Genomic DNA, 124,130 nt, shown 5'->3' with positions numbered 1-124,130 from the left:
ATTGGAGTCGGAGCCGCAGCGCCATAGCATGCTTCGCGCATGTCACGGGAACGCCGCAAGAAGTTAAAGATAAACTAAACACGCACCGTTACCGGTCAGAGTGAATTTTGGAAAAGCTTCAAGTTGATATTTGAATATGCTAAAGAAACTTGCGTTGGCTTTGTTGAATGTAGTCAGGACAGGCACCTCGACACTGAGCAGGCATTTATAAACAGTTGAAATCGTCAAACATCTATATTATCAAATAAAAGATGTAAATGTTTATACAGCATTGTTTAACTTAGATTTCATTACAAAAGACAGGCTTTAATCTGTTATCATAAATCACCACTCCTCCTCCTGACTCGGGTCGGGAGGCCCGAGTTCCCACAAATAAAATATAAAATTTTGGGTTTGCTACGGGCTCGGGCCTGCAAATCATGTTAATTGCACGGGCTGGGCCGGCCCGGGCCGAAAATTAATACCCAGGGGCCCGGTCGGGTCGGGACGGATTTTTTTTTACCTCTAGCGAAGAGGCTACTGGTGAGCACGCGTAAGAACCCATTTGAACTTAACCAGGTGGCCTCTACATTTAAAGGGATTTGACGGAAAGAGTTCATGACCCGTGCTAGTACAGCAGACGACCCGAGATCACCCCCCACTCCCCCCAGCTTTAGCATTAATGCTAATCTACTTAAGTGGCAGGCGGCAAGATATCACCTGGCATGTTGTTGCAGCCAATGTGGCGCACTATGTTGCAACTTGCTATGCAATTAAGGAGCACGCTGATGTGGAAATGCTGAGCGTGCACATACTTGGCAACAATAAGGTCGACTTGTCAGACGGCGTCAAGATCTTGGAGACACACCAAAGTTGGACAAACATCTGTTTCTTTCTAACCAACACGAGTACATTTGTAACGGAAACTAGCTGACACTTCATTCACTGTACTTGAAATTCGCTTGAACAATCCACTAGGGAGCAGGTGCAATTTTTTATACCGTTTCCACATAAGGTAAATTACCTTTAAAACTGAAGACTGATTGGAACTTGATGTTTGAGCTGCTGAGAACCTACATGACAGTTTCAAACAGGAGTCGCCAAACCGGTCGTTGAGTCGCTGTGGGTCGTGTGTTTAACCAACCGATTCAGCAGAGACTGCTTAAAAAAGCAGCATCTGACTGCAATCAACTGATTACATTTGTAAGACACCAGATTGGTAAATAGGTGTCATTTTTTTATTTGGAATAAAATCAAGTACCCACTGTGGCCCCTTTGTGGAATAACTTGGGGGACCCTCGGTTTAAAAATTAGAAAAAGTCAAGAAGAGGTGATTGGGAAGTCTTCAATAATACCAATCAATAACTCTCGACACTTTGCCTATAGACGAAATAAACAGGTTTTTGTACAGTTCTGATGATTTTCAAAAGGCTTAAATGAATTATTATTCCCATTACATAGGGTGAGGGAAAAAAATACAAAAGGGAAGTTTTGAGATTAATATAATTTAGTTGAGGAAAACAATATTTTAATCTAATCTAGACTAAAACAAGTGTATTGCACAATAATCAATTGCCTAACAGTATTTGGCAAATAAATGCTGAAACTGGGCATGAGAAGCTTGAGGGAAGATATTTTTTAAATTTGCATGTTCAATGGATCTTTATTTTTGGAGGGGAAGAGAGTCTTTTCATGAGATATTCTGAATGGGGCTTTGTTGACATTTTAAAAACATTTCTGTTAGTTTTCGTCAGGAGTTTTCTATTGAAATATTCGTTTAAATTTGTCCTGCCTTACAATGCATGTCTGCTGAAATATAATTCTTTTTTGTTTTGGATGATTCTCCTTAGATAATCATACTCACATTTCCTACAAATAAACACATACAAGCACTCATAATTTAAGAGCAATTATGTGTCGGTTGTTGCTGCACAATCGCACAAATATCCGAGGACACTGTTGCAAGACATGAGTTTAATAGAACTGAATAATGTTGTTCAGGCCTGGAACTGCTGGTTGTCACCATTTTGACTACCACAGAGGCAACAAATCCAACTTGCAGTATTCCAGAAAAGTAGTTATTTCTTTATGATGTAAAAACAGGCATCCAGGCAGAGTCAATCATTTATGCAACTGACTGCGTAAATGCAGTGCAGAACGAGAACACTTAGTTTTGTATTTGGCCTGCGAGAACCCTGCGCCTCATAATGTAGTATGATTTTTATTGTGAGGTTAAATACTCAAGTCCCACCATTACCCACGTATCTAGATGACTAAATCTTGAAAAACGACAGTGATTGACTCAACATAAGGACCTGGGATCCATTGTGAAGTGGAAGATGAAATGCTTGATACACATCTGGCATTGAGGTTTCCTGTGCTGCAGGAGATGGCCACAACAAACACGTGTCAGATCGTAAATAACAGAATACTAGTGAGTAGAATACAATAATTGGCAGATTTTCAGTTGCTAACAATGGATACAAGCTTTCTTCCTCACACAGACAGCTATGGAAGATTTTCTAAGAACCTTAATTGCACATTTTTTTGGAATGATGACGGTGGTTTGGGGGGGATGATAAGACACATTCTGACTAAGAGAACATTATTTGAACCCAGAATCTCTAACGTGCCAGGCAAAAATGAAAACCACTGTGCTACCTTCTTCCTAAAAATGACTGAGAAGCAAGGAATAAGCATGTCATGGCATGAGAAGGAACTCCATGAAAAGACCACCAATATTCCATTGTTCTTGAGTTTGTTCAACTTGTGCTTGAACCTCAAGGCTATTTGCGGTGACTGTGACATGTCGAGACATCCACAACATCTTGAAGGGTTTAACAAACCAGAAACACGTGAATACACGAAAATGGCCTCACCTTGTGTCAGAGACCATATTGCAATTGTTTAATGTGTTTACATTTATGTTTAAGTAGTGTTAAGGTTTTGAATGAGCTGTGTGTTCAATTATAACCAAGAAAATGTCACTAATCCAAAAGGATGAAAAGCATTCAAAAGGCTCAATGCACCTTAAGTGACCCACACTGTTTCAATAGGGCTCCCCCTGGTGGCAGACAGGCAAATACGAGGGGCGTGGGGCCTTGCAAAAGGAAATATTCTTTGAATTTGTACTTTCTCATCTCATCTCATTTGCTGAACCGCTTTATCCTCATTAGGGTCGCAGGGTGTGCTGGAGCCTATCTCAGCTGACTCCAGGCCAGAGGTAGGGGTTGGCTCCTCACTGTGTGGAGTTTGCATGTCCGCCCCAGGGCTTTTGTGGGTTTTCTACGAATACTCGTTTCCTCCCACATCCCAAAAACATGCAGGGTAGACAGGTTAACACTCCATATTGCCCGTAGGCATGAGTGTGAGAGTGAATGGTTGTCCATCTTCTTGTACCCTGTGATTGGCTGATAATAAATTCAGGGTGTTATAGTTTGCTGGGATAGGGTCCAGCACCACCCGCGAGCGTAGTGAGGATAAGCGGTTTGGAAAATGAATGAATGAATTAGCTGCATTCATGTATACTTTTCCTGCTTCCCAACTTCAGAGAAATGACAAGCTAAGAAATTTGATAAAATTGTTACATAGACATTTATTGATCAAATATAGTAGATCTATACTGGAGTAGAAAAAAGAAAAACATTCATGTAGAATAGAAAGTTGTAGAAAAAAAAATCTAGTTTCTAAATCTATCGAGCGGAATCGCTGACTTTTGCCTTACATTTGGGACAATTATTAGAATACAACAAAGATAAACAACAGAAAATAGTCTGTTATGTCTTTTTTATTTGTATAAAAATACAAATAATGTATGCTATCTTCAACTATTGGGGAAATAGAACATAAAACCATGCTTGGAGATTTCCATATTTCCTCAAATAGTGGCTCATCTGACAATTTTTCAGTTTTCCCGGAAAAAAAAGATAAATACGTATCGCGAGTGTTAACAAGTTTTGTTCAAAGCAGGCTAGTTCAAGATTCCAGTTTCTTGCACAAACAGCAGCACATAGTGACGCTCATAAAGTTTCTGAGATCAATCCAACTATGGTGACAGAAGTACTTTTTGGCTTAGTTTTAAAGACCATCTTTAGCACCGTCTTTAATAACTATATTTACCACTTTGTCACTTCAGATTTGTGGTCACCCTAGAATGTTGGATTGATGTTTTTTTCATTGCAAGTCCTGCCGGTGAAAATGAAATTGTTGTCTGTTGAAAATAAATGGGCGTTTTTAAGTAGAAATCTTCAGCTTCTTTCACTAATTACCACAACACACACCGTCCAAAAACTATACATGTAACTGAATGAGTAGAATAAAGCTAATGTTTTAACAAGATTTTTAAAAAATACCCAAACGAGCCAGCCGAATACATGCCTAGTTTTCAAGTCATGTTCTCCTTTAATGTTCCTAGACTTAAATCATCTTGCAGTTTTAAAAATCTGGACTCTCTTTTCATTGGCGATGTAAAAAGAAGTCAGTGACATTCCCACTTAAAGTGCACCAACAACCGGTCTGACACGCCTATCTTGCATGTCCATATGGATATGTCACTGAAAAAACAGTCTAAAATAGGGTTTAAATGCTAACTTAAATTAATTAAGACGTGTTTAAAATGTAGCTATAGCCACTCCTCAGTGCTTTGTGCATCTGACTTACTTCTGGTTTCTTTGCCTTTCTTCAAAATAGTCAATTACAACAGGTTTTGAATAACCACTTTTCCTCAACATCCTAGAGTGATCCCACTTCTCCTTTTTTGGGCACTATTTGTTGAAAGACGTCTTATTTTCTGCCTCCTATTACTGAAACATGGCAATGTCCATTTTGTTGAATTGTTTGTAAACTGTTGTTTTTTTGTGTAGAGAGTAAAATGAGTGGCCCATTAGGGCGAGTGTTCCGGTACAACTTGTTGGTCACTCTTGTACGATGGAAGGAAGGGCAGATAACGGAAGAATCGGGAACGCTTCCAAATGCTGTCGCAGAAGGGAATGTTGTAACACGACTGGTCGCAAGTGACCTGTCGTCCCTGGTGGACAGAATGTTGCCACTTGCTGAGGCCTCGCTCTTCAGCGCTGCCTGGAGAAGGAAGGGGCCATTAATTGGTTGATTTGATCACAGTACATGTCAGCCTGTTTGGTTTTGTTTTGGACTGTTGTGGTTAAATTGAAACTGGAGAGGTAAAATGTGTTCTAAGAGGGGACGTAAGAGTTCGGTGGAAATACCTTGTCAACATAAGGGCTGCCTTTAAACGTTGCTTGACGATTTTGAGAACAAACAAAAATGTCAAGCAGAACATTGGCTACGAAGGTAATAATTTTAATTACGGAACGCCTCAAGCTACAAAACTAGAAAATCAGGACTGAAAAAGAGCTGTAAAACCAAGTACATGCATTCTATAGCCATAAATCATTGCATTGCTCGAGTATAGCACTGGGGACTTTTTTTAACATAAATTTCTTGATTCACTCTATGAACTTTATCTTTTCTCACGATTGTGATGCAAACTGTCCATCAGATACATTGAGATAAACTTTTTTTTCCTATTTTACCACACAGTAAATGTAATTACTCTATTTGAGTGTGAGGTGCTTAAACTTGTCATTAAACAATTAGTATGCTTGCTCTCATTTAAAAAAAAAAGAAAAAAAACTGTACTCTGGGCCTACCTGGAATGGTGTTGTCCAGGATGAAGCCGAAAAAGCCACCGATGAACATGTGCGTGGTAAAGAGCACTACAATGACCTGGTCTAGCTCTTTGATTCCTTGAAAAGACAACACACACACACACACGCACACACACACATCTCGTGAAACTTGTCAAAGAAGGAATGTAGCCTGTGTAAATCATGGACATCCACAGAAGACTCGGAGGTCACAGTGAAACGGGAGTGCGTAAAGCAGGTTCCGCAAGCAATACTCTGGCAGGAAACAAAAATTATAATACAGACGCTCCCCTACTTACGAACATTCAACTTACGAACAACGGTACATACGAACATGTCTGCAAATTGCGTTTAAGTCCAAAAATGTTCGCAAGTCCAATTTTGTATTTCGCGCCTTTTTCGGAGTAGTACTTCTTTCCGCCGCTAATACCGATGCCTGGCGCTGTGAGAGCTCAGCTCACCCAGCATCTACCTTCTTCTTCGTTGCAATGCGGAAGTGCGTGAATGTATCTCCAGTGTGCAAAGAACCTTTTTCATTTGTATCATTAAATATCTCATGCATCCAATACTGAATATGGTTGGTAAAAAGCTAAAGGCTTCTATTGAGGGAGTTGCAAGGAAGAGGCAAGCCATTTCATTTGAAACGAGTGGCAATAATAACGAAGCTTGATGCGCGTGAGAGTGGTGAGCGTTTCACGGGCATTGAATCGTTCGACCGTCAGTACCATTTATAAACAGAAAGATCGAGCAGCAGGACCGAAATATTGAACGTTGCACAAAGTTTGCAAATCAATTGAATGATGCCATACAGTGCTACCGCATCATTTATGATGAAAAAAAGAAGAAAACTGTGCAATCGTCATTAGGTCGCTTCTTTTGGCCAGTTTCTAATACATAAATCTCTCTCTCTCTCTACAGTACTGTACATATTCGCTCCATTTTATTAAATGTTTTTTTTTCAGTACAAACCAATGCGTGTTACTTATACAAGCCTTAAACATACAAATGCACTTATATAAACCTTCAATATACTTAAACATAAATTATAATACAAAATATAGCACTGAATCAACTTACAAACAAATTCAACTTATGAACAATCGCTCGGAACCAATTGCGTTCGTAAGTAGGGGAGCGTCTGTATATTGATCTATGACCCCAAAACCAATCAGGATGGAATGTTGTGTACAATGTAGAAGATAACAGAATACAAATCAGCAAACACTTTTCTACCTAAATTTACCTGAATACATTACAAAGACAAAAGTATTTTAGGTCCTAATGCATAAACTACTGCGATTGGCTGGCTATCAATTCAGAGAACTACTGCCCATAGTTAGCTGGGGGTAGGCTCCAGCAACCCCATGCCTTGTTAGGCTAAGTGGGATAGAAAATGAAAGAATGGAGAAACTATTAATATTTATATAATTCTTCTATCATTTTGGTCACATCTAAGATGAATTAGAAAGTTCCTAACTTCAGTGGAAATTAGGGTTGTATATTTAAAAAAAATGCTCTTGTCATGTAAAAATTGGTACTAGCACACTAAATTTTTTTTTAATGATTTTGACTGATTGGTGCAGGAATAGTCTTAAGTAGTAATAATAATAGTAGTAATAGTAATAATAGTAAAATAACATAGGAGTAGTAGTAAAAAAGGAAGTGGTACCAAAACAATGAGTTGCACTTGGTAGTAGATTTAGAACAAGTCAGAGTGGCAGTACCATTAATAGTTGAAGAAATTTGGAGTCTTAGAAGCTAATTACTGTCATATTTATCTAGTGGTGGTAGAGCTAATAAAATAACATTAAGAGGTATTAGTGTAAGAAGTAGTTAAAATGATTAGTAGTAGCTTTACAAAATAGAACATATAATTATTATTTGGTGATTATAGTCAAAGTAATTAGTATTAGTAGAATTAATCAGTGGTACAATGTGAATTATCCCATCAGCAAGTGCCAAAGTGAATATGTGAACGTCTAGTGTTAGTTCAGGTCCACCAAGTCGGTCAAAAGTTCAGGACCTCGATTCAACTTGTCTGCGAGCAACAATCGGGCAAGGGACAGTACCCCCCCCCACCCCACCCCCCCTCCCTTGGGTGTTGTTGATTTGAGCTGGGCAGATTACACCCGGTGACACGGAAGGATTGGCAAAGCTAAGCGGCCTAGACTTGAGACGGGCAGACCTCTCCCACCGTGGATTAGCACTTTCCTCAGAAGATATCAGGATCAACTTCTTATGTCAGCGCCCCTTTCATCTCTAGGAGAGGCGTCGCTCTTTTCCTGCCAATCTCAGTCATCAAGCCAAAGCATCTCTCTTTTTACGATTGTCCTGTCTTTCCAAGGTGAACTGGGTGTCACCTTGGAAAGACGACACCTTCGCCTGCGGCACCGCATCCGATAGCTCTATTGGCAAAGACGTTTTGGAGATATCTGTTTCTAAACGATTAAATTATTCGTGTTTGAACAAGTCACAGAAGTAGTCGCAGCAAAAAAGGAAGTAGCCCGCAGCTGTCAAAGTAGGAACAAAGTAGTAGAAACAGGAGACGGCATGAGGTTGTCTTCAAATTAGTAGTAGATTAAGGACAAAAATAGTACTGTGCAATATTAGTACTGAAATACAAGTGGCTGTAGGAAGTCCTATTTAAGTTTTTTTTCTTTGTTGGTTTGGCCCAATACTAAAACGTCCTTATCTTCTACTCATAACTAATGAACAAAACCGAGTATAAGTAAACATATTTTTTTAATGAAAGATGGGAATATAATCTTTTTGGTAGATTTTATGTTTGTAGCTCTAGAACTGCAGATTTTGAAAGATCAATTGAACCGTAGAAAATGGTAACTTCAGAAAACGGGTGGGATTAATTGAGTAAAATGTGCCATATATTAATACTGAAAAAAGTTAAACAAATCTGTGTACGATCGCAACATTTAGGGTAATTAAGTTTTCCACCACTGTCAATTTGGGGGAAATTCTATTGTATGTATATATTGTTTGTCGGTCCAAGTTATAGAAGTAGTATATTGATGAATGGCACCTTTAAATTGTGATGTGTATTAATGGTTCTAAAGTTCATGTCTGTGAAATAAGTTGAAGTAATAGTAGAAATGCAAGACAATCAATCTAAGCAAAAACACTTTCTAATGACAGGTGTTCTAATCCATTTTTTTTTTGCTGATGGGGTGCCGCAGGTGTAAAAGATGTTCAGGAATGAACTTGTCTTAAGTATCCAAACCTGCCCTGCAGTCACTGTAAATATTAAAACAGGCCCATTCAGAGCCAGCATAAGAATTCACTATGCTTGTTTCCCAATTTATGTAGTTGTTTGCCTTTGTTCTTCAGCTCAATAGTTAATACAAATGGAGCACGGCAGAGGATGGTGTACTATGTTTTCATTGCTGATGCTTTAACGTTCACACTTTCAGCATGTTGATGTATGTTGCAAAACCACATTTGTACAATTCAACTTTATTTAGATGGCATTGAGTTTGTATATTCATGCGCGCCTGTTCACACAACAGGGCAAGAGGGACAGTGCGGTGCTGCTCTTAAAATACTCAAACATGCAGAGATGGTCCTGGTTAATTTTGCCCCCTTGGCAGACAACACACACACAACCAGCGTACAAACTTTAGAATAAAACATGGTTAAATATAAATGTAGGTCTTCTTTCGTGTTGTATGTTTTTTTATGTTACAAGGACAATATCCTGTTTTTCCCCCTTGTTCCCAGTGTACACTAATTAGTGGGAACATCTAAATGTCATACTAATATGCCAACATTGGATAATTGATTTGCAAAAGTAACATCTTGTAAAAGAGTATTACAAAGAAGAAAGCGTAGTTTAACTGGTTCCCCATACAGTGGTACCTCTACATACGAGCACCTCTACATACGAGCAGCTCGAGATACGAGGAAAATTTTGAGCAAATAATTATCTGTAGATACGAGAACATTTTCGAGATGCGAGAAAGCCAGGTGGCCAAGACATGAGAGGCTGTTTATCATTGCAGTCTTTTTTGCCGCATCTCTTTCGTGTATAACAGATATCTACGAGCACTGAACGGTTTCTTCACACGTGATTCACCTACATATGGACCAGAAAACGCACAACGCGCATGCGGGGGCAAAAAGAGGGCTTTCTGGGTAATGAAGTATACTCGTGCACACAACACCGATAGCCACTGGCACCCTTTCTCAGAATAAAACTTCATTAGCCACAATCAATACGTGGGTAGGCTGAGCTGCATTTTTTCAGTGTTTTGTTCCCCCCCTTAGCCTGTTAGCTCCCGTTAGCGGAGCGATCGCTCATTCAAGACTACTTCTCGTTGGCAAGTGGTCGTGCGTTATCCTATTGTGAGGACATTTGTGTGCATCATTTTCGGAATATTTTGAAGGGAATACAACAGCAAACAGACCATCGATAGCGAACGTGAGGGTGGAGGCGTGGCAAACAGTTAACCCGGCCAGAAGGTATAAAAATGTAAAACAAAATTAGAATTCAGTTTTGTGTAAAGTTATATTAAACGTATGTTTGAGTGTGTCTGTATATATTAGTCCAAGTTAATTTAAATTTGTTTGTTCTGTTACGAGTGCGTCGCTGTGGAAAGCACCCCCTCACCTCAGTGTATGTCGCTGTCTCTACCCTCCGCGAAATCCGTCTAATTTTAGTTCTATTAAACACATTTTATTACTATTAAACCACTAGTTATGTGTTACTTTGTTAATAGATGGCGAATTAGAAGAAATAAAACATTTTTTCCAATCCAATATCCTGTTTTTGGTGTTTTTTTCAGAGGGTTGGAACAAACGTTCGTTCGAGTTACGAGAAGATCCACATAAGAGCTCAGTCCCGGAACAAATTAAGCTCGTAGGTAGAGGTACCATGGTAGTTGTTCATCTATAGAGCTGCGTAAATGGCCTTGACTATCCAATTAATACTCAAAGGGCTTTTCATCGTCCCCTAGTGGACAAGCTGCTGGGGTCAAGGCAGTCAGTGATTTACAAACATTTGCCAAAATCCTCACTTCAGCCCAAACAAACAAGAGATGAAAAATAGACGTTAAGGCAATTAGGCTTTTTAAATCTGGGAAATTGGGTTTCTCAAAGGTGAGTAAGCAGCTACTGCCATCTGGGTCCCGTGGGATTTGGGAAGTCTTTCGGGTTTTACAGAGATTATAGGATGGCACCACCGCTGCCATCCTGCCGAGGTAATCTGCCAGCCCAGACGCCCATTCATCAACATGCTACGCAGCCTCGAGAAAAAAGTCAGATATGTACAAAATAGGAATGACAGTGGGATAAATGAAGTTCGGAAATGGGAGGGAGTGGGATCTACAGTAGATCTGGGAGTCATAGGGCCTTCAGCATATACCCTGGTTGACTTGTCTGATGTTTACTAAGTGAGTTACACATGCTTTAGAGTTCTCTTTTATGGCAAGCAGCTCCTGTTTGATGTGTACAAGCGGTCACTTGTTTAGCATGCTCCAGAGTTATTTCTTCATTTTTGTCTGGCCTACATTATTTGTTTGAGAGGCAACAGATTCTAGACGTTTAATATTATCCAGGGTTACCTTCAGCAACCAACATATTTCTTTTGTTTGGTGTCTAAAAACAGCATTAATATGTTGAAGACAGTTTAAGACAAGGGGAAAAAAATCTGACTGGTAATTAATTGCATTGAAATTGGGTCATAAGAAGGATTGTCTTACCGGTGTTGATTATGTCGGGGTTGGAGTGAAACCATGTCGGTAACACAAGGCCGCTGAATGTGGAGAAGCCAAGGATCAGAAGGTTACGAGATGAGTTGAGGTCCACATACTGGAGACATAAAAAGAGAATAACTACAGCAAACCAACTATATTGGTCGATGGAAATTATTATATTGATCTTATAGCTTCACCTTACATTCACATTCTGCAATTTAATAGAAGTTGTGTTATGGGTGCGACATAAACTTGTATTTTTTTTTGAACAAGTTGATGTTGTGAGAATAATTATAGAATAAATTTCAATAAAATGAATTCAGCAGTAATTCTGCGAAAGTCTAAATAATCAAAGACAAATGTAAAATGTACAGAATATACAATCTAAATTAGTATTTGTCACCCAAACTTGAAGAAATTTTAATTGTTGAGGGCTAAGAAAATATTTTCTTATCTAAAGAGATATATAGTTTTCAATTGAAAAAAGCCATAATTTTATTTTTCTTCAAATCAATATCAAAGTAGTATTATACAGTAGTAAATAATTGAAATATAAATAATGAGAGTACCATACAATCCTCTCTACAGAAAAAACGCGGTTGTTTTTATTTTTTTTATTTTTAGCTATTTAAACAATTCTGGGATTTTTCACAATTATAACTACATAAAATGTTACTTTTATTCCAATATTACAATTATCTAAAGTTCAAAACAGTGCTTTTTTAAATGAAAAATATCACACTGCATTTTCATATTAATGTTGACCTAGACCTAAAACATCTCTGTCATTTTTACTCCTACAAGTATTTTTGTCATGTTAGGGTGCCTTCTTTGTATCATCCAATCATCTTGTCTCTGTAATTTTCTCAACTTTTCAACACATGCACACCAAGTGAGCCGTTATGCAACTCAGTTGCGTGAGTTGGTCACAGTGGAATTGCAAGTGGGTCTCAATAAAGGCTGCAAACAGACATAAAAAGTATTTTGTGATTTTTGTGTTTGTTTTTCCGGATGGAACTCCTTAGCAAACTGCTTCCCCGCTGCTAAGAATTCTGGGAACCGGGACACTAATCTCAAATATTGCTGCAAGGATTGAAAACATCCAAATGAATTGCTGCACTCAGTTTTCATTTCTATTTTCCGGGTCCAAATAATTTCCACATGATGTGGGGCGGACGTTTTTTATTTTTTATTTTTTATTGCTTACTGTTAGATGTCTGCAAATAATTTCTTTTCAAATGCCTGCAAATCATTTCTCTTGAAGTGATAAAATACAAAGTGTCTGTTCATACCACGTCTTTGAAAGACAAAAGCGTGCATGGGTGTCGTCTATAGAATGTCATCTTAACAAGGTCTCGCTTTAAGCATGTGGTATCCAACTTCATGCTATAAGATTAACTCCTATGTAGCTATATGGTTTGAAAGTAGAATTGATTTTTTTTAAACATGCACACACACTAGGGAGATGTTTTTAATCTTTTTTTTTCAGGATCATACTTTTACTCATCAGCCACCATTGACGTCCAATCCGTTTTGACTGGGAGGGCTGATTGCCGCCAGGCCCCTAGTCAAAAAAGATTGGGCATTGGACAGATGATCACTTATGCCAGACTTCCCAATTCAAATGGATTTGATATCTAGAACTGTCAATGGCAATGAATGAGCTAATCTACTGATGGATGTTCAATGTACGGATGGTACAGTCTCGCAAGAATCAATGAGGACACTAAGGAAGAGTGCCAACGTTGTAAAAAGGGTCATCTCAGGATTTGGAATGTTTTTGAGTCAACCATTATTCCACGTCCGCAATAATTGCTTCATTGTAGACCTCAGAGAATGATTACCAATAAAAGTCATATATTTCACAGACATGAAGAAATATCTGGGTATGATCCTACAAAAACTCTGCAATGCAGTGCATGTTTAAATAATCTTTGGTCTATATTTATTATGCAATTGGCATCGTGGGAATCCTTAAAGAATATCAGCGGGAGTAAATGAGCAGGGTTAAGTGAGTTTGTTTGATAAAATATGCTGCATTGCCATAGGCTACAATCTCCTGAATTTTAGAAAAACTTTCCTATTTCTTATTTGTTATTTTAAAGGAAATTTCAATTGTGTTTAAAAAATGGTGTTTCAAGGTTTTATTTGATATCTAAGCATCCTTCATCTTCCAATCTTAAAATTAGTAACTTTTTTTGTTCTTTAGAATCCTCAGTATAATTCATTTCAAATTGTAAACATCTGATTTACTATTTTAATGAATGACTTGTAGGGGAATAACTTTCACTATGCTGTGGGGAATCATGACATTGGGACATCGACCAACTTTTCTAAGGATATGATTTCCCAGGGATTCAACAAATAGCAGCAATGGCTTTTCTTCACTAATTTGACAAGTAGTTGAGACGATTAGGAGGCAGAGGCGTTTGAGGTCTGGTCTTGTCAAATCACTCCAATTTTTCTTGCCTCTTTGGTTACAAGACCCGTAGTCCAGGATATTATTCATTAGCAGGTTATTTACTGCCCAGGATGTCAACAGTTAAACATCACTTCTGATTGTCCATTGTTCAAGTGACCTTGAGAAAGACATTTGAATGCTAAATCGTTCCCATATCAACGACTTGCACGGTATGGATGACTGCGACCATGTAATGTTCTCTGGGCATTGTAAAAGTGTAGGTAAAACTGCTATTTTAATTCATTCTTTCAGCTTCTGAACTGCTTATCCTCACAAGGGAGCCAACCACAGCCAGGAAGTACACCCTTGGTTGCTGGCCATACACTGACGACTCTATCAAACCACACTATTTATCATTTCACGAGCATTTCTTATATTATCCCCCCCCCAAAAATCAAGGCAAAAGCTCAAGCTATTTACTGTGTGCAGGTGGTGTGTAAATCAATGGCAAACATATTTCAATGAAAAATGAACAATGTGATTTTATTTTACCTGCAGGTTGGATATCCCCACAGCAGCGATCATTCCAAACATAACCAGAAACATGCCCCCGATAACCGGATCTGGGATGGTGATAAAGACGGCTCCAAACTTCCCGAAGATTCCCAGAACAATCATAAGAATTCCAGTCGTTTGGAGCACCAGTCTGCTGCCAACCTGCGATGCACAGAGAAGATAAGTCTTTATCATAAGCTGCAAGTAATTATTTTAAAAAAACATACCAAAAAAGCCTCTGGCAAGCTTCCAAAATTTGGTTCATGTCAAGTTTATCAAATATTGACTAAACATTTTTATTTTTTTACCTCACGGTGGCTTCGCATACAATATAAAGTGTCTGTGGCCTGACAAAGAATGTTTCTAGTACAAAAGCTAAAGTTTCAAATTAAAAGTCAGGAGGTTTTGACAATAGCAGTCTTGGATTACGGTTGTATTTCCCATGATTACCTTGCATTTGCATTAAATGTATAGCGGTGCTTTCCTTTGTTCTAATCATTCCCATGTGGAGATAAGTAAATAATGAAAGTCAAAGTGTGTGGTTGGCGCAACCCCTTGATGACCTCCCAACTTCCTGATTCTTACCTAACCTGAACTTCCTATTCCATAAACATCCTAAAAACTCCCAACCCGAATCAACCCTTACCTTTACCCTAAACCATGGACAATCCCATGCCTGAACCACATTTTTCGCAACACTCCCCCCAAAAGTGTGACATATATTTCCGCTTTATTGTGCAATATTTGGTTAGCGCGACTTATACTCAGGTGCGACTTATAGTCCGAAAAATACCGTAGCTAGTAGTATAACTGAATACTTTCTTCAGAGAGTAATAAAGTGATATAATGCATTTCAATTTCTGAAAGTATTGTGCAAAGTTTAAAATATATTGCTCAAAACAGTAACTAACAAGATTGCACTGGATATTATCTCTCTATTTTGGTCAAAGCATTACTGTGTGAGCGGCGCAGAAATCCCACCTCAAAAGCCCCATTAGCACATTTCTGATATTACAAATACGTCAATAGGCAGATGTAGTCACTGACAAGCCAACTTTTTCATAAACCAAACAACTATGTCCTTGAAGTGTCCTGTGCAAAGCTTTTAGCACTGTTGAGTGGTTGTGACGAAAAGCCTTTGGAAAGAACTAGTTGACTTCCAAGAAGAAATTAGAGAAGTGCAGCTGTGTTTAAAGTGATAAGAACTTGCATGTACTTGTGTTTGTTTTTTGGTTCAGTGAAAAAGAACATGTTGTGAATAGATAATATTACATTCTAGAATAGCCTCTTTTGATAGCTTAAACTGTAAATAATTGCTACACAACCTGAGCTAAAATCTTAAAACATCCCTGGTAATAAAATGTCAAAAAATGTTTGATGGTAATACCCTTAAAGGCCCCCTATCACGTGGGATTCTAAATTCGATAGATGGAAGTTTGGACTATACTCGTTTTCCATTGAGGTATACGCCGACTGCTCGCTCTGCTATTCTTGTGACATTATGAATTTTTAAGAATGCTGAACGGCAACGATACATGAATAATTTTTTTGTACAATTTCAATAGTTAGGGATCTCTGTGAGTCTTGATTGTTTTATATGCTTTTACAAGATTCTATCATTTAATTTGTGTGTAAAAATCTGTGAGTGTCATTCTAAAAATAAATGAATTTCAGGTGATTGGAGGTGATTTGAAAAAAAAAGCAAGATAAAAAACAAGATTTTATCGTTATCTCTTCTTACAAACAAGGATTTGTAGTCCACACAATCATAATTCACTCTTCACGAATTTATTGGTATCTATTTGAAGTTTTTTCATTTATAAAAAAAATACATCTTTTTGTACTCCTAAATCACTCAGCTTTTTACGAGAATGCATCAAAATCCCATCTAAATTGTACAGTGCACTGCAATACAATTATTTTCACAATTATAGTGGCGTGATGACACCACAAGTGGGAGATGAGCTTTGCAATTTTCACTTGTGTGATTAAAGAGGTTTTCAACTCTGACGACAAGCCCTGAGCTTTTTTTGAAAAATCAGAAAAATTGGAAGCATCCCTTTTTCTTGCTATAGTTTATTAATTTTAATGCAATACTAAAAGAAGAGTTTGACATGATATTATTGTAACTATTTTAATAATACCATAACTATTTGGGGAACAGAGATTTGGTTATATATGTGAGGATGTGTTATAAATGTTTTATGTTTTAAAAATTTATAATCTATACAATATGTCGTCTATACGTTTTAGGAGGGCTGCTTTAGCAGTGTTCTTTGTTACTCGTCGCTGGGGGTTTTGCCACTCTCGGTGAAAAAAAGGGAAGCCATGACAACAAATCCATTCATTTTCAACGCTGCTTATAATTGTCAGGGTCACCGGGGTGCCGGGGTGTCCCTCAGCTGATCTGGCGCAGGAGCCAGACTACACCCCAAACTGGTCTTCCGGTCAGTTGTTGGGCACACACAGTGACAGATAACCATTCGCACGCACAATCACACGACTGGGCAACAGGAAATAGGCAAAGTTTCACTTTACCTTAGTGATTCCGAGTGCAGCGATATTTTGACTGTAGGAGGTGGTCCCATTGCCCGTGCCCCAGAGGCCAGAGAGGATGCAGCCGATGCCCTCCACTGCAATGCCACGGTTAATGGCGTGGGTCGGTGGGGGCGGAGCGCCTGACAGCCTTGCACAGGCGTAGTAGTCGCCAATGGACTCCATGGTAGACGCCAACACTCCCGCCATCATGCCAAGCACCGATGAGACACTGACAGTAGGCATGCCCCACTGACCTATAACCAATGGTTTAAGTTTAGAACGTCTATTTTCAATAGACTTCAGGCCAACTGTGCTTAGTGAGAATAATCACACGATGAATATTTGTTCAGTGTCTTTAATCTGCTCATTTAGATTCAACAAAAGGCCTGCCAATTGAAACTCCTGGGATACCATGTTATCGTAAATGTTCAGATTCCTTTTAGTTTGACCTTTTGGAATATCTCTGGGAAGTAAATCATGCTTTTGTTTTGGCAAATTACCCAACATTGGAAATAAGATTTTAGTATTTGTTATAAAATCTAAGGTTTTTTTTGTCATTTTAATTACTACATTTTTCGGACTAAGTCGCACCTGAGTATGAGTTGCACTAGCCAAAGATTGCACAATAAAAAGGGGAAATAAATCGAAGTCACACTGGAGAATAATTTGCATTTTTGGGTGGCAGTTTTTTTATGAATTAGAAAACGAGAACAAACATTTGACATTAAATAGTAACATTGGGAACAACAGACAAAATAGGCACCAGTTAATGTAACACATTCGCTGTGCTTTGAATAAATACAGCCTAACAAAATAAAAAAATAAGCTGTTGCCGGTCAGAGTGGGAAAAAATGAATAAGTCGCAGGCCCTGGTGAAACTATGAAAAAACTGACTTATAGACTGGAAAATATTGAAATGAATAAATTCTTAGCTTTGTGAATCCCTGAGTTACTGCGAAAAATGTTTTCTTCTGTAATCGTGATCCCTGTGACGTTCCACAGGAAATCCCTGTAAATGTATTTGTCGTAGATCACTAGTACATGCAATCTGTCACTGAAAAGCTTCTTTTTTTAAAAAAAATATGATGAATCAGTCATATCCCGGACAGGCATTTGCCAATGGTGAAAAGCCATCATGAATATCCACAGCGAGGGGCAGTAAACAACATCTGCCACTTAAAAGTGGTCTAGCAATGCAAAAACTACAGCATTTGATGTTTTATACCAACATCTGGAAAGCGGGCAGCATTCCATTGCTCATCTTCATTACAAGCAGCGGAAACTTGCAAACTTCTTTGCTACAGAGTTAACCGATTGATGGAATCATTGCATCGTGTTTCAGATTAAACGAGATCCTCATGTGTTCCCTCCATGATTGTTTCTGCACTTTGTCGAATCCCTGCCTCAACACTTCTGACATTCAAATTCTCCATGTACTGCGCTGACGTTATTGTAATTGTTTATTCACATCAATCTTACAATATCTGTGTGGCACTGGCAAACATACATCTGAAAAATAACATTGGTTTGGAAAGACCTATGACTTAAAAAAAATGTATTTATTGAGTTGTCAAGGTCCCTTAAATTCACAAAGTAATGACAGATTGTTTTAATCAATGGCAAACAATCTTAAGGACCTTTCAGATGCAGCGCCAATGGGAACAAAACCAGCATGATAATTTGTGGTTATATTGGGGACAGTTTCTTTGGCAAAGTGGGAGTTCCATAGCCTTTGAAAACATTGTGGCAACGATCATGATTTTTCAAGTAGCTGATAGAATTTCTTGAGTATAAACAAACGAGCACCCTCTTCCACATCGGATCTAATTTTTTGTTACTTTTTACCTTCTAAAATCAAATTGAGCAGGTTGGCCTCAAAATTCTTGATATCAGCATCCTAAATATTTGGCTGAAAGTCATTCCTTTTCCAACCATATAAAAGGACCTTGCTGTGCGCTACCATTCATTTGCCTGTAGAAAAAGTGACTCATTACACATTTTGGTCTTTGGTTTGTTTTGTTTTTCCCATCATTTTTATTTGATTTTACCCTTTCATATTTTGCCAATACCTATTATCCCAAAAATCTAGTCAGGCAATTACTACTAGCCATAATTTTTTTTATAACTGTCATCTTTTGTAAGATAACTGATCTCCATTTGTTTTTGCCTAAAAGAGTGCCTTCTTCTTTTATGGCATGCTTTTGTATTTAAATGGGTCTCATTTAAAAGTCTACCATTCTATTAAAACCTCCCAGATTCAAGACAGCCTGTGGTAGATTGAGCAAAAAATAAAATAAAACAGAATTGATCCTCATCACTGTCACACAGCTGTAAAAGTTGTTTCATTTGTCCAATTATCACAGAAGCTATCAAAGTGGATTGGGGCAATACTATTCCCTCGTATTTTTGATTTGCTTTCAACAGTTGTGTCCTTTTTAATCCTCTCCAGCAAAATCCACTTTGGCTCAAAAAGTGATACATTACGCTCTATTAACACATTGATGTTCGATTTTGCCTTTATATTTTGGGCAGTTTGTTTCGGGCATTTCAGTTGGTATGTTGACTATGGTAACCATTGTTTAGATTTGTAATCCATCTGTTTAATCCCCTTAACCCAAAGTTGGCTGGAATGTGTTCTAAAACACAACTGATCCTAATGAGGAAAAGCGGTATCAAAAATGGATGGATAGACTCGAAATGGCTCTAATGACATCCTCATTTTCTGAAATTCCCGATATGTTTATGGTGACGTCATCCAAAATTCCCGGCAAGTTAGTATATCATCAACCCCGCTTATGCTACAAAGTAGTCATTTTTGGGGAGTTACCTGGGTAAGGAATGTGGAACCAGGGTGAGTCGGCAACAGCATCTAGGTTAATGTCTGTTCTTGCCGAGAAGCCGTACGTATCTGACTTGGATGGTAGCACGTCAAAAATGGTTAACAGGAAGCAGACCAGCCAGCCACCACACATTCCAAACAAGGCCTGGTGTATGGAGAGCAGACATTTCGTGTCAATGACATGCATGGCGCGACAGCACAGCTATCAGATGCAGAGTATCATAAGCTAAAGGGGAAAAAAATCCACTGAAATATTTTATTTTGACTTGCAGGATTTTGTTTTTGACTTTATCATGATGTGTTGTTTGCAAGTACAGGATTAAGGAGGGTTGGGGGGCGTTTAGAGATTAAGGTATACGCAGGTTCTAGGAAGCCATATTCTTTTTAAAACCATAAGAGCTACTTCGACTCACTGGGAACAATTATAATATCCCATTTTTCAGAGTTTGCCTTAAACCACGATTGGACGGTAACGTGGCTTTCATTTGTACAGCGGATTGAGACCTTGTAGGTACTCAATGCTCTTTTAAAGTACTGATGACCCGGCATCAAAAACAATATGGAGTTCCGTCATTTTCTCAAATAAATTTTGAACATAACCCTTGTTTAAACTGTAACCCAGTATAAAATATCTAAATTGAAACTCTGATTGAGGTTTGCAAGGCTAACCATCATTTTAGCCTTACACAAGGCTTTTAAGTTCAAGTAGCTGTGAGCCGTTCATAAAGAAGAATAGCCTGAGTTTGAAAACCTAATTTGTTTCCTCTTGTATGGGGTCAAACAGTGAGCTGATGACATGAAGAACTCCAGGGGCCTTGGCTGGGCTTTACTATAAACTTTTCCAAGTACTAGTTTAGCTGTGATAGGAGAAAATCATTTTTCTTTTCTATCTATATCAAAAGGCCCTAAAGGGGAAAGGGAGTAAGAAACTGTGGAGTTATTCAGATGGGGTGATTTGTTGCAATGCGGCCATGTCTGGGCGTTGGCTTCTCCTGCAGGGTTGCTTGTAAAAGCATTTTTCGTTCATGCCAACACACCTGAAATTATATTGTGCAAGTGATATTAAAGTTTGCCTAGAAAGATTAGTTGGATTTGTCTATATTCTTTTGCCATCCAAACATTGAACACCGGGAGCGGGAGTGACTCAGAGACTTCTTAGCGGACTTAAAGATAAAACTCTGGCACTCAGCCTAACAGTCATATCATTTCCATGAGTAACAGTGTCGTTACAGCCAGGTGCATTCCAAAAATTCACGCTTGATGTACTTCGGGAGTCGGTCCAGAATCACAGGTGTGTGTGTGTGTGTGTGTTACTCAACAGAAGTTTAAAAGCGTCATAGGTCGTATTGCAGGGCACACCAAGGGTAAAGGAGTGCAACCATGGAAGTTGGTGACTCACAGTGATATTAAAGTTTGCCTAGAAAGATTAGTTGGATTTGTCTATATTCTTTTGCCATCCAAACATTGAACACCGGGAGCGGGAGTGACTCAGAGACTTCTTAGCGGACTTAAAGATAAAACTCTGGCACTCAGCCTAACAGTCATATCATTTCCATGAGTAACAGTGTCGTTACAGCCAGGTGCATTCCAAAAATTCACGCTTGATGTACTTCGGGAGTCGGTCCAGAATCACAGGTGTGTGTGTGTGTGTGTGTTACTCAACAGAAGTTTAAAAGCGTCATAGGTCGTATTGCAGGGCACACCAAGGGTAAAGGAGTGCAACCATGGAAGTTGGTGACTCACCGAGAAGAGCTTAAAGAGAGGGTAGTGAAACACTTTCCACTTTTTGTCCTTGTAAGCAATCAGCGGTACGTCCACTTTGCTCAAGTATTGCGAGAAGAGGAGGATGAGGCACACCGTGCTGCGGACACATAAAACAAGAGCGAGGTGTTACGGGTTACTGCCAGTTTCCACACTCATTTACTCTGCTAACCTAGGATTGAGACCTCCAATTCAAATTCTCATGTAAGACCTTAAATCAAAAAATGAACGTTGGCTTCAAATCATAAAGAAAATCCTAAAAACCAAATCTTCAAATCTAATTGAACTCTTTGGCCATACTTTGAATGTGTGAAACCCAGCAAATTCTTTAAATTTCAGCTAAATGTTCCGTTGAAATGTGGCGTTGCTTTTGTCGGTGGGTTGATAGCCAATTGAGCAGGGTGTAATTTCAGAGCACGGCCTTTAAAAACAACACATTTTGAAGCCTATTTTATGTACTTGACGATGTATTTGCTTTCTGGCATTGAAATTTGGCAGGGTCTTTCACAGCAGTTTTCTCTGTGGGATATCGAATTTACAAGGCATATTTATTTTATAAACTTGAAATATTAGTTTGAGGCCTTTCCCCTGCAGCAGATCCGTAATTCAATGTCCATTGCCTCCTTTGGGGAAAATAGTTTGAAACGGGGTGAGATTTTGGGTGATGTATTATGTCTCAATGATCTGGTAACAAGCATCACATCTGCAGATGTTAAAGAACACCATTCTGCCTGGGACCTGGTGGTAAAATATTCCCTGGGATATGTTCTGTCAAGATCCAAAACAAAAAATGACCTTTGCATACCTGAAGGTCGACTCAAACTCTGTTCAATGGCTTTGGGACGACTGTTTGAGGGCTGGGCTTGAATTATGCGAGTCAGTCATTGATTGAAGAAAGGGAATTGCCATTATTCAAGCAAGACTTTTTGCTGGACAATATCGAAATTGTGAAGAAAGATTTGTGAAAGAAAAGCAGTTAATGTCGACCATGTGTGCCCTGCATCATGCTGTTACAATTCCTCGTTATGAAACAGGAAAGCCAGCTAATGACATCCTCGTTACAGCAACTCATCACATATTGCCCTTATCACTTAATGACGAATTACCATTGCCAGCGTACCTTTTTAAGACAGGAAATAACAATGTTCGACATTACTGTTCCTTGTTTCAAAATTTCCATCCAACCTGGAGAGTGTCGAGGCTCAAGATTCATTTTATCATCTGTGAGAATTCCTATGTACGAATGGATTGTGTGAAGATAAGATTCACGAATCAAGTTACACAGGAGAAGAAAAAAACATATCATTGGTAATGAGAAAAACATGTATTACATGGCAGGGCAACACGATGATCGAGAGTGGTTAGCATGAGATCGAGGGGTAATCCCCGGTGTTTCCGACCTTCCTGTGTGGAGTTTGCATGTTCTCCCCGTGCCTGCCTGGGTTTTCTCTAGGTACTCCGGTTTCCTCCCACATACCGAAAAAATGTATTCTAAGATGGTTGAAGACTTTAAATTGTCGCTAGGTATGAGTGTGTGCATATTCGGTATATCATTGTGCCGAGCAATTGGCTGGAAACCAATTCCCCTAGCCACATTTGGCTGGGATAGGCTCCAGCACCCCTGCAGTCCTTGTGGGATAAATGAATGTATTTTACGGATAAAGTCTTTAACCAACGTTTACCAACATCCGAGTCAGTCAACTATTGAGTAAACCTCTAAACAGGTTTAAAGAGTTAAAAAAACACTTTTTATGCCTGCAAAAACAGACAGCAGTACATTTTTTAAGAATACAAAATACAGTAAGCTGCAGTAACCAAAAGTCTACATTGCCTTAGTCTTAGCTAAACAAATAACTAATGACTTAGGCACAGACTATTCTAGTAATGAAAGACTACATTTTGCTTAGTGCCACCAATTTGCATAAAGTTGCCAACCCTGGCAATTCCTCCACTGGGTTTATCTGGTATTTAAATGGCTAACAGGGAAGGGTTTGTTTAGATGCACACAACTCACTCAATTTTACAACATTAGCTACCTTTACCGTACCTTTACCTGGAATGCACCTCTCACCAGGGGCACTCAAAAGCATCGCAAAATGGCCACTAGTGCAAATACACGTTGTTTGGTTGGAGCTGGAAACAAACTGAATAAAAAGGCTCCTTTTTAAGCATCTACAGCTGTTGCCTCCAGAACCAATTGACAAAATGACTACCGTATTTTCTCGAATTAAACGCGCACTCGAAAATAACACGCAGGTAATTTTGGGCCAAAAACATCTGGAAAAACGCAGTAATCGAATATAGTGCGCACCTAAAATTTCCCGCTAACGAAAATCAGAAATCTTACCTTTTTTTCTTCGTTTCACGATTGTTTTGTTCAAAACTGGATAGAGAAATCTTCAGGTACGAGCGTGTCGAGTGTCGTGCAGTTGGTGGAGTTATGCGTTTGAATTTTAGGACAATAGATGAAAGGTTATATGGAGGGGGTTTGGTGAGGGGTATTGATTTTTAGGACAATAGATGAAGGGTTATATGAAGGGGGTTGGGTGAGGGGTATTGGTTTTTAGGACAATACTGTGAAAGTTTTAGTTGATTATTATGTGAAAAGGGATACACAGAGTGGACAAACATATCATGTAGACATGTTATGTTGCAATACCTTTTAGACTTCCTTGAACATTGACTACATTTCAATTGACAATACCATGTTTTAATTCAAATATCTATTGTCATTCTCAAACAAGAAAAGGAACATACAAATTGAATAAATAAATGATTTGAAGATATGCACAATGGAAAAGACTATCACATGTAACAAGGGAATGTACTGCCCCCCGCTGGACATATTTCTAAATACAAGTACGTACTACACTACAATGTAGTATTCTACTTTCCAGCTTATTAATGCAGGATTGTGATGTTTGTGAGGCTTGACGATCTTTAATATGCATGTATTTTGAATTCAAAGTTGGAAATTGCACAATGTCCGTGCGTCAAAGTGAGTTTGACAATGCTTTTTTCGATCGAAAATTTGTAATTTATTTTAGTTATTGATTATAACACGCACCCCATCTATTGGAATTAATTATATAGCAAAAATCTGTGTTATATTCGAGAAAATACGGTAGTTCTGACAAATCCCTCTGAATGGCATACGGTTTTCAGCACCAAAGTCAATGGAAAGGAAAAAAACAGCATGAAATCACACTGCTGCACAGGGAGGAAGATGTATAGCCCCGGCCCTAGTTGCATAAACCTTTCATCTGCCGCGCAAATTCTCCACAGACGGAAGCGGCGCCTTCACAAGAAGCAGACCCGAGGCCTCACTCAAGGTCTCCACTTGGAAAGGACCCGCTGCAATGCTACAGCAAAGGAAGAGAGTTGACAGCACATCGTGAATGTATTTCCTGTGTCTTAAGAGGAAAGATTGCTGCATTTGTCATTGCACACACAAAGATTACCGCTTGAAATTTCACTCAGTCACCACAGTCAAGGAATTCTTAAAAACTGAATGGGGGCATCAGCTTTTGTCGAAAAGGTTTCTCCAGCTTTAATTTTTCCCTATTTTATATATCTTGTGGTTTTGACTTCTGCATGTTGTCACAGTAGAGTTATTTTTGTTGTTGTCATGCTTTGAAGATGTCCGAATTTATAGTATAGGATCCTGGTTAGGAAATTGTGTTTACACAATTTATATGTCTGACTACTGTAGAAAGAAACTGATCTCATCCTATTAGTAACAAGGGGATGGTCTCAATTTAACCAAGAATCCAGAAAAGTGCTCAAAGAACCTTTGCCAGTTTTGCTGTCCATCTATCACAACGCAAAGATGAAAACACTATTTATTGAATAATTCCCCAGCCCTGTCGTGTCTGTGCTTCTAATTTGGTAGCAATTACACTTGTGCATCTTTCCCAGGGAAAGTTTGGCTCTGAGAAACCCTCGGACAATGAACAGAGCTAGTTTATAGCCAAAAATGTGAGATTTTCTCTTTACTGTCAATTATGGCTTGCTGAAGTGTATTTGGCTCTGCTCATAATAGACAATCACAAAATTTAAAAAATGGTCACCCTACGTATTAGCATTTTTTACTTTAGTTCAAATGAGTTATGAGCTGTACAGACTTACAGAGCAGCGATCCCCCAGTGGCCACCTGACTTCTTGCCGGCCTCAGTGAAGAGTGACAGTCCAATGAGGTTGATAGTTGGCGCGATGGCCAAGGGTCCAATGTATCTCAGCACGAATCCCACCAGGCCAGTAAAGCCCAACGTGATCTGGACCAGTGACGAAACCAGTATGGCTCCCTGGATCTGTGGAAGGAGGGATTGAGCAAATAAGACCCGTCAACCACCTTTGTCTGCTGCGAGTTGTAAAATGATTTGGTCCATTTACATCATGCGTCAAATGACGACTATCTAATTATAAGCCATGACAACATCAGCAATTCCAATGATGTTGCGAAACGATCCATGATGATATCATTAAATACAAATGTAAGATGACTCATTCCAATTATGAAATGGCTCTATCTAGATATGATATGAATCATTCCAATTACAAGGTAATTAACTCAAATTAAGATGTGATTCATTCCAATTACAGGGGAATTAACTCAAATTAGGATGCGATTATTATACGTTCACAAATTTACTCGAAATAAATCATTTTGCGTTGACAGTTATAGACATGCCAGCGCAAATCATCATACTGTATTAAAATCTGATTAAGTCACAATGTAATTCCCGCAACACGATATTTCTTAAAAGGTCCATTGGCTGTCCTCCAAAATTTTCCACCATTCTCTCAAAATATTCCCTTCATTTATCACTGAATTATTATCAAAAACGAGCAATGTAGCAGGTACAATTTGAAGTTGTTTTATTCAAGAACATCACAAGCACTTTAAGTTTATGACTCACGTAATACTACAGGATGTTAGCTATAACAAATTCATGGTTCAGATTATTCGCTGGATGCGTGTGGCCTGCGTCTCTTTTTATTGGAAGAAATTGGAACCTATTTCCCAAACAAGGTCGCCATTGCAGATAAAGTTGTTGTTCCATCATGGCTCACAGATTACCAGTGAATTTCCACTCCAGTAATTTTCCACCATGCTATGCTTCTGTTGCGGCTGTGGGCCTGGCACATAACTTGGTACTAACTTGCTCATTTTCATAAGCCCAATATAAATTTTTAAATTGTCTTCAGTCGGGGCCGCCTTCCCAAGGGAAGCTTTTTAACTCCTAGGACTATGTGCCCAGACCCGTCTGGTCATGTCTCGTCTTTATTGTTTTCATCTGTTGCACTGTATTTGCCATGTTGCATGTATTCATTTTATTGTGTTTTTGTTATGTTTTCTTGCATCACCTTGTTTTAAAATGTACACTGTCCTCTGTCCAACAGAATCAAAACAAACTGCGGTAGAAGCCAACTGTTTTACAGCATTTTTTTCTCTATTTGTAAAAATACATCGGGAAAAAAAAGAGTAAACTGAAACTATTTGGATTCAATATGATTCTATCAAATACAATCTGATACAGGGAAATGTGAGAGATTGAAAACTATAACTTTATATCCAGTCAGTCTTGATGGTGTACAATACTGTGATTCTTTCCGCAGTGTTCACAAATTAGTGAAAAAAATCTGAAAAATGTGGTTGTTATGGCCCTTCACTGAGTATACTTGAAAGCACGGTCGCTCATGTGAAAAAATGTTTTGCAAAACTGTTCAGGATGAGATTGATGGCTGCAAAAATACCTAATGTTCTTGCAACAGTTGACAAGAGTAATTTTCCGGTTGGAATTCAGGTCTTGAACCCGAAACCCTTTGAGCACGCAGGGAAGAGAGGAATCAGGTATGTCATGAAATTTTTTCTCACGGATAGAAAACATGTCAGGTTACTTTCGTGGTGCATTCCAGTAAAAGCAGAAAGTCGGACTTTGCAGTCCACCGCTTGAGAAAAGTAAAAAAATAACTTAACTCCAGCTTTGACGCGATACACAATTTGATCTTATTTTAAAGTAAATGTGCAAAATGATTTAATGCCAGACGGCGTGGTGAGGCTGTGGTTAGCGCATCGGCCTCCCAGTTCTGGGATCGAGGGTTCGATCGAGGTCCGTCCTCTGTGTGGAGTTTGCATGTTCTCCCCGGGCTTCCGTGGTTTTTTTTCCGGGTACGTCGGTTTCCTCCCACATCCCAAACACATGCAGGGTAGGCTGGTTGAACACTCTAAATTGTCCCTATGTTCGACTGTGAGCACGAATGGTTGTCCGTTTCCTTGTGCTCTGCGATTGGCTGGCCATCAATTCAGGGCGCATTGTTGGCTGGGATAGGCTCCAGCACCCCCTTCAACCTTAGTGAGGACAAGTGCTTTGGAAAATGAATGAATTAATTCAATGCTATTGCATGGTATTTTTCAGCCATATTGTAGCCTATAGTCATGTATCTTACATGACTCAAATCATAGCATCATTTACTCTAGTTAAGGTATTATACATAAAAATGATTAAAAAAAAACATTGACTTTCTATTCACAGATGTGAACTCTGTTGGAAGCGGCTCCGTCTCAGTCAGAGTGGTTGCTCTACATTGTTTATGTTGCATGTCAGTCCAGAGCTGTAAACATGCTGGACTTACCTCACGCATTCGAGACATCCAGACTTCATCGCCACTTTCCGCCATCTGCAATGGGCTACTGGCGTTGTGAGCGGACAACATGGCGGGCTCCTGTTGGGCAGGACATTGCCACTTGGGCAGTGCCAGGATGGCCAGGGTAGGAGTAATGAAGCTGAAGGTTCCACCCTGGAGAATTGGCAGCCTAAGGGTGGATGAAGATGATATGTTGGTATGTTATTAGATGTAAGCCAAAGGCAAGGCACGTATAGACAGGAGAACAGTCACTCTAGTGCCTGGGCCTACTGCTATGTTTTTCACTGAGATGAGAGTTGTGGTTTTTGTAGTGTTCGGGGAGTTTGTAGTAGTGGGGGCCAGCAAAGTATTTCTTTCGCCTATTTCACACAGGTCATTAAAAAGAAGACACTGTCCAGCAAAATGTCTCCACCCAACCCCAGAGGTTCAGTTTTCCACCCGGGCTTTACTGTATGTACTCCATGTTGAAAGCAACTGTCACAGTGTGCATATATTTAATAATGTCAAAAGGTACAATTCGCATTAAGTACTGCAATGACAGCTCAGCTCCAGCAACATTATACCACCAAAAAAACCCACTAAGCTACGCTATTAAATTGTAAATGACAGTCCGCTCTAGTCTGTGATTTATGGGAACAAGAGATATTTAATTCACCAAAGAAGGGAAGGTCAATTAGTTTTTGGATAGGAAGGGAAATAAATTACCATGAAAAATTGGGAAAAAGTCAATCATTTAAGTATATACATTAATGGAGACCTGATTAAATAGTGTCCCATTTTTTATGATTTTATTTTAAAACGGAATTAATAATAAGTAATTTACCACCAACACTTCCAGTAACCTGATTTATTTATGGACTTAACTAGAGAAGGTCAATAAAATGCATTATGTTCTCATTAAAGTTTTAATTTTGATTAGATTATAGAATTTAAAAAACAATTGTACGTCTACTGAAGAGTTTCTTATTTTAACCTCATTTGCCTTGGCCCTATGGCCAACGTGAAAAGGATGCAAAGCAAACACGTAAACATTTAACGTGGCCAAAGTTTTTACTGATTCTGAATTTATGTTGAGCATTGGCTTCTCGCGACCTGCGTAGGCAGGCATCTCAGACAAAAGCCTTCCATATTTGCAGTTTTTTTTTTCAGTAGGGAGGTCATACCGACTCTGTTGTGCGCCATTATGGGGGAGGCAGTAGTGCATTTATAAAGATGGATCCTTCATCACCACCACCATCATCATCTCCTCACTCCCCCGCAGATGTGCTTAACTGCTCCCAGGAGTTCTATAGACATATATAGGCGCTACGCTGCGTACACATTGAACATCTTGTTTAGGGCAATGATTAGTGGCACCAGAGAGAGGAAGCTCTCATGATTGATTTGCAACATTTGTCCGAATATGAAGTTTAAGAAAGCATGTGTGTATATATATATATATATGTGTGTGTGTCTACTACTGGCCTGGAACAGTGTGATGTAGACTGGTGGTTATTTGGGTGAACTTTAGAGTTGGAGCCCAGGAATTTGGTATAATTTCTGCACTTGACAAAGATTTATTTAATGATATGACATGTCCACCCAACTTCATTTTTAGGAGTGAAATATAGCTGCCATTCCACCGACTCAAGGCACTTAGTAGATCAAAAATGTTAAACTGGATTAACGACTGTCCCTCTTGTGTTTGAGCATGCTTATTTTTCCAAAGCTGCAAATGTAATTGAAATCAGTTGATAAAGTCTTGTCATATTTCCCCTTTAAGATTTAAGGAAGGTAAAGATCATAAAATAGAAGAAAATGACAGAAGAAGTCAAGAGGTTTTTCCTTGCAAACCCCCCATCATTTATTGGAGTAAATGACCTCAGACTCTCATTTTGATTTTTTGAGTAAGTGGATAATTTAGGGTAGTTAGTTGGAAACCAACAGGTGGTGGGTTTTCTTTTTTAGTTTTTAGTTTTTTTTTGAATGTTTATGGTGCTTATAAGCAGTCTTAGAACAAGTTTGGAATCCAGGAGGCATAACAATTCCATTGTCGTGAGTTGTACAATTTATGTTAAAGTATTTTTACTATACCATATTAAAAGCTGACAAGGGAAAAAAATAATGCGTCCTTTATTCAACCTCAGTCAATTTCTACCTGATGCCGATCCCCGTTTGAAGTAGCGTGCTGAGACCAGAAACGAAGAAGATGGTGCAGATGAGCTGGCTTTTGGCCACGTTGTTGTCACCGATGCAAAGCGGCTCGGCCAAGATGAGCGGGATGGCGATGATGCCGCCAAACGCCAGAATGTAATGCTACGATAAAATGTAACAAAAACACAGCACAAATCATCACAAAGTTTTCTTGGCTCATTGTGATTAAAATAAGAATACCATATCCAAATTTCTTTCCATTTGCAATAGTATTTGGCTACTAGGTCCTTTGCATTTCCAGCCCTGAGAAAAAGTCTGTTAGCCATTGTGACTTTATTTATTCAATTGGCTATTTGTTGAATTACTGAGGATTGTCATTGATGCAAATGACCAGCTCCGACATAGTTCTTCTGTTCTTAATTAGATTCTATTTTGATTTAAGGTCAAATATAATATTTGGTTAGTTCTGAAATTGAGGCCTTAAATCTGGTGCGCAGGGCCATGTGTGTGGAGTTTGCTTTTAATTCTCGTACTCCTCCCACATTCCAAAATCAAGCATATTGGCTTCATAAAGATTTTAAATTGCCCATATGTCGGAGTCTGGCGTGGTATGCTCTACTGTCTGTCTGTATGTTTATGTGCCATGTGATTGGCTGGTGACGACTCCAAGATGTGAACCCGGTGTCTTCCCCAAAATTCAGTTGATTGCATTTCACCCGCCACCCTATTAAGAATAACTACTAAAGACTACTAAATGGAGGGATCGGTATGAAGACCTTGTATTTTCCATGATCGGCTCCTATTTGGAACTGCATTTTAAATCGAAGTTTCAGATTGCAAACTGTTCCAAACACCATGGAAACTGATTTACGACACGTTTGGGTTTATTTGATCCTATCTTCCGAAAACTCCCTCATTGAAAGCTTTTCGAAGAATTGAGTATGACAATGCCGAGTCAAGCCAAGACTGAGATGAGACTAACTCACGGTGATAACATTGTTACAAACACTTTGAAATCTCTTGCCTCTGAAGCTGTGGGCTGGTAATCCACATCATTTTTCTTCCAGAAAAATGGCTCTGGATTGTAATAGGTTAAAAAACATAGATCTTGTGTGTAACAGCATTAGTTGTGCCGTTAATATTTTTAACGGGACACAGCATGAATTGGCAGATGGATTAATTCAATTCAAACATTTTTAGTTTACAGTTTATACAGTGATGGACGCATAAAAACGTTTCTCAGGGGCTTCATTCCAAATAGTGTTTATGTGTTGTTTTTGTAAAACTCCACAATGTTTTTGACTGATTAAGTGCAGGTTTTTGAAAAGTGGGGCCAAGCTGTTATCATAATTCAAAGCCACAGCCTTGTGATCTTGTCAATGCTCCGTGTTCACACTATGCAAATACCACAGGGCAATTGGACATGCCATTTCGAGCCGGTCATTCCGTTTCAAAATCCGATTTCTGTGCCCCCTATTTTTTCACCTTCAAAATATTTTTTCCTTGATAAGAAAAATTGAAATGATCTCTTCTTGAGCTCCACTCTAACTCCGTTCTAAATGCCAAAATAGCTCAACGTAAAAATATTACATTCAAATCTTTACGTTAACATGGTCAAATGTCCCCCAAAAATTTGGGGAAGGCCTCTTGAGACGCAAGAGATCATTCCTACCAAACGTTGTGCTGCAATGTTAAATTGTATTTTGGGTATAGGTAATTAGCGGTGAAACTTTACAATGACTTCATAATCCGCATGGGGCTCACTTTCCACTTGGGCTTGATCTCATCATCCATGTACGTTTCTTTGAGTGTTAATATTTAAAATTCAGGTCAGTTTTCACTTATTTCATTACCGATTGAGCGCTTGAGAAGCAAGAGTTACGAAAAAAGGCTCCATGTGTAAATAATGCAGACAGGATGTTTAGGTCTAAACTAACCAGAGAGGCAGCCACGCTACGATCGTTAATTTGCTCCAAGGGCACCAGCTGCATATGCGCATTTAAAAAGAAGCTTTGGCAGAAGAGTTTCTTGTTGGCCTTGTAACATCAAAAGCTGAGATTGCAAACCACTTTTGCCTGGTGTTATGGTTAAGTGAAAAAGATTTGAAAATATAATCTCAAAGTTGTTATTCATCTATCAAATCATATACTTACAAAATGTTTCAAAGCATCCGATTACTCGGCTCATGTATTCCAAAAAACATTTGGTAAACAGAACCATGAAAAACCGAAGACTCTTTGTACATACCAGATTTTCTGGACTATAAGGCATTTTTTGTAGTTTGGGTGGTCCTGCAACTAATACTTAAGTGCAACTGTTTTTTTTCTTCTCTCTAACCACTGAGAGCATGTTCCGTTGTTTTTTAGGATATTGTGATCTAAAATTTTGTTATGTTAACAAATGCCCTTATTCTCCTGTTGATTGATGTTTTTCTTGGTTTATGTTAAAAAAAATATCTCCATTATGTATCCTTTGGCTGGTTAGACATACTTAGGTGTGTCTTATAGCTTAAAAAATTGAGTAGTTGTTAGTCACTCGGTACAACTTTCATTCATTCATCCTCCATTGCCACAGCCTAACCCCACTGACTTTGGACGAAAGGCATAGTACACCCTAGACTGGTCGCCAGTCAGTCATAGGGCACAGAGAGAGAGAGAGAGAGAGAGAGAGAGAGAGAGAGAGAGAGAGAGAGAGAGAGAGAGAGAGAGAGAGAGAGAGAGAGAGAGAGAGAGAGATACAACTTTTGCACTCACAATCATACCGTCACCGAGCGAGAATCCATCCCAAGCTTGCTCGCACCCAAGTGAGGCAAGTGAGCCACGACATCATCATGTGGGTTGGTACAATATGCTCAATAGGAAATTGTCAGTCAGTATAATAGCGAGTCATTCAAGGTAATTTCTCATTCCTTAATTGTAGTTTTAGGAACACAAATGTTAACATTCGTGACCTGGAAATAGTGTACATCAGGGTTGAAATTGACCAAAAACATGTACAGTTGGGGTCAAAAGTTTACATACACTTGCGAAGAATATAATGTCATGGTTCTTTTCAGTTTCCAGTCATTTCTACAACTCTGATTTTTCTCTGATAGAGTGATTGGAACAGATACTTCTTTGTCACAAAAACATTCATGAAGTTTGGTTCTTTTATGACTTTATTATGGGTGAACAGAAAAAGTGATCAAATCTGCTGGGTCAAAAATATACATACAGCAGCGCTAATATTCGGTAACATGTCCCTTGGCCATTTTCACTTCAATTAGGCGCTTTTGGTAGCCATCCACAAGCTTCTGGCAAGCTTCTGGTTGAATCTTTGACCACTCCTCTTGAAAGAATTGGTGCAGTTCCGTTAAATTTGATGGCTTTCTGACATGGACTTGTTTCTTCAGCATTGTCCACAAGTTATCAATGGGGTTTAGTCAGGACTTTGGGAAGGCCATTCGAAAACCTTAATTCTAGCCTGATTTAGCCATTCTATTACCACTTTTGATGTATGCACCCAAGACCCAATCTTTGGGCTGATGACTTTAGGTTGTCTTGAAGAATTTGAAGGTAATCCTCCTTCTTCATTATCCCATTTACTCTCTGTAAAGCACCAGTTCCATTGTCAGAAAAACAGCCCCACAGCATAATACTACCATCACCGTGCTTGACGGTAGGCATGGTGTACTTGGGGTTAAAGGCCTCACCTTTTCTCCTCCAAACATATTGCTTGGCATTGTGGCCAAACAGCTCGATTTTTGTTTCGTCTGACCACAGAACTTTCCTCCAGAAGGTCTTATCTTTGTCCATGTGATCAGCAGCAAACTTCAGTGGAGCCTTAAGGTGCCACTTTTGGAGCAAGGGCTTCCTTCTTGCACGGCAGCCTCTCAGTCCATGGAGATGCAAAACACGCTTGACTGTGGACACAGACACCTGTGTTCCAGGAGCTTCTAATTCTTGGCAGATCCGCTTTTTGGTGATTCTCGGTTGAATCTTCAGATCCATGCTGAGCTCCTTTGACTTTCCCACTGTAGCGTTTGTGGGCGTTTGCATCCAATGAGCCCTATTAAAATGGCCTCAGAGAAATCACCATCTGTAGTCACTCAATCACTCACAAGAAGTTAAGAGGCCATGCTATGAAGCTCATTTCACTGACACAACTTTCTAAGTCACCAAAATTGCTAATTCGTGTTGCTGTATGTATATTTTTGACCCAGCAGATTTGACCACTTTTTCTGTTAACCCATAATAAAGTCATAAAAGAACCAAACTTCATGAATGATTTTTGTGACAAAGAAGTATCTGTTCCAATCACTCTATCAGAGAAAAATCAGTGGTAGAAATAATTGTAAACTCAAGAGAGCCATGACATTATGTTCTTCACAAGTGTATGTAAACTTTTGACCACAACTGTATGTCCATCTGAGTCGCGCCTTTTCAACCCAGGCTTAATGTATAATTTTTCAGAGGCTTGTGCGGACGTAAAAACTGCAGGGGGTCGATGTACCTGAAATCCGAGAAGAATGCAGAGATACCAGGGTGGCCGGTCGTTGAGTGCATAGACCAAGTCAACAGCTGGGTCGGCGCTCTCCTGCCGAGCGGTCACGTCTACCGCCGGTTGTTCGTCAGCATCTTTGCCCTTAGAAATCAAATCACACACACGCAATATTAAACAGTGGTGAAGCCCACCTGACAATATGGACAGCACAGCAGGTTTTATTTAGACTTGAGCCTTGGCGTGATATATGGATTGGTGTCAGTGCCATGTGGGCCCAGTGCAAAGCAAATACCGAGCGTATGAACAAAAATTCATTTTGATTTGTAGCATACGCAGAAAGGAAGACAAAAGCATACTCCCACACACACACTGTTAAGGTTTTCTCAGCCCCTGCGGTCTGCCTAACTTTCCACCTCGGCTGTATTTTGCCACAGAGGCAATGACATATGTATGAATTCTGCTCACAGGAGCACATCAGCGGCTCCCCATGCTCCTTATTGCCTGCTTCATGTCTCAAATCAATACCAGAGTCTTTTTTCAGAGGCCCGCTGAAAATACAGCATGTTTACCGCAGTCAGGTCAGAACTTATTTAGTCATTTACTTCATCTTTTGATTTGTTTCGATTGGGCAAGGTGTTTGCCATCATGAAAACAAATACTCGCTGGAAGTTGTTGCAGCTAAGCTGTATAAAAGAATGGTAAATATTGAGAAGTAAGCTGCGTCCAACTTGTACCTCACTTATCAGAAAAAGCGACACCCCATTTTACTTTGCTACAGACATTAAGACATTCATAGCTAAGAGTGTTAATTGACTCTGGACTTTTTTGCAATACTACGTGGCTATTTATAAGTACATGCAAAATAAAGCAATATTCAGGAATTACCCTATTTATAGAATAGGCATACTTTAAAGTATAGTATGTGGCAAGTCAAAGCAGACTGAAAATGTTTGTGTGGAAAAAGAAAATTATTTTTTAAGATTAAGTTTCAAATGTAAATCATTACCATCATACTTAAATGGGCCATTCCATCATTTTCTGTACTACTTATCCTCACAAGGGTTGCGGGAATGCTGGGGCCTATCCCAGCTAACTATGAGCACCAGGCGCGGGACACTCAGCCAATCGCAGGGGACAAGGAGACAAAGGAAAACCATTACCAATCACACTCATATGTTAGAGAAATTTAGAGTGTTAAACCAGTCCAGCATGCATGTTTTGGGGATGTGAGAGGAAACACGAATGCCCAGAGAAGACCCACGAAAACCCAGGGAGGACATGCAAACTCCACAAAGGTTCATTTGGAACTGGGAAAACTGTTCTTTGCTTTTCTTGAAATGAAGCGAAAAAAGATTTTTAAAAATGGCAAGATTTGAATTGAAGGCCATGTCACCGTATCTTAGACGCATGGTTTTGATCGCCATCTGTTTTTTGGATTGAGATCATTTTTGTATTATGATTCCAGCAATGTGGGCAAATTTAAGGGTGGAAAAAAAACGCCCTCTTGCTAGATAGGTCTTGTAGTAGCACCATCGTGGCATGTTTGACATGTGGTCTCACCCCATTAACGGGCATGTTGTGTTAAATTATAGGACACAGATGAAAGTGTGGCTACAAGTGGCTGCCATTAGTACTTAGGGGCTGTTGTCACTGTCCAAGGTCAATTTGGTAGTCTGCAAGCAAATCAAAACCTTATGTAGGGCATTGGTTACAGTTGGGGTTATTTGTCTACCAGGTGTTGCATTGTTGTGATGACTGCGCACGTGTCTTATGCAGATCAATGCTTGCGGAAGATTTACGGACCAACTCAGCGCCAAGCTACAACTCCTTTTATTTAATGGAGAACACAGTGACCCAGGTCAGAAATCACTTTTTAAATTGTAGGGAACCTTTAAAACGACATGCCACATTTTTATTTGACAAAACACAAATATTTTTTATTTAACACCGTCTTTGTAATAGCTTTTTGGGAGAGGCAAAAAATAAAGAATTTTATGTAAAGAATTTAATTTAAAAAGTGGTCACTGTTTTTTTTAGAAAGAGATCAATATAAAAATCTATGTTGTTTGAGAAACATTTTTCCATGTTTTTCAGAAAACAATGATTTAACAATTTGATGAATTTTTAATAATTGATATTTAAGAACAATTCCAAACTTTTTGTAATGAAGACTTAGGCTGTTATTTTAAGTGGGTGATGTGATATTTTGTATTTTAATGAACATTTTATCAATAAATATTGACTTTAAAGTTTTTTTTCAGAAAAATAAATCAATACATTCATTTTCCATCTAGAAAAAAATAGGACTTTATTCCAATATTTTGTTGAAGGCCAAAAATTCAAGCAACAATGAGAAGAAGAAAGAAAAAAAAGCACAAAACAGGCACCAAGGATTCATGCGCATCTCAAATATATATCTACCAAACTTTAACACACAACATTAACGAATAGCAATTTTCAGTTGCGTAAAGTGAAAATATTGATGATGCACTCTCACATCCTTCTTGTAATACTGCCTTCTTGTTCCACGGCCATCCACCCCACTTGGACACCGCTGTCGGCTGCCTCCAACTGTGAATCAGTTGCTTGGGTTTCATGTCAAACATCAAGAACATCATGCTCCTTTTTTCCACAGTGTCGGTCGGCACTTTTCTACCTCACACAAAGGCACTTTGATGCCAAACTTTTGCCGTTGAATACAGGGCTGCCAGAAATAGCAACAATGGTTCCACATTGTCACAGTGAGATCAACAGCTTTTGTCGTCTGGCCTTTGTCCCGATTTGTTGCAACAAAGCATCTTCTAGTCCATGCGAGACATTTTGGAAAATGATAAGGGTGCGTCCACACATTAAATTTGTGTCTGTGGTCTGGATTGGAAACCTGAAAACCTTTAATAAAGCAGACCACCACAAAAGAATCCCCCAGGGTAAACAAAACAAGGAAACTGCCTGAGCCAAACATCTGAACTTCCTCTGCTCACAGACACTCTGACATCATAAAATTTGTGATCTCACAAGTCTGTGCCAAACCATTCATCACATATACTATAGGCGTGAACATTACTGACAGCTTTGCGCCAATAAACAGGTTTCTTTTCATTCCATTTCAAACAACAGTAAGTTTATCTATACTGCTCGTCCTTTGCCTGATAGAAGGAGAAACTAATTTTCTTAGTTTACAGTCAACAGGACACCGGCAAGAAAATTGGCAAGGTCATATTCATTTTTGGATGATTATAACTTTAATGCAATGTTTCTGCATTTTATTGTGTTTAGTAAAATTGGATTCATGATCAAGAAAAGTTTGAACAATATACGTCCTTTTAGGTAAAGGAAGGCGAAATAGAAAATAAAAAACAGATCTCTGGTGAAAATAAAGTCATTTTGCTTTAAGTTGTTTAGATCGAATTTTCCATTCTGTTATAGTAGAAGGACTCTATTTTCTTGTGCAGCACAAATCTAGACTGACAAACAATTTGCACGGAAAAAAACAAAAACAAATGGTTTCTCGAAAAACTTTCTAGCCAATCTGCGGTGTATAGTACGTGTGCTTCTTTGAATGGTAAATACTGACATATTTACGAGCATTAGAAGCAAAGACGATTTGATGTAGGGCGCAGTGGCAGGGGGTTGCCTCTTAAGAACACAAAGAGGTCAACTCCCTGTTCAGAGGCCACATGGGACGATTGCTTTCCTCGCGAATGCCTGGTTTAACTCGCTCTGCTTTGGCTGCACTAGTGCTGGGCATTTCCTTTTTTCCTCTCTCGATTTAATGACAATTAAGGCATTCAATTCTATTCAATTCAACTCAACAATACATGTTGGATGAAGCCACAGCCTGACCATACAAAGATATTTCACTCAGAGATTTTTTATATGCCACACAGCTTCGTTCTACAATATAAAGATAGGCAATAAGAGTTTTTCAGCAAATTAGCAGACCTGACAAACTTGTTCATTTGTATTTATTGAATAGATTTTTTTGTCTATTGCTCCATCTCCAACATCCTCGGTGCTTACATTCACAGAACATGTGAAACCACATGCATGTTGAAGCAGTTGCATCACTGCTCTCACTTGGCCCCCCAATTCTAGCAGACTCTAACGGCCAACAGCAAAAATAAATTTCTTCCAGGATCTGGAACAGAGCCAGAGTGGAAATGTCAACATTGTCCTGTCATGCTTTCTGGCATATCGGTCATCCTTCCAAAAAGCATTTTTGGACTTTGACAGTTGCGTATGAAGTTGAATGAAACGTTTGTGTGTATCTGTTTGTTATCGGAGCGCGGATGAATTCGTAAACATTTTTCCACGACACGAGAACTGTGGTAATGTGGAAGCTGGGATGAAAAACAGCATGGTTCCGATTGGCAGAAGCCTCTTTTCTGGCCGGACACCCACAGGCTGTTCGCCATGGCAAGTGATGAAGATGCAATGAGGGACGTCTAGATCAAGAGTCTCCAAACTATTCCACAAGGGGCCGACCGCATTGACTGCAGGATTTCATTCCAACCAAACAAGATTACAACATTTTCACCAACCAAAAAATGTTAATAAAGGCATATAATATGACTGCTTTTGAGGAGAGAAAAAAATCCCAGTGAAATCAAATATTATCATCAAGTAATATTACTGCTTTTAAATCCTGCTTTACATTGGAAATTCCAGGTTTAACGGAAACATTAGAGGGACCGTAGCTCACTAATTGAGGACCACCAAGCCTTTTGGACACGATAGTCACCCAACTGGGCAAGCAATCGTTACCATCATTTTTCTTTTCTTAATAGGAACATCATTATGTAAGAATTTGCCTTTCAAACGCTGTGATGGACCAGCTCTCATCTCAGTGCAGTGGATAGAAATAACCTTTTTTTCCTTCTCCAGGCAAAATTCTGTGTTGCACATAAGCGCCTCTGGTCAGCTCCACACTTGCCTTTATTGTCATCATTAGGCGCGCTGTCATAACGACGGAAGGGGAAATATAGTACCTATGTACTACACAGCTTCCAGTTCAAAGTTGACACCTAACATCAAGGGATGACTTTGAACTTCAACATCCATATCTGCTTCTTGTGCCAATAAATACTCAAGTCAAGAAGGGTCTGGCTGCAGGTAAACTGTAAACTGTACTTGTGCCCCTGGTTTTCCTTCATATAGACGAGCAACAGAACTGAAGAGGAAGAACCTATGAGGCACTCGTATAATGCAGGATTACCTTTTACACACTCGTCAAACTTGGTTGCGTGCAAGTCAAACCTTCTTCCACTTAATTCCCCCCAATGAGCGCTAAAGATCATTGTGCACAAAACACAGTCAGCCACAACAGAGAAATCCATTTTGCCTATTAATGCCATTCAAATGCTTTGATACAGTGGGCCAAACAAGTATTTAGTCAACCACCAATTATGCAAGTTACCCTACTTGAAAAGATTAGAGAGGCCTGTCAACATGGGTAAACCTCAACCATGAGAGACGTGGAAAAAAAAACAGAAAATCACATTGTTTCATTTTTTAAAGAATTAATTTGCAAATCATGGTGGAAAATAAGTATTTGGTCAATACCAAAATTTCATCTCAATACTTTATGTACCCTTTGTTGACAATAACAGAGGCCAAACATTTTCTGTAACTCTTCACAAGCTTTTCACACACTGTTGCTGGTATTTTGGACCATTCCTCCACGCAGATCTCCTCTAGAGCAGTGATGTTTTGGGGCTGTCGTTGGGCAATACGGACTTTCAACTCCCTCCACAGATTTTCTATGGGGTTGAGATCTGGAGACTGGCTAGGCCACTCCAGGACCTTGAAATGCTTCTTACGAAGCCACTCCTTTGTTGTCCTGGGTCTGTTTGGGATCATTGTCATGCTGAAAGACATGTCTCATCTTCAATGTCCTTGCTGATGGAAGGAGATTTTCACTCAAAATCTCTTGATACATGGCCCCATTCATTCTTCCCTTTACACAGATCAGTCACCCTGGTCCCTTTGCAGAAAAACAGCTCCAAAGCATGATATTTCCACCCCCATGGTTCACAGTGTGTATGGTGTTCTTCAGATGTAATTCAGTATTATTTCTCCTCCAAACACGAGAACCTGTGTTTCTACCAAAAAGGTCTATTTTGGTTTCATCTGACCATAACACATTCTCCCAGTCCTCTTCTGGATCATCCAAATGCTCTCTAGCGAACCGCAGATGGGCCTGGCTTCAGCAGGGGGACATGTCTTGGAGTGCAGGATTTGAGTCCCTGGCGGCACATTGCGTTACTGATAGCAGCCTTTGTTACTGTGGTCCCAGCTCTCTGTAGGTCATTCCCTAGGTCCCCCCGTGTGGTTCCGGGATTTTTGCTCACCGTTCTAGCTATCATTTTGACGCCACGGGGTGTGGTCGTGAATGGAGCCCCAGATCGAGGGAGATTATCAGTTGTCTTGTATGTCTTCCATTTTCTAAAAATTGCTCCCACAGTTGATTTCTTTCCACCAAGTGTTTTACCTATTGCACATTCAGTCTTCCCAGCCTGGTGCAGGCCTACAATTTTGTCACTGGTGTCCTTCGACAGCTCTTTGGTCCTGGCCATAGTGGAGTTTGGAGTGTGAGAGACTGAGGTTGTTGACAGGTGTCTTTTATACCCATAAAGAGTTTTTAAAAAGATGCTATAAATACAGGTAATGAGTGGAGACCTCGTTAGACCTCTTTGACAGCCAGAAATCTTGCTTGTTTGTAGGTGACCAGATACTTATTTTCCACTCTAATTTGGAAATAAATTCTTTAAAAATCTGACAATGTGACTTTCAGTTTTTCCCCCCACATTTTGACTCTTATGGTTGAGGTTTACCCATGTTCATAATTACAGGCCTCTCTAATCTTTTCAAGTGGGAGAACTTGCACAATTGGTGGTTGACTAAATACTTATTTGCCCCACTGCACATACCAGTCAAACAATATTACAGTCACCATTCAAACAAAAGAAAGCATAAGAATGTTTAACTGGTATATAGGAACATTTGATTTGTGTTTGAAAGATGGATTCGTGTGTGAGGGCTCTTAAACCTTTATTAGAGCCCTCACACACAAATCAAACACTTTATATATACCAGTCAAACATTCTTATGCCTTCTTATGTTTGAATACAGACTGTGATGAATGCCTCTCTATTCCAGTCAAACATTTTTATGCACATCAATTAAATGCTCTTAAAAATTAATTAAAAACATACTTTGCTTTTATTCACAGAAAATTTGTGGAAAACTAAAACGCACCAATTTAGAACAATGCACAAATTGGCATGTTTTTATACGCATGCATGTATGATATATATGCGCATATGGATGACAGCATTTCAATATTGTAAATTTAACAATGCCTTAGAAATATTTTGTTGCATGACTGTTTCACAGCCGTATAATTAGCAGAACGTATGTGTTTACATATTTAAGGCATTAGCAAATTTGAAGTTTCTGTATGTGTATTTTTCCTAATACTGGAGAGATTTTCAAGACTGATATAATTCTATTTATTTTTAAAATACTGCACAGCTCAGCATAAAAATGTTCCTTTTCCCGAGGAAGTATATTCATACCAGATCTACAGACGAATAATTTCAAGATCAAACATTCAAAGGAAAAAAAAATCTCATAAAATCTTTACTACTAAACCACAAATAGTTTTTAAAACTTAACAGAAACACATGAGGATAGGGGTAAAACAATCACTATTTTCATAACTAAACCAGAGGAACTGCATCTTGAGTTTGGCCAAGCAGATAATCTAAGACCCCCCCCCTCCAAAAAATAAATAAAAATTATATATACTTATACATACACAAAAAAAAAAATATATATATATACATACATACATACATACATACACACATATACATACACATATATACATATACATACATACATATATTCATATATATACACATATATATGTACATATATATATACATACATACATACATACATACATACACATATATACATATACACATATACATATATACATGCATACATATATATATATATATATATGTACATATATATATATATATATATATATATATATATATATATATATGTACATATATATACACATATATATACATATATACATATATATACACATATATACATATATATACACATATATACATATACATACACATATATACATATATACACACATATATACATATATATATACATATATATATATATATATATATATATATATATATATATATATATATGTATATATATATGTATATATGTGTATATATATATATATGTATATATGTGTATGTATATGTATATATGTGTATATATATGTATATATGTGTATATATATGTATATATGTGTATATATATGTACATATGTGTATATATGTACATATATATATATATATATATATATATATATATATATATATATATATATATATATACACATACATATATATCCAATCCAATATGTATATATATATATAATTATTATTTTATTTTTATTTTTTATTTTTTTATCTCTTATAAGCAAAATCAGCAAGGGGTCTCGAAGAGAAAGTTTTGACGGCCGAATCATTTGCATTTATTGGGTGGAAACACTCTCCAAATTCCAAGCGGCCATTTGTAACTATACGTTGCCATCTGCTGGAAGTCTTCCTGTACAGCTCTGCTGCACATTGAGGATTGGGTCATCTCCAAAATTGGGCTTTTTTTTTCAATTCTTCAAAAAGGAACTTTATAATGCAAAGAAAGCGTATTCTCCTTAAGAAGTGATTGATAGTCATTATATTGTTTGTGCTAAATTGAGAAATAAGATACACGATTGTCTTGCTACTTGTCACATTCCAATTGCTTTGTTTCAGACTAATTTATTGCATGGCCAATATCCTGTCGTATCATTTACTTTTTAAGCCAACGAATACTCATACTGCATTATAAAAATGACTTGTTTATTTATTATGGTATTCTATTTTCATGAAAAAAAAACACATCTAAATCAGACAGTGTAAAACTAAATAAAGTAATCTGAAAGTGGCAAATCCAAAAGTGTTATAGCAAGTACTACGTGACCCAAACTTCAGCACCCTTAAATGCTTGTGTGCCACCCTACTAAGTGCATCTAATGTGGTGTTAAGTGTTGTTGTAATATACCATGTAGCGTCCGTGCCAGCCTACTAGGTGTGTCCAATGTGGCGTCAAGTGCGTCACAAGCCAACGCACGTGCTGAATATTGAACACGAGGTATGAGTGTGAGCGTGAATGGTTGTCCGTCTCCTCGTGCCCTGCGATCGCTTGGCCACCAATTCAGGATGTCCCCGGCCTTAGGCCCGATGTCAGCTGGGATAGGCTCCAGCACCCCCCCCCCCCCCCCACGACCCTAGTGAGGATAAAGCGGTTCTGAAAATGAATGAATGAGTGAGTGAACGCACACAAGAGAGCACAACAAAAGAGTTCAAGATGATTTTAGGAAAATGAGTATAACAGCAAAAAGGGCTGGTATTGGTACATTTTTCCAAATACAAAAATGTCAAGGATACAAAAAGTTTACCTTCTGGGTGTATTTTCTACTGTAATATTGTGCTTATTTTGGTACCATAAAAGACTAGGATGACTAACGTACTGCATAAATCACTACTAGTCAATAAAATTGTAATCGAATAACATTTGCACAAAGTGCTGTTTATTTTGTCAAAACTCAACTTCCCGGATTAACTGTGGTGGTCTGCAGAGGTCCTGCTGGTGTTCAGCTGTCTACACCCCCCAACCTACTCAGAAACCACTGCGCTCACAAACCTTTATAGTGAATTTTGTTTTTTTTTCTTAGTGCTGTTGTTTACTTTTATATTTAATATATAGTCACTCGTCTGTTTATAGTAAATGAAGAGTTCTCTTGTATTTTTAATTCAATACATTTGCACTTCACCTTTAATAACCTAAACTTAAGAGTAACAATAATTTATTTTGTTGCTGCCATACCATACATTTTAATATAAACATTACTATAAATTGCAGTTTTTTTCTCCAAGTCTAAAACTGAGTATGTACTGTAGCAAGTAGTTGAAATATTCGGTTTCAGGTGGACGTGCTCATTTGGAACATTAGCCCTGAGGATTGTGTGATCACTGAGGATTTCTGAGCCTTTGTACCACGATTTGGAATCAAGTAACCCCCCGAGAACAGACACTCTCCAGTCTGTTATCATTGCATATATCTTCAAGCTCTTTTTATAGAAGTATAGAATTTCTTAATTACAGGGTAATTACATTGAATTCATTTAACTATGCCACACACAATTTTAGGCACGTCTGCAATGAGTAAAAATCGCTGGAGGCCAAACGATGCAAAACATTTTAATTTAATCCAGATTTCCTTTAACATCCTAAAAATATAGAATTCTTCCTAAATATTAATCTGACAACATTTGTAGTATGTCAGATAACACAAAACTACCAAGTGTATTCACTATGAATACAGAATACGAATTGTCAGAGTGGCGTTTTTCGGGAGTCACAAATCCAGCCATGGCAAACCATTGAACAAAGCAACGTGAATTTTAAAATGTATTTCTATCATGACCAGATATACAGTACTCTACAAAAAAACGTCAAAAAAAATGTATGAAAAAAAAATAGCATTCTGGTTTGCTGTATCAATTAAGAGGGCTCAAAACCTGTCCTGGAGATGATGAATTCTTGTAATTGATCAGGGGTCATACAATGGGCAGAGTGAAAAATCAATCCCTTTGGGTAGGGTGTCAAACTCTATCACGGTAACCAAATACAGCCACCAAATATTTTTGTGTGGCCCATGAAAGCAAATCATGTGCATCAACTTCGTCTTCCTTGTTAAAATACCCAACTGTACCACCTGGAATTGTTGAGGATCTGCAATAATTTGGGCCAATCGTGAATTTATATAGATTTGCTGTCATGATAGCCCTCTGAGGAGAATTTCAGCGTTGACATGGCCTCCAGAAAAATGACTTACACACCCTAATATTAGTCTCGCAGTAGAAGATAATGAAACATAGCGATCTAATATTTTACTACTGGGAAATGAGTAACCATGAAAAAGTTTATAAATTATTCTGATCTTTACAGTATCCACTGAAAAGTAAAGCACAGTGACATTTAGCACACTTTGTTGATAATTCCACATTCCACAGTGGCTTAATGCTGTAATATTGTAGGGACAAACACCCCAATTTGCACAAAAGAATCCTTAAAGTACATTTTAGATTTAACGTGAATGAAGCAAGGTTGAACTTACCCCAAAAGTTGAATTGTCATCCCCTAGGTTCTTGAGATCTAGCTCCAGGTGCTCTTCTTTGCTGGTGAGGTGCATGATGCAAGCGGACAAGTGACCAGCAATGGCCCAGGAGTAGAGGTGAGGACAAATAATGGGACTAAGACGATGGGTCGCCACGGCAACTGACGAAGAGTGGCTAAGGGGTTTTGGGACATCCCACCCAGTCAACGTACGCTGCGGTCATGTGATGCGTGACCAGGGCTGGTCCTGTGAGAGCGCGTCCGTCACATGTGCCGCTTCATTGGTCATCCTTGTCATCAGTAGAACTCAAGAGTCATGAAAATGTGTGACTTTTTTTTTCTTCTTTCCTTCCACCTAACTCTCCATGTTGGCATAAGGTCATCTCCTGAGCCCATAGGTTATCGTAAAAGCAAATCTGACTTAAATTATTGTCCCAAAAAGTCCGCAACTAGCTGTTCCATTTAATCAACTTAAAGAAAACTAATTTACTATTGTAAGCAATTGTTCTTGCCATAATTCCCTCTTTAAAAAAAAAAAAAAAAAACATTTATCAAGTTTACTGATCATGTTTTAAACGACATTTGAAACGTTTAACGATGTCATTAATAGATACAATGAATGGGTAAATGTATGGATGCATAGATGAATGGTGGCCTGGATAATAAATGGTTGATAAGATGAATGAACAAATGAATTGTTGCATGAATCACTCAATTGGTGATAACTTTTGATTTCATGGTTGGATGGGTAGTTGTATAAATAAGTAGTAAGATGAATATTTGTTTGCGCGGAGAGATTAATGGGTGATTGGATGGACAAGTACAGATGGGGTCTAAAATTATCAGACGGTGAAAGAAATGTGATTATGTTAGCTGTGTACGAAAATCTATTTGGGATACAATGATATGTAGTATTAATGAGCAGACTCCAAAATTGGAGCTAGGGTTCAGGATTTACAAGTGCTTAATACGTAGCTGCTTCTTTTCCAATGGACAAATGTTATTCGAAATAGTATGATTGGGATGGTGGGGGGTATTTAGGGTTTCATCAACTCTCCCCTCATTGTTCTGTTTTCAATGAAGCAATTGAAAGCCTGAAGTTGATTTCATGTGTGGTTTTTGCATGCAATCCAATGAGCTCTCTATGGTGGGAAAATAAATTAATTTGATTTTAAATGCGCATGCATTCATTTATAGAACATAGCATCATCAAAATTCATCCAAGAATAACGACGAAAGCTCACATTTAAATCCACAATTATTTATGATGAATAACAAATGGATTGATGATTTCGGGGGGGGGAACCAGATATATATAAGAATGAATGACTAAGTTTTATCTCAGTATGCAGCTTTGTAAACAAAACGGGGCCACATAAGGCACAAGCGACAAGCAGGCCAGTGTAGACTCAATGGGGTCTCCACCATCTGACATAACAAACAACACATCTTGGTCTCTATTTTCGTGTCCTGCACAAGCAAAACAAGTGTTGGTAATTTGATAAACACACACACACACACACACACACACACACACACACACACAAACAAAGGCACAATTTTATGCTGCCGGGGGCATGAAACTCAAACATATGTATTGACAGCAGCCACCCCCCTGTAAGTCAGTGCACAAGATAACATAAATGCGGAGTATGGCCATTCACATTCCTTTACATTGCCAAGAAAGCAGCAAAGTTCCCAAGAATAAGATGATCATGGTGATGATCAAGTCACTCAATGAATGAATTATTTTTATAGAGTTAAGTAATGATGTAAATATGACGGATGTCACAAAACTCACAATATTATCATATTGCGTTATTGAAGCTGTCTAGACATCATTGTTGGCTTTTCTAAATGTACAATATCAGATGGGTCGCTCGGTGGAATGAGTGGTTAGCGCGTCGGCCTCACAGCTCTGGGGTCCTGGGTTTAAATCCAGGTCACGTCCACCTGTGTGGAGTTTGTATGTTCTCTCCGGGCCTGCGTGGGTTTTCTCCGGGTACTCCGGTTTCCTCCCACATTGCAAAAACATGCATGGTAGGCTGATTGGACACTCTAAATTGCCCCCAGGTATGTGTGAGTGTGCATGGTTGTACCCTGCGATTGGCTGGCCACTGATTCAGGGTGTCCCCCGCCTTTGGCCCATGGTCAGGCAGTTGGGATAGGCTCCAGCAGTAACATTAGTAACATTACCTGCAGGTAGGTTTTATGTATGATGCAATTAGACACCTTAGCACAACCCAAAAAGACTCTCACCTCAATCTGGTCACCACCATAAGCCATATTGGATTTAATGTAGTGTATCAAGGCCTTAAGCATGACTAATTTGTATAATAACATTGGTGTGGACCATTGTGAAGAATCAATCAGGGACATATTTCCTGAGCCTTGTGATGTCAAGACCATGGCTGCCGGACACGAGACTGTGTGTGTCAAATCGTTCCCTGCTGTGAGTTACAACATCCTGACTACAGAAAGATGGTCACTCATCCAAACAAAAGGAGAGCAATGTCCCGAGTCATTTCCAGAAAGAGCAAGCAAGGGTATAAGTCCAAGCTGAGATTGTTGCTACTTGGAAACTAAACAAACATATCAAAACAAAAAAGTGAGTTTAGGTCAGGTGTTCTAATTTACACAAAATACACATCCTAAACAAGTGTAAGAAAACATGATTAAAACTAAATGTAAAAGTGAAACAAAACTAAGTGCTTGTTTTGACTAAACTAAAACACTGAGTACTAATCAATAACAAAGATAGAGTGAAATATTTTTTCCAGACACCAATATTGGCAGTGTGCTCATTGCAGGCAGGCAAACATTTCAAAATTATGTAGTAAATGTAATATTACATTATGGTTGTATTTTTGTTTGCAGTCAAAGGGGTGTTACGTGCTTAATTATCATCTGCATTCATTACTAATGAACTGTGACATTACCATAAGAACAAGCACGTGTGCAATCAAAGCAAGTAATCAGGCACCAAATATAGTGAGTACATTTAATCTATAATATGTTTGGACAGAGCCGGGGATTCAACCCTTCATCTCAGAAAGTTCAAACAAAACTTGAACTGCCGTTGCTGTGCTGTAAGAAATTTGCTCCCCCCACCCCTTTAAAAAAGACAATGGAGAAACGCATAAAGATAACGTTGATAGACGACTTCTGCCTCCTCTATTTAACAAATAAGAAGAAAAAAAGTATACTACTCGTAATTCATGTCAATGTTTTGCATTTATTGCCATTATTATTTGTTTATTTAGGACCTGTTGTAGTCAATTAAATTGTCAAGTCACAATGTACGTTTGGAGAAAATGAAAATGAAAGTGCTTGGTGCGCAGTAAAATTTGAGCGTCTCTATTTTATTGGTCTATTTAGAAACACTATCAATGCAATTATCATAGATATTTCACCATCATGTCTATTTTGCTGTACTAAAATATCAATTGAAAATTTCAACCGATTTGCTAATTGCGTCATTTTGACAGGGCGAGGGTGGCCTTGTCCATGGTACTGAAATAAAGATGAGCATTGACAGGCAGTCATCCAAGCTCAATGAATTGGACGGTTATCGTTGTCAGGGATAAACAATGAGTTCCTCAGCCTTTAATGCCTTGCATGTAGTAAAAATAATAATAATAATCATTTGTAATTGCCAAAAATAACCGCCAGACAGCAGTGCAACCTTAAACGGAAAGCAGTCGAGCTATAAATGCATAGGTACATGTTCTTTCAAGTAAGCAGCGATATTACAGTAAAATAGCTAGGTACATAAGTAATACCTAACTACTGTGCAGGGAAATAGGTGGATGGATGGATGAAGAGAGACAGATACTGTAGATAGATGAAAAATATATACAATGTTGCAAATATTCTAATAAATATTTTCAAGGCCTTATCAATAGTTTTCAGTATTTAGGCTTACAAATCATGCCTCACTGTTTTTCTTACGTTTCCACAGAAAAAGAGCTTTGATTTTCCTCTCTCCGTCCTCTTCCATCTCCATTAATGAACCCAGAAAGCATGACATCATCATTTCCCCCTGTGTCACCTCCCCTCCCCTCCACATCCATGCAGCAACGACATCATCCTGCAGGATTACAGTTTAATCTGAGGAAGATGAAGAGGAAGGAGGGGCAACCCATTCATCATTTTAAGGCCTTCTTTCAGTCATACATTCATTCATACCCGTTGTCACAGTTACATAAGGAGGAAGGAGGGGAGCATAGGGGAGGTCAAGTGAAGGACATGGTGGGGCTGGGGGGTAAAAAAAAAAACCTACCCCTCTCCATCCACTGTGATGTTACAGAGGTTCCATCATTTTGAGGATATCTGTGGTGGTGCACTGGGCTAAATTTAGCATTTCTTTCCGCATACTCACTAAACTGGGATAGGTTTTACAACTGCGCACCAGTACTGCGTTGTCAGTGACGTTTCATACAATGCTATTTGATTTTAAAAAATCTGTATCTGTACCACTTACAACCCTGGCGAGGGGGGGGACACACACATCCAAGATATGCAGTTTTGTGTTATCGCAGCTAAAGTGATAAAGGATATCATGCTACTGATCATTCGGAAAGAAGCAGTCCACACAAACGCTAGTAAGTTAAACACAGTCAAGTCCCTCCATTATTCTTAAATAATACATGAAATGATGACATCATCACAACACTTGTCTATTAATCATGCATGGTTCAAAATCACTAGTTTACTTTCTCCATTAAGGTGTGCCAAGTGTGTTGGCACATTCTTCTCTCTAGCAGGGCAATTACAGTAAATCATGCAATTGAAAAAGGAACTCTTGCTCAATTGAACCTTGTACATTTTGTATAGGTAAGCTTATCAGTGGGTTTTCTTGTTGTGCCATTTATAATGTTACACTGTCATTATTCTTGAAAACACTGCTCTTCCTTGTAATGCCAATACCCTCATTATAGATGTGAACAAACAGTGGGCGCAGACGTCAGATTGCAAGTCAATACACAATGCCACACATACACTAGCTGAGAGTTACATAAGAGACTACCGTTTTCTAAAAGAGTATCATGGAGTACATAACAAAATAGAAGAAACAGCAGAATGAAGTCCACTTTACACACCAGACAGGTCAGCTATAAGGTTGGAGAAAAAAGATTCAAGATTTCCCAAAATAGAATTGTCATGTCCAAAAGGCAGAAGTAGAAAGAGTATGGCATGAGTGAAAATTTCATTGACACCGATTTTTTCATTAGTATTCTTTTTGTTTATGGCGTAATTTTCCCGTTTTTTCTTCTTGGAAAACCACACACACTTGCGCATACTCCATCCCCAATAATAAACATTGACACATCTATGTGTCTGTTTTTTATGTTGACAACTCCATTGTTTAAAGGTTTGGAATTATCTGTTTGAAATCATGGGTTTGTGGTTTGGAGCAGTGCTAGTATATATAGTAAATCAGCTGTTAGCAGCAGCGTTGACCCCGCATCGTGTAAAAGGGTCAGAGTTGAGCTGGGGTGTAATCTGCTTGCTTATCAGAAGTGTGTGAAAAGACCCCCCAGCCCTCCTGCCATCCATGACGACCTTCTGAACTTCCTGCATGAATGAGGTCAACTCCAATTTGCCAAGATGCCAGGAATTTTTACGTCTGCCGGGAATTCCTCAAGTGTTCCACTTCAAAGCTGGCTCTTAAAGTAGAAGGCGGGCGGGGGCGCTCAGGTCAGAGGTGGCGCAAATAAAGCTTGACCAGGGTGAACAATGTCTGCTTTCAAAACACTGTTTTTTTTCTTCTTTTGTTCTGTTTTTTTAAGTGACAGGAAGCCAGACATCTTTGTCTTTTCATGTACAACAATTCAAGCTGACACCAAAACGAAGCCCACAAATGGTCGAGTGGCCTTTGATTATTATTCAAATGACACAGTCATCCATTCGGGCGCAAATTAAGTCGATTTAAGACAAACTTTTTAACTCACGGGAACAAGATCTTACTCATTCATTCACAATTGAATGCACTGATTTAACAAACTCTTTAATTTTCATTTGCAGCCACTAAGTGATTGATCTATAATGAAGTAGCAGATTCTAGCATAAGTCATTGTTTTTGGATAAAGTGCAGAAAGTTGAAAGTCCTCTAAGTTCCCCGTCCGGTGCCCATTAAAAAAGCAGCTGTCACTCCATGACGCCAATGACCCAGAGTGGAGAAAATACAGAGCCGGAAGGACTGGGGATTTTTTTTCCCTTTATGGGAAGCCAAGTGGGCGTTGTTCTCATTATCCTGTTAGGGTTGTAAATTACTTAAGCAGAGCAGCGCAAAGGCCCAGCGGTTAGCTGTCCAAATCAGGCTTGGGCACGCTACCTGGAAAATGTCAGATGAGCTACAAGTGATTCAACTTGAAATGAAATGACTGGAAACATACATGATGGATAGATGGAAGGATATGTACGGAGGATATAAGGGAACGGAATGAATTGATGGATAAACAAAAGTTAGATAATGTGTTATCCAGGAAAAAAGGTTTTGTTACAGAATCTAAGAAACGATACTAACTTTGAGAATATGACTAAACTGGGACAATTCTTAGGTAAGTAACTTCAACATAACAAAGGGAAATCACTAATTACAACAGTACACACAATACATCCAGCAAACCTACTAAGTCAGCAATGAAATATAATAAAAGCGTTTACATTACTATGAAAATTTATAATGAGCTTCTAATATGCAAAATGTTAAAGATGTTGAATCATTCATCAATAACCAAGTTTTTGTATCACTATTACAACACCACTTAGGGCAGCAGTTTTTCTCGCCGACTGGCTAATGGGGAGGGCGACAACTTAAATAAATTATATAATTAATGGTGGTTGGTTTAAAAAATGGTTAATTATTCACACAAATAATATCAAAACCTTGGAACATGCCCCTTAAAAGAAAGCTAAATTGTATTACAATAAAAGTCTCGAAGTAAATCCTCAAACCAAAGAGGAGCTCTTAGTGAAAAGTCACTCCAAAAAAATATTTAAGAGCTCCCAAATACGTTGCAGCGGTAAATCTACATAATGCCTTCATTCAACTTCAGTAATGTCAATGAGGAGGAAAACTGTTTACCTTCTTGAGGAACAAGTGACTGTTTTCCAACTCCAGCTCCATGGCCACCAAGATTTTGGCAAAGTGTCAATACATGATTTGCTCTTATACTTGTTTCGGCACATGTACTTTGCTCTTCAGAAAGCTTTTATTGGTCATCTCTCTGATGTACCAGCTCACTGGTAAATGTCTCACAGGATTATTATGCAATCATACAGAAAATATACTGATAGCAAAATGTTCTCTCTTTCTCTCTCTCTCAAGGATGGCCATAAAGTGTTTACGTAATAATTTCTGTAGTTTCTCCTGTTTCTTTTTGACTGGAGGCTGTGTTTTTACAGGTCTGTTAAGGTTCCGCTCATGTTGTTGTTGGGGGTGTGTATGCTATAATTTGGATATTTTTATGATGTATTTTGCCATGATTTGTGGATGAATCACAATTAGATTTGGTAGGAGATTTCCTACGAATGGAATTGATGGTCTAAGTTTGATTTTGATTTTTTTCATCTCAACGTTGATGAAGTGTGGACCTATTGTTGTCTGTAAGTTAAGAGTTAGACAGTTTAGGGTATGCGATCGCCCCCATTTATTTGGGTGTCAGCATTTATCGAACCATTTTTTTTCACCCAACCCATTTACCTTTCAATCCATTCAACCACCTATCCATTAACCATTATGTGTCCATTTATCTATATATATACACAACCTGCCATCCATCTATCAACTGTTGACAAACTGAAAAAAATAAGCAAATTTCTCAGGGTAATTTGTCAATGTTCAAACTGATCAAAAAAGAAAGTGAAAAGCACAGATTTATCAAGTGATTTCATAATCAATCATTTAGTGGATTTAAAAAAAAAAGAAGTGTACTTTGCTCCCTTTTTTTAATAATCTTTTGAACTTTTTATTCGCCAGTACTGCTGCCAGTGCGTCTCTATTTATAAACCGTGAGGGGGCGAAGCACACAGTAATTCAGGAGCATCACACTTTACCTTTTTTAATGGACAACTCACCCTCCCTCCCTTTCCATCCATGTATTCATGCAGCGTTAGAGAGTCTGTGGTGTTACGTTGTGGGTGGCAGAGTTCGGATGACTCAAAGGCTGAAGAGGAGCCACAGATAGTTGTTTTTGGAGGGGGGACGGATGGAAAGCTTTCATAAGTCTGCATCGTGACTAGCAGTAGCGCCAACAAGTTGAAGTGGCAAAGCTCAACGCTAGTCATAATCGAAAGATTATATCTCCATCAGTCATTTTACAGTATATACTATAGTGATATGTGTGAGTGTGGGTGGAACGGGGGTTAAAGTATACTGCACTACAAATTAGAATTACATCACATCAAGCTGCAATTTTCCAGATAATCAATATTTTTACAGAATGTGACAACCTGTTCAATGCCATTTCGAAGTTTACAGCCAAATCAAACAACAAACAAATACACTACATGTCATATATTTAACCAATTTGCTGCCATTTCTGGTGAGAGGCATCTATTGCCGTCAATGCCCTTGAAACATGATCATTCACTGCTAGCCCTTCTAATTAAATTGTGTTCTATCACAGAAAATTGTAGGAAAATAGTCGATGGGGGCATGTGATTTTGTTGTTGTTGTTATTATTACCCAATCTTTTTTTCTTTCATGCAAGCAAAGAAATGGAACACATTGAACTTGAAAAATGTCTTCCTTCACAAAAGCGATATTGTCTGATTCCCAACTTTTTGGGGAACAAAGCGTTTAGCAGTCAAGTGAAGTTGCTATATCCGCACTCATGACTTCAACTTTGATGGAAAATGTTGGACACTGTGTGAAATGTTACCTCCAGAAGATCAAAAGACAGATTTGCTGAAAATGTCGTGAATCAGGGAGCTAGGAGCCAAGTGAAGCCACTATGTACACACTCCTGTCCACCCAGTACTCAAAATCCTTCCTGGAATTTCAGAGGTGGTGTGGGAATTTTGCAGCATCAATCTGAAGGAAAATCAGAAGCCAGAAAGAATTGTCTCTTTCCTATCCTAATGAGAAGTGTTGTGAGAATGTGGAAAAATCAATCTGATAAAAAAATAAATAAACTGTCTGTTCAAGGAGTACAAGTACTTCGATCGAAAAGGTCAGTGATCTTGAGTGACAAGGCAGCCTTGAATAAAGATGGGCTACACACAAACAAGTGTGCACAAATACATGTGTACACACACTTGGGTGTTTGTTGTTGCTTCGTAAGCCATCTGTTGCTTCCGATGAGATTTTGGGTCACAGCCTGTTTCCTGAGTGGGATTAATAATCTGTCTGTGTTGTTGTGCATGTGTTTGTGTGCCTGGGACATCCAGAGAGAGAGAGAGAGAGAGAGAGCGAGAAAGAGAGGGTGTGCAGAAGCAATGGTTTACAAGGTTTGCTAGTGGAGTTGAGGATGCCGATGACGATAGCGTGGCTGGTATGCTAGACGGAGAATGTGCATTTCCATGTGAGTGTGGGTGTGATTTTGGAACATGTAATGGGATCTGTGAGGGCAACAGGAAATTGCTGGTGTGGAAGAGGGGGGTGAATGTGACATGAGACAGGTGTGTGTGTGTGTGTGTGTGTGTGTGTGTGTGTGTGTGTGTGTGTGTGTGTGTGTGTGTGTGTGTGTGTGTGTGTGTGTGGTGTGTGGTGTGTGGCGTGTGGCGTGTGCGTGGTGTGCGTGGTGTGCGTGGTGTGCGTGTGTGCGTGTGTGCGTGTGTGCGTGTGTGCGTGTGTGCGTGTGTGCGTGTGTGCTGTGTGCTGTGTGCTGTGTGCTGTGTGGTGTGTGGTGTGTGGTGTGTGGTGTGTGGTGTGTGCGTGGTGTGCGTGTGTGCGTGTGTGCGTGTGTGTGTGTGTGAGTGTGAGTGTGTGTGCACGTAATGGGGGTGGGTGGAAAGAAACCAGCTGTCAACACAGAGAAAGAATATATAGTATTGCAAAATTGCAAAATAGAAGAGGCACATTATCTTTCATTCGTCCATCTGTACTGCTTTGATACAAATATTCATTTTTGGAACTGCTTATCCTTACAAGGGTCACGGGGGTTGCCGGAGCCTATCCGAGCCAACAATGGACACCAGGCGGGGGACACCCTCTATTGGCGGCCAGCCAATCGCAGGGCACGAGGAGACAGACAGCTATTCACTCTCAATCTACTCTCCAGCCTAGCGTGCATGTCTTTTTTGGGATGTGGGAGAAAACCAGAATACCCTAAAAAAATCCACGCAGGCCCAGTGAAAACATGCAAACTCCACAAAGGCAGGTCGGAACCCACCGGAGATCGAACTGTAAGGTGGCGTGCTAACAACTCGTCTATGGGCCACCTAAGGTATATTTATATTTCAGGCGGTATAGTAGTATATGTAATATTTTGTATACATAGGCGTTAAATGTGTGCTTGTTTGAGAACACAAGCCAAAACATTCCAAGTTAGTTGGTGAGTGGGTGGTGCAAGCACACATGCCTTTTGGCGGTTTAAATAAGGCGGGCTGCTGTCAACACAGGGTGGGGTAAACGAAGGTGTGATGGGGGCTGTAGGGGGGCTTGGATAGGAAGTGTTAGCAGAGGATTAACAGACGCCCCGAGTTTAGCAGCATGAACTCTGTGTCCAAAGAGAGGCCATGTTCTGAGTGTCATGTCTCTCTTTTGGTGCTAGAGCCATTTTTCTCAGAAACTTTTAGTTGTTGGTACTGTTTTGGTAGTTGAAGCCATCATAAATTCCCACAGAACTATAGTATATATGTAGGTACCGTACACATATACACATGCAGAATAATGTTATATGTGACAATTCGCAGCTTGTCCTTCCAGTTCAAAAGTCTGTTGCCGTCAGTGGCCCTGTTAAAGGGTTAGGGTTACTGCCTTTGAATTGCTTACAATAATATGCCAAATACCTTTTCTGGATAGATAAACCTCTATTTATTTTTGATGAGCACTTGGGGATGCTGTATTTTAATTGGTTATGAGGGAGGTATTTGGAGAACCATGTATTGTTTTAGGCAGTACTTGGTGTAAAAGGTTGGAGAGTTGCTGGCGTATGCAATTAGCGGTGACGAGGTGTTGAAGAGACACTTGGTGTGTTCCGACGTACCAAACTAAAATTAGCGGTGCTCACTTCCTGTGCCCTTTAAATCCACAACGCCCGACACCAGAGTAGAGCCAAAAGTTTGTGCCTGCATGGCATTCCTCGCGTGCCCACCCCTGCCTGTCGATCACACTGACTGATTTAGCCATGAGAATTCATTCATTCATTTTCCATACCCCTTATCCTCACAAGTGTCACAGTGTTAATATGTAGATTTGAAGATATACATAAAATATATGACAGCTAAGGATCCCTAACTAGAGGAAGTATATTACATTTTTATTCGACTTCTAAGTTCCATTTGTTCATATTTAAAACCTAAATATATGTACAAATTAAACAATTGATTACAGTTTTGTTTCCTCCATTTTCCAAATTGTGTTGAAATTGTTTAAAATTTTGGTGACAACCACTTGTTATCATTCAGGCTTTTTATAAATATATCTTAATATTTTAATTATGTGTTTAAAAAATCTATTACCGTGCTCTAATCTATGTGGTGTCGTAAACAACATAACCACTCAGTGACTAATAATAATAATTTTAAATTATGGAGGTGATTATAGTATGTTGATAATCCTGTCAAGTGTCTTTGTCTTTCAAGGCGTAGCAAAACCTATTTGAAAACCAACCAACCATTGCGTGTGTAACACAAACAATGATTTATTGACAGTCACACCCAAAACCCACACAATGATTCATTCTAACTTTCCATTATTAAAGATGAATCCATCCACATGGTGCGTAATCATTTTCTATGACATTCCAGCATGAAAACAACTGGAGGAAAAAAATCAAAAGAAAAAAAACTGGATTTTTCCTTCCAATAAGCATCACCAGCCTTTGAATCAAGCAATATTTTTCACAAAATAACAAAGTATTGTTTCTCAGTCCATTAATCTGCTTTAGGGGCATTTTGATGACCTCCTCAGACTCAACCACACTAAGTAAAAATCCATGATAGAGATCAGATAATAATGTTATTTCAAATTCACACCACACACATGCCTCAAACACATTTGGACTTAAACATGTCAATATATTTCAACACATTGAGAGGATAAAAATGCTTTTCCTGGATGATAGCAAATATCCATATCGTAATATTGGTGCATATGCACTCAAGAGGTAGAGGCAGGTGGTGAGCATTTACTTGATTGTAATTGTTTGTCACAGTGTTTGTGTGGTTTGTTTCCCTGCTGTGATTACCCAAAAAATGCAATCAGAACTAAAAATTTGGGATGGGAAAACATCAAGACTGTCAAAACACAATATTATATATAAATACATTGAATGAATGAAGAGCTGCCTTCACAGGCCTTACCTTTCTACTTGATGAACCCTGAAAGGACCTACTGTAGCTGTCTACCCAAGTGCCTGGCCAAATTGTATTGAGAGCATCTGATTAAATTTCCGGAGAGGACAGCAAATATACATTTTCCAATGCCATGAAAGTGAAATAATATATTTTTGATCAAAGATAATAAGACTCCCTTTAGGATTCAAACAGCTTGTGAGAGCATGTGTTTTATAAAACTGCCTCTTTTGTCTTGTTTGCAATTGAACTTTACCACTTTTAACTTATGTTAACAGATGCCTATTTAATCTATTGTTCTCCATTTTACTATTGTTACTTTGACATATATTGCTCTTGGTTTATGATAGAATAAAAATTGCCCTTCCCCAAAAAAATAATTGAATATGTATGTAAACAAAGGTTCCACAAGGATCAAAAGTAAATCCTCCGTTCTAGTGAAATTTAATGTAATAATTTATGAAATTACATATAAATTAAAATGTGATTAGCAAGTGTTTACATGATTGAGGAGAAAATGTTTTCGTTTTTAAGTGCTCATATTGTAGGTGTGGACAATGAAAGGCAGTTTGAAATTGAATCCTAAATTATTTTAGGAATGTACGCTCCCATGCAAACACGTATTTAAATGCCTCTTTGTCATACAAAAACAAATTTTGATTTATGATGGGATACTACCCAAAGGCCAACACCAACAAAAACAAGACATGCACCTGCACCAGAAGCAGGAAAAACCTGTCTGGTGTGCTTACGGCCGTCAACAACGCGCCAAGGAAACACATCACGGCACAGTTTGTAGACAAAAATACCCATTTATTAATAACTTATTTTAACATTCATATGAGGAAAGAGGGGAGGCATTCACAATCTAATTCTCACTTCAGGGACCCTCGCCACCTCAAAACAAAACATCCACGTACCCCCCGAAAAGTCGAATGAGGTTAAATAAATAAGGCAACCTCAGCCAGACTGATTTGATCGGTGGGGGGTTCGGGCAAGGCTTTGGCCTGCTGTTGGCTCCCAGCAATGAATCCCAAACAATTTGCCATGCATTCATTATTGTCACTCAGTTGGTCCTATTATTCAAGATGTCCACGTGTGCGTCTTAGTTGAATTCCTCCGAGTTATCTTTATGTGCCCACAAGTCGCAGGATAAATCTGCGAGTAAATGGAGAGATCATTATATCGGCGTATATACTTTTGGGGCCATTTGTCTATAATATGGTTGGGAAAACACGACAATAGTTTAAATGTAAATAGAAAAGCCTCCTTTTTGATTGATTGATTGATTGTGGAGTTTTTTTTTGGCATAATCAACAACTATATACACAAAAGCGTCCATTGTGTCTTCACAGAAGACAAAAATTAACATGAGTCAACAGCTCAAAACAGCAGTCCAGTTTGAACACACTTGTAGGCGGGTTGACCACCAGTGTTCCGCTTCTCGTCACCGTCCGCCCTCGTCCAGCCGCGACGGTCAGAAAGCTTCTTTCCGGGATGCGGATGGCCCTCAAATGAAGGATCTTGAAGGGGTTCTCCCACCACTCCTCTCTCACGTGGACTCTAGAGGGTCCAGCTGAAAGACGTTGTGGTTGGTGGGCGTGGTGAAATAGAGGGGCTGGCTCCCGGGTGGCGTCACCACGCCGGCGGTGCTGGGGGCGAGCCGGTTGTCGCATGGGCTCATGATGCCCAGCGTACGCTCAAAGTCCAGCAGCTGGCCCATGAAGTTAAAGTTGGGCGATATGTTGGACTTTTTGGTCTTGACGATGTCGTAGGCGTCGTTCATGGACAACTGCAGCTTCTGCATCAGGTAGGCCACTGTCACAGTCACTGAACGGCTGATGCCGGCCAGGCAGTGCACCAAGACGCCGCGGTGTTGGCCCCGAGCCTCATCTAGAAGGAGAGAAAGTAGCAACGTTAAAGTGGCGAAAGGTACATAGCTTCAACGGCAATAGACGTCAATGGATGATCTGAAGTTTTGATGTCAAAAAGTCACTACAGTGTATTACTTAAAAAGGGTTCTCAGTTAGTTTTGTCAATTTAGCAGACGGTCATAATGCACAACATTGTTTCTTTTACATGACATCTTATTAGTTTAGTGCACAGGAAAGTGTGGGGGGTGATAGGTAACACTATTGCGCTCGTCTCCTGTGCAGCGGCAGGCGCCGGGCTATTGTGTAAGAGCCGCACTGAATGGTCCGGGCTGAAACCCAATAGAGCTAAAAGCCGGACGGTAATTTGAGCGTAACAGGAAGGAAGCAGCATTCAAAGTAATCTAGGACATGCCCCCACCCCCTCATTACATGAACAAAAGGAGCCATTTACAGGCCCTGTTGACATCCTGTGGGCCTTGACAGCAGCCTCATGACTCTGGCTGCCCAAATGGCGCCATTGTCATGGAAAGGAGGCTAATAGGCTACGCTAACCCAAAACAAGCAGAGATGCAACTTACTTCCTCTCTGGAACGTCAGCTGTTTTATCACATGAGCGCTAAAAAAGCTCAAATCCGCATTGCGCTCAATTTATATTGTGACATTGTGATGGTTTCTCACCAAAATCCTGCTTTATGAAGATGGCCATTTTGGTTGGATACCACATTTGGGTATTTTGGTGGTGAAAATGTGGGGATATTTTCTAAAGATTTAGCCTTTTATTCACATGTACAAATTTGGAGGAACCCCTGCGTTTTGCATCCAAAACCTGAAGAGCTGCCATGTTTATGGGATTTTCAACCAAAGAAAAACAGCGTGTAAAATATTTTTTATTGGCCCTGGTCCTTTTAGATATATAGTGTTTTTTTATCCTTTTGGGTTAGTTTGTTTTTTCTTTAACACATCAAACGCAGTTGTCATGTTTGAGATTTTAGGTAAGCGACTTTGTTTGTTTCCAAATTCCAAATAAATATTAGATTTGGATTTTTTTTTTACCCGATAAAACCTTTGAGCTTTACTTTGACTCCTGACCTTTTATCCACACACATTTGGGAATTTGCGCAGAGGTTAGAGCTCCTTTAAACATTTGGAAAGTCTTTTGATTTTGTCTGTACCGCCACCTGCCGCTTTGGCGAGCGCTTTAACCCTTGAATGAATGCATCATGGAAACTTGCATGTCGACATTTCGGAATTCCTAGAAGAACTTACCGATGAAATTGATGGCTTCGGGGAAGAACTGTGACAGGTTCTGGCTCCAGTGGTCCGAGATGGGAATCTGCTTATACTTGAACTCTCCGGCGTTCTCAAAGAGGTTGGGCAGGTTGGGCGTGACGTTGAGGATGTACTTGATGCCGTACTCCTCCAGCACGTCAAGGTTGGTTGAGTCCTTGGCACAGCCCAAGTACAAGTACGGCAGGATCTCCACGGGGAAGGACGGCTGGGGATTGGACAGCGGACTGCCGTCCGAGTCGGTGGCGCTGCTTGGGTCCACGTCAGACTCGATGTCCGACGAGTCCGAGCTGATGCGCAGGCCGCCAAGGCCCAGGACTTGCGTGGATGGGGGGCTACTGTCGGAGGAGCCATCCAGGTTGGTCTCACACAGATTGGGGAACTCAGCCTGGAACTTATTGAAGCCCCCTGTGAACAGAATGGTCATGTTAATATACAACCCATACAACACCGCAAAGGGATTGAATACATGGTATCAATTGGCTAATTATAGAAGTGTGTTCATTTTTGAGAATCATGTTTTAAGATGTTTCTTTTTAGGTCACAAACACTAGCAAGCCTCTTCTATTTTGGTTTAATCTAGCATTTTTTCCCTTAAATGTAAACAATTCTTTTAGTTATTCATATCAATCAACAATGTGGATTCAAGTATGTTTGTGGTTGAAAGAAAGCTTCTAGGCTTCTTTTCTGTCACTTTCTGTGACAAGATGATTTGTGGTTTTTAATAAACGCATGAAAAAGTTAAAGTAGTCAACGCTGGTCATAGGCTGTTGCGGTTTCCTTCTAAAAATGTCAATTATAATTATCATATTTAAGAGAGGAGGGATTGCAGCGGTTCCTGGGAAGCAACTCACCCTCCAAGTAGAAGGCCTTATAGCCCTCGTCCTTCATGCGCCGCAGCAGGAGCCCGAGCACGGAACCACCGTCCACGTTCTCGTTCCACTCGCGACTGTACTCGTCGTAGAGCACGATGGTGGCGCTCTTGCACCGCCGCGCGAAGCGCTCGCGATCCGGGCCGTCGGCGAGCAGCGCCCGCACGGGTAGGTTGCCCTTGCGGAGCCGACGCAGCATGAGGCCGGGCAGCGCCACGCTGATGGCGCCTTGGACGTGCGACGACTCGTAGGGCTCCTGGCCGCGGCAGTCCATGAGCAGCAGCAGGCAATCTCGGCGCGGCGCCTCCAGCTGCTCCCGGAGCCACGCCGACGTCTTGCTCACCGCCATGACCATCGAGTCGAGCGCTTGCTTCTGCGGGGGGGCCACGGGCTTGAACTTGTCCAGCATTTAGACGGGTCCCGGGAGAAAAGCGCTGTCAAACAAGAGGGCGGGTGGTCTCCGTGTGCGCCGGGGTGCTGACAGAATCCCACCGATGCTCCTTGCTCATTCGCACCGCTTCGTTCTGGACGTCAAAATGTAGTCCGAGGAGTTTGGCTTTCGAACAACCGTCGCGGCGAAAGATTGAATGGATCCGTCTTTCTCGCTTCTTCGTCGTCCTTCGCTCTCACTGAAGCCCGGACAGCGGAGCCAAGCTACTGAATGGCGGCGACGGGGGCGGGGGAGGAAGGGGGCGCGGCTTCGGCTCAGCATTCCATTCGCCGGCCAATCACGAGCCAGCCGAGCGGCGGTCGCCCTAGCAACGGGGGCCGGAAGGCGCGAGCCCATCCCACCCCTGTGTTGATGAATTGTTAATGAGTTTGTCATTCACAAAAAAAGAGGGAGCGGAATTTCCGCTCCGGATCAAGTGAGTGCAAACACGATGAAGAACTGCGGAAGGAAGGAAGGAGGGAGAGAGGGAGGGTGGGAGGACCAGGGGAGGAAGGGGGGAGTCTGCTTTCACATGCTGCACTAACACAATCCTATCACTCAAAAGTGCGTAAGTAAAGTACAACACGCGTTGCAATCAAATGTCGAAATGCATGAATGAAGCATATACATACAGATGTTGCAAAAATATGAATGAAGTGTACTGCTGGAAAAAGAAACAATCACTTTTGGGGCATGATGACTAGTTTTTATTATTAATTTTCTTTCAAAATAGCAATAATGTGTGGTACGGTGGAGGAGTGGCTAGCACACTTGCCTCACAGTTCTGAGATTCAGGGTTCAATCCTGAAAACATGCATGATAGGCTTGTTGAACGCTCTAGTGATTGGCTGACTATTACCCACAGTTGGCTGGGATAGGCTCCAGCATTCCTGTTAGGATAAAGGGTACAGAATAAAGATAAATTAATTAATTAATAACCTTCATAAATTATATTCATTTTGAAACTTAACATTTATGTTGCTAGTACATTATAGAGTACTGGGGGGGGGAAACTGATCTTGAAAATAAACACAACATTTGATACAAACATCCATTTATCAATTCATTGTGTTCAGTCTGGCTAGTGTCAGGTCACGTGGGCAGTGGCTTAAGCAGGGGTCTCCCTCCCTGATCACTTTGCCAAGCTCTTGTGGGTAGTGAAAGTGGAGCCTGAGGTATTCCCAGGCCAAATGAAATAAACATTTACATGCAGACTTTTTAGTCTTTTGCAATTGAAGAAACATGGTCGTGACCTGACTTGTTTTGATCTGATGTATGCATGCCATTACAACGAGCCACAACAGTTGTTTTATGAATGCCTGATGTGCATACAATGTAAAAATGCAAGTAATTAAGATTAGCATTGGTGGTTTATTTAGTAGGACAGAAGTGCTTGTTTTTACATTTCTATTTTCAAGAACAAGCTTGAGAAAGTCGCTAATAGCTTTGGGTTGAACACGCAATATACATTCAAGGGTATAGTACATAAACTAGGACGTAATCGCATATTTACGTTCCGACGTGTGGACAATGAAGCTGCAATCTGATCGTATGGACAAGAAAGGCCATTGAGGATTCTTTCGTCCTTGCTTATGTCCATAGATTTGGGGGATTTCCGCTACAACAGGCACCAACACTGCCCTGTCTCTGTTTGTGCACTTCAACAATATTGGCATGGAAATGAGCCCTCTCAGATTCCATGTGCTCGCTTTCCCCTGGACGCAGGGGGAGTTCACAGCACCAATAAGCTCAATCATCCACCCTGATTCTTTTGCTTCTTCTCCTACTGGGTTTTCTCTTTTATTTTCTGTCTATTTGACAATATCAACGTGGTACTTCCTGGTGGAAATCAGGCCCCCAAGGCATCCAAACCTACCCGCAGAGGTCTTGCTCTGGTTCTGAAGTAACAAGCATGCTCTCACAGCAGGGGTCCAACATGGTGCTGGATACAAAGCATGTGTGTGTGTGTGTGTGTGTTAGAAAATAAAGCGTGGAGCGACTCGAAGCTGGAACGCGGCGCCTTTGTTAACCCCGCTCCCCGGAACTGACCCCCCTCAACTACCCAGGCAGCCCCCCTCGTCTTTCATGCAGTGAAGGGAGCCAAGCTGTTTCTATTCACCTTTAAATACAGTCTTTCACTGCTGTCTGATATACATGCACCTCTACTCCATTTAGAGAATTTTTGGATGACCTTTTACTGGTTTTACAAGCAAACATCAGAACTGTCTCAGACTTTATCAAAAGACAAGCCACTGAGACTTTAAAATCAACAATGTTAACTTCAAAACCTCACTAAAATACTGTCGCGAATGCAAAAGTTACTTTACTGAAAGTCAATTTTTCCCTCACTGCCAATGCATTAAATGGACACAAATCCATGAAAACACACCAAAACTCTTGTTTTTTTCCTTATAAATTTAGAAAATAGATATTTTAGATGAAGGTAATAAATCTCAATATAAATGATGTAAAGAAATAAGATCATTGTCAAATTAGGGTACACCATAAACTGGTTGCCCGCCAGTTGCAGTATTATTAATTGTCTCCTTGAAATAAAAACTTACATTCACAACCACTAATGTGGAGCTCAATCCAGAATCACATTTTAAGATGGGGCACATATCTAAAACTAGGTACAATAATATACATTTGAGGACATGAGATTAGGATTGATGACATAATATTGCCCAAAAACCCAATCCTGCACTATATTCTATTTGTATGTATATTTGTTGACATCAATGTTTGTTTTGAAAACGTTGTCTTTGTTAAAGAATTTACATTCATTTACATCTTACCCTTAGTGAGTCTTTGTTTTGCAAGTTATCCTTTGCAGCCATGTTAACATTTTGTGCACATTTGCAAAACATTAACTAACTTAGCAGCTGACACAAGGTCAGTGAGGACTTGTGAGATAATAAAAGTAACACACAGTGCAACAAAATTCACGTGGCTCCTGTCCAAAATCACATAAAAAAACACAAACGTGTACAGACACACATGAACCTGATTAGTTTGTATATGGTTTGTATCTTTTGTGTGAGGACAAAGGACTTTGTGGTCTGAGACGAGCAGCCGATGGCAAAGAGACGTGAGGAAGGACAAGATTAGCTGGCTACAGAAATGAAAAGAGGGTGTGGTGGTCTTGTGTGTCTTATGTGCCCTCTCTTTCACACACACAAACACACACACTCACAGGGAATGTCATTCTGGAAACAGAAAATCCCTGCGTCACATGACAATGGAGTCCGAGACACACAGAAGCTGTCAGCGAGACTGAACGGCGGCTTGAGGCCTGAACTTCCTGTCCTTCTGCCCACTGCGCCAGTACAGATAACGCGTGGGTGTACTTTGCGATAACGACGTTTAACGCAAACACGCTTGCTAGCATGCCATCAAGATGCAGATAAAAAAATAATGTTAGAATTTTAACGGTAGGGGCGATCATACTGGATAGAAGGCAGAGAGGTATGCTGGAACAAAAGGTTTAAAAAAAAGTCACCATTGTAATACTCTGATTTTCAGGGACGGCTGTGGTATGTCAGAAATAAAACTTTTTTTTTTTACAGAATGATTTGAAAATGCCATGTTCTTTCTTGCAACTTTTTTCCATAAAACATTACTAAAATGTGATACTAAGGTAAGTCAAGGACCCATTTAATGGCAAAAACGCCATTGATTTTGATTGTAGTTAAAATTCAGAAAATGGGAAAGAAAAACACACTGCACATGCTGAACCTCTGCAAGCTGCTGTTAATGCTGCCAACCGCTTCCATTTCAAATGCAAATGCTATAAAATTCTATTTACATAACACACAATGGTGGCTCTCCTGATGCACTTTGTCACTACTTTGTGTGTGTGTGTGTGTGTGTTTCTTTTTCATTTTGTTCAAATCTCATCAGAATAGCGTTCACTGGTACATGACGAGCGAATGAGAATAGAGAAAATTGCTGCGCTGACTTGTCAGAGTCTACTGGAACACTCATCGACACTACTCATATATTACTTCGTATCTTGCATCATGCACCCTGGGTGCAACAAATAAGTCTAAGTGCCCTGAATCATAAATAAGGACTCATCAAACACTGTGCAAGAACACACTTGAAAGTATACCAGAACACTAAATGTTGTTCACAAAAGTGACTCCAACCCATATGAGGTTGTCTCAGATATCGCTAGCTGGGCGGGACAAATAAGTCTCATATTTCCCGAGAAGATAAATATGGGTGCAGACAGCATTGCAGACTGACATCAGGTTATAATGCTAGAATGTTAAGGTGCGACATCAACTTTCTGCCTGGCTTTGTGATGTGCACTAATTCTAAAAAGTCCATGTAACCATTTTTACATGTTTTTTGTTGGGGGGAATATAGTTCATTTCACAGTTCAAAGTGGTATTGTGCCGCTGACACAAACAATATGTATTTCTACAGTTGCTCGTCTGGTGTCCACTAAGTACTCCCTGAGTACTAAGTACTTTCTGGATGCAGCTTCTACTGCTTGGGCCAGCTGCCCGCACGTCTCGTGCCGGGTTGTGAATCTTAAAAGATTCCCCAGCGTTAAAGTGCTTAAAAGTTCAAAGCTTCTCAGTGGAGTAAAGATCAGGGCTCAAGGCCTCGACCTGAAGATCCCCACCGCCCAACCTTTTTCTGCCGACACTCTCTCCTCTTTAAGGAACAAACAGTCCGTTGGAAAGTGCTGATTTTGTATGTTTACCGCAGTCACTTCCCACTTTCCTGTTGTCAGACATAAATATTGCAACAACAAGAGGAATTCCTCTTCTCGCCTGTTTCCTGCGGTTAAACACTGAAGACCCAAAGACCAAACAGACAAACACAAAAAGTGAGGCACGATGCAAATTAGTCAGGAATATTCGGGAATCGTGGGAAAGTGGTAGAGGAATAGTTTATGCACTCCATTCTTCCAGTACTTCATCTGGTAGTGTTGCTGCTATTTGATTTCATTTCCCTTTTCCAGGTTGTCATTCATCGAAGGGGGCTTTTTGTTGGGAAAATTAGACAGTGTACCTGACCAAGTGTGAAGTTGTTGCATTAAGATGTGTTGGTGTGTGTGCGCGTACGTGTCCAGTGAAAGCAGACGGGAGTGCAGTCAATCCAACAAAGAAGTGCAGGTAAAGCCGATCGGGAGATGGACAGAAGATAGAAGAGAGAGGGATAAGTAAAGTAAGGACAACAACTAATTCCCTAGTCACGTAGCAGGCGCAAAGCTATGACAGCAATGAATTGTGGGGCATGACCCACAGCTCCCAAAGTGCCAATAGACAAAACTTTGCAGTCACATCTAAACAAGAAAGACATTTTAAGTTTAACAACATTTCAAGGGCTTGCACCACTGATGGTGAGTCTTTCCAAAACAGATCAATTGCTGCTCTCTTTGTCCAGGAATATGAATCTGGCATCCTTATGTCAATAAAATAACAACATTTTGTAGTAATCTTTAAATATCTAATCGCCTCTGAAATGTCCTTCAAAAATGGCATGATCTTTTGTGACGTCGGAGGTTGACGCAAAAGACAAGTTTGATCAAGTGCATCTCAGCAGAAAGAATCTTGCACAAAAATAACACACGTAAAAAGTAGCCTGGAAGCCCTGCAGTTCTTCCTAAGACAATACATATGGCATTGCAAGGCTCATGATAACAATTATCTTACAATATTGCAAAACAACAATAATATGTGGGCCAGAAAATCAATTTGCAATACAATTTTTAAAACAAAAACTAGATTTCAACAATTAAAAATAGAAAAGTAATACTAGTATTTGTTGAGTGCTTTACTAAAGTACCTAAAGTATCTTGAAGTTCTGATTAAATTTACCCATGGTGTGTACAAAATTCTTTTATGGCTGCATCTTCTATTCAGGTTGGCTCAATGTGAAAACTATGTTCGTTGAGGTAAATTAAATGAATAAAGGTCAACTCTTAAAAAAATTCTTTAGCTTGAAATAATGGAAAGACAGTGTGACCACATCATATACAGTAGATAATAAAAAATACTCAGCCACAACCAAAATGAACATCTTATAGAATCAAAAAGAGGAAAAAAACACTTAGTAGTATTCCTTGGTATGAAATTAATTCGGAATTAGTAAATTAGTAATCCTTCTTTAGCAATATATAGTACAATTCCTTGAGAATAACGCAAAATTATAGCTCATAAACTTGAACAATGTTGTTCTTGTAAGATATACACTAGTTCTAGATGCAGCAGATGCTTGCACATTCAAGTCACTCGCTGCAGTGACAGGCCTTGTGGGTCCGTCACTTTGATGCACGAGTGACAGGCTTAAGCCAAAGAGCGACGTTAAGAGGCTTCGAAGGATCGGCCGTGTGAGGAGCCGTCCACGAGGCCCCGCGCCAAAAGCATGAAGTGCTCTCGGAAGGCTTCCGGTCAGGATGATCAATGGCCCAACGGACACCTTAAGCTTCTTAAGGCTTCCCCCCATTCACCTTGTCGTTCCTCATAAAATCGAGACGACTATTGGCAGAGATAGGAAATAAACTGGAGTCCTGGAAAACTATTCGCTAAGCCCATAAAATCACCAGGGCGTTGCATACTTTACACACGTTACCATTGTGAGCATGTCTTGGGGTTTTAGGTGTCAAACTATGGTTTAAGGTTCAAGGGTGGGATAAGGCTCAGTGGATAGGGTCTCAAGCCACGGTCGCAATTTCAATTTAGAAATGGGGTCTCATGCCAGGGTCGCAATTTCAAATTAGTTTCGAGGAGGGAGTTAAGGCCTGATTTGAGTCTTTCAAATTCTTTCAACTTTCTATTCCAACTGGTAAAGTGAACAAGTTTCTATTATTGTTTACCGACTCATATTCCTCCTTTGTCCGTTTTGATGTCATCAGTGCCGAGGGAAATCGTGGCAAAAATTATTTTATTTGAATTCATATTGTATTAAAATGGCTTGCTTGAAAAAAAAAATTAAAAAAAAAAAAAAAAATTCGACATCCAATTCGTCTTTGTCATTGGTGGATTCATTTAGCAGCCTAGTTGTTTTCCACACAATGTTGGAGTAACACCCCGTCCTTGTCGAGACCAGGGGAGCCGGGAATTATTTTTCACGTGACTGAGGATCAAGGTGCATGCATGCAGGAACTAAAGTACTTCATGTGGGTTTGCTCAACTTCTTATCGGGTTCTCCAGGACGTGGCGTCTGGGTCTGTGGCATGGCTTGGCTGAGACAATCATGGACTTTGTCTTCGGTCAGGCTGAGACGTTCCTCCAACATAGAAAGAGTCTGAGGTGGGAACATACATTCACAAAATTAGCACCTTGTTGCCTGCATTACAGAAAAGAAATGATAATGAGAAGCAGGTGACACTCTGAATTCATGGCCAGCCAATCGCAGGGCACAAGGAGATAGACAACCACCATTCACACACACCCAAAGATAGGTGCGATTCATATTGTTCAACCAGCCTACCGTGCATGTTGTTAGGACGTTGGAGGAAACCGGAGTACACAGAGAAAACCCACGCAAGCCCAGGGAGAACATGCAAACTCCACAGAGGAAGGTCTGAACCTGCGTTCTTATCAGTCCTGACATACCTGTGTAAGAACTTCCAGCTGCTTGACCATGTGCTGCAAGATGGAGTTCAGAACAGGTGATTGTTGCATGTCTACCGGTGGGGCCACTTGTTGCATTGGTTGCATGGGTTGAGTTGGTTGCGTTGGTTGCGTTGGTTGCGTTGTTTGGACTTCTTCCGGGGTCTCTTGTGCCTTGCCATCCTCCTGGTGTTTTTTGCTAATCTTTTTTTTGTCTTTTGGTTTTTTTTTGCTCTTGTCCTTTCGTAGCTTCCCTCGACCTCCCTTGCGATTGCCATCTTCTTTTGGCAAGTTTTCAGCATCTCTGGGCGTGGTGACAGAAGACTGACTCTCGGGGATGTCAATGTTGTTGTCAGAGTGCTGTAGAGAATACATAGTCATTACATTACATAATATTTACAACATATTTCCAAGACAATTAAAACAATGGAATGATTAAGCTCAAACTTACATTGGTCACAAAAATGGCCATCTTGGATGACTGTTAACACTAGGCAACAAGACATGCAAATACAATTGATGACAACAAGACATTTATCCTCCTAAAACCCAAAATCTTGCTCGGCTAATTGGGACTTGACGAGTGTAAAAAAAAAAGAAAATAATTCTTTTTACATGTAGTTTCCTGCGAAAAATGATGTCCACATCAGAAGTGGACGCCAGACCCTTGTAGTCCAAAATGTAACATTGTAGTCTTTGCCAACCAAAAATGTGATGTCCACAATGTGGACCACAGGTCATAGGAGGTTAAAAATGAATTCATAGCCACACTAGTAGCATATTAGAACAAAAGTTTTATTTTGGTAAGGAAAAAAAATTATAATTTCAAAACCAGAAAGCTGTATTTTGGCAAAACAAAACACAATAAATTCCCACAAATAGTATTGTTTTGAACCAAAAATATTTGTCCGAAGAATAGAGAATTACTGTCCACTACACAATTATCACCCCCACACATAGAAAGGAAGGAAGCAAGAGGAGGGTGTCACACATTCCAGATTTAACGCATAGACCTATCAATTCCGGCGCTCTTCCTGTCTTGGCTTCAAAGAGCCGTTAATGATGGCAGGAGTGGAGGAGGAGTGTAGAGACACATGAGGAGAAGGGGAAGATAGAAGGTATTCAACAGAGGTGAACAAAGCTGACTCTGTCTCTGGCCGGCAATCTCTTTTTCATCTCCTCCTGCTCAGCAGCACATCTGGTTGACATCTGCTAAACTCATTTACACTGAGTGCATCCAGACCCCCCTCGAGTCGGCCCATACAGGAAGAGTGGTCGCAATCAAGCCCATTCTAGAGGTAGATAAGCAGGACGCACTGAGCGCCAATCAGCAGGACCCCACTGATTACCCTTTGTGCGAATTAAGAGGCATGAAAAGGATGGCATTAGTTCAGGTTAACATAAACAAATACGGACTGTGTTAAAGGTAAAATTGCTTACAAACACATACAGTGGCTGACCGGACAAGTTTGGATTTTGCTACCAAAAAAATAAGGGCTGCTCATCAGAAAACGTATTTTGACTAAATGAATAACCGTTAAATATGAATAGGTTCATACAAAAATGTGTATTTTAACTTTTTAGTACAATGCAAAAGCATTGCAAATATTGCATTTTGGAGCATAAATATAGTTACTACTTAATCACATAAAAAATGTCAATAGTGACCAGAAAAAGTAGTATTCAGGCCCCCCAAAAATATGTAAAAAATGATTTTGGAACAGAAGAAATCGGCAGTTAATCATAAAAAAAGGCTCTTGAGGTGACATCAAACAGTTCCACTATGTCAGAGCAGAGAGCCCGACTAATCCAAGCCCACATGCTAATAAATCGTTTGATCCCACAGCTGTGGACGATATTCAAAATGGAAAGGAGGCTATTTTGAATATGATGTTACTTTTCAATCATCACAGCTGACCGCCTGTGTCCTCAGCTATGAGGTCACTTTCTGTAATAACTGTCACAGGTTTGAATGATAAAACAAGTTGTCTTTGAGGTTTACAAAAAGTAAATTGGAACCCTGTTGAAGACAACATCTGTTGATATGTACAAAAACACATTGGATATTATGCGGCAACCTTTTAGAATTTGTATCGAAATAAGTATTCGAGAGTTGTTGAAAATGTTAAATTGTGTCATTTACCAAACCATCAATGACACCTATGACCTTTAAAGATCTTTAATGCCTAAACACGTGTATTATCATGGTGATAAATGTCAACGTCTGACTAAATGAAGACAAAAAAAATTATTGTGAAAGAAAACAACTTCCTTAACAACGTGCGCATGTTGATACTTATCGACTTGAAGTAGATAATTACCAACTTGCTTTGATCCCCTGACACACAGGAAGTCAGGTGGCTGGCTTTTGATGATTGTATCGTGCAAAGAGTGCAAGCTGTGTTTGCTGGGGCGCCACGCCCGGAGGCGCAGGAAGACAAAGCACCTGCAGGAGATGCGCCACCCACAAACCATGTAAGAGTGTACGCCGTCTAAACAAACTAAATGTCTGCCAGAGGTGCGGCTCTTACTTCTTTTTTTTTTTTAAAGGAAGTCGACATCCGCTCATCTATCTCAGCGACATCCGCCCACGCTCAAACCAAAACATCCTGCTTGGCGGCTTTTCAATGACACACACATACACACGAACACACACACAACTATCCGTGCCAAGGCCTGGTTACGGCTGAATAGTGGCGGGTCATTTAGAAAAAAGGCAGATTTCTGTGGTCAATTTATGTATTTTAAAGCTAAATGACAACTTTTTGTGGAAAAAAAAGTTTGCTTGGTGAATCTTTGCATTTCTCGATCCAATTGTAACTTTTTTCTGTTCGACACATTGCCATTAGATGAGACGCACTTTTTCTAGTTAAACGTTTCTGGTCGACCGTTCAGCTTTACTGCAAAACGACAACTTTTGTAGTCAATTTTTTTTTTCTGAATTCCATCTTTTTGTGGTTAATAGCCATAAAATTTGTGTGCTTAAATACCTATTTTTTGTATACCATTGAATTTTTACAGGAAAATAAATCTTACAGATCAATGAAAGCTCAAATTACACACACACACACACACACACACACACACACACACAAAACAGATGGTTTTGGCAGGGGTTGGTTGGGGCAGCATTGTCACGGTCATCATCAGGATGGTAAACATCCTGTGTCCCTGAGCACAAAAAAAACCTGTTTGTTCAATTGCTGCACTAAACTTTGACCTACTGAGTTTATCGCTAAAAATGCGTTCACTTCTAAAACAGTAAATATCTTTTTGCCCATTCCAGTAATGAAGGACAATTACATCCATGTCTAATCTCATTAGACATGTTTTTGTGGTCAAGCATTGCATTCATGTGACAAAATATTGGCGACCAGCAGGGAAGTGATAGAAGTACAAATTATATTTTCATAGTTTGCTCCATGCTGTAAAGGGCCCTTTTGTTCCATCGCTCATGAGCAGCGTTGAGAACATGCAAGTAAATCTGAAAGAATGACACACATGATACGTGTGCCAGGTGCTGATTTTATCTGCCAAAAAACACAAAACATGTGATTCCCATCCCAACACATCCAAAGTCAAAGGATGTTCCAGTGGGAAAATGTCTCAGACTGGAATAATACATTAGCTGCCATCAACAAGGCCTCTTTCAACGCTATTCTGATGAGATCTGACCCTCTTCAGGGAAGATAATGTAATATCCTGCCATTTAACGATTTACCATATTATACCATTGATGATACGTATTACTTTTGGTGGTGATATTTTATGAAATACTGCAGTTTTTAGGCTGCAGTGATATGCTGAAGTCAGAGGTTACGGACAAATTTGAAGAGCAGGAGCAGCACAACGATGCCCACTTTGTCCTTAAGTGAATATACAGTAGGGATGCACTGAAAAAAATGTGAGATTGTTTTGGGACACCTGAGAAATAGTACAGACTTGCTAGACAATACCCTGCATGCGCAGTTTAGGTTAAAAAACATTTTTTTCTAACGCCTTGGTATAGTAATGCCTCTTAATGCATTGCATTGCTTGTAAAGTGTAAAATTATTGTGCTTAACAGTCATTGGCAAATTTAAATCGTGTGTGCTAGCTGTTTTTTGTCAACACAGACATGTACACAGAGATGCCTCGTTGAATAAGGGTGTCTATTGGAGCTACCTTATCAAAGGCTGCCATTGCAAATTTTCTTCAAATATTGTCGTATGATTTTGAAGCTATATTGCCCACTCCTACTTCCATTGGACCCTTCCATCTAATTTTGCACAACACAGTTGGTAACTTTTAAATTTCTTCCCCAGATTTTTCCAGCATGTTTTGTTGGAGAAAAAAGTGAATGTGTAAATTACAACAACGACATCAGAAGTCTCAGTATCTGTCCTGTACATCCTGACATTGCTGTGTTTTATATGAAGGACAATGCTGACTCTTCTCACAGATTTTACAGGGTCTTTTGTGAAATAACAGCATTGTTGACTGTACGTACTTCAAATTGATGAAATACACTAAAAAAGGTGTGTTGGCACGCTGCTGGTTTTCTTTCGTTTCTTGTTTTGGTCCAACGTCATGGCACAGTTGCTTTTAGCATAAGGACAACCCTCAGCGTCCCATGACCATGACTCATCCCTGGCTCGACATTCTTACATAAGCAGGTGGAGCTTCCTTCTTTAAAAGCAACCGCAGCTTCACTTGTATTATTAGGCTGCTCGTTGAGCTAAATGCTAAACTAACGATTTTAGTATTCTGAAATCCTACAGGAAAAACCACATCATGTGAAATATACTGCTATTATTATTCACAAATTGAACATCTATGCCAAGTTTTTAAACATATGATCAGTAGTGGCATTGATGTGCCTGATGCAACCTCTTTTGTGGATTTCATTGCCAAATTCTAACAATTAGTGGCCAAGTAGCAACCACTACTACTGTACTTAATAGTAAATTATTTCATTGAAACAACTTCCTTTTGGTCCAGAGTGACACTTGCTAAAAGACTGCATATTAATTCTTACATAACATTTCTGATTGCCGTCAACAATTGCATGCTCAGTCCTTTTTTTAATCAAACATTGTATTTGGCCCCTGTTGAGAAAGCACAACAGCCCTTCACAGGATCACTTGCTTTACAGTGTAGCTTTAATGATAAGATGATTTTAGCATCTCTAAATTATCACAGCAGAGTGGATAATAAGGACCATCCTCCATCACGACCCTCATCTTCTTCAAAGCAACACAATAACAGAGGAGAAGAGCCTTTCCTATAAAAAAAAACAATTAATCCTCGGCGTCCTCGCCACACAAGTGGCAGCTGCACTAGCGTTTTTATATTTTAAAATAGATTTCATTCTCAAACACTTATCATTCAACACTGCAGCCTATTTCAGTTTACCTTTACACAACAATGACCTTAAAAACACTCAAACACACAGTATCTTGTGAATGCCTGGCCACAAATTGTAGAAAATCTACCCCCGGTGTGTTAACCTCAAATTTATAATCCGCCAATTAAAAAAAAAAAACAATGCCAAGCTCAAGACGAATATTAAATTAAAATTAGACTATTTGACAATGTCAATGATTTTGTCCAGTGTAGGTGAAAGAGCATTGACAGACGGGCCTTCAAAATAGTTTCAATTTTAAATCGGTTTAATAACATGTTAACGTAGCAGACAACTTGGGCAATTGAAACTGGAAAAGTGGCGTAATCTAGCCATCTGACTCAACTTGTCGAAAGCACCGCACTGAAACTTATGTGGACACTGCAAAATGAGGAACTTTCAGTTCCTTCTTTTTCTATGGTTCAGTCATTTATCTACTCTGGTTCCTCATTTTAATTGTATTTAAAGGTGACTGACGAAATAACACTTCCTGTTTTCTCTTTGCTGGTGACACACGACACTAATTCAGGTCAATGTCATGTTACACTGTCACACCATTTTGTTGTAAAAGGAATATGACAACACAGTCAAAGCCTACTGATTCCGAGAAATGTGTTGTTTAATGATTTTTGTTGTGGTGACAAGCTTTTCGACATGGACCGGAAACATATGTTTCACAAGATCTGCTGACATCCATCTTAACATTGAGGGTTATCTCCAGCTTCCTGGACATGATCACAAATTCCCCTCTTACCAAAAACGTGAGCTAAAATCGTACAGCTGAAATCAGAGATTTGATGGAATCCTTTGTATTTTTATTTCTGTAAATTATGTGACAAGTCATCACACAGTGGCCTTTTACAGAAAATATGTCAGTCAGAAACGAGGCCTACGCTGACACGTTTAGTCACTCCCCAACCTCTTCTGCTGTTGTTTTTATGAATTATTTTCCCACCTCTCACCGTTTCTTTCCCGGCAAGCGGAGGCGAATCCTTTCATATCCAGGAAGTGAATAAGCGTCATTGTGGCTTGGTGAGGGATTAGCCCATTTTAAAGCTCCTTAGTAAGTAAGATTTACCCTCATAATTCACATTTTCACACACAGATGGATAAATGGAGGTAGAAAATGTAGGACTAAGCTGAAGTAAATTTATCGGGTGTGTCTTTTGTAAAAAAGTGATTCCACTTTTCACATTGGATGCATTTAGAAAAGAACGTTGTGACAAATTGCTGCTATAGCACTCCATATTTGGAAAGTCAGGTGTGTTGCTTTTAACTCTAAACACAAAGAAGAATGAAAAAATGATGAAAAGGCTAGAAACCCATTCTTAATACCTTGTAGAAATTTTGTCAAGGAAAAAAAAATCAAAATACACTGTTTTCGGACAGCGACAATTTAATAAAACTGACTTTTGGTTGGAGATTAGGCGGGCAAATCCAGGGTTTACCAACTGAAAGCTAATTTGTTTGTATAGGAGGCCAAAAGATGGATCCCTGTTACATGGATGTGCCCCCGTTTAACTTTCAAGTTTGCACAAGCACTGAAACTACTTCCTCTTCCCCACATTGATTGATGCACCTCTCACTGTGAGCAGCACAGCACCACTCATTGAATACATTTGCCGCCCACAGTGCACAAGGAGAGATGCTTTGACATGAAAAATTGGCCCGATCAGCTCTTTGCCACTAGAGTAATCAGCTTTTGGACACAATACTCGGTTGTTAATCTTAGCTTTCTGGCCAGCAGAGCACATGCCATGTGGACTTACCACATTACACACCTTCTTTAAAACAAACATCCCAGAGCGACTACTTTAAGAGTGACAAAAATGTCACACTGACATAGCGCAATTGACTAATAGGATTCATACTTTTTTTCTTTATATCAAAGTGCCATAGTTCTGAATAAATTGTACTACTCTATTCTCCGAAAATGTTTAATTTGTTACATATCCAAACATTAACTGTACCACTTATGCTCACGAGGGGCGTTGGACTGCTGATTATCTACAGGAAGCCGATCAGTTTTATTATTACAAATTACAGATATATTGCAACTTTACTTAACACAACAAAGCTATTTTTGTGCGAAAACAAACAAAATAGAAAATTGAGAAATAATTTCATTCTCATCAATAATTCCTATCCTCAAATTATGATACAAGAATAATTTCAACAACAACAAAAAATCTCACTTTTTTGGCTATATAGTGACATGATTTTGCAGTCCTATTGTATTTGTGAAGGCTCATGAACTGCATTTTAGTATACCAAGAGCCTTTATGACACAGCCCACCTGTGGCTGTTACAGCCCAGAGGGGTACGGGGTCTAAGCTATCTTGACACCCCCACATTGTGCTGTGAAGGCCAAAGTCACAGCATGGTCTCGAATCCCCCCATCGCTCTGTCTGTCAAGCCCACCGCCGTCCATGCCTATGGCGGACATGCTGGGTGCTCTCGTCTCTGCTTTGACCACCTGCTATTAGCATCCCACAGCCTGCCATTTATAATCAAGTGTTTTAGCTTTGTTCCTCTTTTGTACTACTAAATAGGGGGTGTGCAAGCATTGTTCTCTGAAGGCCACTTTCAGAAAAAAACAACGGATGCAAAAGCCAATTTGAAATCCTTCCATTTTGATTTGTCAGAGAAAGGATTAGAATTGGATAAAGATATGGTTTTTAAAATACATATATTTAGGATTTGATTCATTGGCCTGTGTGTGACTACTAGCAACAAAATAATCACCGATCCAACGACATCATTTTGTCATTTAAAACATAAATTCATCAGAAGTTAAGAATGGACTGATTGCTCGGATGTACTGCAAGATGCAGCCCGCAAGTTCACAAGAAAAACATTTGTTTATATATTTTCATATTTCATTATGGGATATTTGTCCTGCAAAACATCCATCCATTTTAAACACTGCTTATCCTTGTCAGGGTCAATGAAGCCTATCCCAACTGACTTCATGCGCAAAGAGGACAAGACCTTAAACTGCTCGCCAGTCAGTTGTAGGGCACACACAGAATTACCAGCGCCATTGAGTCCAAAATGACCCCACGCCGAAGCCACGGCACAAAACCTTCAGTAATACAAGTCATTAAAGCCACGGCACAAAACCTTCAGTAATACAAGTCATTAACAGGAAGGGGAAATGCAGGGAATTATTGGGTCATTTACAGTATTCAAAAAATGCCAAATACCGCAGGTGCCTCCCCTTTTTGGATATGAGCAAGCACTGTTCATAACGTAGATGCAGAAGATTAAATTGAGCTGCAATGGTGCACGTGCACGCACCCTCACAAACGCAAGTGGGTCCTAAGCCGCTTTAGCACTGGAGCTAATACCAAAAGGAGCGCAAAGAACCTGTGAGAAACTAATTTCCATTGAGAATAAGCTCCGGGCTGATTGTTGATTGTCGTACAAGAAGATAATGCGGCCATTGGGTTAGCCTCTTAGACACTACGTATTTGCTGCTGTAAACTTTGCCACGTTCCCACACATACTGGTTGAGCAGCCATCGCTTAAGCATCTTACATGGGGGCCTTTAACTCCTACGAACACCAACATAAAAACAAAACATGTAAAGAGTGAGGGTGAGAACCTCAGGGAAATTACTGGAACTACTAATGGCTATAGTATATGAAAGTGCCATTACGCTCTACGGGTGCACTAAAAACAATACTTACTGTATTTTACTAAAATGATGTCAAAACATATCCTAAAAATGGCATAGGTTTAGCTACAAACATTATTGAATAATGCAAATTCTTCAATACAACCGTAATTTTCCTTCAACCAAACCTCTGAGATTTCCAAAGGCTTAATTCATCGCCATAGGACCCCAATTATGAGACAATTATGATTAGGAAGCGACGTTCAAGATAATGAGCTGCAATAACAGGCTTAAACATGCTTATTTGCCAATTTGGAACCTTGAAAGGGTAAAGAGAAAAGGATTCTTTGTTTAATGAGAATTTCCGAAATGAACAAAGCCAAGCATAAAACGTGTCGAAGGCATCAACAATTCATCCCTGTGTAAAATGTGAGTTGCATAACCAAAAGGCCAAAAGAGGTTAGCTAAAATGACTTATACAAAGGACGGAGGACGATTCTCTCAAGAGCTTGAAGGTAAAAATAACGGTATAATATATAAAGGATTGCATTGTTTGATAGACGTATCTACAACATCCTGTGTCTATGAAATAGAATAACCATTATATTGCAAGGGTCGAGACTCAGGTGGGGAAAAGTGGTAGGGATATCCCTATGGTCATTTAATACTACATGCCAAAAGACTTTTAGTCTTTTTCGGTCCTAGTCCTAATGTAAGGAAGAATCTCCCCTTCCTTCCACCCCCTTGGAGATTTTGCTATCTTTAGCTCCTTTCTGCCACAACTTGTCACTCCGGCTCTCCTCTACACTATCTAAATATGGAAACTAAACCCCTGGCACAATTCAATCTCCCAGCATCCCCTTTGCGCAGGAAACTCCACACGAGGTGCTGCGATGCGTGTGCAATTGTGCGAGTTCTAACTGAGGGATCGGAATTCCACCGTGGACACACAATGCCAGAGGACAAATGACCGCAAAGGAGATAGCTGGCTAGAGGACACCCGGTCGGCACACTCTGGCGTCACACCACGCGTCGGTGGTGAAACACAAGACAATGTCCGGTAACTCAATCACACTCTCTCGGTTGTCACCTAATCACCACTTTAACGCACACATGCACACAAAGACTGCAGCATGAATGATCAGGAGTTGTGTTAAAGAGAAAATACTCTAGGAAAGGTGAATGTTAATACCTTGCCATTTTAATTCAATATTAAAAAGGCATGGAGCAATGGAGCAGTTAACCACAAAATGTTGTTTATGGGTACAAAGTAGCTAGAACATAAAAAGGTCATAATCCCAACAGTTGACCAGAAAACACTGTATTGCGACATAAATATGTACAAAATGGCATATTTTATCAACACAAATCAAACCCGCGGCTATGAAAAAAATCTTGCAATGACACACAGAGCAGCCCAATAAACTCTTTTGGGGAATTTTGCAAGAAATGATATCTAATTTGAGGTTTTTATCTTCTCTAGAGCAAAGAGTGTTTTATTCTCAGTCACTGGTAAGCTGTGACTGACCTGGAATTTTTCAAGCTAACAAGCATTTTCATGGTACCTTGGGGGAAATATTATTCAACAACAATCAGGTGCTTGCCATGTAATTGAATAATCACTTGAAAGAAGAGTTGTTTCATACTGGTGGAGGGTATGCTAAAGAATTACATTCGAACATTTTCTACATCCAAAAAGACTATAAAGGGGTCAACGCCGACAGCAGCGGAACTGCAAGTAGCCGAATCTCCCGCCCACGTACCCTCCTCGGGCGACTTATGCACCCCCCGTCCCCATTCCCCACCATCACCTTTGCTGGGAACCATTAGAGCGAAAAATGGAGGCGGGGCAAAAGGGAAAGCACTCTGAGGGATGGAGTGTGACTAAAAGGCTCCTGGTGATGGAGGTGTGTTTTCAAGAATGAAAAGTATACAAAAGATCCAGAAATGGTTGACCACAAAAACTCGTATTTTAGGAAAAAACGCAATGTCTCAAAAAAAAAAATGCAATGAACCTTTAGAAGGCCACTAGTTGACAACAAATAGGAGTTTTACCATAAAAAATGTAACGGTAGAGTGATTGACAAGGATGATTTTTCTGTGCAATCGTTAAACATAAGGTTATATTTATGCCATGATAACAATAGCAAAAAGTTGCCTGTTATACTACTACAGATTTCCCGATGCTGATTATTTTCACTTCTGTTCGTATCTCCCTCCCCCAAGATGTTTTGCCGTTACCGATCCGATGCCCATAATTATAGACAGCTAAAAATAATACCAAAAAATAATGTAACCATTAAATGATTTTTTTTTTTTAATTGCTGGTACCTCCTCAGAAAATGCTCGGTTTACAAATATTACACGATACTTTGTTACTATGCTTAGTTTCTAAAGAAGAGTAGTCCCAGTAAGCCGACAGGTTTGCCTAGTACCATGTTATTAACAACACATGACTAATGAATCACCAAAAGTCGACATAATCTACAGACATTTAATGATAGTTGGATGATGCATTAACAGCGCCAAAAGTGGTGAACAGGTTTACTACGCTAGGTTGCTTGCAGTGAGTGGGTGACAAACATATTCTGGCTTTTCTATTTTTAGAACACAGTGGCGGGCCCTCAGGGTCCCGGGGCACCGGCACGTGCACTCCTCAAAGCATCCCACCCCCAACAGCCTGTCCAACACCCACTGCTGTTCTCCTCCAGTGATCTCCACTTCTCTCCATCTCCCTCTCCACTTCTCACTCGCCCAGCACATGCCTTCACATGCGCCAGAGAATCATTCGGAAGAGGAGGAGGGAGATGAGTGGGTAGACGGAATAAGAGTAGAGTGGATATTCCAGATAACCAACCATTCAATACGAATGGATTGAGTGAGACTAACCCAAAGATCCTTTTTTTATTATTATCCATAACAAGCAAAAAACTAGTCATCCATGGAGACAGATGGCGGAATGGTTAGCAGTCAACGTCGGGTCACATAATGTCAATTCAAGCAATAACCTGGTCGTTTTCATAAGTCAACGGAGAACATAATGTTGTTAAAAACAACAACAAACTGTTTCATACTGCAGCCAACAGAAGACCACAAATGAACAAACAAAAATGGTCGGCAGTGGCGAGTAGCATTTATGAAGATTGTTTTGGGACCCAGTAAATGACAGGACATTTTTGGGGGGAGATGGAATAGTTACCAATCAATGTCAATCCGCAAGTAAAAAAAACTAGACTGTCGTGCGTTAACGTCAGGGCAAATGAGACTATGCCCTCCAAATGGATTTTAATCCCTAAACCTCAGAACTGTGTGCCGACATGGCAAACACGAAATGCTCTCTAGTGTTATTAACATGAGTGATAAAATAATTACTGCAAATTTGGACATGATCTAGAGTCAGATCTTCAGTTACACCTCACAATCAAGATTTCTGTGTAAAAAAATCCCCTAAAGTGGTACCATAATGATATTCCAAAAGGCAATCAGGAAATACAAGCACTGCCCGATTACAAGGCCACAAAAGTGCTTTGCTATTGGTGGGATGACAGTGGCTACTTGTGTCAATCAAGCCGACCTCTTGTAATGACTTCCACTTGGCTTATTCCATTCATGGCATCCTCCCATACTGCAGCCGCAGCCGATTCATTGACAGAAGTAGGCCACAACACACACTCAGACACATATATAAAGATGATGTTATATCACCATATGAATGAACCATTAAACCTGTCCTTGAGTCTGAACAGGAGTTGAAGGTTTGTTTTTCTGCATGTTGGATGACTTTGGTTGGCAATCAGTGCATTGTTTGTCAAAGTGTGTTTTGTGGTTGACTGGCGACCGGTCTATTGTTTGTCCAAATCCCCTGTGTAGGTGACCTGCAACCTGGCCATCGCTTGTTTCTACACACTATACTACATTAAGAGGGGCTGGCAAGAGAAAATGGAAAGTTATTTTCGGAGTGCAGTGTCCAAAAGCAAAGACTGGGCTGCAGTACCACGTGGTGGCCATAACTGGTATCACATGCATTAACACAACCCTAAACATTACTCAAAAAGCCATAGCATAACAGTAAAATACCAAGCCAATATGTGTAGCCCTAAATAAAATAATGCTATAAATCATTATTTGGGGAGGATAAAAATGCCAATATTTTTGTTGCTTTCTTAATGAGAATAGAAGTAATATGCAGAGGAATCAATACTTAATTTTCAATTAAAACCGTAAACTATAACAACAATAAATATGTAACTCACTAGGTCTTGGTGACTAGCTTCTTGCATCTCAACAATTGTTGGCTTCTTTGAGTGTGTGTCCGTCACCCCTGGAGTTATCTGTGAATATGCACAAAAAGTCATGCAGACAAATTTTTTAATGCTGAGAGATGGTAATATGGGACAAAAGCCACCTGAATATCTGAGGGAGACTGTTGATCATTCTGGTGGGGAGAGAATCCAGTGGCTGTCCGCTGGCTGTGCTGCTCCAAAAACTCCCTGTATGATTTGGTGCCAAAATTGGTCTTCCACAACATCACCTGGTTGACAGAAGAGAAAAAAAGAACTGTATTATTAAACTATATTAGTAGTAGAATATTGTATATGCATTTTTATATCCTTTATAGTTTCAGACAAGTCATGAATATAACTAATTACTTTCTTGAAGGAGTAATAAAGTAATATACGGCATTACAATTTCTGAGAGTAATATCTAATGATAGAGATGATAAAAAAAAAAAAAAAAAAAAATCTGACAAATTTGTCATGATGTTTCCCGATGTCTCATCTACCCATTACTACATTACACTATATGTATATTTGATGCTAGTGTATCAATATTTTATCACTAACGATGCAGTTTATATGAACATTAATATTTGATGCTGACATCAGCGCTGCATTGTGAGAGATAACACTCGGTCACTATATTGATGTGTTTTCCATTTAAAAAAATATCTCTGAACTAACCTGTGAATCGCTACCCCCGGAAGCAAAAAGGTCTCCAGACATAGCAAAGGCCACAGTCAGAACGGCCCCCTAAAAAAAACAAAAAAAAACATTTAATTTTTTTAAATGATTTTGGCAAATGCCGTAACTTGTTAGATATATAAATATATGTGCAATGCAATATTAAACTTACCATCGCCGTCTATCTATTCTCATCATCCTCAGTTATAGATCATATTACATTTTTAAAGCCATTGTAGTACTGCCATCAAACAGCCTCTAGATGCCATCAGGGTCTTTCAACAGTCACCCTTTTCATTTACTTGCCAATTTTTTGTTTTTATCACCACTTATTATTGGGGTAAAGCTGGGTGTTGGAGAGATTTCCTGCTGACACCACAATGGAATACGCCAAAACTCACCTTAACAAGGTGCCCTCATACTTATTAAATTAAACAAACCTTATGCCCATGTAGGGTGTAGATAAGGCGCCCCTCCAGCAGGTCCAGGATTTTAATAGTGCCATCACTGGAGCCGCTGATTAGATAGTTATCGGACGGGTGGAATGAGAAGCTGTTGACACTTGCTTTGTGAACTACAAAGCAAACATTTGACTAAATGAACAGCGTTCCTAAGCTTCGTCTATGCTTCTTGATTACCTTCATAATGCTGAATGAGCTTATTGGTACGGATGTCCCAAATTTTAAGGCTCCTATCCGCTCCCGACGATGCTATACATGTGCTTCTCGTGTTAAAGTCCACATAAGTTGCGGATCTAGAAAGTAGAAAAGTATGGGAAAAGGCAGAAGAGACACAGCAACATCCTAATTCAGAAAGTAAAATACCCGCAAGAGTCTGTGAAGCAATTGATGCAATTTTTGCTGGATGTGTCCCACAGCCTGACAGTGCGGTCGTCCCCACAGGACACCACGAGGCGATTGTCTCGTGAAAACCTACAGGTAGAAATGCTCCATTAGCATCTTAAATAGGACTTTGGAGTTATCAGCATGACCAAATACCTGGCACAGCGCACCCAGTTGGTGTGCTGGTTGAGCGAGTAGAGGAAGCATCGCCGGCTGACGCTCCAAACCTTCACTGACTTGTCGTCGGACGCCGTCACCAGCTTCGCGCCATCGTAGGAGAACGCCACACTTCGCACAGGTGCCGTGTGTGCCTTGAACACTGTCGACTCACCTTTTCTGAAACACAAAACTATTGAATTGAATTGAGAAATATCATGAGATCCAACTAAAATGTGGAAAAATATGTTTTGATGTGAGTACAAAGAAGTAGCAAAAATACACCAAATCAATCTGGATATTTGGAGCATTTATTTATGGGTTATTTATGTAGTCACTTGTTAAAAATTAGGTTTATATGTTACTATTACTATGGTGGACTTTTTTTGCATGTAACTTTGAACCAATCTATATTGTTAAATATTTTAAGTTATACTTCCACCATATCACTCTTTAGAAAAATCCAAGAAAAAGTCAAGATTGTCCAAGAATTAAAATTAAATATTTGTTCAGAACTTTAGAAGGAAAAAATAATAATTTCGTATCACAGAGACTTCACAAGACGGATCACTCAGAGGGTATGATACTACTGCACTGCAATTGGCAAATCCATTCTTATTATTTTTATCTTATAAATGCACTTTGGTTGTTGGCAACTTACAAGGATGGTTTCCACAGCCTCACCATCCTGTCCTTAGATGAGGTTGCCACCAGGTTTCCAATAGGACAGAACTGCACACCTGTGACGATATCCTGATGGTTGACGAAGCGCATGCACTTCCCCTTAGCTGCCAGGTTCCAGATCATCAAACTGTGATCCATGGAGCCTGACGCTGATATGGAAAGAGTACAGAAACTTTGTATTTCTACAGTCAATCAGAAAATCACTTGATCTTGCACAATTCAAACTTTAACCATTATTTTTATGAGAGCTTAATCAGTTTCATCTGTCAACTTGACAAAGTCCAAATTTTATTTTCCACTTTGTTTTTGCAACTTTTGCAGCATGTTGCTGCTAACATATGCTGCTTCCACTGATAATAAGGCCACTAAGACTTCTTTTGCCACATGTGGAATGCAAATTTTGATATTATCTGTGGATATTTTTTATATATTTTTTTTAAATTTGGTCTACATTAAAAACAGTTCCAAAAGTGTGTCGAAGGCAATGTTTTTTTAATTGTAATGTACTTAATGTCTAAAACAGGGGTGCTCAAACTTTATTTGCGCCAAGATCTACTAGTAATCGTGCTTGGACGCACGGTGGCGCTGTTTAACGTGTCCCATATCAAATGTTATACAGTTCAATAAGTGGATCAAATCTGACTGCCTACATGCCAAATCGACTGGTAGTTTCCCAAGCACGTATTGAGGCCAGGCCAAGTTTTCAGACTAGGACATGGAACAAGGTAAATCTGGTTACTTACCCAGCAATTTGGATGTCGGATTAAAATCCACACAGGTGACGCTATCTTTATGTCCTCTAAACATTCTTTCCATGCTGGGGTCATCCTGTAGTGGTGTCAGAGATGCATTTTATATCTTATTTCACGTATGCCATTGGTCAAACATTGTTGAAACTACTAATGGAAAAGTGCATCAGCCTTTGGTATTGCTAATTTTGTAGCAATGCAAAAGATTCAGCAGAAATATGAAGTAGTATTGCTAATTTTGTAGCAATGCAAAAGATTCACTCATTCCTAATCGTGTTCTTAAACCAAAATAGAAGTTTTACTCACCAGCGGCGAGGCCATCCTGAATGCGGATGTTTTTGGAGTGATTTGATGCTAAATGTTTTGGAATCGAACGTTTCCTCCATGGCATTCAAACATAGCGCGCTCCTGCAAGCTTCCAGACAAGAGCAGTCAAGCGCGGATACAGTGATGAAGAACTTGACAAGCTAAAAAAAAACCTAAACTAAATTAAAAAATGAAAATAAATAATGCTCTCATTCGTGCATTAACACAACGCATTCTACATAGTGCGATTCAGAAGATAAGCCTCTATCAGCGAAGGTGAACAGTGGCAATGCCAGTTATGTTGTAGTAAAAAATATATAATACAAAAAAAGAATTAACGTATAATGACAAGTGTATGGTATAAGTGAATTAATGACGACACGGGTTATCATCAAGTTAAACACGAGCGAAATTGATGTATTCCTTTCGTCATTTGCACATGACGTAAAGCGTTCTTCCGGGTTTAGCAAGCGCCGACGTACAGCATCGTCGTTTGTAATCAGGGTTGCCAGATCTGAAAGAAATGAAGATGATAGCCGTACGGGCCATCGACTTACTTCAGCGGCTCGCCACAGCCAGCCTTCTAATATCCATTACCTGTGGCTACAGCTCCTTCAAACGGGAATCACGCATGCGCGTGACTTTTACGCGTTAACGTCACACCGAAACATGGCGTCTGTAAGAAAAATTGAAAACCAAAATCAACAGGTAATAATGTAGTAGTATAATATTTCTCAAAAGATATCGAAGGAATGTATTGGAAACCGAAAGTCGTATTGTGTCACTTCGTATCACAATGTGCCAATCTATCGGTAATTTATCATTGCAATGACATCATTGCCCAAGTTACACAAAGCATATTCAGTGTCCCTTTTTTGTTCTAAAAACTACGTATGTGTATGGATTTTAATGTCTTCGCGAACCCAGAAGTGATTGTTCACAACCATGGAGGGAGACCTTTTATTTCATTATTAGCTTTTCGATTTTCATAATTGACTGTTCATTTTAAGTTTCCCAAGACAAATCTCTCGTCAAATCGTATAAAAAATGCAACCGTAATATACACTTTCCTTTTAACGATCATATACTTATTAACTTTAACAGACTAAGAATTTTATTATCATTGAACATCATGCTTTATGGAAATTATAATGATCTAATTCCAATATAAAAGACTACAGATGTTTTTCCTTCTGTTTCTATTATCTATGTATGTTTTATTTATGTATATCTGTAACTACACACTTTACACAAGTGGTTCAATGCCTAATTTAACTTTTTTTTAATCATCCCAAGATTGTCAATTTGCGAAGTAGCTACACCCGGAAGTAAAATGCATGACGTTAAAATCTCGTAACGTGACGTTTCTGTGGAGGGAAACTCATGGCATTGATGTAATGTTTGTGATGACGTAGGGGCTGTCGTTGCCACGCCACGGACACTTGCATTTTAATATTGCCTTAAAAACACGTTTTCCTCGTCATCACGCCAACGTCCGCCTTGTAGTTTCTCTGCCTTTTTTCCATTTCAGTGCAAGCAGACGATCGATAAGCTCGATCTGCGCACGATACAAGAGGAAAACAAAAAATAAATGCATCTGGTTTGAGTTGAAATTGTTGGCTTGGAAGTCAACCGCGCTATCAAGTTGGGATCTTTCTCCATTATTTGCATATTTGGATTTTAAACGTGAAAACGACGTGTTTGGCATCGTGACTCGGCTGAACGATGTACCGGGGCATCGGCGGCGATCAGGTATTTTTTATTACATTGACCTTTTTCCGGTGTTTGTTTAATATTAGTGTGGCGTTCGGGGCATCTGTATTGACTTAGCAACATAAACTTGAGGTAAAACAGACGGAACAAGGCTAACTAGCTGGTTAGCGGTAGCTTGGAATTCTGTTGTCATGGCAACCAGACCGCTCTTGGAATCTAGGCCGCCATGGAACAAAGTGTATGTAAATGACAAAACGTACCGTTTTTAAATGATCCCTAATTGATGAACTTGTCTTGACTGTCCTCATGTCACAGTACATGAGAAAGCAGATACCAAAGAATGCCAAGTATCAGCACATCAAAACAAAAATTGATACTGGTAGGTCCTGATTGCTAATATTTATTACAAATCATTTAACATCACTTGACCTGTGCCAAGTTAGTGTGCTGTATTTTGAAAACAGGGGTCAGCCTGACCAAGTACATGGAGCGCCTTGAGGAGATTAAACAGCGTAAGTGAGGCGGTATCATTTGTAAACCGTGCGCTAGTTTGAAAACAAAAACAGTCAAATAATAAATCTTAGTATGTTTTTTTCCCCCAGACTACAAGTTCAACAAAGGCGAAATCTTCAAGCGCTTTAAAGCGACAACATTTGCAGAGTTGGTGAGACATTTTGACATTAATGCCTACTTCAAGTGTTAAAAGATTCATATTAATATGGTTATGCGCTGAAGTTTTTTGTTACGTTTATGGTTTATTTATACCTGGGGGAAAACTGAGTTGTTATCAGGCTTTTGCAGAGCTATCTGGTGAGCTAATCATTTGATTCATGGGAGGCATGGAAAACAGGCTGGATAGGCATCCTCGAGGGCCAAACTTGACCCCTGGTCTAACCAGTGTCAATTTTGAACTTTGTTCTCCCCCTCAGGTTCTTCAAGTTGCATCAGTATCAAACCTCAATGAGTGTGTCAGTGGTGATTCATGTCACGGCCTTCACGGTAAGTCAAATAGCCCAACCAATAAGATTGAATAACAATTGCTCTAATGATAAAATGCTAAATGACTCAAACAGATGGGGGCAGTGGTGACAGCAGCACGATGGCAGCTAATGCAGACCCGGAGGCAGCGCACGTCAATGGCTCACCAGAGACCAAGAATAAGGCAAAAAATCCACAGAACAGCCGTACCGTGACATCCTCGTTGTTAAGGTAACAGCATTTCATCAACAGGTGCAGTATCAAACAAACATCTGTATGATTAAATTTATGAGGAAAGACCTTATTAGCCTCACTGTGTTAGTGATGAGTTTAAGTGGATTTACAATAGTCTTGCTTTAGTTTGTGTGAACATGGCACTTTTGGGCCTATCTTTGCTGAAATGTCTGGAAACTACTGTTCTTATGGAACGAGAATTGTAAGGAATAGTTGACTTTCATGGCAGGGTCATAAACGGAGTCGGTGAGCTGAACGTGAATGGCGACCAAACAAAGGCAGCTAATGCAGATGCAGGCATGGACATTGAAAAGCCCTACAAAGATTGCCCCTACCTGCTGCTGGACGTCCGCGACCGTGATCTCTACGACCAGTGCCACATTATCTCCGGTAAGTCCTTCTGCCGTCTCATTATAATTATAATGCATTTTGTTCAGATGCACCTTACAACAAGTTTCATAGTGAAATAATTCATGCACAATATCCAAAATAGCCACAACTATTCACCAAAGGATTTCAAACTTGGAAACAAAATTGCATCCTAATATGATGTTCATTTTCTATCCTTTCAGCTAACAGTTTTCCAATCGCCATGCTGTCCCGGACAATGAATCCTTACAGCAAAGAAGTGCTGGAATATGTATCCTTTAAAACGTTCTTGATACTCCATTCCTATTCCGTAATGTGAACAGAAGCAAATGTGCAGTTTGATCTTTAACGTGGCACGAAAAAAGAAAAACGCTGAGGGTAAGATCATCGTCGTGTACGATGAAGATGAGCGCATCGCTATTCAGGCGGCGACCAACATGTGCCAGCGGGGTTTTGAGAACCTCTTTATGCTCAGCGGAGGTAAGGTATTGGGTGACTACATCCCCCTTCTCGCCACTGCGGGATGAGCACCATCATTAGGGCATTGTGTGCTTTTCCAGGTCTCAAAGTGATTGTTCAAAAATTCCCAGAGGGCATGACGACAGGTACCATACCCACTTCCTGCCTGCCCCCCACGTTGACGTCCAAGTTGAGGAAGTACGTCCACCCTCCACCGCCGCCCTTGATACAGGCGGCGGGACAAAGATGGAGGTTTACGGCAGAAGAGCTCGCTATGATTGAAGGCCAGCTGGAGAACATCTCAATGACAGGCAGTAGTAAGGAACACTCTACTAATGCCATCAAACATCAAAATGCTCTAATATGAGTTAGTTCTTTCTGTTCCGGTTGTCTCGTGTTGTAATAGGACTAGGCATTAGATTTTACTTCATTCTAATGTAATAATATCTTAAAATACTCTAACATAATTTATTCTAACACTATTATAAAATTAGATTTACTTTAAAATGGTTTATGCTAAAGATGAATAATACAATCACAATCAAACATAATGCATTCATTACTTACCCGATATTTGATATAATGTTCGAGTCATGAGTGAATTAGATGGATTCTACTGTTGAAACATTTTGTTTGTGTCATTACTTAAGGTCGTACGTCCAGTCGACTGTCAACATGCAGCAGTTTGTCCAAAGCGGTCAGCATTCGCAGCGGCCGCTACCCATCCTCAATTTCCTCGAGGGAGAGTGGGCGGCTTAGGAGGCCTTGGAAGTGATATCACCATCAATAACACCAACTACAGGTGCTATGCTGTAGTAGTATTTCCTCTTCTAACATTTGAATGTGTTTGCACGTAAGTGTCTATTGCACTGCAATGAAGGAGCTGTGTTTCATGGTGATTTTTTTAATATGTCGAAATGTAATGTGTAAAGCAAAAGACATATTTAAATGCTGCATTTTGTGAAACAACACTAACACTTCGTACAAATCATTGCAAAACTCGTGCGTTTGTTGTGTTGTTTGTGTCACACTCTAAGGTCATGTGATCAGAAGTGATTTATTTTCTTTAAAGTGACCTTCAAATAAAAGAGTGTTTGCTGGAAGTATTCGGGGTGACATTGCTAGCACACCGAGACGCTTCAATGTAAATTCATGTAGCTAAAGTAATTTAATGATCTTTGCGTTGTGATAGGAGTCATACTTTGTCCCACATCTAGTGGGTTTGCTCTTCCGTATCGCTAGAACTACGAAAAGCTGTTTCTACCCTATGATTTCATAGTATTTTATTATTTTCTGTCGACATGCAATTGATTGTAGTTATATTTAATTCGCCTTAATTAAATTTGTGGTATTAACTTTTCTTACGAATGCTTTTTGTTTTGAATACTACTGCGATTTTCCATTTCTGTATTTTTTTTAATCACTTTCTAATTTTATTTCACTGGACTGTGATGTTAATTCTATCCAAGTTTAACTTGTTCTTACATTTGGTTTTAGAGGAATTTTATTTATGTATATTTCACTAAACTTGTAGATTCATTGACTATTTTTAAATTTTATGGAATACAGAGTTGGGTGTATTTTATTTAGCTTCATCTACATCCACTTGAGACAAAATAAAAGGATTTGAGAGTGCATCTTTTTTTCCCTTGACTGTTGCTTTATTGGTATTGATGACTTCACTTTTCGAGCAGACGACGGTGTGCACCTCAGTAGAGGTTTTTGGAGGTGTGGTCCATGATGGACATGAGGGCCAGCCATGTCTCCTTGGCAGTGGGGATGATCTGGTTGGCAGGCAAGATGAAGCCATAGCGCCCAGTATCACGCAACTCGAACGTGAACGAGTACTTGATGCCTTGATTATAGGTCCAGTCGATGGTTCCACCACTGGCTTGGTCTGGAAGGCCACACAGAAAATTAAACGGCTTGAACTCAACTACCAAGTAGAAATGAAACCATTAAATATTTGCTGTTTGAGCACGTTGAATGGACTTGGATATGTCCCAAGACCGACAGCGTCAAAGTGGACATTAAAAGAAACTCACAGATTGTGTTGATGATGCTTCCATATCGGTAGCGAGTGCCGTAAAGGGAAGTCAGGTCAGTGACGGCCTTCCTGGCCAAATCGTGCTGCACAAGCATCAATAGAATGAACATACAAAATTACACGTACATCATCAATGATTTGTGATGATCTACCAGCTCTTTCTGGTCCTTCACAGGTGTCCTGGTGTATCCATAGGGGTAGAGCAGCATTTGCGAGTACGCATGGATGGAGACAAAGGACTTGATGTTTCCATGAGACTTGACGAAGTTCACAATGGAGCTGACCTCCGATTCTGAGTGTGCCCGCGGGCCGCGGTACGTCTCCGAGCAAGGACTGCCACTAGCACCAGGACCTAAACAATGATGGAGAATATTAATGTTACTTTTCACTAGTGATTCATATTGAATATTTTATGCCACTGAGAAGGCTTGTGAACTTAGAGGGAGTAAATAATGAGGAACTAACAAAAATAAAAAATGATGTTTGGAACAACTGATTGACTACTGGTTAATAATAAATACATAGAGATCCAGCAATAATGGGATTAAAAATAATAGAATGTGTGTTTGAAATCTCATATTTAAAACTACTGAAAGAACAAAGGACCAGCCAACAATCTAACCTAAAATGTGAAAAACAAAAGAGATGGTTTATTAGCTAATATTGTCACAATTGTCACAAGGCTACATTTGTTAAAGGGAGACGTTACCTCCAAAACCAGCATCCCAGTTCCTGTTGGGATCTACTCCCACACAAGAGGAACCACGATTGGGCTTTCTGGTCTTACGCCACATGCGATTCTGGAAACATTAGACCCAATATTGAACAATATCAGGAGTGTAGCTGTTAATACTCAAAACTTTTCTGTGTGACTGTGAGTTAGAACCCAGGCCTTTTGAATAGAAATGGCTGGTATTGAATCATTTTTCTTAATGATTTTTTTGTTGGAATGTGGACTCACTCTTGTTTGCGTGTAGTGGAAGCCATCAGGATTGGTGACGATCTCCAAGAAGATATCCATCTTGTTGAGGATGGCGGTGAGGACGGGATCGCGACCGTAGTCAGTCACGATCTAAAAAAAAATGCTTCGCTAAATAAAACCATTGCTGGAGAAATATTTCACGCTAAACTCCTTTCTTCACCTTTTTGGCGAACCAGGTCCCGCTAGCTTGAGTGACCCATTCACGGGAATGGATGCCAGTGTCGAGCCAGATGGCAGGACGCTTGTTTCCACCTGTGCTGAACTGCAAACAATAAACAAGTGTTGTGTTAAATGCTATTGTCAATAAAAGGCTTTTAAGATCACAAACTTGCTCCAAAACCTCATTTCATTCATTCATCTACTGTAAGAGTTGTAGGGGCTGCTGGGGTCTATCCCAGCTGACTTTGGGTGAAAGGCAGACTACACCCTAGACTGGTCCCCTTGTCAGACGTAAGTCAAACTAATATATACACACTTTATAATCCTGAAACTAGGTTTCATGCACTTGTCTAGCGTTATTACCTTGAGCACATTGAGAGGACGATTCTCGTAGCTTTGACCAATCACCAGCTTGCTGACCAGTCCAGGATTCTCGGCCACCAGCATGTCCTGGAACCCGTATATCTAAAACCAGCACGTCAGAAAGGTGAGTCCAACAAAAAGCAACCTGTTGCTTCAAGTGAAAATGGGCATTAAGCGACACCTCGGAGATGGTGTGGTATCTCGAGTAGTCGAAGTTATCAGTGTTTCTGGGCTCGGCAACACGGGCGGAGGCATCCATCTCCTCTAGTTCCTCATCCAGGATCGCCTGAAGAACAACAACTTACACATTACAACAACAAATAGGAAATTCACCAAACAAGCATCTCACTGAAGAACAAAAAGACTAATTAACTAAGAAGAGGTCAGTCTTACCTGCAGGTCTTCAATCATGACTGAGAATTTGATGTCATTGCTTTCCAGAAAAAGTTTAACAGCCTCCAGACTTCCTGAAGGCACTCTGATGTCCACGTTAACATCCACATCATTGGCCTCTTTCCAGAAGTCCAGCTGACAAGCACACACATGAATAACCACACACAGATTATCAATACAATAGCCATAAAATGGTATAGTTTTATATTCTTGTTTAGGAATTCCTAACCCCATACTCCTCCATGTCCTCCATTTTCTTTAGAAGAGACAGTTGCGCTTCATCCTTTGCCACCGTGCGGAGAACTTGATGTCTTTGAAAAGCCCACACAGTATTGTACATATTTGTACATAAATCTAGTTTATTTGAAACAGCGTTTCAACAATACACCAGCTGTAGCAAAGACTTTCTGGCTTGTAGAACACAACACATCACAAGCATGAAAAGAACATCAAATTTCAAGTCAACATTTTTCACATTTTAAAAGTAGCAAGCTTTTTTTGTATTGTTATTTATGAACAGATCAAAAAAATATTCAACTGTAATATAAACAAATGCAATTTTCCAATTAGACTGCAGTGGATGGGTTAAAAAAAATTCAACACAAATATAGCATCATCCTTTTCTCCACATTTTGTTTCAAAAATATATCCATTTTTTTCTAGGTCTCAAAAATATCGCAAAACACTGGGTAGTTTCTGTGACTTTTGTGTGGACTTCATCATAGGCTCTACTCCATAGCATATTACCAATTTTCAGAAGGTATGTTTAGAATTCCATAAAAATGGGCGTCAACTCACCCTTCAAACGTTTCCTTACTGAGCGCCGCAACGAGCAGCGTGGCCAACACGAACAAGACCCTCATCATGACAGAATTCATGAATCCCACCCGGGTTCCCTGGTTCGGTCCTTTATGGACCCACCAGGGGCGGGTCAATGTCACCTTGCTCAAGGGCAGGGAGGAGTTTCACCAGCTGCACCGATTCACACACCAGATGCCACCTGGAACGCCAACCTCCAGCCTCCGCTGGTTTTGAAAGTTTCCCCACTCCTGACACTGAATCTGCTCAAAGCAAGAGAAAAACAACAACCATTACACTTCATTTACTATATATTTTTCACTTTCACAATCACTTTGATCATTTGGTAATTACAAACAAATACATTCCTTACTAACAATAGCTATTATCAGTAATTATTAAACAACCACCAATACTATTATTGTGACTAAACAGAAGTAGCAAAACAAAAAGGAAGTGCATTTCATAATGTGTTCTGCATGTCCGTAAAAGGTAATATTGAGATATAATGTCATAGTATGGCATCTCTCCCAAAAAATATTTTTTCTACAACTGCAATGTCATCAGGAGTATTCCTCTAAACATACTTTAGCTCACTTTTATAAGTTCTAATCTTAAATCAATACATTTACTTAGAAAATGTTCAAACATTGGACATTCTTTTGACTCTGACAAATTTATTTGACAAGAAAAACAACATTAAAATTGCTTACAAGTTGGAGCAGTTTTGCCTTACGTAAGGCCGCTGATAGCCAAGTAAACTCATGCATGTGATTCCGTAAAAACACCTGCTACAGTCACACAAGTACACACACAGACACATTGATGCCAGTACATACCTGTTCACAGAAGATGTCTGAAGGCCATTCAACATTTGTCTTCTTGTTACAATGAGACAGCAGTTCCACCCAGAACTTCCTTTTTTTATTTTTCAACCCTGAAAGATTGCTGTATGTGTGCTGTTAAATGCAAAACAGTTGGTAGGGTGAAGAGAAAGAAGGTAAAAGTTCTTGTAAACTTTCTCAACTAAGATTTTATTAAAAAAACGAACGAGTCAAAAAGGTGAAAGTTGTGGCATTTCTGACATTTCAAAAAGGCTCACATTAACATCAATATTCTCTGCCTGATCACAGCTACAAAGTTGTAAAATAAATACTAATTAAAAATATTTAACACTACTACTTTACTTTCAGGCCCCTTTGCTTTTTTGTATGGATAACCTCCCTCCCCCATTAGAGAATAGTGTGCACATCAGAAGAGGTTTTTGGAGGTGTGGTCCATGATGACCATAAGTGCAACCCACGCCTCCTCAGCAGTGGGAATGATCTGGTTGGCAGGCAACAGCAACCCGTAGCGTCCCATGTCACGCAGTTCGAGGGTGAATGAGTACTTGATTCCGTTATTGTACGCCCAATCGGTGCTCCCACCACTGGCCGGGTCTGGAATGCCACAGAAAATTAAAAAGTCTTGCACCCAATCAATTACCAAGTAGAATTGCAACTACTAAAAAATGCTGTTGTCTGAACACATTTAATGGACTTGTGAATGTCCCATGACTGACCTTTGGACCACCAGGGCCAATCTGTCAAACTGACTGGTGGACATGAATGGAAAGAAAAACTCACAGATTGTGTTGAAGATGCTTCCATACTGGTAGCGAGTGTCGTAAAGTGAAACCAGGGCAGTGATGGCCTTCTTGGCCAAGTTGTGCTGCACAAGAATAAACTTAACATAGACATAGACCATAACACGTACAGTAGCGTCATGGTTTAGGTCAAACACCTACTAGCTCCGCCTGGTCTTTGACAGGTGTCGCAGTGTATCCATAGGGGTAAAGTAGCATCTGCGAGTATGAGTGGATGGAAACGAAAGACTTGATGTTTCCGTGAGACTTGACGAAATTCACGATGGAGCTGACCTCCGTCTCAGAGTGTGGATGCGGCCCATGGTACTTCTCCGAACAAGGACTGCCACTTGAACCGAGGCCTAAAGGAGGAGAAAAGAGATTTTCCGCCACTGAGCAATAATGTCTCAGATCACGGGAGTACTGTACAAGACTTACTAAGTGACTAATGTACTGTTCACTTATTAATTTAATAACAAAGGTTTCAAGATAATTAAAACGTATTAATTAGTCAGTGTTTATATAGTTGGACATTTTTGATTAGGTTCAATTTTCTGTTAGTTTAGTTGATGGAAAATGTCTAAGAAAGCTATAGTATGTTAAACTATTTCAAGTACAAACAAGTGGTTGACAAACATCTGATTAACAAAAGGGTCGGTTTTTCTGATGTTACTGTGAGAAAATACCTCCAAAACCAGCGTTCCAGTTCCTGTTCGCATCGACCCCCACACAGTGGGAACCAGGATTGGGCTTCCTGGTCTTACGCCACATGCGATCCTGGAAACATAGACCCAACATTGAAAAATATCAGGAGTGTAGCTGGTAATACTCGAAACGTTTATGTGTGACAGTGAGCTAGACATCCAAGCCTTTTGAACAGGGATGGCTGGCATTGAATCATCTTTCTTAATTATTTTTATTATTGTTGGAATGTGGACTCACTCTTGTTTGCGTGTAGTGGAAGCCATCAGGATTGCTGACGATCTCCAAGAAGATATCCATCTTGTTGAGGATGGCGGTAAGGACAGGATCGCGACCGTAGTCGTCAACAATCTGAAAGTAATGCATCGATGTTGGTATAACTGTGCACACATTTACCATTATTTCCTTTTTTTACACATATCGTTGTCATTAGATTTGAAAAAAAGTGTCTAGTCATGTAATTATTCCTCTTCTGCCTAATTTTTGCTAGATTTTAGGTGCATTTACTAAATAAGACTCAGAAGCCAAGAGTCTTAAATTCACCTTCTTGGCAAACCAGGTGCCGCTAGCCTGAGTGACCCATTCAGGAGAGTGGATTCCCGTGTCAATCCAGTTGGCAGGTCGGTTGACTCCACCAGTGCTGAACTACGAATGTTATAAAAATGTTCTGTTGAATGTTGTTGTCAAGAAAAAGCTTTCAAGGATTACACCAACACTGCTCACTAACTAAAACTATAATAATATTCTATCAGTCCAACTAAATGACACATTTACTAATTCACAGACTAGTTTTTATGCACTCGACTCCCTCTCAAGCATTGTTACCTTGAGCACATTGAGCGGACGTCCCTCGTAGCTTTGACCAATCACCACCTTGCTGACCAGTTCAGGACTCTCGGCCACCAACAAGTCCTGCAAGCAGTATATCTGAAACCATCATGTGAGCAAGATGAATCCAAAAATAAAACCCAACGCTAACAATTTAAAAACGAGTGGCACCTCGCGAATGCTGTGGTATTTGTGGAAGTCAAAGTTATCGGTGTTTCTGGACTCGGTTTCACAGACAAACAAATCTATCTCCTTCTGCTCTTGGTCCAGGACCACCTGACGAAAAACAACAACTCGCATGTCAGCTATTAAAAAGCAAAAATCTACACCCTAAATGTTTGAACCACAAAAATTAAGCAAGATCTCCAAAAGCAATGACTAAACTAAGATTCCACAAATAACGATCAGTTGTACTAAACTCACAAAAACATACCTACTAACCTTTAACAAACAGGGAAAGTTATTGTAAAAGTAAAAAAAGAGTAACGCCAAAGAAGCACTTAGCAGGCATGAATCCAAATGATAAATTTCCTACTAATGAACAAACAAGCGACTAATCAGAAAGGCCGTGTGACCTGCAGGTCTTCAATAATGACTGAGAATTTAATGTTGTTGCTTTCTAGGAAACGTGTGACAACTTCCAAACTTTCTGGGGGCACTCTGATGTCCACGTGAGCGTCCACGTCACCTGCCTTCCTCCAGAAGTCCACCTGACAAACACACAAGTACACACCCACGTGACCTTATCTATATGTGTCATAGAAATTGTGTATTTTTATGTTCCTGTTAAGGGACACTGCCTCACCCCATACTGTTCCATCTCCTCCATTTTTTTCAGAAGAGACAGCTGCGCTCCATTCTTTGGCACCATACGAAGAACCTGATGTCTTTGAACACACCACATGGTAGATTGCACACTATTTTTACAAAAATTCAATTACATTTTATATAAACAGTGCTTTTTCAAAAGCCTCAGGTGTAGCAAAATGCTTTCGAGAACACACAATTACAGGCCCACAGGGCATTAACTCACCCTTCGAACCTTTCCTTGCCCAGCACGGCAACCAGTAGAGTGGTCAACAGGAGCAAGAACCTCATCATGACAGAATTCAAGAGTCCCACTCAGATCCACTTGCTCTCCTTACCTCCCCAAGGGCAGGGAGGAGAGTCACCAGCTTTTATACAACATGAAAAAAACCCTCTTGAACTTGAAATTTTAACGCAACCAGTTTTCTGGCTTTTCAATTTTTTATGTTTAATTAACTTAATTAAACCAGTTTATGCTTTGAACTCAATATTCTTAGTAAATACGACTTCAGTTATTCATTCATCTTTAATATTGGATCTAACATGAGCCCTTGGATATATAGAATATATTATTAATAATAATAATAATAATAATAAGAATAACAATAATATTAGTGATAATAATAATAATAATAATAATAATAGGAACAACAATAATAATAATAATGATGATGATGATAATGATGATGATAATAATAATAATAGTAGTAGTAATAATAATAATAACAAAAACAATAATAATAATAATAATAATAATAATAATAATAATAAATACTACTAATAAAACTACTAAAATAATAATCTGTGCTTGGCACACCCACTAGCCTTGTTTAGAAAATGAACAGACTTATTTATAAATATAAAATAAGGCATTCATATCACAGTTGTCTTAATGTGATAATGTGGTGTGAAATAAATATGCAAGGGCAATATTTGAAAGTTTACTGATTATATTTAAGGTGTGGCAGCATGAAGTTTTCACAGGAAACCACATTGTTTCCTGATATGTAACTTCGCATCAATTGATTGCATTGGTAGTGGTCTGTTGCTAAAATCACAAATATAACACAAAAGAACATTTTTGGTTGAAATAAATAAAAATAAATTGCTAATGGAATTTTGCCCCAATCCTTTGTTAGGATTAGGCCCCACCTCAAATCCAATTTGATTGAATGCTTATATCATCCTGCACTTTGTATGCCGTGATTCCATTGGCATAAACAAAACATCTGTCATCACCGTTCTGGACGTGAAAACATGAACAGTGCCCGGAGTTGAAGAGACAAGTTTAATTTAAAAAATAATTTTTGAAATACGTATGCCTTGTTGACTTTCAAAATAAAATAAACTTCTAAAATCAAAGTGATATAAACGTCGGCAAACTGGTTATGATATTTTCTTTTCAGTTTTTAAAATATTTATTAACTTATTGTATCATTCAGCAATATAAAACAATACAAAATGCCGATTCACTCGTTGTAAAAAAATCATGTTTCGTTTTATATCGTAAGATTATACCGGAAGTGATGACTTTAGGAGTAAAAATCAATGCTTGCTTGTAGCCCCTGGCATCCATAACCGAAAGTGTGAAATTCGCCTAGTTCGTCGACCTGGGTTTGGCTCATTTTGTTTCCTTTGCGGTTAACTTGTGGCAGATTTCCTGGCACGTCCACATTTGTTCACTGACTTTTTCGCAGACAAGAGAAGTGAACATGGAGATCGAGAAAGAAGTGAAGAAGGTGAGTTAACGCCCTGCTGAGGTGTGCGACGGTAACAGTGCAGGTAGTCCTCATCGACCGTGAAAAACTACCTTCCATAAAAGTTGTTCAAAATAATTATCAACATTACTTCCACAGCGGTCATTGCAACGCACTTTTGCACTACTTTCATCATTACATGATTAATTGATTCTTGGTAATTATATCATTAATGTATACTACTTGTTATGGTGGCTTGTTTGGTGTTAGTGGTTCTATATAGTGACAACAAGTTACTATATGTGCTACTGTAGATGGCTAATAATTATGATTTTGGTTATGTACAACAAAAGACATTTACGATACAATAAATAAACGAGATATTGTTAATTGAATATTCCTGATTTCATACAGGGGTAATTTAAGCCACGATCTTTCATTCATTCATTTTCTGAACCGCTTTATCCTCATTAGAGTCGCGGGGGGTGCTGGAGCCTATCCCCGCTGACTCCGGGGCAGAGGCCGGGGACACCCTGAATCGGTGGCCAGCCAATCGCAAGGCACAGGGAGATGGACAACCATGCACACTCACACCCATACCTAGGGGCAATTTAGATTGTCAATAAGCCTACCATGTGTGTTTTGGAATGTGGGAGGAAACCAGAGTACCCGAAGGAAACCCACATAGGTGGACTGACCTGGCTTTGAACCCAGGACGCCAGAGCTTTGTGGCCGTCGGGCTAACCACTCATCCTCCGGGCCGCCTGCTATGATTTTGTAATATGTACCACATTTATTGAGTCATGGTAGCACTGTTATTTTATATTTGAATATTTCAACAGACAGTGCCACGTTTTAATGGGTCTGAATAGACACAACCTCTTTTTTTCATGATGTTAACCAAAATCAAATATCCAGTAGTCAGGCCCTTTTAGGCCATTAATATGTTCACAGACGCATACATTAACTCATGAGCTGCCGGTTGACCCAGACAGGCTCGTAAGGAATCACCATTTAATCCCCAAATGCTGAATGCTCGGCTTCACAGCTGTTTTCTCTCATTGTGTAATCAGAAAAATGAAAAACAAAACTGCACAGAAAATGTACATTTTCACCTTCAATTAGGTAATCCAGATGATCAACGTGTCCTTATGGTCACAACATTAGGGACACTTACTTGACTTTACATTTTCTGAACTAATGTGTGTTTGAAAAAGAAGGACATGACACACATTAAGAAGCTCCATTAGTCAGTTTTATTGAGGAACCAGGGTGAGTCACCAACAGACTTGTTGACCATATATGGTCATGAAAAAATGTTGCATGGGGTTGTGTACGTAGATAATGAAGTGTCCTGTTTTTTGTCATTTTTGTTTTTCAGATGACACTTGGGCATGAGTTTGGTGCGGGTGCTGCTTGCCTTAAGTGTAAAGACAAGTGTGAGGGCTTTGAGCTTCATTTTTGGAGGTGAGAACCCCACCAAGGCTGAACAGGACCAGTAATGTTTACTATTACTTAGAGAGATATTTTGGTAGTTTGTGCACTACCTGTTTGATAAAGTGGATGTCGAATTTGGCACAAACACTGAACACATATACATGAATTACCCAAATTTACGCTGTCAAACTGTTATGTCATTTGTTCATAACCCTGCTAACTGGTAAACCATAAACAATTTAACAAACACCAAACATCTGACCTAAAGTAAAATCTTTTTTTTTTACTATACATTAACTCACAATAAAAGAATAAAGTAGAGGGGCAAACATAAAAACAAAAGAAATATGATCCAGGCTTTTTTTGTTGAGCAAATCCTTCTTTTTGAAGAACAAGTGAAGTTTATGAACAAGTGACAAGCCTGCTTCGTTGAACACAACACATGGACTCACTGCCGAATTCCATCAAATTCCCAGCATGTGTTTAGCCTCGGATCATCGGCTTGGGATAAAAGTGTGGACTGAAGACTTGCTTAATTGGAAACACTTGACTGATGTCGCCACATACCAGATTGAAATTTCTAAAAGCATCCGTGCGCTTCTGCACAAAGCCTCTCTTCAACTGTAATGATGAACATGTGTTCCCTCATGTATACGTATTATGAAAATCATAAACAAATTTCTCCAAAATAGTGGATGTTGTCAAAATGTGTGACGAGTCTGCATGTTTAAAATTAACCCATGTGGATGTATTTTGCCTGCCCATTAAAAATTGTCTGTTGTTGTATTGCAGAAAAATCTGTCGTAACTGCAAATGTGGGCTTGCAGAGCACAATGTGCAGATGAACTCGGAGGAGAACAAAAAGGTCAGCATCTCCTGAAAATTTCTCCCTTTGGTAGAATAAGCTAAGCTTACTATCTTTGACCAAAAGTAGCAGGATATCGACAAACTGCCAAGCAGAGATTGCATGGTAGCAATGTGCATGAAAAACATATACATACTAGCACATAAAAGCCACATTTACATTGATATGTTTAGTATTTCAAATTATTCCCTCAAAAACAACCATAGAGAAGTGTTTTGTTGTTGTTTACACTTTAGCTGAGTTTTGTTGTCAATGAGTAGAGTACACTAAAGAATGTGCCCTATGATACTACACTACAATATAGCAGATAACAACACGTATGTAAAAAGCACCTGTGATTTACTGATTCACGGTTAGTGGAGAAAATGTTAGATACTGTATACTTTTTTTTCTTAGAGACATAACCTAATCATACCGGAATTAAGATGTACTTCTTTTTTAGTTTGAATAACTACTTTTCAATGATTTTACATTTGTCTTTTTCTTTACTATATCTTCCCCTATCACGCTTCTGAATAACCTTGCAGGTGGGGAAGCTCTTTGAAGACACCAAGTACACTGGCCTTATCGCAAAACTCAAGACAGATGGTGTCCCTGTGTACCGGGGCAATGCCATCACTATTACACTGGGCGGCCCCGCTACGGCTCACACAGTGTTACCAGGCACCGCTGTTGAAGCTGCACCTTATGTTCCTACTGCCAATGTGGCTTTTGTCCCGCCCGTTGCGGGCTCGGGAGTTAAAACGGCTGGAGGCATCCAAGCAGCTTCAGGAGATAAGGCCTCAGGAGGCACAACACCCGGTGACATCCAGGCAGTCTCAGGAAGTACGGGGCTCGCTGGCACCCAGGTCCGGGCTGCGCCTGCTGGCTTCGCACCCGTAAAAGCAAACACGGCGGGCGTTTCCGTCATTTCTAACACAGCCAACGTAGTTCCGGTCAGCAAAGACACGCCTCTTAAGTCGGTCACATATGAGTGGGCGCCTCCTGTTGCCAATAAATATGTGGTAAGTTTGCTTATGATTACTATTCAGGGTGGGTGAAAGTAATTTCATTTATCGTCCGTTATAAAACTTTTACTTGTTCCCTGTGAATTAAGTCTTTAAGATGTTTTCCTATCAATCAGGTAAAATAATATCATATATAATTGTGTACTACGTTTGGCGGTTTCAACTTCTTCATAATTTTTTTTTTTTCAAAAGGGCTGACACTATTGGTTGTTTTGTCTCCGTTCATATCTCTCGGCCAAATATTTTCCCCCTGCTTTCAAGCGATTGGTAATTTTTTTTGCCTCTCTTCCTCACAGGCTGTACGTTACATTGAGCTGCTCCCGCCTGAGAAGCGGCCCGTGGTGGGCACAGAAGGCGCCGCCTACCGCCGGCAGCAGATGGCACGCCAGTTGCCCGAGCACGACCAAGATCCAGATAAGTGTCACGAGCTGAGCCCAGCCGAAGTCAAGAAAATGCAACAGTTTGTGCGCAAATACAAGGACGAGGCGTTGGGTGTCGGTGACGTGAGGCTCCCAGAAGAGATGGTTATGGTGCAGGCAGCAGCCGGCGGGGCGGGAGGGGCAAAACCGGCGGGGTCTGGACCAAAGAGTCTACAGGGGGCCGCTGGAGCAGAGGCTCAAGCCGGAGTGGGTGGATCCATGCCAGCTGGAGGCGCTGTTGGTACCGCATCCACCACTGGAGCCATGGGCACCTCAGGAGCTCCGCAACAAAATTTTGTAAGGATTTTCACTTTATGTTCTTATTGTGTTAAAGTAATCAATATTACTAACATAAGTCTTTTGCACAACATTATGGCATGATCATGCCTCAAGGTTTTCCATTTTCAATTTCAAATCTTTGTCTGATTGGCCGTCAATAGAGAGGGTGTGTCAAAGACATGGACTATAATGAGCCTCTAATGACACCATTTTTTTGCTATTTCACAGTAATACAAACATTAACTACTATTACACACTTCAACCAGGGTCTTATGCATGAAACAGTTCAAAGTATTGCAAGTTTGATAACTGTAGTTCCATAGTTGGACACTAGACGGTGACAGTCTATACTATTGAATCTTGGATCTTTATTGCAATGCTTCTGGTGTAGCTCAGCCTTTTCCACTGAGGAAGGCAATCTACAGAAGCATGTAAGGAAGGAAGGGAAAATGTCATTGTTGTTCTCATGCCGCTTTTCTTAATTGACGTTATTTAGGGATTGAACGTTAAAGCGTTGACAATTGCTTCTACATAATAAAGTCACTAACTGCCAAAATGTAACGATCTCTTTCCCTGCAGTCATGTTGCCGCTGCGATCAGCCCATGCGTGTCGGAGACCCGGCCGTGTATGCCGAGCGGGCCGGCTACGACAAGTTGTGGCACCCGGCCTGCTTTGTGTGTTGCACCTGCGATGAACTCCTAGTAGACATGATTTACTTCTGGAAACGTGGAAAGCTCTACTGCGGACGCCACTATGGCGACAGCGAGAAGCCACGTTGTGGCGGCTGCGATGAGGTGAGATGAATTACAGTACAAATTTTTCTCTCGTGTAGTATTTACTATAGGATTTTGTTCATATTTTAGGAGTAACTGAAATCTGGGTTTAGGAGAATCGTGGATGCAAAGATTTTCGAGTTAATCATTGTTGCTTGCTCAACTTCTTGCTCAAATGTTCTTTGCATTCAAAACCCTGGTAATGAGAATGTACGTTTCTGCATCCATAGCTTATCTTCAGTAATGAGTATACTCAGGCTGAGAGCCAAAACTGGCACCTGAAACACTTCTGCTGCTTCGACTGTGACTTGGTCCTGGCAGGAGAGACATATGTGATGGAGCAAGACAAGCCTGTCTGCACACCCTGCTACATGACAAATTATGCTGTGGTAAGATACGCTACGCCTGATAAACAAGCAAGATGTGTGCACCTGAACAATATGATGTTTTATGTGGCCACTTAACCCTTTCATGCAAGAATTAGAATTTTTTTTTTTACGACCCTAACAGGGCACTCGTTTGTGGCGCTGGTGACTAGTTTGATCCATTTTGACTGTCAAATGTGAATAAATGTTTGATCATCTTAGATTTTAATAACATTGTATTAATTTAAAACGTATCTATAATGATACAATTAATTTAAATATACAGTAATGGTTCAGGCAGAATACCAAAACTCATATTATAATAATTCCTAATATGTTTTTTAATGACCAAAAATAGTCACTTGCTCTATAAAGCTGTAAAGGTCTGAAAAGCCATTTCTTGTTTTTTATGTGGAAAACCTCCACTGTATTTCACACCCACAGAAATGCTCAGGATGCAGTGAAGCGGTGGAACCCGAGGCTCAGCGTGTGTCATACGGTGCGTACCACTGGCACGCAGCACCACAGTGTTTCAAGTGCTCGGGCTGCGCCAAAGTTCTAATAGGCCAGCGCTTTATGGCGGCACAGGACAAACTCTACTGTTCCGTCGAATGCAAAAAAAAATGAAGGCGCCGAAGTCAAGACAGCAAGCATGTTGAGGGGAGCCAAGTGCATGAGTGCCTTAAAGTCTGCACTTTTTTTTCTATTCAGGTCTCAGTCATGTAACTACTGATTTACACACAAATACTTGTATTATTAAAAATGAATTAAAGACTGAATATTTGCTTTGTTCATAGCTGGCCTCAGGGTCTTAAGACTTGGAAATCGGGTGACATTAAATTGGTGACTCACCACCAAGTTAACACAAGATGTTTTCTGAAATTCAGCTCTTGAAACCAGTTGCCCTTAACAGCATGAAATTTGGTATGCATGTCTATTATGAATAGACCCGAGACTCAGGGAATTTTATTTGTAAGCATGCGTTTGCTCCTTTTAGATTTTTTTTTTTACAATTGTTACCAAGTTTCAAGTGTGGAACTACAGACATGGAAACTCCAAAATTTGCGAGACCTTTTGAATTTTCATCATGAGAGTTGAGCATTCTAGCAAAGTTTGCCCCCTTCTCATTTTGGCCGGGCTTCCCTAGAATTTGACAATTCCCCAAAATAAAACATCCAAAAATCCCAACCCCCTTGTGATTCATTTGGATTTTGGCCTTATTCAACCCCCGCCTACTCAGATTCTTTGCAATACAAATGCCAAGTCATTTTTTTATGAATTAAATTGTATGAATAGTAATTTGGTTGTTTGTATCTTGCATTTTAATGTGTCACATATTGTACGTTGAATGGAAAAAATGGCCACAAGGCAAAGATGTTTGGAACTGCTGACAATTCCAGGAAGTGTCATATCCCAACGGATGTCATTTGTACCCAATAGTGGCACCCTCCCCAATGGCCATACACTTAACTTCCCCTTTATTCCTACCATTTTGTCAGGCACCTGAATTACCCTGCAAGTGGTTCATTGACCTGCAGAGGGTGCATGTGTACCCCAATTTAATGGATTGACATGATGCAGCTTCACCCTCACTTTTTTACTCACTCATTAGCTACTTTCCTATTACATACTATCCAACATGAAGTTAATATTTTTTACAAAGGAGATCAAAATAAATGAACAAATTCAAACAACAATTCAACACTAGTCACAAAATGTAATATTTCAATTTTTCCGTCTTACAAAGTGAGTAAGCTTTCCATGAATTCTTAGGGTGTTTTTCCCCATCCAAATGTTCATTGTGTCTTCCATTTCAAACTCTGAACTTGTAAATACGCTTTGGAAAGTTTTATGATTTTCAGAATGAAGTAAGCACACCTGTTGAACAAATGTGAACTGAAAAACTCCTTATCAAATCCAACTTTCCTGACTATACCAAAAATATTTTCATGAAGAAGTCATAAACACAATTGAAAAGAACATGACGCCTGTAGTGTAATTCTAAACACAGCAAAGTCCACATTTTGCTATTTACATTGCCACCAATCCTAATACTTGCAACATTATTGTCAATTTTTCCAGCCAACTGATAAATAGCTTCACTTAATTAGAAGGTGCTATTTTAGGTTGGAATGACACGCTTTCCAGTGCTTTGATTGGTTGACAGAAAGCAATCATGAGAAGATTAAATGTAAGTTCTACTGTCCCATAGTTTAGAGTGTTGGCATGGCAACTGACCTTTGTACTCCTGGAGGGACCCGCCCAGGGCACAAGTAGTCACAGCTACCTTTCTCGCCCAGTTGTGATATGACTGGATAACTGAACATGGTCAAATGTAGTTCATGGTCTCGTTAGCACATTCACGCATAAACAATTATTAATACAATTATACTAAGAATGGGGCGGCACAGCGGCTGAGTGGTCAGCGCGTCAGCCTCACAAGTGGGGGACCTGGGTTCAAATCCAGGTCGGTCCACCTGTATGGAGTTTGCATGTTCTCCCTGGGCCTGCGTGGGTTTTCTCTGGGTACTCCAGTTTTCTCCCACATGCCAAAGACATGCATGGTAGGCTGATTGGACACTTTAAATTGCCCCTAGGTATGAGTGTGAGCGTGAATGGTTTGTCCCCCTGTGCCCTGCGATTGGCTGGCCACCATTTCAGGGTGTCTCCCGCCTCTGGCCCGAAGTCAGCTGGGATAGACTCCAGCACCCTCCATGACCCTTGTGAGGCTAAAGCGGTTTAGAAAATGAGTATACTATAATACAGGGCATACATCTGTTAACATTGAATAATGTTCTGTACTACTAATGCCAATCCCAATTAGTAGAAAAATAAATACTTAAAATAGATATTGTTACCAAATCTCACTTCATTTTCCATTATATTAATATATGTTAAAAATGTAAAAGAGTAATGTTAAATGTAGATTTTTTTCCCAAAATCCTTTTATTTTAGTGAAAATATATGTACCTGCTTAAGTATGAATCATGGTTTTAAGGTCAGACTACTTGTTTGTAAGTAACAGACGCTTGCCTGCGTGCGTTCCACATGACAAGTTTCCCTTTCCTGGTATTGTCTGTGTTGCACTAGCAAACATGGAAATTTGGAAATAGTTTGCAGCAGAATTCCACACACTCCAAACTCCCAACAATCATACAAAGTGTTCAAGGACCTTCACGGGCGGGTGTAAAAATGTGAGCGCACCGTTCTCCCATACGACAACACCGTGATGAGTGCTTCCATTGTATTGTGCAAACACAATACAGCTGTTTGCTTGACTCATTACCACCGCTAAGAATGAAAGGCCAGAGGTAGTGTACAGCCCCTTTCTTGTTGATGGTCTTTTCTCCCTGCAAAAACAGTACAATGAGAATGCCACATAAATGTATAGTGTTTGTGTGTGTGTGTGTGTGTGTGCGTGCGTGTGTGTGTGTGTGTGTGTCTGTGCGTGTGTGTGTGTGTGTGTGTATATGTGTGTGTCACCTACATGTAAGAGTTGGTCCATGCAAGAGTGGATTTTGGCATTGGCGCACCCCTTGAGGTCAAAGGTAGTGAGGTGAGTGGTGGGTCACGAGGTGACGAGGAATTTGGGAGTACTACGTGGTGATGGGAAAGGATTAAAAAGATGTGTTGAGGTTCTCAATAGCGACTCTATGTTTTTATATTGTAAGGAATTATTCAGTCGTTAATATAGTGAAAGTGGTTCTTCAGTCAAAGAGTTTTGGTTGGTTGGCAAGTTATTATTTGAATGGTGGTTGAGTAAATGAAAGTCATTCAGTTTGCCAGTTACTGCTTTTAGGTAGGTAATTGTTTATTGTCAACAGTCTGGTTGGTGGTCAGAGTAGTCAGAGGTTGTGGCCGCCATTGTGACCATGTCGAACAAGATACTGAATCCCATGTTGTTCCTGATGCTTTGTCATCAGTGTATTGTTTGTTTGTCTGTTGATATTTCATTTTAATCAGTTTCCATTTTTCTTTTCAGTCCTGATCTTGCAAGTTGTCGAAATAAACATGAGCAGTTGTGCTCCTCATCCTCCATTTTTACCAGTAGAATATTATACATAGTAGCAAAGACAGACCGAGGTCCCGTTCCGTGTTTATGCCCATACAAGGATTCAACACATTCCTGACTCCCTCATGGACACACTGTTAACTTCTACACAGAAGAGGAAGAGGAGGAGGAGAAGGTACTTATCTGGTTTGCCCTCATTAGTTTTTAATATGGGATGATCTGGGGTCAAAAGAAAACCAGAGCAGGTCAAAGATGCGCTCCTGGAATGACAACTCTCCTACTGGAAGCTTCCTCCCCCAAACATTCAAAATGGATTTTTTTCCCCTAATCTGCACTACCCGGAGAGGACGCTAGTTGTTGCTAGTCAACCTTTGGCAAAACCCAGCGTTAGCGTTGGACAGCGACAATTGGTTTCAACACAACAGAGCTGTAGAAGTGTATGAATAGTGTGACAGTCTCAGTTGTGATCATTTCCTATTTAGCGTGTATATCCAGTTTACTTCATTCCCAGCATGCCTCTCAGGTTAGTGTGTTGTGAGTTTTGGCCAAACCGGCCCAACCTTCCATTCCACCTCTTAGCAGCATCGCTATCATGCATGCAAATAGACAGAACGGTGCCGTGTAGTTTTTGTAATGCTTAGGACTACAGCTGGAAAAACATCAGTCACTAGGCTTGTATGTTTTACTTTCAGTAAGAAGTTGGAGGACAAATGTGAGAAATCCAAGTTTTAATCTTCAAATGGATCCTGACAGGTCAGTTTAGTGTTAGGCTATGGGTTAGTATAAGCATTTTAATGTTAAAATTCAGTAGTTTTTTTTACTGTATATTTAGTTGAATATGAAGGCTGTAATAGACTGATAGCCAAGGAAGAATTTTTTTACATTTACATTTTAAAGCACCATAAAAACACAAATTGATCTTGAATCTAGAGGCACAACTATACTTCATATTGTACAGCAATATATCTGCCTAGATTCTCAGACATCCAATTGAACCTAGAGTTACATGATGTGTAGTAATTTGGTCATTGCTTTCCCAATCCATTTTACCTGTTACCAACTCTCAAATGAACTGGAGGAAAAAACAGGTCACTCCAGAGGTAAGGCTTTCAATGACACTTTTCACAATATGATCAGCATGAATGTTCCCAGTGATTGCCCCAACTTGAAAATTGTTGACACGCGAAGCTATGCCTCTGGAAAACAATCTTACCAATGAAGTCATCCTAAACTTTTTCCACTCTCTGGTCAGAGGGGAGGGAATTGTTTGGAAAATGTTCAGCTCACTCCCTCCCGCTAATCCGGAGATGTCACGGCGTAACCAGTTCAACATTGGAAAATTCTTCCTTGCGCCCTCTGAAGACATTCCCAAGCCCACCAGAAAAACTAGAACACCACACCCACTCGCCGCCTTTTACCTTCCTGTCTCTAGGTGGTACTACGGCCGACATATTCCATGTCAGGGATGTTGTGTTGAAACATTACCACTGATGACAGGAAGCAGATGCATTTCTGTAGTTTCAAATGATTTTGACCATTTCCAGGGGGCACCTCTGAGCCAACTCCAATGGAGTTTTCCCCCAAATGTAAAGTTTGTACCAGGCTTTAAACAGCTTAATTTTGACGATGAAACTGGATGACTTTGAATGGGGCTCTGTAGAAATATGCTGAGAATGGAGCCAGGCTCCAATGGCAATTTTGGGGAATGCATGCTTTTAAAATTTGTCCGTGGCTTCACTTTTTGCAGCATGGGTACTTGCCCCTTTGGGTGGCGCACATATTCTCATGTCATTCCGAGACATATGTCTTTAGGGCATGAAGGGGAGGTTCAGTGCTCCCGTCAGAATCCACTTTGACCTCCCGAATGGCTCCAATAAATAAAACAAAGCTACAAAGGCAAGCTCCATGGAGCTTCACGAGGAATGTGTGTATGTGTGTGTGTTTGTGTGTGTGTTTTAGTGTACTGTGTGGCCATTGTGTGAGTTTGCGAGCCCGGCCTAGTCTCTCATCTCCACACATTGTTTCAGCTATTTTCCTTGGGCCTGTCAGGACATTCCAGTTCTCAGGTGCTTTCTGAATATTTTCCCCCTGAAGACAGAGGAAATATCACCATCGGGATACGACATTTTGTTGCTATCATCCATTCTGATGTATGATTTGATTGTGATAATTTAATGTTCATGTAAAGATATCAATATATATTTTTTAAATGCACAGTACTGTATTAATCATATTTACTTTGTATATGCTGAATAATGAATCATTTTTGTGGTACTGTGATGTCAGATTCATTGTAAAATATGGCTATATATATATAAATATATATATATATATATATATATATATATATATATATATATATATATTATATACGTATATAATTTTTTTTTCCATTGTTTGTTTGTCTAGATGTCTTGATTTTTAAATATCATGACATAAGAAAAAAACTATCATCAGGAGCAGCTATTCCTCAACTACTTTATTCTAGGGGGTCTTCAGGCTCTTTTTGTGATTCTTTTTTTTCCGCCTAAGCATCACAACATTCCGGCCTTTTGCTTTTGGCAGCTGGGATGTTTGTCGGCGTATTATTTCCTCGCTGGAACAATAGATGGAAGCAGCCAGCTGAATCCTCTCTCTTTAAGTGGGGCCAAGAGGACCATCTCTGGTGTGTCGTTTAGCCTGGTGTGGGCTGCAGGGTCAGGGGGGGCTCCGGAAAACACAATAGTCAGGACACGGCGTGGACAAGGGAGTGTGAGGAAAACCCTGTGTTGGACGTTGTATGTGGCTTCTCTAGGCTTTTCCTTCTTAGTGGAGCAGATGTAAGATTGTGTCAGCCAAAGTGTGTGTGTGTGTGTGTGTCAATGCACGTCTTTATGTGTGTGTGTGGTGAGCGGCTTTGGAAGGAATTCCTTGGGATGAGAGGGTTTCCCTGTCGGCCCTTTTGACAAACTCTCCCCCGTTTCCAAGGCGGATGGAATTCCCGCACGCATGCGGTGGACGACATCATTCCGTGTTTCGCTCCCTGTGCCTCATGCCCAAAGATCTCGACGAGCTACTTTTAACAGAATTAATTTATTTAAGGAGCCACTCCAGTTCACTTCAAATGCTTAAATGTCCATTGTGGCTTTTCTCACTCATGCTGAATCCTTTGAGCATGGGCTAAAATATGACCCCGGATGCCAAAATGTAGTGCCTTCTGCATGTAAAACCTAACTTTTTATTAGACACTATAGGTAAAAACAACACACATGATATTAGACAACCCATATTAATGAAAAAACTCTGCTTCTTATTAAAAGTATACAGAAAATCCTGGTAATAGTTGTATTCCTTCATTCATTTCCTATTCTCCTTATCCTCACAAGGCTGTGTTGCCAACTAGCAAACCCTTTTACATCCTAATTGACAAAAAAATAATTGCAAAAGAGACGAATACCTTATTCTTTCCACAAAAGCAATTCACATAGGCATGCTTCATTTTTTTCTGTCACTTCCAACATTTTCCACAGCTAAACGTCCACCAGGTAGAAATCAAGAGGCCCTTATGGAAGCCTTCTGTTGCCATGGCAACTGCATCACGACATTCCACCTGTCAGAACGGGCGTAAAAATAGCTAGCTGCCAATACAGGAGAATTCCCACTGACATCAGCTCCGGGGAATTTGTATGTGTATATTGCATTACCTTTTCCCCGCAAATTTGGTAGATGAAATATACAATATATGGGGCAGATTCATGTACCTATGTACAAATATGTATACTATCAATAGATTTTTCTCAAAGCGGCCCTCGGAGGAAAACGTTTGGACACCCCTGGTGGAGAGGCTATGTTCCAACTGTGGAGAGCTTTGTTTATTCTTTCAACACAAATGGAGTGTCAAGCTCAAGTTTAAAAGGAACAGGAAAGAGTGAAAGTTTACACAATTTCATGCACAAGAGGTGCTGTGTCCAACTACGGGAAAAGCACTTTTTTACTTTTGTTGAATAATTCCGTTTAAAGTTCATACCATCTCGTTTCTTAGATTACAAGGAGAAGCGGTATTGAAAGTGAACAAATGAATAATTCCTTTTAACAGATTTGGTATGTTATAGGTTTATTTTGTTGATATATACTCTTTAGCCCTTTCAGGGACTGTCGTCTCTACAGTAGAGATTGTTCAAAGGGTTAATTTAAAGACATCTTTGCTTTCATTTTGTTGAAAGTCATTGTTTTGTGAAAATATTAAGACCATAATTGCATTTATTTGGCTGCGTTGCTCACGATTTGGCAGATTTTTTTTACTTATCTGATTGACAGATTAGTGCTCAGTTTTAGGTAGGTGCTCTAGCAGCTGTTTTGAGACACACCCATCAGGTTTCCAATGAAGAGATAAAGACAACAAGGGAGCGGTTTTCTCTTGACTAGTCACCTCCTTTTTTACTGGGAATGTTGATCATTAGTTGCAGAAACAAAGAGCGGAGGAGCAGTATAATGTCTGAACCTGCACTTGACTTTGGTCAAAATTGGTCAATTCTTCCTAAATGCTCCTGGAAAAAAAACTAAATGATGGTTTTCAAACAAAAGCATCAGCACAATGATGACCAAATAAATAAGTCATGCAAATTACATCACAATTAAATGACTTACGCGATCTGCCAAATTGTGAAACCACGAAAATCAAATGCTGTATGTAGTACCCGGAGGAAACCCATGCAGGCCCGGCGGTGAGAATAGTGACCTGTTCAAAAAAGATTAAACATTCCAACAGTACACCTAACATTTTTCATAAAGAGGAAAAAAAACCTGCCACATTCTGACAATCGATTCAATGAAATAAAAAAATAGAACATTCCATTCTTTAGACTAAAAGTCACCTAATATTTCAATAGGTAAAAACATGTATGTGATTTGCATACCAAATTAGTAAAGGCATCAAATAATGCCCTTTCTGGTCACTAAAATAGTAAAATCAAAGCCCGACCATTTCTTGTATGAGTTCACCCTGTAGGAATTCATACACAAACACGCACAACATTCAGGAAGTGTGTAGTAGCTCCGATAACGAGAGTTCCTTTTTGTGCGCTAATGGCCGGCTAATTGATCCCAGCAAACAGGAACTGTGCGCTTTGTTGTCATTGTTACGAGTGGCGGCTTTATCGCAGACCCTCAGGTCCCCTCGGTCTGATACTACATCGCCGATAAAATTATGATAACATCATTGTTGGCAGCCAACAGCAAAAGAAAAAACACCACACGTTATTTCCAATGCGGAAAATGTGAACATTACCAGTGGTAGACACATTTTAATACTGTGCAAGATGTTCAAATATTGAATGTTGATCCCCTATTGAAGGTTCTTGAGGGCCACAGATTATTTTCCTTTATTTTCTTTGAGTAAACCTATAACGGTTTTCCTTCTTCCTACTCTTGCAAGGGTTACACGTTCAAGTGCATTGTAGTCTATAAAAAGCTCTCCCTCCCCTGGCTCACTTTCTTCCCAGCATCCCAGTCGAGTTAGTGGACGCACACTTTCCTGGCGCACGTTCAGGAAGCGTTCGCTCCAAATAAGGCGGAGGCTAGACAAGCATGCAGGACCAAAAGCTTGGAGATGTTTCCTTGGAGACCGGACCACCACAATAAAACACGCCCTCTGTGACTTCCAGCCTGGCCGAGGAACTACTGGGAGACAACAATGTGGGAATGCATAACGTGGGCAAAAGTATTGGGACACGCACAGCAGAAATTTTTTAAATGATAAAAATACACGAGGAAAAAAGTATTGGGACACCCTATTTCTATTTCATCAGGATATTATTACATGTGGCTTGTGTTTCTATATAAGTTTGTAAGCAACAGTGTGTGAGTATATTTACATACTTTTAGATATATGTGAGAGCGGATGTGTGAGAGAGTGCATGAGAGCAAGTAAGTGTGTTGGTTGGCAAGTAAGTGTGTCTCTTAGTGTGTGTGGAATGATGACTCATAATTACAGAGCAAGTCAGGACATTTTTACCCGAGAAAACCCTGCGGCATGCTTTTGCTGGGGCGTCTGCCACCCCCTAAACTCCTCCTTACCGGTGGATTGCCCCATTCCGTTGCCATGGCTACCCAAAGTCCAAAAGAGGAAGAATGTCGCACTGAAAATTAGTTTTGAAAAGAAAAATAGTCATTTGTGCATTTCTTATAGTGCGGGCACCCTCGCTATGTTTCTTCTTAACCCATGAGACTCCCAAAGCAAAATGTTCACATTTTCACCAGCGTCTTAAAAGAAGCTTTGTGCCCCTTGGAGACGATTCCACACGTGCAAATCAAAGCAGCATTCACCCGCCTGGATCGCAGGCCTGTGGAAAACTACAGTTTATGTCTCTGTGTGTGTGCTCATACACTGTCATACACTCTTGTGTACGTGTATCGGTGTCTGTGAATTGCATGTACTACGTATGTGTTGGGGTTACTTGTGGATGTGTAATTGTAACGTGTGGGTTAATATCCATGTGTAAAATCACTAATGTGCTGTTGCGTGGGTTTGGCATTTGTGTATTTTCCTAACTATATTATTTTTGGGGAGATAATGTTCACTTGTGACATTATATGTACTGGTAACAAGTATTCATGATGGTCAAAGTTTGGACCCTGTTCACTAGTATATAATTAAAAAAGTCCAAATGGTTCTTGATTTCGTATTTGCAGGGCGCTTAGAAATGTTGCGCTATGATTTTTTGGGAGCATTTTTGCATGAATTCCTTTGGGGAGGGAAATGACAAATGTGGAAGTCTAGTGTGTTCTTCTTAGTTTTTGATGTTTGTTCATTTTTCATTCAGCAAATGAGTGGACACCATGCGTCCTCCACTCACAATCTTATGCTTTTCCCCCTTATCTATTTTTTTCTTCGTTTCTCTCCACTTAACATCATTATTTTGTGTGAAGGGGAACATTCTAGCACTAAGCTTGGCACGCACACAAGCTGTTGTTGTCAAATGAGAGCCAGTCAGGCCCTGCATGAATTCCAGTGCTTGCCCCAGGCAGATTAAAGCAAGAACAAGAGCATATTTAACCAGTTTTCTGTGACAACTATATGCGTGTGTGCGTGTGTCAAGATTAGGAATGTGGTGAGCAAGGTGTTAAGATTCTGAAAGATGGTTTCTCATTGGAAAATGTGCTTGAGTGACAGATGATAATGGCGCACAAAAGCACATTGGAGCCCAGTGCTACATTTTCCAAATGATTCATATATCAGTGTGTTTCACCTCCTTGGATTCTCCATACACAATTTAATTTCATTTTAAAATAGAATATTTCACAATGGTAACGCAGAGGAAGAGTAGTTAGCATGTCCCCCTTAGAGTTCTGAGAGGTTAGATCCCCAGAGGGTTTGCATATTCTACCCTTGCTTTTGTGGGTTTTCTCTGGGTACTCCTGGTAGGTCACATGATTTGGTTTTATTTTTGTGGTAATGCAAAATAAAAGTGTCCCCAAGGTCCAAAACAATAAAGAGGAACACAACGTGTACATCCACAACGTAACAAAAAGTCCCAACTGGTCTTTTTGACAACCATCTTAAAGTGTAACTCATCAAGGAATCTTAAAAATGATGATGAAAGCTTATATCTTCGGGCCATGGAAAGTAAGTGCAAATTTGACAGGTCACAGCATGTCGATTTTAGTTGTAACAAAAAAGCTCTGCTTGTTGCAAGAATCTTATTTGGAATATTGCAATATAACTAATGTTCAGATAATGTAGCATGTGCAAGTAGAAGTAAATAGATGATCATAAACACAGTGTTAAACTGGGAAGAATGTTGATCAACACCCAGATGGTGAAATTCTCTCTATTTACAAAGTTCAAGTATTTAGACTTGACTAAAGGCTACATAAAGTTGACTGTCTAGACATCAAGTGTGTCAAAAGTGATTATGTGAATGAAACTAGCATGAACCTTTCTTAGAACCTTTCTTGTATGGTTTTGTCCTTAGAGATTTTTGCTTTCAAAATGTTTTTTGAGGGAGGGAGGTAAAGCGCCACACAACCCACTCCCCTCTCACTCAATCCCTGTGTTCCAAGTGAGTTTTCCCTTTTAATCCAGCACCATTGTGTTCTTCTATTGTTCCTGTCGGATGGGTTCAACCCGTTTTCTGCGCCTGATGCGTTTCTGTTTAGCTGTCAGTCACAGTGATGGCCCACTTTTTTGACCCCCCCACCACCACAACACACACACACACACACACACACACACACACACACACACACACACACAGGGACACAGATTGTTCCAGAATGTGATGGGGAAACAAAAGCATGCCACATAAACAACTGCATGCAAAGTGAACCATGTTTCCATTGCCATGGCAACACTACACATAAAATAACATTATAACATGCTACAATTTTTCCCAATCACTTTCTTACATTTCTTAAATCGTCCTCACCATTTGCAAAGTCGTTTTTTTTAATATATAAAGCATTTTTTGACAGACCATGTCATTGTGATACAGAAATGAAAAGAGCACTGTGCAGCACGAAGAAAAAAACCTAAAGTAGAAATGTAATGGAAATTGTTCTCTCAACATTTGGCTGCACCCTTTCCCCAGTCCTATAAAGTCATAATATTGTGAGAAGGGGTTTTAAGGTCGAGTCTTTAAATCTTTTCCTGTGTACTTTCATCCTCAGGGCCAGGGGACCAACCTGGGATCGAACCCTCGACCCCAGAACTGTGAGCCCGACATGCTTACCACTCCAACACTAGGCCACTACATATCTTTTCGACAGATGAAATGAAAGTGGAATGTTCATACAAGGTCATCTTTTGAAAGGTTACACATAATTCGATTAAAGTACAGGACAAGTATTTTTCACAAGTCTCCTCCAAAGAATCCAGTTGAACACTGACTACCGTGCAGGAGCTTGTTGTGTCGCCGTCGGGCCCCACGCTACTTGCCCAGTGAGCAGGCGGGGGTGGTGCCTGTCCGCCTGCCCGCCCGCGTCCTGCCTGCCGCTCGTGCTCCTACCGCACACGAGCGGAGCCGCTCGCTGATTTGAGCTCGAACTCCAACCGGGAGCAACATGGGTGTGGAGAAGGAGAAGTCGGATACGAGCATTATCATAGATGAGGATGAGTTCAACAGGTCCATCGAACCCATCCTGTCACGGAAAGGGCACGTCTTCGCGTCTGCGCGTGAAGACCGGGACCCTGAAGAAGTCAATGCACATCTCCAGGTAAAAACAAAACAAGCAAAAAAGGAACTAATTCAGCCTCCCAGTGTTTAGAAATGTGACGTATGGGTTACGGCAGGGTGGGTCAGGTGGGCTACTGTGACGTCATCGTTGAACTGATAGACAGGTTATTCTAGTAGATTTTTTGCATGCAGAAAAATACAAGTAATTTATTTAGTATATTTTCATATTTTGATGTCTTCCCAAATATAGAAAATATTGAATTTCAATACTCTGGGTGATCCGGTTTCCTCCCACATTCCAAAAACATGCATAAGTAGGCTGGTTGAACACTCTAAATTGCCCCTAAGTATGAGTGTGAGCTTGAATGGTTGTCTCTCTCCTTGTGCCCTGCAATTGGTTGGCCACCCACTCCCACAGTTGGCTGGGATAGGCTCCAGCACCCCTGTGACCCTTCTGAGGATAAGCAATATGAAAAATGAATGAATGCCAAATAAAATTAGAAACATGTGAGCAGTCTTGTGATTGTTTTAAACTCTTCCAAGTTGCAATTTAGTTGATGTCCAAGTAGCGCTCACTGAACAGTTGTTATTTGTTTGTGGTCAGGTGGGCTTCAGCGACGTCATTGCCGAGCCGCAGTCTGCTCGGTCTTTTGACCGGGTATGGATTTGTAGCCACGTCACGTTTGAGGTGGTCAAATTGGGCCTGTACCGGCTTCTCGGGGCACTGTTGGCCGTGCCCCTTGCCTTCCTCCTCGGAATTGTCTTTGCGGTGCTCAGCCTCGTGCACATCTGGTAGGCAACCCTCAATATCAACTACTAAACACTGTGTAAAATTAGGAGAATTTCATTTATATATTTCTAAAAAAGAATTTAGAAAATGCCATTGTACAATTCATCACGTTACAAGAACCAAATCCTATTTTTTCCAAATAAAGTTGTAAACACCTGCTTAATTTTTTTTACTAATACAATTATTATGATAGAAACAGCAAGTCAGTCCAAACCCAGCAATGAATTTCCGGCTAGCTTATGCTAAACTAATGTACTAAGTGCTTTCCTTTGTGTCCCACATGTACCTTGAAAAACGAGAAACCTAAGTAAACTAGAAAAGCTGAGAGACTATTATGGGATGCTTGCCAAAGCTTCCAAGGCAAACATTGACACAAGTTACGTTTAAAAATGATGTCACGTTTTCAAAAATAGTGAGCCCTTCTCTACCTTCATTAATTACGATTGGGCGATGGCATGGGGGGCTGATGACATCATCATACAAGTCACCTGGATGCAGCGAGCTAACTCAAAGAGAGTGCACATTGATGTGAAATGCTTGTCGTCACCTGCCAGAAAGTGGGCATTTGGAAAGGAGTTGCAAACGTGCCAAGAAAAAAAAGGTTCCACTGAGCAGGCAGAAGGAAAAAAAACAAAAAAAAACAGGCAGGATGGTATTTGACAGTCTTCTCAGTGGCCATCTTGGAGGGAGGAAGTTCCCGCAGGGTGGACAGAAAGCTTGCTTTCAGGTGGCCATGTTTTTGAAGGGACGGACAGTCCAGTTTCCGACAGATTCTTGATTTGACGACTCTTCACTCATTTGAATGCAATCGACGGTGATAGACATTTAATTTATTTGAACTGGTGTTCACTGCCAGTCGTATCGCCTCCTATTGGACGTCTATTGCCGCCATTGAAAGAGTGAGTTCATCCTTGTGAAATGATGTAATAATAATAATAATCGGACATAGGCCCTGTCGTCATCATCAACAACAAAAAGCCTAATTGTCATCACACTCAGAACTGCGTATGACAAAATTGGTAGTGCTTCTCCATAATGTGCGTTTTCTCAGCAAAAGACCTAAATAAGTGATGGTTTCGGACTCGTAATTTGGCATTCTGCCGTTATGGATACATCCATCACCCCCCGAGCGTGTCACTGACCTCTCACTGTCTTTCACTTACCTTCAGTCAGCCAGTAGGAGGCAGATCACCACCCAAACATCTTTTCATATTATCTCACCCCGAAGTTATTACACAGAAGGGATTGTGCGTTGTGTTACCACAAGTTTAGAGTTCTGATGGATGTGGGGGGAAAAACTGTCCTTAAGCCTATTTGTCCGTACTTTGTGGGACCTATAGCGTCTGCCAGAGGGCAGCAGCTGGAACAGATTGTGACCAGGGTGGTATGGGTCCCCGATGATGTTCCTGGCTCTGCTGAGGTAACGAGGGCTGGCAATGTCTTCCAGTGAGGGCAGAGAGCAGCCGACGACTGTCTGCTGCCAATCAAAATCAAAAGATTTTTTGACAATCATATGTCAATGTTTCTTTAGATTCAAATATTGGGTTACGCAAAATCAATAAATTGTTGCTCTCAGGTCTCAGCATTTCTCCCATGAACTCGATTTACAAACTATTCAACCGAGTCGGTGTTGAATTTTACTTGGCATTCACCATACCTGTCAACCTCTGCCGATAACTGCCCTTATAAATGATTATGATTCCCCTTACAAACCCCCAAAAAACCTTACCAACACCGTACGAGTCGTACGGTGTTGGTAAGGTTTTTTGGGGGTTTGTAAGGGGAATCATAATCATTTATAAGGGCAGTTATCGGCAGAGGTTGACAGGTATGCATTCACTCACCATTTTCTTTTGGTCTTACCAGGCTGGTGATCCCAAGCATCCGCAGCTTCTTGGTCGTGCTGCCATCTTTGCAGGTGGTTTGGGGGAGCCTGACCGACACCTTGGTCGTCCCGCTTTTCCATAGCTTTGGCAGGAGCTTGTCCTCAGTTCGCGTCCAATACACGGACCACTGAGGACGCGTACGAGACGGAGTCGAGATAGAGATGTTGCCAAAATGGACGTGTTTGGACCTCTCGCTTCTTCAATTACGTTCCACCTACATAATGTTTCATCGTGATTTACTCTGTTATATTTCGCTGTTTTTGGAGACACATCCAAAGATAGGCTAAACATGTCCAAGTGGTGTGTGGTTGAACTTTTTTTGGATGCCAACTTGTTTGTGTTTTATTTAACTGATAAAATTATTGATAAACAGGTCCTACAGACATAAAAAGGCGTCGCAATAATATGGTTGTAAATATATTTTAAGAAGAAGACGAAAGCTTCCATGCTTATTTTTTTTGTCTGGTTGTGAATATAATACTAATATAAATAAAGTTATTGACTGTACTGGGTTGTCACTCTGATTTTTGACTTTACACAATGAGCCGGTATGATTTGCACTCGTAAATCAAGGCGATTTCTTGAATGCAGCCCTTATAAACATCCCACAAAGTCGATCCATGGCAAATTTTTGCTCCATTTGGCCAAGTGTGTGCTCCACTTGATCTGGCTTGTGCAGAACGGCCCGTATATAAACACCTTGTCTCTTCCAATTAACGCCCACCTCTCGGGCGACAAGAAGGCTCTTGTGCTCGGCCTCCTGTGTGCAACCCTTCCATGCATTTTTTTTACCCTCCGCACACGCGCACACACTTTTTGACATCAGAGATCACATCACTCCATCGTGATCCTCCTCCGATGCTTCCTGCCATCCCATTCAAATCACGTACGGGGGGTGGAAAGGTCGGGGATAAATCACCGTGGGAACCCCCCTGCGACCACACCCACACACATGCAAACACACACCCACACACACGCACACACACACGCACACACATACACACCCACACACAAAAACACACCCACACAAACACACCCACCCACACACACAAACACACACACACAAACACGCACACACGAACACCCACTCGCACACATACAAACACACACACACACACAAATACACGCACACACATACACACCCACACACAAAAACACACCCACACAAACACACCCACCCACACACACAAACACACACACACAAACACGCACATACGAACACCCACTCGCACACATACAAACACACACACACACACAAATACACTCACACGCACACGCACACACACAAACACAACCACACGCACACACACACAAACACACACCCACACACAAACACCCACAAACACACACCCACACACAAACACACACACAAACACACACACACAAACACACTCACAAACACCCACACGCACACACACAAACACACACCCACACGCACACACACACAAACACACACCCACACACAAACACACACCCACACACAACACACACACAAACACGTACACATACACACGTACACGCATACACACATACACACGTACACACATACACACGTACACACATACACAGGTACACACATACACACATACACACGTACACACACACACGTACACACATAGACAGGTACACACATACACACATACACACATACACACGTACACACATACACACGTACACACATACACACGTACACACATACACACGTACACACATACACACGTACACACATACACACGTACACACATACACACGTACACACATACACACGTACACACATACACACGTACACACATACACAGGTACACACATACACAC

At 40.0% G+C, this 124,130-nt stretch overlaps 8 protein-coding genes across 14 annotated transcripts; 3 read left to right on the top strand and 5 right to left on the bottom strand.

The window, feature by feature from the left end:
• Positions 1–3,748: 3,748 nt before the first annotated feature.
• Positions 3,749–59,488, bottom strand: LOC144071990 (solute carrier family 23 member 1). The gene is made up of 13 exons (XM_077597534.1): positions 59,410–59,488; positions 58,449–58,501; positions 34,714–34,845; positions 30,227–30,384; positions 28,078–28,258; positions 25,570–25,751; positions 21,424–21,541; positions 19,669–19,825; positions 16,842–17,095; positions 14,301–14,465; positions 11,354–11,462; positions 5,646–5,741; positions 3,749–5,055 (listed from the first exon to the last, which is right to left on the bottom strand). Exons 1-13 carry the CDS (start codon positions 59,486–59,488, stop codon positions 4,862–4,864), a joined length of 1,878 nt encoding a protein of 625 aa, XP_077453660.1. The 3' UTR covers positions 3,749–4,861.
• dusp6 (dual specificity phosphatase 6) lies at positions 59,232–63,106 on the bottom strand. The gene is made up of 3 exons (XM_077595260.1): positions 62,455–63,106; positions 61,580–62,008; positions 59,232–60,332 (listed from the first exon to the last, which is right to left on the bottom strand). Exons 1-3 carry the CDS (start codon positions 62,879–62,881, stop codon positions 59,992–59,994), a joined length of 1,197 nt encoding a protein of 398 aa, XP_077451386.1. The 5' UTR covers positions 62,882–63,106; the 3' UTR covers positions 59,232–59,991.
• A 145-nt stretch (positions 63,107–63,251) lies between these two features.
• On the bottom strand, positions 63,252–87,936 carry poc1b (POC1 centriolar protein B). 5 transcript variants are annotated; one of them, XM_077595252.1, is made up of 13 exons: positions 87,774–87,936; positions 87,177–87,690; positions 86,865–86,949; positions 86,099–86,270; positions 85,438–85,617; positions 85,264–85,371; positions 85,078–85,193; positions 84,880–85,013; positions 84,440–84,508; positions 83,884–84,009; positions 83,732–83,809; positions 70,480–70,836; positions 63,252–70,168 (listed from the first exon to the last, which is right to left on the bottom strand). In XM_077595252.1, exons 2-13 carry the CDS (start codon positions 87,189–87,191, stop codon positions 70,037–70,039), a joined length of 1,572 nt encoding a protein of 523 aa, XP_077451378.1. In that variant the 5' UTR covers positions 87,192–87,690; positions 87,774–87,936; the 3' UTR covers positions 63,252–70,036. The 5 variants fall into 5 exon arrangements, with proteins under 5 accessions (XP_077451378.1, XP_077451380.1, XP_077451381.1 ...); XM_077595254.1 differs by having other exon boundaries at positions 87,177–87,285; positions 87,734–87,786; XM_077595255.1 differs by having other exon boundaries at positions 87,177–87,278; positions 87,734–87,786.
• On the top strand, positions 87,668–92,566 carry cep41 (centrosomal protein 41). Of its 2 annotated transcripts, none has more exons than XM_077595261.1 (11): positions 87,668–87,884; positions 89,205–89,268; positions 89,354–89,401; positions 89,492–89,553; positions 89,819–89,888; positions 89,963–90,098; positions 90,331–90,491; positions 90,674–90,741; positions 90,836–90,950; positions 91,031–91,246; positions 91,580–92,566. In XM_077595261.1, the coding sequence occupies exons 1-11, from the start codon at positions 87,846–87,848 to the stop codon at positions 91,702–91,704; spliced, it is 1,104 nt and encodes a 367-aa protein (XP_077451387.1). In that variant the 5' UTR covers positions 87,668–87,845; the 3' UTR covers positions 91,705–92,566. The 2 variants fall into 2 exon arrangements, with proteins under 2 accessions (XP_077451387.1, XP_077451388.1); XM_077595262.1 differs by lacking the exon at positions 87,668–87,884 and adding an exon at positions 87,923–88,928.
• Positions 92,567–92,581: 15 nt separating this feature from the next.
• Positions 92,582–96,534, bottom strand: LOC144070825 (carboxypeptidase A1-like). Of its 2 annotated transcripts, XM_077595259.1 has the most exons (12): positions 96,511–96,534; positions 95,672–95,934; positions 95,103–95,184; positions 94,874–95,008; positions 94,662–94,766; positions 94,481–94,582; positions 94,119–94,220; positions 93,938–94,048; positions 93,686–93,776; positions 93,129–93,328; positions 92,975–93,059; positions 92,582–92,826 (listed from the first exon to the last, which is right to left on the bottom strand). In XM_077595259.1, exons 2-12 carry the CDS (start codon positions 95,749–95,751, stop codon positions 92,639–92,641), a joined length of 1,281 nt encoding a protein of 426 aa, XP_077451385.1. In that variant the 5' UTR covers positions 95,752–95,934; positions 96,511–96,534; the 3' UTR covers positions 92,582–92,638. The 2 variants fall into 2 exon arrangements, with proteins under 2 accessions (XP_077451385.1, XP_077451383.1); XM_077595257.1 differs by lacking the exon at positions 96,511–96,534 and having other exon boundaries at positions 95,672–96,013.
• A 311-nt stretch (positions 96,535–96,845) lies between these two features.
• Positions 96,846–99,926, bottom strand: LOC144071256 (carboxypeptidase A1-like). Its single transcript, XM_077596189.1, has 11 exons — positions 99,859–99,926; positions 99,631–99,712; positions 99,401–99,535; positions 98,997–99,101; positions 98,823–98,924; positions 98,541–98,642; positions 98,238–98,348; positions 97,982–98,072; positions 97,458–97,657; positions 97,297–97,381; positions 96,846–97,110 (listed from the first exon to the last, which is right to left on the bottom strand). Exons 1-11 carry the CDS (start codon positions 99,924–99,926, stop codon positions 96,923–96,925), a joined length of 1,269 nt encoding a protein of 422 aa, XP_077452315.1. The 3' UTR covers positions 96,846–96,922.
• A 1,237-nt stretch (positions 99,927–101,163) lies between these two features.
• On the top strand, positions 101,164–107,254 carry tes (testis derived transcript (3 LIM domains)). Its single transcript, XM_077597319.1, has 8 exons — positions 101,164–101,371; positions 102,711–102,796; positions 103,559–103,631; positions 104,159–104,635; positions 104,935–105,354; positions 105,916–106,131; positions 106,341–106,499; positions 106,920–107,254. Exons 1-8 carry the CDS (start codon positions 101,345–101,347, stop codon positions 107,100–107,102), a joined length of 1,641 nt encoding a protein of 546 aa, XP_077453445.1. The 5' UTR covers positions 101,164–101,344; the 3' UTR covers positions 107,103–107,254.
• Positions 107,255–111,011: 3,757 nt separating this feature from the next.
• cav2 (caveolin 2) lies at positions 111,012–122,822 on the top strand. The gene is made up of 4 exons (XM_077597489.1): positions 111,012–111,240; positions 119,134–119,679; positions 120,244–120,431; positions 122,296–122,822. The coding sequence occupies exons 2-4, from the start codon at positions 119,527–119,529 to the stop codon at positions 122,444–122,446; spliced, it is 492 nt and encodes a 163-aa protein (XP_077453615.1). The 5' UTR covers positions 111,012–111,240; positions 119,134–119,526; the 3' UTR covers positions 122,447–122,822.
• The last annotated feature ends 1,308 nt before the right edge of the window (positions 122,823–124,130 follow it).

Source organism: Stigmatopora argus, chromosome 3 (assembly GCF_051989625.1).
Source record: "Stigmatopora argus isolate UIUO_Sarg chromosome 3, RoL_Sarg_1.0, whole genome shotgun sequence".
Lineage (NCBI taxonomy): Eukaryota > Metazoa > Chordata > Actinopteri > Syngnathiformes > Syngnathidae > Stigmatopora > Stigmatopora argus.
This window is presented reverse-complemented; position numbering and strand designations above follow the sequence as displayed.

Bases quoted from the DNA above. Each gene is read 5' to 3' on its own strand.
- dusp6 (XM_077595260.1), bottom strand. From the start codon at position 62,881: ATGCTGGACAAGTTCAAGCCCGTGGCCCCCCCGCAGAAGCAAGCGCTC. The intron at 62,009-62,454 runs GTGAGTTGCTTC...TTCTGTTCACAG, and splicing joins TAAGGCCTTCTACTTGGAGG to GGGGCTTCAATAAGTTCCAG. The intron at 60,333-61,579 runs GTAAGTTCTTCT...CTCTCCTTCTAG, and splicing joins CGAAGCCATCAATTTCATCG to ATGAGGCTCGGGGCCAACAC.
- poc1b (XM_077595252.1), bottom strand. The intron at 85,194-85,263 runs GTATTTTACTTT...TCTACTTTCTAG, and splicing joins TGCTTCACAGACTCTTGCGG to ATCCGCAACTTATGTGGACT. The intron at 84,010-84,439 runs GTTAGTTCAGAG...TCTGTCAACCAG, and splicing joins CCGGGGGTAGCGATTCACAG to GTGATGTTGTGGAAGACCAA.
- LOC144070825 (XM_077595259.1), bottom strand. From the start codon at position 95,751: ATGAATTCTGTCATGATGAGGGTCTTGTTCGTGTTGGCCACGCTGCTC. The intron at 94,221-94,480 runs GTAATAACGCTA...TATTGTTTGCAG, and splicing joins GTCCTCTCAATGTGCTCAAG to TTCAGCACAGGTGGAAACAA. The intron at 93,060-93,128 runs GTAGATCATCAC...ATGCTTGTGCAG, and splicing joins TGAAGGACCAGAAAGAGCTG to CACGATTTGGCCAGGAAGGC.
- LOC144071990 (XM_077597534.1), bottom strand. From the start codon at position 59,488: ATGGCAAATTGTTTGGGATTCATTGCTGGGAGCCAACAGCAGGCCAAA. The intron at 34,846-58,448 runs GTAAGGCCTGTG...TTGATTTCTAAG, and splicing joins AGGGTTCATCAAGTAGAAAG to GGCAAAGATGCTGACGAACA. The intron at 14,466-16,841 runs GTAAAGTGAAAC...TGTGCATCGCAG, and splicing joins CTGCACTCGGAATCACTAAG to GTTGGCAGCAGACTGGTGCT.
- cep41 (XM_077595261.1), top strand. From the start codon at position 87,846: ATGGCGTCTGTAAGAAAAATTGAAAACCAAAATCAACAG. The intron at 87,885-89,204 runs GTAATAATGTAG...CTCATGTCACAG, and splicing joins TTGAAAACCAAAATCAACAG to TACATGAGAAAGCAGATACC. The intron at 89,269-89,353 runs GTAGGTCCTGAT...TTTTGAAAACAG, and splicing joins CAAAACAAAAATTGATACTG to GGGTCAGCCTGACCAAGTAC.
- tes (XM_077597319.1), top strand. From the start codon at position 101,345: ATGGAGATCGAGAAAGAAGTGAAGAAG. The intron at 101,372-102,710 runs GTGAGTTAACGC...TTTGTTTTTCAG, and splicing joins TCGAGAAAGAAGTGAAGAAG to ATGACACTTGGGCATGAGTT. The intron at 104,636-104,934 runs GTAAGTTTGCTT...TCTTCCTCACAG, and splicing joins CTGTTGCCAATAAATATGTG to GCTGTACGTTACATTGAGCT.
- LOC144071256 (XM_077596189.1), bottom strand. From the start codon at position 99,926: ATGATGAGGTTCTTGCTCCTGTTGACCACTCTACTGGTTGCCGTGCTG. The intron at 98,073-98,237 runs GTGAGTCCACAT...CTATGTTTCCAG, and splicing joins TCCACTACACGCAAACAAGA to GATCGCATGTGGCGTAAGAC. The intron at 97,658-97,981 runs GTATTTTCTCAC...CTCCTCCTTTAG, and splicing joins CTGGAACGCTGGTTTTGGAG to GCCTCGGTTCAAGTGGCAGT.
- cav2 (XM_077597489.1), top strand. From the start codon at position 119,527: ATGGGTGTGGAGAAGGAGAAGTCGGATACGAGCATTATCATAGATGAG. The intron at 119,680-120,243 runs GTAAAAACAAAA...GTTTGTGGTCAG, and splicing joins AAGTCAATGCACATCTCCAG to GTGGGCTTCAGCGACGTCAT. The intron at 120,432-122,295 runs GTAGGCAACCCT...TGGTCTTACCAG, and splicing joins CTCAGCCTCGTGCACATCTG to GCTGGTGATCCCAAGCATCC.